Source organism: Camelus ferus, chromosome 2 (genome assembly GCF_009834535.1).
Source record: "Camelus ferus isolate YT-003-E chromosome 2, BCGSAC_Cfer_1.0, whole genome shotgun sequence".
NCBI lineage: Eukaryota > Metazoa > Chordata > Mammalia > Artiodactyla > Camelidae > Camelus > Camelus ferus.
Window position 1 is genome coordinate 117,567,382 of NC_045697.1, and position 144,179 is coordinate 117,711,560.

Genomic DNA, 144,179 nt, shown 5'->3' on the forward strand with positions numbered 1-144,179 from the left:
GATCAAAAATGCAGCAAATTAAATTCCACCTTTCTCTCCACGCTGGCATCCAGAGTAGAGGCAATTCACGCAGCCAGTGACCTGGCTCCAAGGGGAAACTTCATCCTTACAGCCAGCAAGGGACCCTGCCTCAACCTTGGAGCTGAAGAGAGACACGGGGACACCCAGGCCAGGCCGACTGCCCCTGACCTCCTGTGTCTCACGATGGAAGCTAAAGACAGCAGGGGCAACATTCAGAAAACAGTCTGCACCGAATAAGGGACAAAGTTTGAAGGTCCTGATTTTGATTTAATGACAGCATCACTGGCCTCATTTACACAAACGAATTCACAACACAATGACCACAAGTCCCTGTCGGGGTAAGAACTGAGCCTAAGACATTTCTTGGGCCATTTCTATTCATACTGAACAGGTGACACCCCCTATCCCCAACCCCCCCCCCCAAAAAAAAGACAGGAAGCCTTCTATGATCCCAAAACGGTTCTGCGAGTGTGGAAACAGAGCTTGCACCCTCCTAGGGAATAGCTTGTCAGACATTTGCTCTCGTGATGCTAAGAAGGTAGAGGGCTAAGATCTCCTTGCCTTGTTTTGTTTACTTCCGCTCTGAGGTACGTGTGTATCTTAAAGATGCGCAAACGAAAACGCGCTGCTGAGCAGGGCTTCCGAGGACGTGAGCTTTGCCTCCCGCAAGCCCTCATTTGCCAGCTCCCTGCTCACCTTCCAGGCTGCGTCCCGCCTTTCTGCCTGATAGTGACCACAGGTCTGTGCTCCTCAGGCTTCCCTGGGCCCCTTGAAGAAGACCCCCAAGAGGACGTGACCATCGGCTGGGCCTCCGTCCTTGGATGGTACCTTCCGCCCGGAAGCCCTTCAAGGATGCAGCCTTCAGAGAGTGATGCGGAGCTGAGGCCATCTGGACGGTACACGTGGCTGAGCCCCGCAAAGACCTCTTTTTTTCTTTGTCTTTGTTTCTATTTTCTTAGGTTTATCTTTAAGTAGCCATCCAGAAAAAAAAAAAAAAATCTCTTTTCTTTGGTTTACATCTATGAGTTCTGACAACTACATAGAGTCCTGTGACCACCGCCTCCAAAGACAGAGCCCAGCCCCGCACCCCGTGGAGTCGGCGCGCGTGCCCATGCCTGCCCCTCCTCTCGCCCTAGCAACCCTACCCTCCTTATAAACTTTTCAGATTCTGCCGCTGCAGGGGCGATGAATGACTGCTTCTTTGCCACTTCAAAGGCGCTTAATGCCCTTCAGTGCTTTAGAGTTTTCTCATTTAGGGGACATTTATTAAAGAAAGAAAAATTAAAGAAGATGCTTTGTCCTTCAGCCGTGCTGCCGTGAAGTTGAATTTACAGGAATAAGCATTTTCCTTTCCTTTCAACTTCTTCAGCAGAGTAAGAGATGTCACTTTCTTACCCTTTCAACTCTAAGGCGCTTTATCAGCTTAGGTAATCAGGGACATTTCAAAGCCAGATGAAACCCTTTCGGTTCCGGCAGAGGGCGAAGGTAGAAAAAGAGCTATTGGAGTCGCCCAAAGCTGCCTCCAATCAAACAAATGCAGTCAGTTCTCAATATCCGCGAATTCTGTGTTTGCAAACTCGCCCACTCGCTGAAATGTATTTGTAAATACTAGCCGATACTCGCAGTGCCTCTGCGACGTCCACGGACGTACAGAGAGGTCGCCAATACACTTGTTACTCAAGGAGGTGACAGCGCCCGCGTGCTCTCCTACTGGAAATAAGCATCCCTTCCCCAGTGCACTTAGTGGCGAGGTGGGTTTTTGTTTGTTTGTGTTTGCATCTTTGTGCTTTCCGTTTGTGATTTTGCTGTTCCAGATGGCTCCCATGCGTGGCGCTGAAGTCTTGTGTTCCCTAGTGTGAGAGCAACACTACACGTTAAAAAGGCGTCTGAACCAAAAACACACGTCAAACAAAGTCATGGGTTGATCAGTTGAGGAAAATGGTGTGCCCGGAGGCTCATACACACCCCAGGAGCAACTGTCAGTGTCGGCTAATTCAGCGATCTCAGCGTCAACTTTAAAGAACACAACTGCGTGACTTGTGACAATCAGCCGTACTTTTGTGGAAGAAAGTAGTAAATTCTCCTGAAGCGTCATGTGAGACCAGGAATCTCACCAGTGCCGCTATCATCAGAAAGCGTTCAAATCGCTCTTCCGGAATTTCATCGGAAAAAATATTCTCTAGTGAACTGCACCTTCTCCCAGCCAGAAATGTACCCTTTCCTCGGATACCTCTTGAGCTGTCCTTTACTTTTTCTAGGCTAGTGATCTCCATTATCAACAAGGAGAGGGACGAGGAAAAGTTAACGGCAAAAAATAAAACCCCTAATCTCCAGGGCTCTCTTTCTTCTATCGAGTACTTAATATTTTTTCTGCTGGGTACCCTCTTTGATCATTTAGTGGTGTAGCTGGTAAAACACGGCTGAAGCCTTAACCTGCCTGCTTTTTAGAGTTAAGATTCTTGACATGAAGATTATCGTGATCGTTATATTCAAAATTCAAAAGCCATTATGTCTAAGATGAACCATCAAAGAGGTAGAAAAATTCCATTATGCTGCCAACAGAAGGACAGACTCTCCCAAAAGAAAGCGATGGCAAAGATGAAAGATGTGAATACAGTCGTCCCCCAGTGTCTGGGGGGAAGTGGTTCTAGGACCTCCTCGGATACCAAAATCCGAGGATGCTCAAGTCCTGTATATAAAATGGTGTAGCATTTACATAAAACCTAAGCACATCCTCCCATACACTTTAAATCATGTCTAGATTACGTATAATACTTAATGCAATGCAAATGCTATGTAAATCATTGCCCACGCAAGGCAAAGTCAGGTGTCGCTCTTTGGAACTTACTGGAATTTTTTTCCCCAAATATTTTCAACCTGTGGTTGGCTGAATCTGTGGATGTAGAACATGCAATACAAGGGTCAGTTGTGGATGGGTTTTACAGAGCTGCTGCAAAGAGGAAAGAAAAGCAACTTATGAATAAATATAAGATGAAGTAAGAACAGTAATGTGGAACACACAGACCAAATGTCTAATATTATTTATGTCATCACTCACGTTTTCCTGCTCAGCTGTTCTCCTCATTTACAAATGTGTTTCTCTTATTCCAGTGATTCTCTATGGCTTTCAAAATTCCACAAAAGCAATGTTTTCCAACAGCCACGCAATGGGTAGGAAGGGAAAGGCAGGTGTTTGGTCAAGCATTATTACTGTCCAAGACGATCTCAGAATGGGTTAGTGTTCTCTTTAGCTAAACAAGTGCTATGTAATTTACTTTAATTGCCTCAGAGTCGTAAAATGATGTTTAAAAGTACAGTTTCATGGAGAAATTTGATGAATGCCCTACTTTCACATGCTTATATTACATTAAATAAATTCTAAATAGGAGCAGGAGTGAACTAAACAGCTGTCTAGAAAGAAATAATAAAGAAAATAGAGAAGGAAAAATCCTCTAAATCATAACAGCTAAGAACCCCCCGGGTCTTAAAGGAGAGTCTGCTTTCAAATTGAATGTTGAGGATGATGGGGAAATAAAAGCCCCTTTAGGCACGTCACTGTGGAAGTTTTAGGAGATTGAAGATAAAGAAATTCCTGAAAGCTTCCAAAGAAGAAAGAATGAACCCAAAGGAACAAGAGTTAGACTTCTTAACAACACGTGGTAATAGGAGATTGGTAGAATTCCTTTGGAGCTCTGAGAAAATGTGATTTTTATCCTAGAAATCAATACCCAGCAAGGCTTTGTAGGTCTACATGTAAGTATGTATGATCTACATGTATCTATGTATGTGTGTATATAGGTATATGTATGTATAGATAAATGTAAATATAGAGAATGAAGTTATGAAGTTTTATTATTGTAAGAAAATTGTTTTAAAATAATTTACTGTAAATGATAAAGAAAAATGGATTTAGCATATGAAGAAATAAGCTGAGAATTAGAAACGTGTATGGTGGACCACAGAAGACGGTAACATCCCAGGATGTCAGGGGCACAGAGCAGTCAGTCCAGCTTTGCAGGAGGAACACGGGAGGAAGTGTCTGGAAAACTCGAATTCATGAACCAGATTCACGAGAGTAACAGCCTGCAGATACAATAAGGCCACATCGGACAAGAAGAAATTCAGGAATCTCCAGGGAAGAAGAAAAGCCCTGAACTGAAAAACAGTCAAATGAGCTACGGATGATTATGTAAAGAATACTCATGAACATTCACCTTTTAGACTAAACTCATATGCAAAGATTACGTACATGAGACCAATTATAAGCACAGAGTAGAATGTAAATGCTCTCAATCGTGACTTGATGATATCAACCCATAAGGTAGGCACTCGGAAGAGAATATTTATAATTGTTGAAATGAGAAATATGGCTTGGAGTGTATTAATACAAACTATAATGAAAACAGAGAAATGTAAAATGAATCATATGATTACGTTACTGACATAGAGTTAACCACAAGAATGTACAGGAATGGTTAACTGTGGTCAGCTCTAGGAAGAGAGACTGGGAGTCAGTAAGGGCACTGTTTTCCATTTGTTTCTCTGTGTTATCAGAAGATTCAAACTTGTGCAGATATATCGGAGGGGAAAATGCCAAAAACAAACATCTCTGAAACAATACTTTAAAAAATAATCCTCTACAAAATTTAAAGGGACGGTAATAAACTAAGGCAAAAAAATGGGTTTTGATTGGCAAAGGGGCCTTATCTCTTGCAGACATCACTAATCTCCGACACACAGTTCTCCTCCTGTGAACACAGGGAATACTGTCTCCATCCTGGAAGCTGGACATGGCCACGTGAGCAGCACTAACCGACAGGGAACCTCGGGTGGCTGGTCATTGTCCTGGCCAGAGAAAGTAACTGCTGGATGGGCCACTCCCTGGCCCCATCTCCATCTGACACAGTGAAACTGAATAAATAACTCATGTGATTCATCGGGAAAAAAATACCAAGATGGCCATGAAAACTGGGTACAAGACTGTAATACACAATGTGTGAAAAGAGAAACATAACTGTGCAATAAACACGAAAACGGACTTTGTGTAACAAAAGGGATCCTTCAGGGGTGAAATAGACAAGGACGTTTAAAAACAGTAACAACGATGCTGAGGTCTGTGAGGTGACACGTTTCACAGATTGTTGACAGGACTGTCAATTGGTGTGGATTTCCTCAGTGTGTATCCGAAATACTTCACTGAATATCTCATGGCCTTTTATCCAATAATAACACGTCAGTCATCAGAAATAAGGGGAAATCTCTACCCAGAAGATTTTCATTTGCAGCAGTATTTTATAATGGATAAAAGGAGGTTCCAAACAAAATCTGCAAAGATAGGAGATAGTTAATTAAGCTAGGGGACAAATATTATGAAGCCATGAAAATTAAGTTTATGAGTGGCTTTACCGCCATCCAGAAATGTTTCAGTATAACATTATGTACAAAAGAACACTGATAAATCCTAACAAGGGGTTGTTTCTTGGGTAAAATTAGCAATGAACTTTATTTTCTTCTGTGTCGTTTACCTTATTAGGTTACTTTAATAATTAGGAAAATATTCCAATCAGAGCTTCAGAAAGTTTTTATATTGATTTTGGAGGAATATTTAAATAAATGTGTCCAATTGAAAACATAATAAATAAAGTGAGTGAAGGGCTGCAAATGGCAAAATATCCTTCTTTCTTATGGGTGAGCTGTATTCCATTTACACATATCTGCTGCATCTTCTTTATTCATCTCCTAATGTGCACTTAGGATGCTTCCCTATCTTGGCAATTATAAATAACGTTGCTGTTAATAGCAGGGTGTATGTATCTTTCTGAATTAATTCTTATTTTGTGGTTGGCTTTATTCCTTTGATAATTATGTAAGTTTAAAAAGCTAAAGCTCTAAACGTTCTTAGAAACAATGAAAAGTACATATATGTAAATTTAAAAATATGTGCAGTATATTGTGTATATGTATTTACAGGCAATATATTGTACATGTGCAGTCAGATTGTAACAATTCTACCTGATAAAACTGAAAACTGAAAAAAACATAATACATAAATAAACGTGTCATGTATGAGATTCACCTGAGAAACATTATGATGTACAGGTGCCTTGAAAAAACTTAGAAATAAATAAAAATGAACAGAAAAAAGAGAGAAATTCAATTAAAGACTGTTTTTGAATCTGAATTTGCCAAAGAAAATTAAAAGCAAATGGCAAACTAATTCAAACTCTGAGGTCTGAAATCAAAACAAAAAAATGATTATGACCTTTATAATTAGATAGAAGTCAAAGGATGGCAACAGGAAAACAGAAGGCATCCCTTGAGAGAGAGCAAGGTCTGTGCTCCGGGTAGACTCTCTGAAAAATCTGTGTGCGCAGAGCCCAGCCGTCCCGCTCCACCGTGAGGCCAGAGCTGCATCACGTATACCTGTTAGTGGTACCTCAGCTTCTCTGGGGCACGGGCATCAGTGGCTTTTTCTTCCTTTCCTCCGCCTTTAGGAGTGGAGTTAGAAGTGAGACTAAGCCAATATTTGCAAAATATTTAATTCGTTTAAAGTACTGGCATAAAAAATTCATCCTGCAATTCTATGGATATGGATTTTTGATTTTCACCCAGGTAAAATTTTTCTTTTCCCCAAAAGATATTAAAGTGTAAAGAGATGACCAGAGTCTTAAAGAAACTGAATGAAATCCATTTTATAAAACTGTTATCTTGCAAGTGAAAAATCTTTCCATTTTAATGATCGTGGAAAGGCCATGTGTTAGAAACTGCACTTTAAGGTCACATTAAGTTCAGGGTTTCACAAAATGTAGTTATTAAAGATTTATAAATTCCTTGATGTTGGGCCAAAAATACACAGTGCCTGTTATATACCATAAAACAAAGTGGAAGTATTTACTGATGAGAGTAACATTTTGGCATTTTATTTAGTACTCCAGTTTAAATCAGATGTATAACTTAAACAGCTTGATATTCGACTTTTTTTAAACTATTTTTTAAATTGAGGATAAAACTATACGTTAGTTAATCAAACCACAAGCATCTGAATTCTTTACCTTTGTTTAGTGCGTGTGGACTGCAGTCTCTGGCTGTAACATTCCATCTGTGAACATAGGGATTGCTACAGAGTCAAGTTCAAAGTGACGTTCGAAACCAAGTCATAATCATAACCTATGACTTAAACCTTGACATGAGTTATAAATATGTAAAACCAGCAGTCCATTTAAGTGATATGAGGCCGTGACGCAAGCCAAAAACATAACAAAATCTTCATTTATCCCTCTGGGCTCAGTGAACAGTCAGGTCTAACGTCCTCCTTTATTGATCTGAGACCACAGTGGTACAGAAGCAATTTTTTATAGCAACAGCATTTTTGGGAAACAAGTGTCTTGCAGAACTTTGCATTCCTTTGCCTGTATTGCCTGTAATAGAGTTTTAATCTTGTTTATTTCATTTTCTGTGTAAATTCCCTGTTTGTCTTGAAATCCTTAAGGAACTATTTATACAAGAAAAAGATCTTGTGCCATTTCAAATCAAGGAGGAAAAAAAATGTCCATGCTGTGAACTCAGGCTAACCTTGTGAAAGAAAAGAAGAAGAAGAAGCAGCAGCAGCTATATCCTGACTTTAGTGTTTATCCCCCCAAAATCCAGATGAATCAAAGATTCATTTTGAATCATGAAGCCAAAATAGGATGGGTATTAAACCAAAGGATGTTTTCTTTCTTTAAACAACCTGGAACAGGAAGTCTTCCTGAGCAAGGCACAAAAATCTTGAAGAAATAAAATATGCAATTTCTGAAGCTGACTAAAGAAAATTTAAGAATATATGTATTCTTAGTAAGAGAAAGACAAATACATCATGCTGTCACTTATATATGGAATCTAAACAAACAAACAAAAAATTGAACTCATTAAAAACAGACTAGAATGATGCTTGCCAGGGGCTGGAGAGTGGGGGAAATGGAAAAAGGTTCACAAAAGTGTACAAAAGCTTTCAGTTACAAGAGGAATAAGACATGAGATCTAATGTATAACATGATGAATATCGCTAATAATGCTGTATTGTAGAACTGAAATTTAAGAAAATTAATCTTTCCAAAATATATTCTCTCCCCCAAAGAAGTAAATAGGTGAGGCGATAGATGTGTTAAGTAACTCAATTGTAGAAATCCTTTCAGAATGGATACGTAATTCAAATCATTACATTGTATACTTTAAATGTATTACAGTTTTATTTGCCAATTATACCTCAATAAAGCTGGAAGAAAAGACTATATGTATTCTTAAAAAGTATGAACAGAAATCAGGAGTCTAGAAAATCACGAACAGGTTAAAAGAAAAACAAAGTCTGGGTAAAACAGCTACACCACGTGACATGTGTGTTACTTTCACACATGTTGTATCCATGTTACTTTCACGTATGTTGTATCCATGTTACTTTCATGTATGTTGTATCAGTAAGTAATAGACCCACAACCCAAGAGAAAACTGGGCAAGGCCAGGTCCGTGAGCGCGCGCACACACACACACACACACACACACACACACAGAGAAATGCAGATAACGTGGTGAGAAACACTTGACTTCAGTCGATGCTCATCACTGTAAGTTTCAGCAGTGAAACAGCAGTAGCAAAGCCTAAAAAAGGTGAACATCACCCATCGCTAATGCGAGTACGTGAGAACAGGCACACACACACTCTGGGTAGGAATGTAAATCAATAGATCCGTTTTGAATATTTAGCAACATTTTAACTGCAAACATCTTTGACTCGGTTATTCCACTCATAGAAATCGATTCTGCAACCCCACTTGCAGACATGATTAAGACAGTCGGGGAAAGATGGAAACAGTCATCACCAAAGGGCTGAATGACAACAGAACAGCAGGCAGTAAAGACAGAAGCACGGGACACTCTCTGTGCAGATAAAAGAGGTCTCCGAGCCCCTTAAGACACAGAAAGAACACTGAGTGCAGGATGCTAGCATTTCCAGGAACCACTGCTGGTGATTATCCGAGAAAAGTGGGATTGGAGGAGGAAAGACATAGATAGTATTTATTACATCCCCTTTTACAGTGTTTAAAAATCACCGTATGTGTGAGTTACTTCTGTCATAATGTTTAAACTTCAAAATATAAACTTTAAGAATCTAAATTCTAATTTTTGCATGTTTTAAGTTTTAAATCACTCACAACACCCAAATGCTATTGTGAATATTTCCATTAATTTATATTTTAATATGTGTTAAAACTGAATCAATTTTTTTCAGATAATCAAGATTTTGTCACCTGAAATTTTCAAACTGTTAAAATACTCCAAGTTTAGCTTATATAAAATCTGTTTTAACATTACAAGAGAATTAGCAAGGTGTGAATGTCTTCTGGATTATTCAAAATAACTACATGCATCAACATTTTTAGTATTTTATGCAACATATTATTGTAAAACCTGCAACTTGTTTCTTCAGTAACAAGATAAAATAGTATTTATAATAACTAAATTATATAGTTGCATGAAATTAATTTATAAAGACTATCCAGCAATTTCAGTAGTCTGTGCTATCTCAAACTGAATTGAAGAGCCTTTGGCAGAGAAACGAAAAAAAAAAAAGGAAAACTTGCGAAATAAAATATAAATCATCATCTCCAAATCTGATTCAAAAATTAAAATTAAAATTGTTTTTGAAAGATCTATAATTCACATCACTGTTAATATCACTAGTTCCTCATTTAGCTGTCCCATTTTTCAACAATATATTCTACATCAGTATGCAAGACAACAATTTTTCAGCTTTTATATTTTCTTCATAATTTTGGGAACCACCATGTCTGCTCTGAAGACACTTTGATTCAAATCGAGTTCCAAGATACAGGATGATATTTATAAATGCTCTAGAAACAATGACTACACTACACATTCTAAAATAATAAGAAAGCATGTCACTGACCCAGATTAACTGCTACTTTTGACCCCCTAAAAAACTTCTGCACTCATAAATAATTTCCAACACAGAAACTTCTCTTGTTCTTTGTCACCTGAGACATTACCTAAGAGACTGGCTTTAAACAGATGAATCCTAAGAGTCTGAGGAAGGAGGTGAAGAAAGAAGATCTTGTGATAGTTTTTGATGCACACAGACATCGTAGACAGAAGCATTCTGAAGACAAGCATTTGAGTTTTTCCCATGTTTTCTACTTCAGGCCCAAATCCAAAGTCACCAATATAACACTATCTTGTAAATAGATGGATTTGCTTTCAAAGAGTCATTGTGACCCAGTTCTCGCCACACTCCATTAAAGAGCAGCCATGCTGCTGTTCACTGCAATGTGAAGGAGCGTAAGACGAACAAAAGTCATCACAGAATGAGGGAGTGAACTGTTCATAAACTAAGAAAAAATTGAGCTTATTCACGATACTTCCTTATTTTTTTTGTGTATATATATATATATATATATATATATATATTTTTTTTTTTTTTTTTAATTGAAATATAGTCAGTTTTCAATGTTGTGTCAATCCTACTCCTGGCCATACACCCAGAGGGAACCTAAACAAAGATACATGCACCGCAATGTTCACAGCAACACTGCTTACAATACCCAAGACATGGAGCCAACCTAAATGTCCACTGACAGACGATTAGATAAAATAGATGTGGTATATTTATATAATGGAACACTACTCAGCCATAAAAAAGAATAAAATAATGCCATTTGCAGCAACATGGATGGACATGGAGATTGTCATTCTAAATGAAGTATTTTGACTCATGATCAGTGATCTCATCTCCCCAAAAAGTGTCTCTCCAGGGGGTAGGGTAGAGCTCAGTGGTAGAGCACATGCTTAGCATGCACGAGGTCCTGGGTTCAATCCCCAGTACCTTCATTAAAATAAATAAATAAACCTAATTACCTCCCCCTTAAAAAATAAAAGTGTTTCTCCAGTGTCCAAAGGAAGTAATCTCTGGACAAGTAATTATTTGAACATTTTTCAATCTTGAGACCTAACAGGCAAGGGACGGGCCAAAAGAGCCTCCCTTATTCGTGCTGAGGAAGGAACTGTCAAGGAAGATGACAGAGGGCCTAGGGACCAGCAATAAGATGCAGACAACTGGTCTACAGGGAAGAAGCTGGAGCAGTCACAAGGAACCTGTCCCATGTATAACATCACCCTCTTCACAAGAAACAGCCGCCCTCATAGATCCTGATGGTGGGAGGGGTGACCGAACAGTCCAGATGTTCACACCTCATGCTAACCAGAACCTACATTTTGTTAACTTACACGTGATTTTCAGTTCTTACTGTTTATCTGTTGAATAGAGGGCTTGGGGGATCATTAAAAACTCACCAGTATCCTAAAATGATAACAGAATAAACCCTATTCTCTAGTCTGAGCTCGAATGGTTGTATGAAAGAACCTTATTCATTTGAAAATGACGTAGAGAACTGTCAGCTCCTCTTAGCCACTGTGTCCTCCTCCACGCAGCTAAAAGTGTAGGTAATTAATAGGCACTCAGGGGGATTGGAAACCACTGAAATTAGCAACATTAATCACTATATTATACAAGGCAACAATTCTCATCTAAATCTGACAATTACGTTAGGAGGCGGGTATGAAAATGACCCCCATTTTACAGAGGAGGAAACAGGATTAGCAAGTTTAACTGACACACACAAAGTCACACAATCCGTGCACGTGGCAGCCAGAATTCCAAACCAATGTACTGGCTGCATCATACCCACCTGGATGCTGGCGAAAACCTCTGACCCAGGGGGCAGCAGACTGGTTTTCTAGAAGGTCCTCCACAGGTCTCACAGTAGCTTAGAGCAATTCACCTACATTTCTGTTTTCCCATCTGAGAACGGGTATAATCATCATTCCATTTATCCTATAAGCTTTACAGAGCTACAGGGAAGACCAAAGAGCTAGGACGCGTTCTGAAAAGATAAAAGTTATCCATCAATATAAAGCGGGCAGAGATATAGGCTCTCTGAAGGCAAGAATTTTCATTTTACTCTCCTCCTTTGCTCCGAGCATGCTGTTCAGTCCCTGGTAAAGGGCTGAGTTATAGGGAAAAGGGAATATTTGGATCAATTATGACAAATGAACCAAGGCATTTATTTTCTCATTTAAGCCCCTAATAACAGTATCAGACAGCATGAGGAAACAGCCTCATCCTACAAAGAGGAAGAAACCTGCATTGTATCATACAGTTTTGAATCACATTCAAACCCTTATTTGCCTTTGTGTTCTCTTTGTCTACTTTTCATTTAAATAAATATAATTTAGTTAATCAAGTGAGGTAAACCACGAGGAATCTATAATGTGCACAGTTGGACAATGTGTGGAGAGATCTTAATTATGTTCACAGGGGATGGAAGAGTTCCACGCTGCTGAACATCCTGGTGTAAGTGATATGGGATGAAGGAAGAGATGGAGAAACGCTCCAGTTTCAGCATCCCAGCTTTGAAAGACCAGTCTCATAAGGTAGTGCACTACACGTATCTTTAAGTGGCTTATGTGGTTTACTGGGTTAGTCCCTTCTTGGTCACCAAACAGTCCAGCCCTTGTAGACAAAACAGCAGAAAAAGATTCCAACGAGAAATGAGAAATGCATTCTTCTTTGTCCTCCTGCCTCCTGTGGCAAATGCTTATCCAAATTATCCCAAGATCCCAGCACAGAAGGTGATAAAAGTCCACTCGTCTCCAAGCACCTAGATGTACCTAACACAGTGCACAGAGTTTTATGCCTATGCGTCTCTTCAAAACCATCCTATAAGGTGTGACTCCCTTTTACAAAGGTGGAGCCACGTTAAACAACTTGTCCAGTGTCACACATTAATATTAGGACCAGGATTCCATTCCACGTTCTGACTCATAAGGAATGCTATTCTGTGTCCCAAGACATCGGGGCTGCAAACTGCAAAGACGCAAACATTTTTTAAACACTCCCATGTTTATCACTAAAATGAAAATTCCCTGGGATTTCAAAATTTGTAGATACTGACAGGCATATGCAGAATAGATAAATAAGATTATACTGTATAGCACAGGGAAATGTATACAAGATCTTGTGGTGGCTCACAGTGGAAAAAAATGTGACAATGAATATATGTATGTTCATGTACAACTAAAAAAATTGTGCTCTACACTGGAATTTGACACAACATTGTAAAATGACTGTAACTCAATAAAAAATGTTTAAAAATAAAATAAAATGAAAATTCTTGACTTGTCTGTCTTCCAAGAGAAAAAGATCAGGATTTTCAGTGCTTCCCATCAAAATACCAAAACTCTCTAGCTCCTTGACATCCTCTCTGAGGGGAGGGTGTGTCTCTGTGGTACAGCACACGCTTAACGTGCATGAGTTCCTATGTTCAATCCCCAGTACCTCCTCTAAAAATAAATAAATAAGCCTAATTCCCCAAACCCCCCCAAAAAAGCAAAAACAATTTAAGAAATGTTTTTAAATGTCCTTGATATCTTCTCTTAATCATTGCCTCTGTTCCTAAAATGTCCTCTCCAGATGTAAATTAGTAACAACACTGTAAACTAGTGAGAACTAAGAAACGGGTAAAACAGATCAAGCTGTACACTGGGAAAGCGCTTGGGAATGTTGCATCTCAGTAGCTCCATTTCATGCATAAACTAAAAACAAGACTGAAGTCTTTCCATTCCTCCCTGACACAAGAGAAGGCATGAGTAGAGAAAAAAATCATTCCCTAAACTGAAATCTGTCTTCCAAGAAAAACTAGCGCGCACACGTTGCCAACCACCCCTAGAGATCGTCGCTTCCAGAACTTTCTTTGCCAAGTGCTTGTGAGGAGGAGAGAGTTTTTTTTTTTTTTTTTTTTTTTAGAGGAAGCCTCCTTCTGCTGTGGAATTGCAGGAGCTACTTCTGTGATAGCGGGATTGTTGAAAACAGACGGTCCCTTTAAAATCTGCAATTCACAATAAATAGCTCACGTGAATGCCTTCAGGAATACATTCAAAATGTCCCAAATCAGTACCACTAAAACGTCTGTGACAGTGTTCTCCAACAAATTAAGTAAACGGACCCCCCTCTACCTTTTAATCTTCAGACGAGCTACTCATTTCAGTCCCAAATTGCCCTGTAATAATTGTTTGCATAATTAACTTTAATGACAAATAAACTTATATATGGTTCGAGAAGCATCATTAATTCTGTGAAATACTCCTGTAAGACATACTAACGTATTTTAAAATATGTCTCAGATTGTTAAAACCATTATCTAAATGTGAAAGAGGTAAACTGTGTCCCCACCAGATAACATAAACTAAAAGACAAATTTTTCTGCGTTCTCCTGATAAGTCGGGGAAGCTGTTATCAGCAGTTCTGGAGTTGCTACATCTCAGGAACTCCGAGCAGGAGATAAAGCTTATTGTGACTCTCATAAACTCGAATTCTAGTAGTGGGTTCCATATGACATGTTTTTATCTACAATGTGTCCCAAGACTTTTCAGTCAATATGTTAAGCTCATAATTATACCATGAAGGTCTTTTTTTTTACCAACCCAAAACAACAAAGGGCCTGAAATTGGTATATCTGCCTATGAGGAATCCAGAATGTCTCTTTTCCTTCTGGTTTCCCCCAGAAGTAGTTAATAGAAATATGTGTCTGAAGTAGTATTATGATAAGAATTCACTGTTTGACAGGAGCTCAGTGCTAGTGGAGAAGCCTGACCGTGCCTGTGCGAACTAACCAAACACCAAGTCAATCGGAAGCTTACACAGAAAGAAAAGAAAAAAGACAAGAAATTCCCAGTTCCAAATTCCTCCTCCTCCCCTGCCCAGGACACCAAGTTACGCTGCCTCTTGGAGTTTTTCCTACTTGTCCAAGGTCCCCTTTCCACACTTTAAGAAATCTTGTAAATTTCAAGCTGCTACAAAGAAATTTTCTTTTTTTCCTTTTGGCCTGAAAAATACTTATTTCAAAATGCTCACACTAGCCATTTATTCTTGCAAAAGTAACAAGAAATACATAATCACATTGCTGACTGACCACAGTAGACCAAATACTAATGCTAGAGAAATTGTAGAATGAGTACTAAATCTGAAAGAGAATAGTATTTGGGTGCAAAGCCAAGAGGTTTATGGGTTGAGGAAACCTTTTTTTATATGAAATTACGTAACATGAGTTTCACTTAATTTTATGCTGAAGTTAGAAATCACTGACTAAGGCCATAGTCTGTTACAGAGATGAGGAATTAGCACGGAGTATGCTCAGTTTCTATAAACATATTTCTATCACTTCCATCAATATCATTGGGTTTTTATAAAGATTAAACTAAAAATATTTGCATTCAATGGGTATCTTCCAAGGTTCACTGAAATTCGATCACAGTGGAAGTATCAGAGCAGCATAAAATAAGTGAATTCTGTAGTATTTATAGTTTGAAATTAATTTTACACGAAGGGTAAATAGCTCCATAGAAATGTGATGCCCTATTCAAAGTATGAAAGACAAATTAGAATTCAGGCATTTCTCAACTCCATCCAGTTTGCGCTCATATTTTAAATACTAAACTAATCAGGAAAACATGTAGATCTTAACATAACATATCCATAAATAAACTATATAAAACTATAAAGTAAAATTCTGAGTAACAATCTAAATAGTAAAATCATGAGGGGTCTATGTCATTTGAGAAACTGTAAAAGAAATGAAAAATAAACCACCTAAGAAACTACCTTCCCATAATTCCCTTCCTGTAATGAGCTCCCTCCCCCCAATCTATCTGTTCTATTCAGTTAAAGATTCTTATAAATGTCAAGGCACAAAATATTTTTACTTCTTTTTTTAATTGAAGTATAGTCAGTTTATAGTGTTGTGTCCATTTCTGGTGTACAGCACAATGCTTCAATCATATATGAATGTACATATATTTGTTTTCATATTCTTTCCCACTGTAAGCTACTACAAGATATCAAATATAGTTACCTGTGCTATACAGTATAAACTTAAGACTCTAAATTTTAAAATCGTCTTTAACCTTAAACTATATATTAGTCATTCACCTCTGTCAGAGCCCTGAGGACCAGGTCCTGTATTCCAACCACCTGCAACATGCCTTCTGCACCGTCTAACATATGTATGTTAGCAGATCATTTTAACATACAGCAAAGTCGGGTTAAAGGTAATAGCTTTGAACACATCTGTCTCATGGATGAAAGTGAAACATGTATCACACCTCTGTCGAAATAGGAGCTGAGGCAGATACCAAGTAAACTGTTTCATCTGAAATCTAACTGTAGAGTGAGCGCAACATTCTGACTTTAAAAAGCTTAATTCTGTAACAGGAAATGCTGCTATAATATTAAATCTGCTGATTAGGTAAATAACCCTGAAGGATACAAAGCCAACAGAGGCATGATTCTACCTTTAAGAAAGGCACGTTTTCATTTTCCATGTGAATTTTTAAACGTTTTCATTCTATAAATTAAAAGTATAAAAAAATGACAAATTACTTTGAATAGTACCAAAAAAAAACCAGGCATTCAACTACCAACAGACACCACTGTATGAACACCATCCTTTTTTTCTCCCCAAATTAGTGAAATCTGCTTTGAAAAACATTTTAGTGTTTGAAAATTTTGAAATTGGGGGGGGGGGGATTTTCAGATTTTTAACTTAGAATTCAACAACTAATTTTCCTATTGTATTGAAGAGGCAAGTCATTTAAGACATTTGGCCATTAGTCATTCAGATCATTAGAGACAACCTCAGAAATTCTGAATGAAAATTGTCATAAGAAAAAGACTAATATTTTAATTGTGTCTGGAGAACTTACAAGGTTTTTGCTCTGTGTAATATAGCCTCTGCTCACTTTAAAAAAAAAAAGTCTATTTCAATTTAGGTTTATTTCCTGTAATAGCATTTGCTCTGCAGATTAAGCACTTCTATTGACTTTTTTCCCCCCAAGGGAAAAGAGGAAGAGGAGGAAAAAAAAACCCACACTCCTTGAAAAGTCAATCATAACAGGAAACAACTGGTCTTCTATAGCCTTCCTGAAACTTGTCAGGGCTCAAGGAAGTTTGAACGCGTGTTAAGTGTTACTGGAGGAGATTCTGAGAGGACCTGGGCTCTGGCATGGATCTGCATTCTGCGATCAGGATGTCCCCGCACAGTGACCCTACCAATTTTAAAGCCTGACATGAATGCGAAATGCTCCCCACCACCTGATCAGCTGACTGAAACCAGCAAGACCTCAAAAAGGAATAGTATAGGAATAAAATCCTATTAATTCTAAGCTTCCACAGTTTCACACAGTAATTTTTATGTAAATGCTTAGTTTCTCATATCCTAAACAGAATATTTCAACCAACCCCATTCTTTGATTTCCATTTAGTGTTGTGTATTAGTTTTCTTGAATTCTCTTGTGACACATGAAGTCTGAAAGCTTAACTCTAAAAAGGCCAATGACAAATTAATTATTCTGCCGTATAAAGAGCTGTTTCACTCTTTGTAACCTCCAGTTGATGATAACTGAGGATTCGTACCCCACATTGTAAGAGATTGTGTCCTGGTACATGTGTTCTTGGGTTTCTTCACAGCATGAATTCTCATGATCGCTTAACAGCATCCAGGTTGATTCCGGTTTTACGAAACTTTTGCATATATTAAAGTAGGTAACTCCAAGCTTTTGTAAATGCCTCAACAAAACGACAAAACACGATAGCCCAGCCAATCTACAACTACTCACAATTTAAAACCACACACACGCAGTCGAATTCATGCAAAGTGTAATAAAAAAGGTTTAGTAAGTATCAATTAATTTGATGAACACAGATATACAATTTCAATAATTCATGACTAAAATTCAGGGATAAGAATATACCTTAAAAGATAATCTGAAGAATCAAGGTTAAAAAGCCGAAAAAAAAATATATTTTTAGAATTCTCTCTTCCAAGAACGTTTATAATCAATGCTGTTCCTGAATTTCTTTATGAAGCAAATTCACAAGGACATTTAAGATAAACTATTTTAAAAATAAAAGCAAAGGTACTCTTCTTAAAAGCCACTGGGAATTATTTTTGAAAGACAGCATTTTAAGTGAATCTTTGCAAAATAGATGCCATTTATATTTTTTTCAATTTCTCTAAATAAACATGTTTACACTGTTTCAAAAGCTATTCATATGCGCAACAGTTTTATGAAAGAACAGTATTTTCTCCAACATCTCCATCTGCTGGCTTCGAGAAAAAGTAGATTTTTATCTACTGTTCCTTTAAATTTAATATTTTTGTAAATTTATTTTTTATGAAATTAAATATAAAATTATTTCTAAAGAGACTAACAGCTCTTTGTCAAAGTCATGCACAAAAAGGAACAGGAAAAATTTTGAAGAGGACGTTTAATATTTAATACGTTTAATTCCCAAACCTACGTGATCAAATACCCAGGTCCACAGCCCTTTCAGACAGCTTTATTTTAACAAGCTTAAATAATGAGCATAGCACGAAAGTTTAAAACTTTTTAGAATGTAAAAGTGTTTAGAATTTTCCTAAAACCTGCTGTTGATTTTGTTGAACTATATATATATATGTGTTGTACACACATAGGTCAATATCAAATTGATTAATTTCACAAACATTCTGTTACTGTCATAAACTGCTTTTGTAGAAAAACCACTGGAGTATCTTCGCATCCTCGGACTGAAGTTCTTAGACAAGACATAGTGGCCAGGGCACAGAGAAGGCCATCAACGCAACAAGGATTTGGAAACGATTTGAAAGAGCGTGGAGGGAAAAGATCAGAAAAAAGGAATTACTATGGGAAAAGCATTCATGTATTCTGTGACAACCACACAACTGGAGGCAAATACTGAAGAGGGCTGGGGAGGAAGGGAGGAAGGAATTTGCAAGCCCATCACTGGCTTTAGCTGTTGAAGCACATCAGATGCTAGTCTTAGGTATGTATTTCTCTTGTTCTATGGATTTTGTCATATTAAAGTCAGGTCTGAACAGCCTTGTGGAGGAGGGGGAAGAGGAAGAAAGAAAGAAATGGGAAATCTGTCTATTTCCTCAGGTACCCATGGAAACGGATGGGAACAAGGAGGTCCTGCCATTATCTCAGCTCCATGCCTATAGTCATTTTACCCAGTTCAGAATATAATGGCTGCATTCCCTTTGCATAACCTTAACCCTTGCCGCTGGGTCTTTCCAGCAAGTTGTTTCCAAATAACTCCCCCATCTCAGGAATACAGTTAAATTTGAAAACTAGTATCTCTTCTAGTTTGAAATCATAGAATTAAGGTTTATAGCTCTACTTTCTTAATATCTAAATTTAACCCTATACGATTTTTATGGTTCAACTGGGAGGAAGCGGGAGGTACTTTATGATGCCGATGGATGATCACCTTTTAATACCGGAGCTAAGGAGTAGAATTCCTTAGATTTCTGGAGGTAACCAACGTCGTTTTGGTTTCTGCTCTCAACATATTGGATGCTGCTGCTTCTACTTCATAAAGGAAAAAACCATGGATTCCCCCCAACCCCCGACCGAAAAGGCAAGAAAACAGGGGCTGAGCATTGCAGAAAAATCTTGAGCAGGACTGAAGTGACCAAAACTCATCGTCACAAATGTGACAGTCAAAACTGCCATTCATCTGTGACTGCTGACTTTGTGATGGCAGTTTATATAAGCATCTCTCTCTCTCTCTGAAAAGAGTTAAACTAATTTTACATTTTCTATTGCTCTTGGTAGAAAAAAAAAAAGAAATGGTTTACGAACTCTCCATTTCATTTTACAAACTCTAGATTGTGAAATTCCTAAAGGAAGGAAGAAACTGAGCCAGACACACACACACACACACACACACACACACACACACACGAAGTGATGTGTCCAGTCAATGAATTAAAATGTCAACTCCAGAATATTCTCTAGGATGAGTCTCAGGGCCTCACCAGTTCCCTTCAGCGATCAGTAAGATGACTTACAACACGGGAGTTGCAGAGGCCATAGTTCAGAACTCCCATGTCAGAAACTTGAAAATGCATTCGATTCCTCACCACAATTTGCTTTAGTGCCATATAGAATACTACAAGGAGGAGTAATTTGGGGATCTGTAGACATGCAACTTCTTATTTCAGCTCCATTTTCTGAGAAAAATATGTGCAAAATGAAGACTTGATTTTCCCGTTTTCCCAGAATTGTGGTCAAGCAAATTAAATTGTGTGTGCGTGTGTTTTTTTTTTTTAAATGAAATCCATGCCTTATTAGATGGATGTATTCATTCTGTAGAAATGCATGGATTTATACGTGTTTGAAAGAGGTACATTTCCTGTCTGCATATCTTATTTCAATAAAGATTTATATTAAAAGTAAATTATTCAAAAATATTGGGACTGAGGACCTAAACTAGTCTCCTAACCTAAACTGGCCATAATCTTTAGTCTTTACAAAGCCCCAGCACAGCCATTCAGCATTTGGAGTGAAAGGATACTCATTTCAGCCAGTAGCTGTGTCTGAGCTGCTCCCTGCCAGGCCCCTGTGGTACTTTAACCAGTGAGGGGATTTCTCCATCACTGGCCATTCTCAAAAAATACATCTGTCAATTACTCTCACCTTGTTTTTAAAATCTACATCCTTCCAATAATCATCGTTTTAGGTTCGTGCATCCCTTTCCAAAGCATTTTCACACTAGTATACAATTACATACAGTCAGATACTTAGCACAAATGTATGTCATACTCCTAATTCAGGTGAAAAAACAAACTGGAAACCTGATATGGAATCAAGTGAATAATCTAAATCCAGTAGGTAAATAGGTCAAGTATAAAGGCCTTCAAATATGAAGCTACTTGTTTCCTTACATATATGTATATATATTAAAATTTTCCAAGACATTCTTATATTCTTTCATGGAGATTTTTTTAAAGCTGCAAATCCACTTAAGTCTGTCTCTCTCTCTCTGTCTCTCCACCCCATCATCCCCAGTTTCTTTTCCCACTTGGTATCAACATGTGAAGAAAACATACAGCACTGAAATCTTCTTAAATAGGTTCTTTTTCAACCATCGAATTCTGAGCATCTCGTATGACCATAATAACAACCTCTGTTCTACCAGGCGAAGAAAATTGTTTGATTCTTTCATTCATCCGGTTGACAGCAGTTACAAAAGGACTGATGTCCCTGAGACCACAATCAAGCTAATCCATGGACTACATGATTAAGGGTAATATATGACCCGGGGAAGTGCGATGACAACCACCAGTATTTGTCTAACTTGGGGACGCTGCGGTCGGGCTTTTTCGGTGGTAATTTTCCGCTGACTCCCTCACGTTCCAACCACAGCGGGAGGGGAGCCATCTACAAACCGCCCCCCACCTCGAAATTGCCAACTATGAAATTAACACTGAGAACCTCAAATCAGGAAAGAGTCACCCCAACTCGGTCGGCAGGAAATGATGGCAGCTGCCGGCAAGAGGGCTGGAGGGTCCGGCGGCTGCGGCCGCACTGCCCACGCCGGCGCGGGGGTGGCAGCGCCTGGACCGGGGCCCGCCGGCCTCTCCATTGAACCATTTGGAGACTTAATTGGTTGGATCCTATTACTCTGAAGCCTAGATAGAGTTTCGCGGCGTGCCCTAGGCAGTGCTAGGACTAACACGCAGAGCTGCCAAGACTAAAATGGCTGATGGGCGACTTCTCCCGATTCCAAACTCGGCGCATCCCTCTGCTTTCGGGTCCTCCTCCTCCCGCCGCCTCCGCCGGAGCCCCGCGACAGGGTAACAAAGCGCCCCAGCCGGGGAGCCAGCCGCCCGCGGCGCCCAGGGCAGAATCGTCCTGCAACTTGGCCCGAAGCTCCAGAGCAGCGAGGAAGGACCGCGCTCCCTGCACCCCCGACCCCTGCCCGCCCCGGCCTGCGTAACCCCGCCGCGCCCCTCAGTGGGCCTTATGTAACGGCCGAGAGCCCAACTCCAGACCCACGGCTACAACTTGGCGGGTCTTGGCGGAGATCCAGGGCTCGCGCAGGTCCGCAGAGTGACCCGGAGAGGGGCCTGCAGATTTAAATTCCCGGCCGCAGGCGTCTGGGATCAGCAATTCCCGGTGGGATCTACCCAGAGCCCGACGGCGCGCCCCAGGGACCCCGTGTTCTCCGTGGGCAGGGTGCCATCCGGCACGCAGGGGCGGGGGGCTTCTCTGGAAGACTCGAGCTAATCTAGAACCCACGGAACCTAAGGAAGCGCAACCCCCCGCTCCAGCATCCCCACCCCCGCCCCCAGTGCGCACACTCTTCAATGCCTTTAGCTTCCTCCCCCCACCCCCAGCCAGCGGGGGTCTCCGAGGTTGCAGCCACTTTCTCCCTCTGCCGTCACACGCACGCGCGTGTGCAGTCACTACACCCACACGCTGACACGCAGAAACACACATACACACACACACACCGGCCCGCACTCACACTCGCCGGCTTTCAGCGGACGGCCTGAAAGGGCATGCATATTCATTACTTACAAGCATTGGTGACTGCGAAGCTGTTTGCTACCTCCAAATTGTCGATGTGGGGTGTCAGCCTGAACTCCGAAGTGGAAAACTGAACCATCCCTACCCGAAATGCACTGTATTCCTGATCGGCGCCCCTGGGAAACAGCCCCCCTGCAAAGAACAAACACCAAGCAGAACGGTGTCAGTGCCGGGAGGGGAAGGAGGGAGCCTGCTGGAGCCCGACTGCCGGGGAGTCCCTGATTCACGCTAATAGGCCGAATAAACACATCAGCCGACCCGGGCAGCGGGGGGGCGAACATGCAAACAGTAGACCAGGGGTCAGGACACGGAGAAGTCTCAGGGCACGGTGGGTGGCCAGAAACGCTATCCTTTCCTAGTAATCACAAGCTTTGCATTCAGACTCCTAGAGAATCTGAACAAACGGGGAAAAGCCATTAAGGTAGAATGGAAAAAATTGGGGGAGGGGGGGTCAGAAATGAGAAGACCTTTTCCTCTGTTATGTCAAAGGCATAGTCTTTTGCCTTGCTTCATCCTAAGAAAAACATGTATATTCTAGGCAGTTTAAATCTGGAATGCAGTCAAGGTATGACATAAGTCTACATGACATGAATTAATTTGTCCACAGTGAACAAAGATTACAACCAAATTATGCACAATTCAAAAGCAGAGCACAAAGGGTACCTACCTATCTGTATGCTGTTAGAAGAGACACCAAAAATCAGTCCCCATAAAACAGGAGAAAGGAGGACAGATATATGCATAATCTTTTGCATTTCCAAGAAAAGTAGAGCATCCACAAAATACCCTTTTTTTCTGTTTCCTTTTCCTCCTCGTCCTTCTTTGGCCGTTTTCCTCGGCAAATTAGATCCTCTGCATTTTGAGACAGCAATTGAGCACCAAACTGCTAAAACCCTGAAGTGGAGGCAGAAGAATGCCTATCTCCCAGGTCCTGCGGGTGGGTGCCGCTGCCCTACGCCGGGTCCCTGCTCCGAAGTCCGGAGGACTGGCTGGACGCAGTTTTCAGCAGGGCTGCCGCTGTGGTCCCCGCGCCTCGGATGTTCAGCTCCCCTCCCATGCGCTCACACACTCACCCTCGCGCGCGCTCTTCCCTCTCCCCTCTCCACACGCGCGCGCGCGCACACATACACACACACACACACACACACACACACACACACACACACACACACACTCACACACACAGCCCCGAGCCCCAGAGAGGGGCAGGCGGTCCCCGGCGCGCGTGCGCGGCTCGCGGCGGGCGGCCGGCGCGCGCCCCCATCCCCGCCCCCGCCCCGCACCGCGAGCCCCGCACCGCCCAGGAGGCGTCGCGCGCGCGGGGCTCCGAGCCTGGCGGCCACGGTCCCAGGGCTAGACCTCGGGTCTCGCGAGCCGTCGCGCCCACCGGGGCTCTGCCTTTCAGCACCGCGGACAGCGCCCGCGCCGGCCTGCGCTACCTTGGCGCCGCGGCGGACGCGATGCTCCAGCGCGTTCCAGAGGCAGCGAAGCCGACTTCCGGCGGCCTTGCAGGAGCCGGATTGCTAATTGTCGTCGGCGGGGAGGCGTCCTCTCACCAGGCCCTGATGTTTCACGTTAAAAGCAGTGTTGATTTTAATCTTCTGTAGCCTGTAAAACCCACCGAACAATATAGCAACGCTGCCACCCACCTCCCCTGATCCAGCCCGAAAAGCGAAGGAGCAAATAAAACATCCATGATCAAGGGTTCCAAAAATTGTGAACTTGAGCAAAATGTGATGTAACTAAGATCCAGGGAAAGCCCGAAATTCGATCTTTAAATGCCCGAGCCACATAGGAGAAGACCACGCTTCAATCTTCGAAATACTTTGCATGGAGACCCATCTTGAGAGGATGCTCTGTTGGGCTGCGGTGCCAGCTTGCCCAGCCCGCTGCGTGCGGGTCCGTCTCGCAGCCTTCACCGCAGACTTTCGCCGGTAGTAGAGACAAGTAGACTTGGCTCCTTAGAAGCTCGACTTTAGACAGATTGAAAGCAGGTGACTCCGTTTCAAGGAAAGTCTTGTAGAAGAAAGAAATCAGAAGATGAAGCAAGTCTTGAGAGGCCGCTGAGCTGCAGTCTTTCCCAGAGACTTAGAAACCGGATACTCCATAGCGTTTTGCCCGTGAGTTTGGAAAATATCACCGTCCAAAGAAAGTAAACTAAGTGCTCCCCGCTTTGAACTCACGAGCTAGAGACCCCTGGAGAAGAAACATGAGGTTGAGGACTAAAAGCTTGTGGAAAGGGAGTTGGTGGGGGAGGGAGGATCCCTTGGGAAGTTTTGCAATTAGCACTGCTTGCCAAGGCTATGCCTGGGAATGTGCTGTGGCAATTCTCTGATGCTTCAGAAATTCCTCACTAAGTTTATGGTTTTTGTGGTTTTAACAGAGAAATAAAGGATGATTGAGCACAAGGGAATGTTTCCGGGAGGCAGGAGACTGGAGCCCACTGTATGGAAGGAGTAGCCTCCTAATATTTCGCCAAGCTGTAGTGTGCCGTGCTGCTTTCCTGTGCAGTTGTCACGTTAATACCAACGTTTACAGCCTCTTTGTTGGCTGTTATCTCATACTTGCCCCTTAGTCATTCTGGGCCTCAATTTTTATAATGAGAAAGATAAGTAAAGTGGCCTCAGTGGCTCTCTAATCCTGCAATTCTGTGATATCAAGCCACGGTCTTTCCCTGGTTTTGATTTTCCATATGTATTTCCAAGCCAGGAATTAAAAATATTCATAATCTATTACTAAGTTTTTAAACTACAGGTAAAAACATCTCCCAACTTTATCACCAAGAATTGATTTTAGTCTGTAATAAACACTTCACTGCATATAAAACAGGTCCTGTGAATCAAAATGCATTTAGCCTTTCAAAAATTAAAAAAAGAATAAAAATAGTAAGACATGAATAAGTGTATATCCACATTTACAATACAGAGAACAATTAAATAAATCTTATCTATTCAATCACTAGTTGTGATATAAGGCACAAAAAAGGGATTTGAATTATTCTCTTTGATTTTTTTCAATATATAAAATAATGAAAAATAGCTCAAGGCAAAACAAAAATACTTTTTCAGCCATCTTCTTTTTTTCTTTATTCATTTTTTTTCCACAAGAAAAACTTCAACTTCATACCAAGTAACTTGGAAGAAAAGAATGGGGGCGATGGGGTGACAAGGAGCTTAAATGTGGAGAATTGGTAACGTTTGAAGTATGGGTCAATGTCAATTAAATTTTTTAAGAGAATGTGTTTCAAAAATTGTTTTTATCTTAATCTATTTCAAAGTCAGAGACAAAGATGGACTCAAAATTGACTGAATTACATCCTAAAAATTAATACAAAATAAAAATCTGCTGAATCATAGAAGTGTTTTCCTTAGTAAATAATATGTAAGGACTCAAGTCAAATATTACAGTCTAGTAACCAATTATAATTCATTTATAAAATGGAAATGATTTTAGCAGGCATTTCTTGTAATTCAACTATTATTGTATTAACATGCCTTTCACAAGGCAGTTATGTTTGTACCTTTCACAACAAATCTGGATACATTTCTTGCAGTATTAGCATCATCGTACTTATATTATCATTCATAGAACTTTTTCAAATTTACTATGACATTTATTATATAATATATTTTTCAAGCATAGAATACTGTCAGTATAAATGTAAGAAATTTAAATTGGCTAAAATGGTTATGCGAATAAATGAAAAATACTGGAACTTATTTTTAATACTTCCAAATTTCTTGTTTCAAGAATATATCTCAAATTAATCAGTAATAAAATCGAATTTGAAATTTTCAAAACTACCAAGACTACAATTGAACAGAATAATGTGCTTGAAGAAAGAGTTTGCTATTTTGTGCCCTCTGCTGTTCAGTTTTGGTAGTTATTTAAAACGTAAGCATTGTTTTTGAAGACAGGATAAATTACAGTTAAAATAAAAGAAATAAACATAATATTCACGCAATCATTTGTTTGTTTGGTTAGTTGGTTTTAATGTTGTTGGTCTGTGTCTGTGTGTGTTTAAATATAATTTCTAGCATTAAGGCTAGAAATAAATATTATATGTAAATTTCAATGTGTGTTTTACTTAATGTTTGTTTCAACATGGGAAACAATAATATTCCCTTTAAATCTGCTTTGAAATGGTTAGGATTTTATATATGCTTCCATATTCTTTACAGTTTTAATTTGTGTTTCGTAACGAACAAGCAGTAAGGAAAGTTACTGTGTGTGTGTGCGCCCGGGAGGTGCGGTGATAATTTTGAAACGATTAGCAGAGCAGATTTTAGGTGACTTCGTTGTCAACATTGGGTCATAAATGTCAGGGTCATAGTTCCGAGTGATGGAGTCTCAATACAGTGGAGATCATCACCTGCCTCCCTGTTGATCCTCTGGAAGTCTGAACGCATAGGCTCTCTGAAAGGCTTGGATGCAGCTCAGTCCTTAGAGAGGATGGAGGCTTCATGCTACTTTCAGCAAAAGATAGCAAAGGTAGCAGTTCCTGCAGAAGGAGCTCAGCTTCCAGACATGAGACGTTATTGGCTGAGACAGGGAAAATCCAAAAATAGAAGAGAAGACATGAGGATTTTAGTCTCAGGACTAGACATAGACAGGGATAGTCATTCTGGAGAACTTCAGTTCTTTAAATTAAGATAAAGAATAATACCACTATAAGCAGTTATTCAGATTGAGACAATATTATTTTCTTTTGTGACACAATTTTAAATCGCTGATTGAATAAGATCAATTACATGTCCCCAAACAAGTCTACAGTTAAGCTTTTGTATGATTTTTTTAAATGCACTTCGAATGAAGTCCAAAGGTGAAAAGAATAAGTGAAGTTTTTATTTTAGTTTCTTTAAGGGCTCTGATTACATGGACTTTAATTAATTTTATCCCAACTGATAGTGCCTGGAGCAGAAATATTTACTGGAAAAGTGTTCCAATTCATTAGTCAATTCAACTGTATGGGACAATGATATTCTGAATAATGAGCTTGATACAGTGGATAAAAGATGAACACAGCAGAAACCTTCCTTGAGAAAATTCCAGACTTCATTCAAGTACTCACATGGTTAGCACCAAGGCAATAAGAAAGGAAATAAACAGGCATATGATTAAGATCATATAATGAGGCAAAATCAAAATTTATGCTGCACGTTATATCTTGTAATTCGCAGAAGGGGAGAGTCACCAAAGGCTGATGTCTAAATTGAGTCAAGTAGCAGTTAACTAGGTGAAGGTTGGGATGGATGTGAAGAAAACACTTCTTTTTTAAATTTTTTTAGCTGTATTAAAGTTTAACTGACAAATAAAATAGAAAAATACTTAAGGTGTACAGTGTAATCATTTGATAGGTGTATGCATTGTGAAAAGGTGACCCTTTCAACTAACACATTCATCACCTCACATATTTACCCTTTTCTGTTTGTTTGTTTATAGGAATATTTAAGTCCTACTGTCTACGCAAATGTCGATGATACAAAACTGCAGTCATCATTGTAATACATTAGATCCACAGACCTTATTCACCTTATAAGTGAAAGTTTGAACCCTTTTACCAACTTCTCTCTCTCTCCCCCTCTCCTCAGTCAATCACTTCTCTCTTCTCTATTTCTGTATGACTTTTTTTTTTTTTTTTTTTTAGATTTCACATATAAGTCACATCATGCAGTGTTTGTCTTTCTCTGCCTGGCTTATTTCACTTAGCTTAATGCCTTCTAGTCTATCCGTACTGAGACTGAATAATATTCCACTATATATATATATAGGTTAGGGCTAGGAGTTAGGTTAGGGTATTTATTTATTTATTTATTTATTTATTTATTTATTTATACACACACACACACACACACACACATACACACATATACATATACCACATTTTCATTACCAATTCATGCACTGACAGACACTTAGGTGTTTCCATATCTTGGCAATTACGAATAATGCTGCAATGAACATAGGAGTACAGATATCTCTTTGAGATGATGGTTTCATTTCCATTGGGCATATACCCAGAGGTGGACTGCTGGAACATGTAGTGGTTCTATTTTTAATTTCTCGAGGAACCTCCATAATAATTTCCATAGTGGTTGCATCAGTTTACATCCCCACAAACAGTATACAATAGTTCCCGTTCCTCCACATCCTTACCAGTATTTGTTATCTCTTATCTTTTTAATAATAGCCATCCTAAAAGATGAGAAGTAATATCTCATTGTGATTTTAATTTGCCTTTTTTTTTTATGATTAAGGATACTGAGCACCTTTTCATGTACCAGTTGACCATTTGTATGTCTCTTTGGGAAAACGTCCATTCAGGTCCTTTTTCCATTTTTTATTCAAGTTATTTATTTTTATGCTACTGTGATAAATAAGTTTTTTTATATATTTTGGATATTAGCCCTTGTTAATCTGCACATATTTAAGTGCCCAGGAGAAGGCTGTGTCTCTTAGGATGAGCTGGAGAGAATCCCGGAAAGCAGATACGCAAGTGAAATGGTGCGTTCTCTCTTGGACGTGTTGGGTTCGCAAGGGCTGTGAAACACATCCTCTCAAGCTGCTGTGTTACCACTTGACACTGGTTCTGATACTTAGGGAAGAGGCCTCACCTAGAGGTTAATTTTGAGAATTATCAGCCTTCAGTGTTTCATCTGATACTTACTATTTCTTTTAAAAGGCAGTTAAAGCAAAAAAAATTCTGAAAAAGAGAAGACACGAATACCTTAAAAACCCTGCTTTCACTTAATGCTGATAAGTGCAGAACCATTTCCAGTTTGTTTGATGTGGGACCAGGCCATTACCTGGAGCAGAGCTCTATTGAATAGTTTCCCATTTCAGTCTCTTTAAACTGGAGCAGGAATTTAAGAATATTTGTGAAGAAATCTTACCATGAAGTCCTTTTCCATTTTTACGATTTCTCTAGTGTTTTACGACAGTCTTACTCCTAACCAGAATAAAATGTGCCTGCTTGCATGACTGATCCTTTCTAGAAAATTCCACATCACTTTCGACATCATTCTCTTTTCACATGTTATCCATTTACAAAGTATTTTAACCAAATCACATAATCACAATATCAAATTCAACTGTCATAAAATGTTTTCTTTTTTAAAAATACATTGGACTGTCACTCAGGGGGTGGCAGCAGAAATTAAGGGCAAGCTCAGAGCCAAAAGTATCCAGCAGGCCTCCACTGGTGTTCCTCATATAATGGAAGAGGGGACAAAAAGGAGAAGAAAAGAAAAAATAAACACCCCAACACACAGCTACAACCGTTTCCAAATCTGCATATGGTTACAAGATGTAAATACCTAACCACAGACACTCTCTTCAGACACTCCTATGTCCACATGACTTTCTTCAGCACTGTAGCTGGGCAGAGTTCCTTCCTTGGCGGGTATGACCCAAACCTCCATTCCTGCAGGATCTGAGTCCTTCCTAGTCTTCTCTTTTTTGGGTTTCTATAGTTTTCTTGGGAATGCTTACTGGACAAGAGAATATTAAGAGGCATTGGAGTGGATAGTGAAGCTTTCCTCCTCTCCTCTGCCATCACTTGTCACATTTCCCCTCCCCTGGTTCAGTATACATCACTCCTGTGTTATAGCAGGATGCTGACATGTATGTACAGTCTCACGGCTCAGCGGGTCAGATGATGCCATTTCTTTAGGATGCTAATATTATGCTGCAGAGGCACATGGTATCCTCTGGCAGAAGCCATTTCTTCAGGATGTAGATATTACGTTGTAGAGGCATGTGGTGTCCTCTAGACAGAAGCTGCATGACCACCAGTGCCCAGTGGCAAGTCAGAAGCTACTTTTGAAGTGGAAACAAGCTGCCAGCAGCAGAGAGCCAGGTCTCGCTTCAACCTTGGGCATCAAACACTTCAAATATTATTGGTTCTCCTTGGTCTCAAGACTAGTGTCAACCTCCACCGCAGCCTGAACCTGCTGCTTGGTTTATCTCTTTGGGTCCGACAGATTAATACTAATAGATGTGGCCAAGCCGCCTGTCCCAATGTGGTACCCATCACCTGGAGAATCCAACCGGGTCTACCGGGCATTGCTTCTTTCTGTGTCATCAGTGCTGAAAGGTACAACCAGCCTCAGTTCAATGATGCTTAACAAACTACCCATGAGGCAGACACCCTAACTTCTGAGGGGTTTACCAGCCACACTGTCACACACACTTTTGCAAGGCATCGAAGTGGCTTACTACTTCCAGCTCATCAGGTCCAAATTGTATGGTGTCATCAATATAATGTACCCAGGTTAGTGTTCTGCTGTAGAGGTCATCACATCTAGAGTAGTTTCTGTACCTCTTTTGAGGATCTGGTGGGATTTAACTCTTGTTATTGGCCTAAAGACAATGAGATGTTGGTGTGAGGAAGAATTGCCTTCATCTTAGGAAGCAACTGTTCCGTGTGTGGACATTAAAATATGTCTTTGTACATAGGGGATGGATTCCCTGCAGAGTTGAAAGGGTTGCTTCTGCTTGCACAGGAATTCTGGGAGATTTGGAATTCCTAGGCTTCCAGCCCCATCCAAGTCTATACCAATGTCTTTGCTGGACGCATCAGAGTTCCCCACCTGGTCTAACCAGGACCATCGTATTAGGGTCCGTGGGACAGCATTTCATCGGCAAAGCAATCTGCTCACTTAGGTTCCCGCAAGTCATAAATTCCCCACTGCTACATGAGAGGAGGGACTCAATCAAAACGTACAAGCAGGCTTTCTGGTTCTCCACGCATATTCTTAATTTTATGCTCCCAGGTTTTAATTTCTCGTATCCCCTGTGTTTGTCCCCTGGGGACACAAAGAGAAGCAGGAGAGCACCAATGTTTCAAACCACTGCTGTTGTCACAACCAGAAAATGCCACAGCTACCTGCTTTCCCAACAGTGCCCCCTCATCCTCTGCTCCCATGAGTGACAGCGCTGGTCAGCATGACATCACCATCTGCCATAAGTTACCCAACTCCCAACCCAACTTTGCAAAGAGCAGCATCTCACTTGCTCCTCCCGTGTCTGAGGAGCCTAATCCTTGAATTCCATTGTGAGATTCTGTGTCCTAGGGACACTTACAGCACCAATTGCTGGATACCTGGGTCCCAGCGTAAAATAGATGACATATGCAAGCAGAACGTTCCAAGGGCATTTACTCACAAGGGTGTGTGAGTGAAGGAAACCACAAAACCTAGTATAACAATCCAGGGTAGTAGCAGAGAGCTAAGGACCTCTTTAGGCAGAGGGGCATGAGGGAGGAATCAGGACCCGGAGCCCAAAAGGAGAGAGGCATGAGGCGCAAGGCTGTCTTGAAACATGCAGTGCTCCTCGGTTGAAAGGATACAAATCACCTGGGGTGACCTACAGGAAGAACTATGTTCACCTGATGAGGCTCCCTGTTGGTGCAAGTCAGCAGAAAGTCAGGGTGGAGAAAGCCATTCCTGCAGCTCACGGAGGTCAGCTGCCTGGGGTGGAAACCAAGACAGAGAAGGAAAGACAGTGCATTGGAGCAGGAAATGGAAATATGCCCAAGGCACACCAGCCATTATTCCTTAAACCTAATCAAGATCCAGGTAAATGACTGAATATGAGATAAACCGCTAGGCAGGAAATGCCAAGAGTCCAATTTCATAACAGCTATCCATGGGGAAGGCGTTTTCCATTATCAACGTTGGTGAGTAGGTGGCTTGGTTGATTGATCTGGGGAGTCCCTAGAGGGAAGGCTGGGAAGGGAAGGACGGCGTGACATCTGTCCCACTTGGGTTCAGACACACTTACTCCACCTTCAGAGAGAGAAGAAGGTAACAAGGGCGATGATTTTGCAGGGTCTCGGGAGCCAGTGCGACACAATCAGTGCTTTTTGGATGAGCCCTCCCCCAAACTGCTTAGATAGTGACACAGATCCGCTAGGATGAAGATCTGAGGAATTTTATGCAGCTTTGCCAGCTTGAGGTTCTGTCACTATGGGAACATCTCACAAAGTACACAGATGTCTCACTTACAGCACTAGCCAGAGCGGAGGACAGCACGTCATACAACGGCTTGGTGCCCATGAGGGATAAATTGGGAATTCGAGATTAGCAGATACACACTACCACATATAAAATAATAAACAAAAAGGTCCTACTGTACAGCACAGGGAACTATATTCAATACCTTGTAATAACATATAATGAAAAAGAATATGAAAAGAAATATATATATATGTATAACTGAATCACTATGCTGTACACCAGAAATCAACACAACGATGAAAACTGACTATACTTCAATTAAAAATAAAAATAAATTTTTAAGCAAAATAAAATGGCTTCATGCCCATGAGGGACTGAGGAGGGGTCAGAGTTGGAGGCCCTGGGAGGACTTCGGGACCACACATGACCCCCACAAGTGGGCGGAGGAGGGACTTCTTGGAGCGAAGACACTGTATTTTGCAAGAGACCAAGAGCTAATGAAATTTTGAACATTATTGTTAAGAATTACCCATTTTGAATTCACAGCCTAAGGAGACCAGGGGAAACACAGTTTACACCACCAAGCTCAGTTTTTAGAGGATGACCTCTCCTATATGACCAAACTAGCAATTATTCAGATCTACTGCAATTATTTTCTTTGATGTAACTTCATTAATAGGAGTACAGTCCTAGCTTAGTACCTAGAAAGACACAAATTTGTCATTGATTTCAGCATAGACAATAAGAAGTGTAAAAATAATTGCCCTCTGGTAGCTCTGATAGTTTTTTCCTGGACTATAGCAAAAAAACAAAGAAACAAACAGAACTATGCAAAGCTTTTTAATGAGGGCAATTATCCTAAGAAGTTCTAATTCAAATAATACTAAAGAATGAATGGTCTAAATTTAGAAAGAAATATCACTTGAAGAATAACAAGTGAATATAATACTTAGATGGCATCAAGCAAATGCCTTTGACCAATTATCAGGTTGACTTAATTCCTTATATACTTGATTTTAAAATTTTTTTTATTGCTCAGGTACATTTTTATCCATTCAACAAATATCTATTGGTCATGTGTACACTGAGTACTAGAGAAATCAAGGTTAGTATCAAGGGTTTTGCCTTCAGAGAGTACACATTCTAGTAAGAGAGACAGACTACCTCATTGAAGGGATAGTGTTAAGAAAGTTACTTCTCCTGGAAAAAGAGACATGATTCTAAAAGCAGGGAAGATTGTTTTTCACACAGAGACCTGTGGAAACGCACAATAAGAAAGGCTTCAATCTCAAAGCCTCTGTCCATTTTGAACTGCGGAAAGGTGGGTCTGAGCTCGGTTCGTGTTTTATTTAATCGAGCGTTTAACAAGCCCTGGGATGTGCAAAAAGTGGATCTACAGCTAAGAAGAGGCAGAGGAAGCTAGATTACACTTATTTTTAAAAAGGAGGAGATTTGAATTTCCAGGAGACACCCAATAAGAATGGTCCAGAAAAAATAAGAAGCAAAGAAACACAGCAAAGTAGGAGCCAGGATCTCATGGAGAAGATGGTCAGAAATTCCTGGGAAAGAGGATGTAAGGTACTTATGTAAAAAATGGAGGTCTAATATTCCAATTTAGCTTGTATTGCTAGGATGTAAACTTCTCCTTCGCTCTACCTGCGGTGAAACTGTGACAGAAAAGAACACATCTGACTCCACATTAGATCTGCTCCTTTGGCTCTAACCCTGGGCTCTGTTTCCTGGGCTCAGTCAAGCTGGCTCTGCACCTTTTGTAAAAGGATGTTGCCTAGAGCCTGAAATAGACAGGACAGCCCATTCTCAGGGCTCTGACCTGTAAGGGTGCAACACTTTTCCATTCATAAAGATTGAAAGTTGCAGAACAGAGAATAACATGTTTTCTATTGGAGGTTTACAGGGACACCACGACCTGACCCATGTGGACAGCTGCAAGAACAAAGGATTCTGATACCAAAAAGTTTGCAACAACCAACCACACCCCCTCTCCTCTTTAGTATAAAAGGAGCCTGAACTCTGACTTGGGGAAGATGGTTCTCCAGGACATTAGTCTGCTGGTTATCCCAATAAAGTCCTTATTCCTTGCTCCAACACCTCATCTCTGGATTTATCGGCCCATCGTGGGGCGAGCAGACTGAGTTTGGACATGGTAACAGAATCTTTCTGTGGGGGTTAAATTCCACTTCTGCATGAGCAGAGAACAGAGAGGTTACTGCAAGGATTTTGTGTATTTGAAGAAATATCTACAGCTCGGTCACACATTTTAGAAAAGCTGTTTTTTGAAGGGGAAAAATAAAGTTACATAACTATCAGAGACCAAAGGCGCCAGAAAAATTTAATCTAATTTAATATAGCAGTGCTTAAGTTCTCATTATATCTGAATGAGGCAGGAGGAAATAAAAGTTTCCTTGTCAAAAAATTATTAATTTGGTCGCTAAGTTCATGAAGTTTTATGCAAATAGCAACAACAAAAATTCAGCTCCAACTGCCTTAAAAATAAGATAAATCTATTGGTTCACAGAATTATAAATCCAGAGTTCTAGTAGGACTGGGTTGACCCAATCACTCCGATTTTCTTTCCCTCAGCTTTAAGTTTAAGATGAATTCATACGATAGTAGAAACTGGTGCTTCCTGCAGCTGGGAAGAAAGCAGTTTTGTTGCATCATTCCAAGACGTCCTGAGGTTTATCCTCATTGGCTCCTGTAGGTCACATGGTCAGTTTTCATCCAATGCCTGAGTCCAGGAAAGAAGAAATACAGTGGTTGGTTTGGGACTCACCACTAAAGCCGGAGAGTTAGTGGATGTGTGGGTACCATAACCTGTCGGCGTTGGGGGGAGTGCAAAGCAGAGACATCGGCATGTCCACCAGAGTGGATAAATATGGGGGGGGGGGGCAAAAGGCAACTCTAAGAAAGGAGAAATTCTATGACTTTATACAGAAAATTGCTTTCTCTCACCGTAGAAACACTTACATTGATTTGATCACTTCGATATAATTTGCTATGACTCTGGCCTCCTGTTCGTGTCAAAGGCTGTTCCTTGAACTTTGTATAAATTCCACCGTAAACGCAGTTGGAACAGCATCACTTCCTCCTACGTGCACAGCTCAAGAGAAGTTCAAGGCCACTAAAGTGTTTTGAGGCCCAAATAAACCCTCAGAGGCCCTGAATACCCGCTCTGTTCTCAGCCGTTTTATAACATCATAAATAGTTCTGTGTTTGATACCGCCAATGAGTTCCATAAAAGAATTTTTAGCCCACAAACATTCTTGTTCAGCATTCTCCTTTCGGCAGCCCTAATTAGGTTTCTTTTATAGGACTATGCTAAAATACATTGTGGTTGGATTGCTATTTTTAAAACTTAAACAAAATGTTATGTAGTAACGGAACAACAAGATTTTTGTTTTTGCTGTCGGTTGTTTTTCGTTTGTTTTGCGTGCGACCCCTCACCCAGCACTAAAACGGCCGTGTCTGGACGGTATAGTTTTAATGACAGATTTTTGTTGCTCTGTGCCATGTATGGATGAGTGAATGCGTTAAAGTCGCAGCCAAAAAATGTTTTTCAGGTGGTGACATTAAAGCAAAAATTCCAGTTAGAGTTCATCGTATTTCACCTATGGATCAAAGTTACTTACAGAAATAAGGACCCCAATCTGCTGAAGTCTTAAAAGTTAACTTGAAGTTTGCACGATCTGTAGAATTCATTATTAATTTTAGAAAAATGCTTCTGTCAGATCATACACAAAAGCCTCATTCAGATGTGCTATTAACATTCCTTTCCACTGGAATGCATCACAGAGCCGATGTTAACGGCAAGAAGTCCTGGTACCATTAGCAGCGAGATAATTTATAGAGATAAAAACGTATGTTTTGTTCTCTCTCCTATAGAAGATTCCTAAAGTATGAGAGCTATTTTCTTTCTCTTGCGCTCAAACCCCCTTTGAAATGTTTTGCTGGGCTTCGAGTCCTGGAGGCAGAAAGAGGCCCTCACCCTGGGGTCAGATATAATGGGTTTTGGATTAAACTGTCATAAATTGAAGGGTGTGGCTCTGAAGTTAGTGGCAAATTAAGGCTGAAAAGGTCTAAACTGCTAGACGATTTCTCTGAGGTGAAGGATAGAGATGGGTGTTCTGTTTATTGGATTTGATTATTTTTCACGAGAGTAGCGAGGAGAGGGGTTCTTCACAAGGCTGGGAAAGGTACAGAAGGACACGAGAGCGGACAGAAGCCAGAACAGGGTGGCGTGGGGTCTCGGCGGGATGGACCACCCTAAGCACACGACCCTGGGGTCTGCGCAAAGATGTGCTCGGGCTCGCGTGGACGAATGCAGCTTCTCACATCTGGAAGGCCGCCTGACTCAGAAGCGGACTCGTGCCCGGGACACGGGAGTTCTTTCGCCCGTTTTCCCAACATTGCTAAGATCTCCAGTCCATGGAGTGAAAGGGGAGGGGCCCTCAAGATATGACAGAATTGAATTTCTCACCCCCTGGGCAAAGCGAGGGCGTAGATTCAACTTAATTTTGCAAAATAAGGTACAGTGGACTCTCATGCCTTCCTTACAACTGTTGAGTGGAAATCACACTCTCCATTTGTTACCATACCTTGGTCAGTGCCACAGTCCAGCTGACACCAATATCAAATTTCTCTTTCAGTTGCCGTATTTCCAAATATTAAAATAGTTCCCCTCTTCAAATTCTAAACAGGGAACAGAAAAAGAAAGAATTACATAGCTAAAATGTGTCTGCAAACATTAAAGCCCGCTTTAAAGCAGAAACACAATGAAATGGAAACAGCATTTACTGCATTAGGACGGCAACAATCCCAGGTAAGGGCCACCTTTTGAACACTTGATTTCCAAGCAGCTTCTACAGTTAACGAGAAATATCGGACCTTCTCAAATAGCCTTCTTTGCAAATGTACACAGTAACCAAACTCCTTGCTTTCCAGTTACGATAATGGCAAGGTACTGGGAGAAGGCCAAGTTTAGCTAGAGTAAAATTTACACAGCTCAGGTTTCTCTATAGATTAGCAAGGGGTTTCGGGTCTAAGGGAAACACACATCCACGGCATTCTTTAAATGGTGTTTTTGTGTTTACTCTCCACGACGTTGGGTGTATAAATCTCAAAGCAGCTTTCAAAATCCAGCCATGTTTCGAAATTATTTTATGAGTTGCCAAAAAAATATGAACAATAAACTTTGATCATTAATCCTGAAATCGTCTAGTGGAACGATGGGCCGAATGATCTCTAGTCTTTTTTTTTTCTTAATTGAAGTAAAGTTGATTTACAGAGTTGTGTTAATTTCTGGTGTCCAGCACAGTGATTCAGCTACACACATATGTATTCTTTTTCAGATCATTTTCCATTATAGGTTATTAGAAGCTATTGAATGTATTTCCCTGTGCTATAAAGTCGGAGCTTGTTGTTTATCTGTTTTACATATAGTCATGTGTATCTGCTAATCCCAAACTCCTGATTTATCCCTCCCGCCCCTTCCCCTCTGGTAACCGTAAGTTTGTTTTCTGTGTCTGTGAGTCTTTTTCTGTTTCATAAATGAGTTCATTTGTGGGATGAACTCCAGGTTTATGTCTCTTTTTAGAACCAAGGGTTTAATATTCAGATAAGCAATTTTGTGCTCACACTAGTATAGATAATTATGTTACATACAGGAGTAATATGACTTTATTCCTTTTATCCTCATGGTGTATGAAAGGGAAAAATATTGTATGTGGAAAGTTCTGGAACAGCTATGTCTATTGAGTACTTACTGTGTGCCAGATACTGGAAGTTAAACATTTTACCTCACGCTATCTTTGCTGTAACCCTATTCCACGTGATTTTATTTTAAAGAGGAATAAACTGGGCCCTGAAATTTAAGTAACCCTGAACTAGAAAGGGACAGCCCAGGGATAAAAACACAGATTGTCTCTCACTCCTAAAGCCAACCATGCCATGGATGTGTGTGTTTCCTTTAGACCCCAAATCTCTTGCTAATCTACAGAGTAACATAAGGGCAAAATGAAATTGCAGTGGTGAGCAATCAGACGGGATTCTCAGTTCCTGAACTGCGTGTGTGTTCCGGCACACAGACCAGCCCTCACAAATCCCTCTTCATACAGTTTCGACCAGCGTTCACTTGTTCACCACGTGTTTGTTGAGTTCCTCCTCTGAGCCAAGCAATGGACTGTTGAAAGTACAATGACAAACAAGCCAGGTGTGCTCCCTGTTCTTACGACATTTTTATAGAATATTTTCTTTGAGATGGAGTCCAACAGTAACAAGAAAATCTGCAAGCCTATGTAAGTCACAAGAAGAATGAAACAGGCGCTGTGGTCAAGAGAGGAGGACCGCCCTTTAAGGAGTGGTTATCAGAGAAGCCAATTTGATGCTGTCACCTGAAGGAGCAGAAGGAAGACCCACATCTTCCAATACACTTAATTCCGAACTCGATTTAACTGTTGCAATTCAAGCGAGAGCAAGGGTCACATGCCAGTAAACTGGTGGTTGCTCCAAGATACCCCAGTGATCATGCGAGAAAACAACGTGTCCTCTCTCTGACCACGTCGCTGCAGAGTCCTTTCATGAAAACAGAGAAGACAGCGTCAGTGTGCGCTCACTTACAGGTGGACCGTGCGGCGGAGAGCGTGGCACGGATTTAATCTTATTGACACTGAAAATTCTCTAGGCGGTGAGGCAGGGGAGACTAAGCAGTTAAAAGGACAGGCTTGCTATTATTTATCACTGTTGTTTTATATTGAGGTCACACAGTTAAAACAATCAAGGATTTTCTGTGGTTTTCTGAAGCGTGTTGTGGCGAATTCCGAGGCTGCACCCGAGGTCAGCAGGGGCAGGGGATGCTGTGATGTGCGCAGTGGCCGTCAGACGAAAGTCCGAGGTCTAAACCCAGCCCGTCTGCCTCTCTGTCCCTCCGCTAAGACATGAACCTTGCCCAGAAGGACGGATGGCAGGAACTGGATATTGGTCAGGTGCCTCCAGGCCTCCAAATTCCACAGTCACAGATCCAACTGCAAGTGATGTGGGGAGAACCCTCATGAGGAACCAGAGGAGGTGAGGGAACGAGCCCAGGAGGGTGCAACTTCTGGGGAGTCCCGGAGTCAACCTGGTCCTTCTGAGAGCTCAGGAACAGAGGTCCCACCTCCGAGCCAAGGATCTGGTCTTCCGAGACCCCCACAGTCAGTGCCTGGCCTCAGGCTGCCCTGACAGGACGGGACGTGAAGTGGGGGCCCTCCCAGGACCACGTCGGTGTCCAGATCCCTCCTCCGAAGAGACTCAGGTGTGATCGCGCCACATAAAATCACATCAGAGTTGAAGGATGGGCCCACAGAACTATATATAAGTTGATTATATATAGATTATCCACATATATAAAATGTATACAGAGAGAAATATTCATAAAGCCTCAAAATACACAGAGCCAAATTTAATAGAACTATGAGGAGACAATAACAAATTTTAAGCACTTTTTTTCACAGATTATGTTCACCAATCACATACAGTAAAATAAGAAATCGATAATGTGACTGAAACATTATGCCGTACACCAGAAATTCATACAACGTTGCAAACTGACTATACTTCAACAAAAAATGGAGAAAGTTTAGGAACTTAAAAAATGGTTGGCTACACACATACACATACGAGCACATGCATATTTATATATTTAAGTTTTAACTAGGTAATTCAAAGAAAACTAAGATACACATTCTCATTTGTGAACAGTTCTGAGTGGTTTGCATCTTAAAAAAAAAAAGAAAGTAATTAAAAAAAAAAAAACCATGTCCCTAATACAATGACAGCCAAACACCCCATGAATTTGGATTCCAGAAGTCACATTCCTAAATAGTTTTAGGTTATGGAATAAATTAAAAATAAACTTAAGAGCATTTATAGCTGAACTTCAACAAAAATCTATATAAAATGTGTGGCCTGCTCCAGTACTTAGGGAGGAATTTACAGCTTTGGATGCATTTGGAAAATATGAATGGTTGGAAACACATGGAATAAACATTTAGATCAAGAAGTTTTGGAAAGAACAACAAAATAAATCCAAGGAAAATAGAAGGAAGGAAATTACTGGAGAGAAAAGAAGAAATGGATGAAGTACAACCTCACACATCAAATCAATAAAAATAAATGGATTCTTTGAAAGGCTAACAAAATTAAAAACCTCTGTTAAGTGTGATTAAAAAGAGAGAACACATGAGAAAATATCCCTAAGATTAAAAGTGATGTGGATAATCATAGAGATTTTAGATGTCCCAAGACATTATTTCACACATAGCTGTCATTAATTTAAAAATCAAATACAATGGATAATTTCCCAAAGAAAAATGTTATCAAACTTCATCTGAGACAGAAAAAAGATCTGAATAGACAAATACGTCCTTTTTTTAAAAATATGCTCAGAGTCGTAAAAATTGTAAGTGTCCCTAAACCTACCGTCAGTAACACAAGGCTGGATCTGTTTCATGGGAGTTTTAGAAAAGTCAAAGAACCCTTAACTCCAGCCTTGTTTAATTTCTTCCAGAGTCTAGAAAGAAATATAAAGACACTCAATGCATTTTATGAGAATAGTGTAATCTTGGCATGAACAGAATATGGATGACATAAGAAAATGATATTATTGGTCAGTCTCATTTATAAATACAGATATAACAATTCACATAACTCTTGAAAATAATGCATCACAGACAAAAACAGCTTATCTCAGAAAATCTTTTAACATAGTAATTATGTAATAGTTCATCAGATAAAAACAATATAATCGTGTCAATAGTTGCAAACTGGGACAATGAGTTTATTCAGCATTTTAGCCTGGCAAAATCTCTAAATGTTAAATTCCAGCTACACCATTAGTTTAGCGGAGGATGGGAAATAAATTCTTTCTTACAATATTGGCAGGAGTATAAATTGATATAGTCACTCTGTACAAAAATTGTATTAGCAATTAATTTTTTAACTGCATGAAGGGTGCTCTCTGCAGTATTGACTACACAGAGTCATTCTCCCACAAATACGAGAACATATAAACAAGAATGTTTATTTCAGCATTGTTTGAAATGATGAACATTTTGAAACAATACAAATATTTTTCATTAAATAAAATGTAATACATGCATACGATGAAATAATCTGGGTATCTAAGTGAATAGCTCTCAAAAAACCTAATGCGGTGAGTGATGTATATAGTTAGACAGCATTTATGTAAATTTAAAGACATTAATATTTGTACGTTTTTTCTTTAAAATATTATTAAATTTTTTTGGAAAAATGCAACCAAACTGACAGTCGCAATTGCCTCTAGGTATAACTGCGGAGGAACAAGATGAAGGCTTAGACGTGATGACGCTCTCAAGTTTACCTTTAAGGTTGTAACTTTTTTTCAAAGACAAAGTATTCATATATTATTTATTGATAAAGAGAATTAAGTAAACAAAACTGAAAGCAAATATGCTGGAAGGTTAAAATGATTTAATTCTCAGTGTTGGGATATAAGTAATTATCATATTTCCTTTACCATTTTTCTGGCTTTCTGCCTTGGACCCATCTCTCTCTCTCTCAGCCCATCTCTCTCATAGACACACATGCACACACACATGCACACATGCACTTAAAAGCATACTATATAGGGAGACAGTTCAAGCTTCCAATGAAAAGGGTTTTATATAGTGCAATGTTGTTGTTGTCTGTTCCCCCCAAAATTCACGTGTTGAGATGTTGACATTGTAATCCTCACATGAAAGTATTTGGAGATGGAGGTTTTGGGGAGGTGATAGGTCAGGAGGATGGGGCCCTCACAAATGGGATTAGTGGTTTTACACCAGAAGGGGGAGACCCAGCCATCTGTCCTGTTGCCACATGCAGACCCGCAGGAAGAGCCCACTGTGAACCAGGAGGAGGGCATCACCCAGATCCTGGCATGCTGGCACAGTGACCTCAGACCACCAGTCTCCAGAACCATGGGCAGCGTGTTGTGTAAACCTCCCCGTCTATGGTCATCTGCTGAAAGGCCAGAGCTGACCAAGGCACATGCTAGAGACATCATCTGGGCGCATCATCAGAGCCAGAAAAATGCTGCTTCCAGTCCCTTGTCCCTGGATGGCGAGCGAAAATTAACAGGGACCACTTGACATGCACACAGTGGGAGCTGTTTCCTGGTTTGATCTCTAACTTGAGTGGTTCTCTGGAGAGTTCTGATTAAGTCCAGGGGAGGCAGGGGAGGGAACAAAACAGGAGGCTTCAGGATGCTAAGGTTTGCAGCACACAGGTGTGGATGTCCCAGAGGGTGCGCAGGAAACAGGCGGGCAGGAAGGACAGGAGCTGCTCACGGGGAGGGGAGCGACCACACCGAGGACTTGGGGTCAGGCTGCGGTGTGGGTGGCAGGCGGCTTGTGGATGCAGGGCTGGGTATCCTCACATCCCAGGAGGCTCTGCACATGCCAAGACCCTGGACGGGGAGGGACTTGGCCTGTGCAGACGGAGTTCCATTCAGCCTGAATTACATGTGAATCCAAAGGCACGAGACTGAGTGAAGAGTGAGGTGAAGGGGTGTGTTTCCTTCCCAAACCACTGGCAGGGAGGAAAGAGGAGTTGTTCCTGATGATAGAATGATGGGGCAGGGCAGGGACAGTCCATTTATAAGATGGGGCGAGCAAACCCAAGGTATACACAAGGAGGGGGGTTTTCAATGACTTGCATGTAAATAAATAAATGGAACAATCTGTTGAGAATAGGTTTTTCCCCCTACGGGCCATCTGGTTCCTGTCAATTAGCACACCCTTATTTTATTTGAGCTTTAAATAGGCATTCCCTCCAAGACCTCAAATGTAACCTTCATGTGAAACTATTCCAGAAAGACATAAAGTAGGTGCCTTGTAGGACTTCCCAGAGGGCAAAAATGTAGTGTGTCTTAGTTGCAAATAAAACACCAATTAATGGTACGCACTATATGTATGTATATACACGCATATAGACGCATATATACCTATATTGACCTAAACCTATACACACACATACATACACATTCATATATTTTTTTTTTGCATTTAGATTATTATTTATTTTTCTTTCTTTTTTATTGAAGTATGATCAGTGTACAGCACTGGTGTACAGCATCATGGTTTGGTCATACATGAACACACATATATTCCTTTGCATGTTTTTTATTGTAGGTTACTTCAAGATCTGAATATAGTTCCTTGTGCTGTACAGTAGGTGCTTGTACAGTATTTTATATACAGTAGTGTGTATCTGCTGATCCCAAACTCTCAGTTTATCCCTTCCCACCTCTTTTCCCCCCTGGTAACCATAAATTTATTTTCTGTCTGTAAGTCTGTTTCTGTCTAATAAATAAGATCATTTGTGTCTTTTTTTTTAGATCACACATACACATATATAATGATATTTTAAAAATCTAATGTCTTCCCAGCATTATATTTATGTTGTGTGTTTAACAAATGTGTCTTCAGTAAATGGACAAATATTGTGGCTATAATATAAGATATATTGCCTTAAGGAACATTAAAGATGGCTTTATTACTTAGAGGTTGGCCTCATACATTTTTAATATGAATTCAGAATGTAACACATTATCATTTATACAGAATTGACTTAATCAGATATTTTGATTAATTGAGAATAACCATTATGTTCAGTAGTTGGATTATCAGCCTTCAAAGAATTAGAACACAATGAAATACGTCAACATGACAATTCTATTGAATGTAATTTAGTGTTCTTTCTACATTTCAGAAAGAATTGCTGAATCATGCACTTTTCCAGGATGATAATTTTGGGCATTAATCATCTATTAGTACTCTACACGCAGGAGCTGTAAGAGGTTGTACAGTACGTGAATTATTGCCACACACACGTGAGCGGATGAGGCTTGATTTATACAGCATGTTTAATCTAGCCAAGAAGTTCTTTTACCCATTCTTTCTTTTTAAATTCTGAAATCTCATTTTTTAAGTTCTCTTTTTATATGGATAAATGTAAAAGCAGACCTTTCACTATGTGGATTCTGCATTAGGGGCCTTGCATCACCCACAACCTAATTCTTAAATCACGGATCCTCCAAGTAAATATTCTAAGGGTACCTTGATACATTCCAAGTATACTTTAATACGCATTTTGTGGTTCCTGCTACTGCTCCTCTTCTTAAATTGTGTTATATTCAAGACTGATCTCCAATGATTATGGATGTCAGTGTATTTTTTTAGCCAAACACCCATTATGCTAATAAAAATTATTTGAAAAACCGAAACTGCTTTGGAAGTAGTTTTCTCGCGAGAGCTGACGCAGACATAGTAGCAGCCGTAGGAGGCAGAGATAATGATTGTGATTTATTGCGCACTTACTGTGTGCTGGGTACCTGCTGAGAGCCTTACAGTAAATGACACATTAAATCCTCATCATCATAATAGGAGGTTGTCATCATCACTCGTGTTTTCTGAATGGGGAAACTGAGGCTCAGGATGTTTTAAAAAACAATTGCCAAGATTTACACTCGTAAATAGAACGCTGGCTAGACAGCTCCTTCCAAGTCCTGGCCTGTAACCACTCTAAAAGACAGACTTAACATATTGCAGTCGATAATTCTTTTATAGTATTTTTACTCCCTCTTTAAAAATTGGGTAATTGAGAAAAAGACTCTTTGACAAGTTTTGCGGGGTTGTGTACGCACGGTAACCCACACGTGCTCCTTCCAGCCCAGAAGTCCTTCTCCCCTCGCCTGCCTCCCTCTGGATTCTCATACAGGACTGGCTCTTGACGTAGTGGAGACCCTTGGATCATTTCTGTGTGATGCATGTCCTATCTACCCCTTTAGGAAATTCCTCATTTTCATTTGGACACTTAAGTTACTTCGCTGGAAATTCGAACGCTCCCAAGATGCCAGTGGACTGATTGGAGACTCAAGCGATTTTTGCATGAAAGGGCTTTTGAGTACAACACAAATGAATAAAGCAGAGAAGAGCAGATGTGTTCAGAAAGAGGCTTTTTAATAGTCCGCGGTGAAATTTATCAGGCATTCCCTCTTAATGAGTTCTATGTCATATTCTCCCCATTAATACGTTAAAGATCATCTTTGCAGCTGACCAACCTGCAGATCGTTAGATTTATTTTTAAAATGTGTAAGTTTGTTAGTAAGGAGGGAGATCTGATGTTTCGGTGGTTTCTCAAATCTCCGTGGCGTGAGGTCCTGGTCCTGGAAGAGAAGGACCAGAGTGTGTACTATTGTTAAGTGTCCTGTTCCTCCTGCTACATTTCCAGCTCCAATATATGCTTAAAAGAACATCCCTTGAGAACATACAATAAACGTAGCTGAGCTTTCCAAAAGCTAAAATCATTTACCTCTTCCTCTTGTTTACCATTTTGCAAAATGAGGTTTCTGTTCCGTGTCAGCCGGGACAGAGGGTGAGGCAATGTTAATTGACTAATAAAACCTCTGTTTGATGAGGTAATTGGGGAAGGACCTGCCATTTGACTGCATTCTTGCTAAATCTTAGAGAGGTCCGACTCCTTCTGGTCACCTCCCTGTGATCATCTTAATGGAACAGCCACTGCCTCGGGCTGCAAATTGGGATTTACTGAAAATTGTTTCAAGGTATAGGATTAAGATCAGATGGGAGTTTCAGTTAAGAAACAAACACTAGGTGAAGTGTGTTACCTCATCAGCAAAGGAACATTTTTGCTTTGCTGTTCATTATCCTCTCAGCAATGTGAACTAGGAAATAAAATTCCAATAGCACCTTAATATTTTTTATTGCTCTGTTTCTGCACTTTACAATTCCTGATTTCTGTAACAGTTCATGTCTAGCTTCAAAATTCTAGGACCTCTAGAAAATTGGCCTTTTGTTTCTCTACATTTAAGTATTTCTTACTTATTTTTCTGTCTTTTCCTTTCAGACAAATGATTGATTTTTGTCCCTTCTCTTATGCTTTTTAATGATATGCAGTATGTATTCTGATTTGCACCAAGGTGGTTTGTCTAATCAGCATACTTTCTGTTCTTACACTCTTGACTTACCATTTAAGAGTCTATCCTTTCTTATGCATTTTATTCATCCTAACAATTTTTGGCTAACACAATACCTTTAACATATTAAGTACTCAGTAAGCATTTACTGTTTTACAATTTTTTTTTTTGTTCAGTATTTTATACTGAGAAGATTTTGAAAGAACTGTTTTGGGTGTGATCCTTGAGTGCGAGAAATTCAAAAATATTTACAGGAGTGAAAATGCAATTATTGTCTGGAATACAGAAATTCCAGCTGGAACAGAATTTATTAATTTTCTCCTTGCTTTTGCTGGTTAAGGACAAAATTAAATAATGCATATGTATATATATGTATGTATGTGTATATATATATGTAGAGAAAATATAAAATGTATTAAATGCAAAATATCAAGTTTATACGTATATATGTAGATATTGAAATTATAACCAACCCTGAGTATGGTATCCACATTATCCACTAATTTTAATCACAAGAAAATCTGTAAAGTATATTTGCCCAATTGACATGTCTAATGCTTTGAAGAACTCAACCTTAACCTCTTAAAAGTTTAAGACTAGCTTCATAAAAAAGGGTGGAGGGGTAGTTAGGGAATGCCAAATTAATGATATACTGTGTAAACATATGCATTTAATTAGAAAATATAGTTGGAATAAATCTGCTTTTCTAAAGCAAGGTAATAATATTCTAACAAGAAATCTTGATTAAAGGTTATAAAAAAGATTTCAAACTACTTGTCATCTTAGTCTTGGTACTTTAAAATTTTATGTCCAACTATTTGTGCAGACTGAAATTTCCCTTACTACAGATAATTGAGTTGTTTTTAGAGCAGCCGAGCTTGAACACTGCATATGTTTTTTGGGCTATATTAATTTCATTAGTCAATAGAGATGAAAACATAAGCCTGAAAAACACTTAATATTGAGTCAAAACGTATTAGTTAAAATAAATATTTAAAGACACAGCATCCAAGACCAGCCCACTTCAAAGAAATAATGAGACTTAAAATTAACCACTTACCCAAAAGGAAAGGTACCTGACCGAACTTAGAACTGCCATCACTGCTAAGTGTGATATACAAAGGTCAGCTTCAGTCTGATTGGAGTTTAAGATGCAGGCAGTGTGAGAAATGACTACAAAATAAGCTAAACATCTAACGAGGAGAATTTTATGTGTCAGAGAGAGGTGTTTTTTATAGTTCATTGGCAACACAAAGGTCTAAAAACATTTGAGCAAAATACTGTGACCACAGCTTTATTTTAAAGAAATTAATGCCATGACAGGTAAATTAAAAATGTAATACTAGGGATTGGATCATGAACCAAAGGAAAAAAAAAAAGAAACAGTGAGACAATTGGCAAATTTGAATCAAGTCTCTAGATTATAGTATTTTGTCAATGTCAGTTTCCCCATCTGGGTACCTGGTACCAGGGTGGCTCTGAAAGGAGGTCTTGGTTTAGGAAACATACAGTGAAGTGTGTAAATATAAGGGAACATCATCGTATCTGCAACTTTAGTGTCTCATGCATGCACACACACACACGGTAGGAGGGAAAATAAAACACGTGTGATAAAATACTAATGTTTGGAGAAACTGGATGAATGGTGCACAAAAATTCTTTGTAATATTTTTGCACGTTTTTTAAGTCTGACACAATGTCAAAAAAGGTTTTAAAAAAGCAAAGTAATATGTCAACATACAACAGGTTATAGGAAGACCAGGCTATGGGAGGATCATAAAAAGCTACCTTCGAGGCGTTTGGAAGGACATTTGGGAGAAACCACTGGAATTGAAAACATATACATATTTCAACTCAGCACCTCAAATTGTGGCATCTGCCTGACAGAAATAGCCACGTACGTGCACAAAAATATTTATTGCAATTAACTTATTTTGTAGTAGAAAGGAAAAACAATCAAAATTTCTGTTTAAAAAGAAGCGAAGCTCAGCCACCTTCTATATGCTATATAGAAGGATAGCCAAAGATAGGCTTATAAACATCCAGGATGTGCCCACATAGGAAGATCTCTGAAACATATTAAATGAAAAATAAACAAATTGTAAAACTATACATCCAGTAGATTCCCATTTACATTAAACCCCATTATGTTCAATTATGTTTCATATTTAAAAAGTAGACAGAGGCTGTAAATGTCCCCGAGTGAGTCTGAATGTTCACAAGACCCTGGCGACCTCTGGGGACTGGGCGAGAGTTTGAAGAGAAGAGACTGTGATGGCAACGTGAAGTGCTTCCTCACTTTTAACACATTTGTTCGTTCTTTAATCCATCCAGGTATTCACGTATTACTTAGCAATTAAAAAAGGAACATCACAAAGCAAGTTGAAAAATAAGAGTTATAAAGGAGTGGGGTTGGGGACCACTGTCACAGTTGATGACTGGGAAAGGGACACGGATTTCGGGTGGCGTCCCCAGAAGGAGAGGAGGTGGCAGGTGTGAGAGAGAATCTCTATGACTGACCGTGTGGGAAAGGAAGGCAGATTTAACACAGGCGATGGGAACAGTGATGACTCTATCAGAAACGGAAAATGAAAGAAACAACCAAATTGTAAGGAGATCTTTTTTTTTTTTTAATTTTGGAAACAATGAATTTGAGATGCTGATATCCAGGTAAATATACTGCACGTTTCCTAGAAAGACATACTATTTGAAGTACACAGATCAGGACTACCCTGGGGTTAAGTAACTAGACTCTCGAGGTAACAATATGAAGCAACTGTTAGCGGACACCAACTGGACTTCATCATGGTCACCATGGAATGTTCCATTTGCAGCTATATATGCGCACTTAATCCTGGGACAGCCATTTGTATGTATTTGGGTATTAAAATTGATCTTAAGAGGCTACAATATCGTATTACAGAAAGTAATTAATTCACATTATTTTCAAGAAATAAATCCTCTATAATGAGACCTGCCTTCCATCTGGTACCTTTCCCGCTTCAACTCTGGTTCTAAAACAAACTCCCTGATATGAGTGAAATTTGAAAGAATAAAGAAAAGAGATTATGAGCAAATATAATGATTATAATACAAATTTTAAACGGTCGAAGTCTTATCCAAGACATTTTCTTTTTTCCTAACACAGTTCCATTAACATGTTTTGCCCTGGATCCTAGCAGGATTTTGAAACCCATCAAATATAGATTTGGGGGGAAATTTTAAAACTACTCAGATGGCTGAGATTTTGCAACTAGAGGGTGCTGAAGGACTGTGGAGATTAGATATGTTTCATTTTTTAAAGATTTAGCAATCAGTGATTTTGTAAAAAATTAGTCTTCAACAAAATAGCACTGAATTATACACAGCAATTGGCACAAACAATATTCAAACACATTTTATTATTGAATTGACCACACAAACTCTCAGCTGCAACAAAACTCTCCAAAGGATGTAAATATTCTCACTTGGCGTCATGTTTGTGTTAGGTGGATTACAGAGTCTTGCTATCAGCTATGGCGACCCGGGAGTGTCAGAGACCAGAAAGTATCTATTTTAAAGTTGGAACAAGATCAAAGCAAGGAAATCTAAGCAATCTAGACCTTTAGCAAGAAAGAAAATACAAGAAGAAGAGAGGCTTAACATAAAGTAATTACTTACTTAATCCTTGAATGTTCTGTAGCAAAATCAAAAGCTATTCAAATAAGAAAAAAAGAAATTCAGAAAAAAATTTAATTTTACTTTGAAATACGTAAGCATTTTAATAACATAAAGAAGTTAAAATCCTTTAATTACTATGAATTTTCCTTCCCAAACCCAAGTTACTTCTAGTAATGATTTTCCTCTTGGTTTCTTAACAGTGGTGTGAAATCACATACCCACTACTATATTCCGATTTAAAATATTTATGACTCTTTTTAAGGCACAATGATTTTGTATACTCTGTATCAACAAAATAAAATCCATGAAAATATATTTAGGTTTTAAAGTAGAATTTCTTTTATCAGAAATATTTAATCAATATATCTATCCTTTAGTTTTATTTTATCAGAGACCAGAATTCAGCATGAATTTAGGTGCATCTAGATTTCCTTTTGTTTCAAAAATGCTTACTGTGTTTTATTCCCTGGCATTTTGACAATACAGGCAGACTTTAAAATAAGCTGATTTTTTACAAATTAGTACATCTTTGATCTTTATTTCTCCACAGAGCTTGCATAATTATAGCTGATATATTTCTACTTATAAATTTAAATGATATGTAATATAATTCTGCTTTATCTGTGATAATACCATCTGAAATTATACAAGAATAAGATGGCTTTCTCTGCAAGTCACAAGGAGGGGAGTTTGCAACACGGACATTAGAATGGCGATCAGATCATGATAGGGTTCAGCGAGCACAGAATTACTATCAGAATTATTGGAAGTATCTGCAATTCACACTAACTGGAGAGAAACGTTTGGATTTTGGTTTATGTGGTACGCTTGTCCTTCATTGGTTCCTAAAGCGACACGTTTGCTTTACATAAATACATCATGATTAGAGCACAGACGTAATGAGATCATGCTGCCATTCCAAATAAAGGAGCCACGTTTCTATGACAACCGATGGCGTCCAAGATGCAGTGTATTGCTGTGAAGATGCAAACAATCGTCCGCAGGCTGGCCTTGATGGACGAGGCTGGTCACAATGCGATGGGCTCTTACTTTACATGAATGGAAAAGGTTTATCATAAATATATCGACCAGTAGATCACGTTGAAGAACAGGAAGCAGAAAGGAAACAGCGCTCTGGCATAAAGATCGATGCGCTTGGCGGCTGTCGGGATGACGGGTTTGGCGGGAGGCGGCTTCTTGGTGTTCTTGTCCTGAGATCGCCCGAGGCCGTTGTTGACTTCAATGGGCTTCCCGTAGCAGTCGTAATTGGACAGCTCGAAATCCCTCGGTAAGCTGCCCACGATGCTGAAGTCATTAGATCTCAGGTCAGACTTGGAGGTACACACCTTCTTGCATCTGGTCTCTCCAACCTGAGGATAAAAGTGAAAGACGGGGGTATTCAGAATTTTTCTATGTAGAAGACGTCTTCAAAAAGATACTTAAAAAAATCGGATGGCTTAATCAGTTGACTATGATCTCTTTTGGTTAAACAGAAATCATAGTCAACTGATTAAACCAGGAGGTGACCTGAACACGGAGGGCTCTAACGTGTTGTGTGCGTAACAAGGTTTATGTCGTGGAATAAACTTTCAGTAGGTTATTTTATGATAAGAGATCAAAGCACAAATCGCCAGTTATCTTAGGTACTCCCAGGCTCGTGAGAGTTCTCAGTTGAAAGAGTGAGCGATAAATAAAAACCCATCTTCAACCACAAACAGCACAGCTCATCTCAGTACAATATACGAATTACAGAAATCTTCTGGTACTTCTAATCTTTGACCTCCCCATGGATCCTACTTCCAAACCAGATGGTTTATAGAAGACTGAGGCATTTGTCACATCAGTGAGACAGTGTGTCCCTAAATCACACTCACAAATAAGAACTGAACATGGTCACCATTACCATGAACCAAAGATTCACTAGTGAAAGGCATTTCTCCCTTGTTGACTAAAGACGAATTACACAGAGACTCCAAACGCAGAGAATCCAAAGGAACTGTGTATATTTCAGCCGGATCATATGCTACAGATTATTTGGCTGAGAAACTCGGAATTATTAAATCTGACTCCATTCCCTATAATATACCAAATAATTATTTCACAATGAACTCTCCCTGGCAATCTGAAGAGATCTTGGAAAAGATGGAGGTATAGGCTGACCTATGGTTTAAGGGGCACCGACGTCAGGAAAGGCCACAGAAGGGTGAAACTGTGACCCAACTGCATAATATTCCACTGATCTCTCTCCTGACCTCTGGTGTTCACCTTGGGAATCTTCACTATTAATATCTCCTGTTTTTACCAAAAAAGGGAAACACATCATTGTACACGATTAGCACACAGTGGTTACTCCGGCCTTTGCCTTATTAGTAAGACGCATTGACTAGTTACACGAATTCTATTGTCATTGACTAGATGAGGGCTGGGTAAAGATTACGCTTAAGGTAAAAAGTAAAACTGATTCTTCCCCAGCAGTACGTCAGGTACCAGCAGGCTGTCCTTGACCTGAACAAACACTGAGGTATATTTTCTAGCCAAGAGCTGGACGGCAGCCTTCAGAAGTGGGGAGCAGAGAAACCAAGAGACACGGGGTGAAAAAACAAGTTAAAATGCATTTACACGTTCTCCCAGGGTTTTGATTTTATTAAAACCTCTTCTGTAAAGGTATTTGAAGACTGTTATCTTTGAAATGAGTTGTGTGTGTGTCCTGGTGGCGAGCGCCTATTACAGGAGTCACTTTTAATGATGGGACAGCTCTGAATGAGGGATAAAACTGGGTTCCCTACGGAGAAGCCCTCAGGCTCTTTAAACAGCTCCTCATTCCTTCCCTGGTTCGCTGCTCCCACCTTCTCCCGCTCAGCAGAGACTTCACACAAACACAACTTCCCTCTTCAGTTAATGCCCTCTGCACATAATTATCAAATCAAGTATGTACACAAGCGGAGAAAAGCGTTTACAGTATAAATACTGTTTTAAACAATTATACCATCACATCAAGAGGGATCAAATGAACTAGTTATCAACAAGACAGCACCCCCGCGTAATACAGTCTTACAGCGGTCTTGCTTCTATTAGTCTCCAATCTATAATTTCCCCATTTTTCCTCACATGAATATGTGTCTCTCATTTACTTTCATCATGTAAACGTGTCACTTCCGAAAATGACTGGTAGCAAAAACCGGGTAGTATGATAATGAAACCGTCAGGAATAAAAATTAATGATGCGGACAGAACTTCCCAAGGCTCCAGACCATAGCCGCTGAGATTAGCTTTGTGGTCCTTTTCGGTCTGAATCTGCACACGTTTAAAAGCCAATCACCGCACACAGTATTTCTTAACCGGAAGACGCAGGCATGGTTTTATACAGATAATCGCATCTTCCACAGATGATACAGATGTGTTCACAGGGAAATCTCCTTTATGTATTTTACCAAATTTAAATCAATCCTTATTTTAAAAATATATATCATTACTGTAAAGAAACAATTCTCTCATTCATGCTGCATGTACAGCAGCTTTGATGTTTTCTGTTTTGTTTTTTGTTTTTCTTTGGGGGGGGGCGGAATTAGGTTTACGTACATATATATACAAATTAAATGGAGATACTGAGGACTGAACCCAGGACCTCGTGCATGCTAAGCTCATGCTTTACCACTGAGCTCTACCCTCCCCCCAGCTTTGATGTCTTAATTGATTCACATCCATAGACATAGTCTACCTTTTATTCGCAGCAACACCTTTGCTGTGAACACACCTGGCACATGCTTGGAGTTGGGAACACTGATGTTATTAGCAACAGTAGGTCCTCAACTCTTTTTATTGAATAAAAAAAGAAATATATGAGTGAACAAGCAAACTACTGCCCAGTTCTTCAACTATTCACCCTGGGCTGGACAAATCCCAAACGTGGGCATAGCTCCCTATGGGCCAGGCATCCAATAAATCAGGAGCCTGCCTGCCCTGTGCTGTGTGAAGCCCTCCCTCTTGAGGGGAACAGGTGGGAGACTGAACCAAAAACATGGGCTCAGCCTTCCGGGCCCCCCAGCAGCGCCCTGGCCCCTTACTGGGCTTGTCAGATGCGAGACAGAAGCAAAGTCTTCCGGCAAGACCTCCACACTCTGTGGTGACCATCAGAACAGAGGTGCGGCCTTAAACTCCATGCCGCGTCCTCCAGAAATTAGATCAGGTGTTGATTTCCTTTTTGTTAATTACTATGGGACCTAAGCTTTCTGCTCTCTTCCAGGAAGTCTGTTGCGCTCATTCCCTTTCCATCCGCGAGAGATAAACGAGTACCAATCCCACGACACCGGCACCCCGACAGGATGCAGGCGGGGGGGGGGGGGGCGCGGAAGTCGCTCCGCCGGCCGAGGTCGCGCTCACCTGCAGGGTGCTGATGTGAACGGGGGTGCCCGTACCGTTCACCGTGTTCTTCTTCGCCGCGGTGCCCCCCTTCCCATTCGCCTGCTCGGCCTTGGCAATTCTGGCCTTTTCTGCTTCAACGCGTTTAGGGTTGTTCAGCATCACCTGCACCACCGCGTACTCCACCAGGGATGCAAAGCCGAAGAGCAGGCAGGCGATGAGCCATACGTCCAGCGCCTTCACGTAGGACACCTTGGGGAGCTCGGCCGCCAGCGTGGTGCACTCGGAGGCCAAGCTGAGGACCGAGAAGATTCCTGCGGGGACACAAGCAGGAATTCAAGCTGCTTTTTTCACCCTCGTGAAATGCTGTGTCATCATTCGCTCTCGGATGAACGCCCTCTCCAGGAGCTCCCAATGTCCCTCGGGCCCCTTTAAAGCTCAAAGAGTAGAAGAAACCCCACGCACACACTTTCTGTGTAAGGGTTACTGAATGTGGGTGGGGATGTTTGTAAACAGTGAACGTTTAAAAAATAAATAGAAATTTAAGCGAAACTGTAAACACACAATTTGGATCTTGTTTAAATACTACAGATGTCTAAAACCATTCCATTGTACCTCTGAGGAAGCCACAATGCTCTCTGATTGAACAGGTTATTTCACTTTTCAGCTTTATTACATACAGTTATAGAGCTCAATTTTACCCCCAAAACAACTAAATCAGAATAAGAATAGAACATATCTAGCAATTTTTTGGTAAGATTCAAAATTAAAAAAAAAAAAAACAAAAAACAAAAAAACTAATAGAAAAGGCAAAGTTAAGAACATCTCTGATTATTTCAGGAAAACAAATGATTCCAGCTTTTCAAGGAAAGAATGCAATTCTGCTCTATGTAATATTAACCATATATGAGAGGCTAATAGTTATATATCAATTTAAGTCAAATAATTGTAAAATCTCGAAAGAGAGTTGCAATAACTCCTGTCCCTCTTTCTCTTCCTTCCCGCATGTGTTCAGAAGATGGGGTGTGGACACAGGACCCATGGGCACAGAGAACCACGACACGCTGGGCCAGGACTCATGCCGGGTCCGGGGAGCCTCCCTCTCAGTCAAGTGGGAGCAGGTCTGCCTTGACTCTGGAGTCCATTTCACCAATGGGGCCACGTGCACATTTTTACTCTTAGATGCGACCACTTCTGAGAATGAAAACGTTATCCTGGTAATGAAACATGGGCCTGGCATAATATAGAAGCACTATATTAGTATCAATTATCAGTGAGGATGTTGAAGAAATACACATTCCATCAGCTGCACCATTTCAGAGGCTGCTAAAAGGTGTGGAGTTTTTTTCTTAATTTTTAAATTTTTTTTACTGGAAATGTAGTTGATTCATAGTGGTAGTTTCAGGTGTACAGCAAAGTGATTTGGTTACACACATACGTACATATATATTTTTTTCTTTTTAGGGAACTGTATCAATACCTTGTAATGACATATAATAGGAAAAGAATCTGAGCAAATAGTATTTCTTTGCACAAATATTTTAGCATTATCTTCAGACAGCCTTCAAATAGGATTACTTTACTGTTAAATAACTTCACTGTGAAATTCTGTCTGAATTTTACTAAATTATAAACCAATAAAGAAATGCGAAACCCATCATTCATAAAAATGTGGATTTTTGTAATTTTAATATTGTGTTCTTACTAAATTATCCCCATTTAATGGAGCTCCCTCTCTAATAAATTCCAGGACTTCTTGGTATAATATTTTAAAAACATGTTTAAAATGTCTAGTCCTTATTTGTCAGAAATTTCCCTCCCTAGTGCAGAAATAAATCAAGTCTAGATTTCAAATCAGGGAATATGTAATAAAAGTGATACCAACTCTGATAAATAGATGTGGGGTCTACATCTTTTGAAAGTCAAAACTAACAAATAATATAGAGTATTAATAAATTAGTTACATAAAGAAGTTAACCTGAACGAAAACCTCTATAAACAAGTCAGGGTGAAAGATAAAGTCATTTAGCTCATCAATATGCAGCAAGAAGGTAACTGTATTCAATATCTTGTAGTACCAATAATGGAAAAAATATGAAATAGAATATATATATTTATATATATACATATAAAACAGAATCACTTTGCTGTACACTGGAAACTAACACAACCTTGTAAATCAATTATAATTCAATTAAAAAAAAGAATGCAGAAAGAATTTTATAGTGATGAAATGCTTACTTAAGGGAGCATTATTTACAGCAAACTCAAAGACTGACCTACGGGATATCCAGAGATTTCTTGCCCAGCCGATCTTAGAGTAAACATCAGAAAAATAATTCCTTACTAGCATACACACTCACAATGTATTGACTGAAAGAGGAATACCAAAAACTAGAAAAAGGAAAGGAAGAAAAAGAGGGTGAAAAATGGAAAGAAAAAGAGAGGAAAGGTAGAGATAGTATTTGTAATCAACAAAATAGAACCAACAGAGTAAGTCAAGGAGAAACTGTGGATATAACAACTACTACCTAAACCCCAAATCACTTTTACCCCCTTGGGAGATGAACTACAGTATTCACCAAATTGGTACATATGGAGTTGTGATTAATAACATGAAAAGTCATTTAGAAATGCTGCTAAATTATATCAGCATGTTATCATTCTTCAACATTTTAATCAAATGATACTAAAAGGAAAACTACTATTACTATCAGACAGGAATCCAAAAATACTTTCATTTTTGAAAAAGATCCTTATGATCAAAAAGATCTTGAACCTACATGCACCCTAGTGTTCACAGCAGCACTATTTACAATAGCGAAGACATGGAGGCAACCTAAATGTCCATCAAGAGATGACTGGATAAAGAAGTTGTAGCGTATTTATATAATGGAATACTACTCAGCTATAAAAAAGAATAAAATAATGCCATTTGCAGCAACATGGATGGACCTGGAGATTGTCATACTAAGTGAAGTTAATCCAGAAGAGAAAGAAAAATACCATATGAGATCACTTATATGTGGAATCTAAAAAAAAAGGCACAAATGAACTTATTTACAAAATAGAAACAAGACTCACAGACATAGAAAACAAACTTATGGTTACCAGAGGGAACAGTAGGGGGAGGGATAAATTAGAAGTTTGGGATTAGCAGATACTAACTACTGTATATAAAATAGGTAAACAACAAGGACCTACTGTATAGCACAGGGAACTATATTCAATACCTTGTAATGGCCTATAATGGAAAAGAATATGAAAATGAATATATATATGTATAACTGAATCACTGTGCTGTACACCAGAAATAACACATTGTAAATCGACAATACTTCAATTAAAAAAATTTAAATGAAAAAAAATCCCATTTCTTTAAAAAAAAAAAATCTTGAACCACTGCTCCAGATGGTAAGAAAAGATCAGAGTAAGAAAGGTATTATGTGTGGCCTCTAGAGGTCTGGACAGTGACCTGAATTATTCATCTTATTTTCATTTATAATTTAAAAGTGTTTGTTTTAAAAAAAAATCCCTTTTAGCAGCACTTAAAGTATTTTATGTAACAGGAAAAGGGTGGTTAGAGTGAAGTTTACTTAGGGTAAAAAGTATCAAAAGTTACTTCCATACATAAAGAAATAGCTGAAGTCAGAGTCTATGGAAAATTCATAGATGAAGCTCTGATGTTTGTTAACAATGGAAAAAAATCAATCAAAAAAAAAGATGGGAAGGAAAACAAAACTAGAACACAAAACTAATATTTTAGAAAGCAAAATGAGTCCAGGGTAAATGATACAGGTTTTTCTCCTAAGTTTTAGAAAATAAAAATTATGGGCATAATCCGAAGAGACTGGCAAATTGATTTGCATAATCTTCCGGAACAATGTAGGGGGAAAAAAGTAGAAAAAAGGAAAGATATTTTGGGTCAAAAGAGTTGTATCCACTGAATATCCTGAAATTTAATCTAAGTCAGTAATATGATTTTTTTAGGTAAAATTATAAATATGTATGTGTCTAGTAACAGAGCTTCAAAATACCTAAAGCATAATTCCATAATCCAAGTTGGACATTTTAACACTCTCTGATCAATAACTATAAACCAGACAAAAGACTTAAAAGATTTCAACAGGACTGTCAATCAACTTGACTCCACTAATATTTAAACATTACACCCCACAAAGCCTGATACACATTTCAAGGGGACACGGTATGGTTGCCAGGAGGCATGTGCTGGGCTGGGCCATTCAAAATGTCTCAGTAAATATAAAAGGACTGAAATCATAGAGTATGTTCCCTGACAAAATTTTAAAAAAACATATTCAAGTACTTAAGAAAACCCTAAATATTTGGAAACCTAACTACACATATCTAAAGAATGCATGGACCAAAGAAGAAATCACAAGGGAAATGAGAAAATATTTCTTAATGGAAAAAGATGAAAATACACTATATCAAAATGTGTGCACTGCAGCTAAAGCAGGACTTACAAGGGAAATTTGTAATTTAAATGCTCACAGTAGAAAAGAAGAAAGACCTAAAATTAACTACATAAGTTTCACTTTAAATACCAAAAAGATATCAAATAATACCCAAACTAAGAAAAAAAAAAAAAAGAATAAAGAGCTAAAAGTCAGTGAAAAAAATAGAGAAAACGAATGAAATCAAGCTGATGTTTTGAAAATACAGAGAAAATGGGTAAGTCTTTAGCTAGAGTGTTCAGAAAAATTCACAATTTAACAATATCACAAATATGTAGGAATGATCACTACAGTGAGACATTAAAAGGAAGAGCAAATATTATGAGCAATTTTGTGCTAATAATTTTCCCAACTTATCTAACATCTAGAAATCAATCAACCCTCCTCAGTCTTACTAAGAGATCTACAAAAATCTAGAGCTGCTATTATACCCATCAGTGAATGTTTCAATTAGAATCAGGAATAAGCATCTCTTACAATTCTACTCAACACTGAACTTGAGGTCCCAGCCACTACATTAAGTCAAAAAACTTAGGTGTTGGGGAGCACGTGAAACAAGTGGTAGGAATGCAAAATGGCACCATTATTCTGATAGAACCATGGTAGCATTTTATAGAAGTAAAATACATTTTGCCATAAAATCCAGAAATCTCATTCCTAGGTATTTACCCAAGAGTAATGAAAACGTATGTCCACACGGAGACTTGTACAATTATTCACAGCAACGTTTATAATACAGCCAAACTGAAAACAACCCAAATCTCCAACAATTGTTTAAAGGGAAAACAAGCTGGTGTATCCATACTAGGACACAGTACTCAGTAATGAGACAGCACCAAATATTAACACAAGCAACGACATGGATAAGTCTCCAAAGCGTAAATACGTCCCTATCCTCTAGTTTTCTCTTTATGAGCGTGGCGAGACGTAAACATGCCAACGTGTTGACCGATCTCATTCTACATTTATGATCACTGACCTAAAGAAGTCCATGACCCTACAGGGCAGTCAGAGTGTATTTCCTGGTCCATGCACCACTTTTCCTCTCTCTCCAAACCACAACACTCTACCCTATCACACCTGCAACTCATGACCTTGCTTCCTGTTTCATTAAGAAAGCAAAATCAATTACAAGCCCCCACCCCGACATCTATCCACTGCTCTCTGTATGTGCCCGCATGCTCTGACTTCTGTCCTGATGCTACAGACCAGGGGTCAGTCAACTCGATGCACAGGGCAAGTCAGACCTAGCACTGATTTTTATAAATAAAGTTTTGCTGGGTCACGGCCACATCTATTCAGTATGTCTTGTCCAAGGCTGCTTTAGTGCTACAAAAGCAGATTTAGGGATTTCAACATAAACCTAAATATTGACTACCCTGTATGTGACAGAAAGCATTTGCTGACCACTGGAACAAATCACACTGTTCTAAATAGAGAACCAAAAATAAACATGTCATGATTGTGTCCACCTTACAAAGCAAAAGGAAGATGCGAATGCAATAATCGTGGGAGAACTTAACACCCCACTGACATCACTGGACAGGTCTTCCAGACAGAAAAATCAATAAGGCAACCGAGACCCTAAATGACACAATGGAACAGTCAGACTCAGCTCCTATTCCCACCCAGCTATTTCTCCATCCTCCTTTCCTCTTCACAGTTAATGATCTCCAAGGAGTTGCATTCTGACTCTAGCTCTTCCTCACCTGTTCTTTCTGGAAGTCACTCCCACCAGGCTTTCCTCTGCTCCTTACTCCGGGGACCTGTCCTTGTCCTGGACACCAGTGCCTCTCCAGGCTGTTGGGTCCAATGGGAATTTTCAGCCTACAGGTAGTTGGCTGATCACTCTCCTCACCTGGAAACACTTCCTCCACTTGGTAGAATCCCAGGAGACCACAGCACCCTGGTCGTTCTGTCCCTCAGTTCCCCAACTTCAGCCCTGAGACTCCTCTGTCTCCACTCCAGGATTACTGCATTAAATACCATCTATTCCTGACAAAGCTGAGTTCTGACCTCCAATCCGACTTCTCCGGGACACCCCAGACTTGAACATCCAACTGCCATCCGACATCCTCAGACACTGCAAAGTCAGTGTGTCCGGAACCGAGCTCCTGGCCTTCCACCTCCTCAAAGCTACCTGACCCGCAGCTCTTCTCGCCTCAGGCACTGGGAATTCCATCTTGCCAGTCTCTCTCAGCCCGAAACACCTTGAAGTCATCTTGGATTCTACTTCTTAAATCCCACACACAACACATCTTCACCTCTCTTCATCTCTACTGTATCCACCATCTAAGATTGATGAGCACATCCACCACCACCCCCGGCCCGGACCACATTGATGTCGGGTCTCTTCACCGTTTCCCCAGCTTCCACCTGTGCCCCTTTCAGTCTGTTCTAAACAAAGCAGTAAAGATAACCAGTTAAAATTTAAACCAGCTATTCAATATCTTGTAGTCACCTATAATGAAAAAGAACATGAAAAGGAATGTATGTATGTCTATGTAGGACTGAGACATGATGCTGTGCACCAGAAATTGACACAACATTGCAAATCGACAATACTTCAATTTAAAAAATACGATGCAAAGGCAAAAAACATTAAAGTCAGTTAATGCTCAGAAGCCCTCGGGGGCTTCACGTGTCACTCGGAATAAAAGCCAAAGCCACCAGAGTTCCTCGGGGAATGCCGCTCGGCCCACCCCTCACCTTGTTGTTTTTCTGTCCTTGTCTCTGAATCTCCCTTTGTCTTACTCTGTTCCAGCCACACTGCACTGCCTGGTGCTCCCCAAAGTCCCCAGGCAGCTTCTGCCTCGAGAATGCTGCCCTGATGGTCGTGGCCCAGGACCCCCCTTTCCCCGAGACCCACAGTGATGCATTTCTTCACCTCCTCCACGTCTCCATCCAGGATCACTTCCTCCTGGCGACTCCTGGCCAGCAGGCTGCTGCCCTCAACTTTCATCCCTGTATCACCATCTTATATATTACATGTTGCACTTCTTTGGTGTCTGTTTCTTCCCAAGAAAGGATAAACTTGTTGAGGCTGAGTTTTTGTCTTTTTTAAATCTATTTTGTTAGCTATTCATGAGCTATTTACTCTTTAAGGTAGCCCCATCTTTTCACATGGTACTAGCGCGCAGTCAGCGCACAATAAATATTTCTTGAATGGATCAAAATGGGTAGAGATGCTGTGCACACTGTAAAGTCATCTGTAAGTGAGGCAGAGTATTAGCTCCTGAGTGTGCCACGTGGGCTGTGCACCCATTTTTTCAGTCCTCCAGAAAGCCCCCAGGGACTTTCCCACCCCTGTCGGCATGTCCTCAGAGTATGTTCACAGGGACGGGATCTGTCGCCCAGGTGGGCACAGCCAGCAGGCACAGAGCTGGAATTCAAACCCGGGTTGACTCTAGAGACTGACTTTTGACCACCAAGCACCTCTCCATTGGCAAGTCTGCGTGGTGCTGAGTGGCAGCTCAGGGACTTCACATCCCAAGTCCTGCAACAGAAGAGGATTTACAGACACTGTCCTTCAAGAAGATGCCAGGGGCTGGGATGTCTCCAAAGCACCCTGAGAGGCCTCTAACTTTAATTTATGTCACTACCAGGGAGTAAGATATTCCTAATAAACACAATTTAACAATTTGAGGGAAATGCATGATATTTTTGACAAGCGTAAGTGAGAACTTAAATCTACTTTTGAGAGTGTTTCATTCTCAGTATAATTACTACATAGTTAATTCTCATTCCCTGAGGGATTAATTTATCAACTGTAATTATCTTCATCACAGATACCTAACCCTTAGGATGAAATTACCCCCATTTTTTGCTTATTAAGATATAGATTCGATCTTTGTGGGTTTTTATTAATAAACCGCCAACATTCTTATTCAGATAAAACTGTCACTGTCACTGGATTTTTCCTTGCTTCCTGCTCTTTAAAATCTGTATTTCATTTAATTCCTCCAGTAAGTCAGGAGGGAGATTTGCACAAGGCCTTTTGATAATAGAAAAATAAATAAAAAATAAAATTCTGCAACTAACCAGACACCGAGAGGTCAGACATTTCACAGTCTGACCCATGTAAGTTCCAGGTGATATTCACAGAACAGACACACACACACACAAATGAATGACAAGTTTTCAGACACTCCAAGCAATCAAAGTTTGTTGTTACAATGTCCTTATTTTGAAGTTTACTCACTTTACCCATAAGAAAGGCTCCTGATTCTTTCCCTAACCAAAGACTATTTAACCTCTATCCGCACACAATTGTTAAGTCTGGCTAATGGTGTTTTTATGTCACAGAATCTTAAAAATAACAAACTGGAGAGCACAGATAACCAGCCCCTACTCCCTCCAGCCTCTCCTCACTGGTAGAGCACACAATAACTGATGTTTAGGAAAATGGTGCTAAGTCATTTTTCAAAAGATAAATTGTGCTACATATTCCCTGGTGACGAGTATGAGAGCGTATATAATACTACTGAGAAAGATTTCTATCCGAACAGCCATTTGTCCTTAAGCACGGCACTGATGGGGATTTCAGACTTCAGTTATCTGCAAAAATCACTTACTACTAATTATTTCCTGAGAATCAAAGTAGGATGCAAGAGCTGCTCAAAATCCCCCAAGGACAAAGAAAGAAAAAAACTTAAGTTTCATTACAGAATACACAAATATGGAGAGGGTCTAGTTCAATGGCAAGTGCTGAAGGAAGTCTGCGAAAGAAAAAAAGAGAGAGGGAGGAAGGAAGGGAGGGAGGAAGGAAGGGAGGGAGGAAGAAAGGAAGGAGGGAAGAAAGGAAGAAGGAAGGAAGGAAGGCAAGAAGAAGAAAAAGAGAAGAAGAAAAAGAAAAGAAATAAGAAAGAAAGAAAGAAAGAAAGAAAGAAAGAAAGAAAGAAAGGAAAGAAAAGGGTTGCCATCAATTCCAAACTCACTGTCTGGAAATGACTGAGTCTGTGTCAAAGCTGCGCGGTCACTTCAGAGAGAGCGGCTGGACCACCTTACCCAGGGGCACCCTGGCGGCGCTGGCATCGGGGTTGATCCAGAAGGACAGCCAGGACAGGACCACGATCAGCAGGGTCGGGGCATAGACGCCCATCATGTAGAAGCCCACCTGCCTCCGCAGGGTGAAGATGACCTCCACGCACGTGTAGTACCCTGCCGGACAGACAGACGCGGGACAGAGTGAGGCTCTCACCACCTGCCAGGAACTGACAAGCCCTTCTGCTCCGGACACCTTCACAGAGTCAACGCCTCCAGAAGCAGGTTTTCTGTAAGTGTGTATAACCATCGGGTCTAAATGGATGGCATGAGGGCCATCACCTGACCTTTCGCAACTTCATCACGACACTGAGAAATGGCCATCACCTGCTGCTCTGAGATGTCCTGTCATGGGTCTTAGGTCTTAGTGCAGAGAATCTGCAGTGGACTTAAACTTCATACCCACAGCGACTCTCAGAGCAAATGACCTACAGGAGCAGTGTCCCAGGTCCCAATGGCCTGGGAGCAGTAAAGTCAAGCAGAGCATGTCTTAAAGGAAACACGCCTGGACTAGTGGTTGTCAGTACAATTTCCAGCCACGTGGACCACTTCTTATCTGGAATGGCTGGCCACCTACAGTAACTCATCTGCATCTTTACGCCTGAAAAATTAACAGTATTGGAGGTAAACACGAACAAAAATAAGAAGTGAGTGTTCCCTGTCTCTTCAGATAAAAGTTTACCAAGGGCAAATCATCTGACAAGCCCCCACTCCAGGACCCCGAATGTCCTCTCATTCAGGGAAAGGGCTTCACCTCCAAAAACAGAGACTTACGGCAGACCCTGGTTTACAGCATAATTCTAGAGCTGCCTGACATCAGCTAGTCCCCCAGATTAATCACAAATTACACGCAGCCTCATCAGAGCCTTTGTTGGCTGCAGAAAGAAAATAAAGGACACAAATGTTCTCCCAACCCTGGAATAGAAGAGATGTTTCGAGGTGTTTGAGCCGATTTTTTAAATGTTTGATTTTGATAAGAATGCCATTTACCATTCAACAAGAGGAAAGTTATGCATGCATACCAGAAAGTTAAAATATCTCCAGTTGTGTTCAGCGTAAACCATACATAACTATTTTAAAATACTGAAACAAATAAATGAAGGAACAGTGCGTAAACAAAATAATCATGGGGGGAAAGGACAATATTACTTTTTACTATACTTTAGTTTAAAAAGTAGTATTTATCTATTTTTCCTAATTGGGAAGAATTCTTTACTTCTGTTTACTTCTGATGCTAGAATAATCTTCATTATTTATGCATTAATAATATCTAAAGCAGTACTTGCACACAATGAGGTCTTAATAAATGTTGAAAAAGCAGCTATTTCTGTCTCTTTATCAGATCACTTAGATATCTATCCTTTTTCCAACGAATTATAATCATCAATACCTCTCAGAGATTAGAAAGATATTATGCCTAAAATGTAACAAAAATAGAGTTCAATTGAACTGAAGTAAATTCTAATTATGTCAAATGTTTCCATTTTGTATCAAAACACAAGCAAGGCAGAGCATTTGTCTTTTTTAAATTTTGATTTCATTACTAGGCAGTTCCCTCCAATCATGCTCAGCTTTTAAAAAGCTATAAAAGGCAAAATGATGAAACGCTCCCGGTCCCTTTTCAGCGCCCCTCCTCTCAGCTTAACTTCCTGTCTGGAAAAACAAGAACATATGCTTCTAACTAACAACCATGGGCAAAATGTCCAAAATCGAATCTTTCATAAGCCCATTACTGCCATGAAGGAGGCTGAAGGTGTTCCTACGAGCGGTGAGGTACCTGGCTATGTAAGAGCATCACTTGCGCAGGTAAATTTTACGTTCACTCAGCGCATGCCGAACAGGGAAGGGCTCACAGGACTTACTGTGCATTTGGGGGCCTAAGTCGTCATAAATATGACAACAGTTTGCTATGAAGCTGCTCACTTTAATGCAGATTTTGACACCCCATCCCCCCAGGCTTAAATGACAGCTTGGGTACCAAGAGTCCTTCATCCAAACCACATTTCTAAGTCCCTTCCCCAAGGCATCTGCAGGGGAACTTGCAAGACTTGGATGCATTTGGCAGTAAAAATACATGCTTGGATATCACCGCGATCTGCTCCGTAAACTTTTATGAGAAACATTTCTTGATCCTTTTTGATCCCTTCCTGGTACTGTTACATTTATGAGAGGCAGGTGGGCCGCTAATTGATACGAATGTTCATCGGCAAATTCAATTTACTTTCTATTTCCTGCGGGGGTGGATTTGATCGCTATTCACTCAGGCTTCCAATTTAAGTATTTCTCCCATACTTGTTTACCCATATAGTTCTCCACCTGTGTAGTTATTGTAATTACAAAAAACATAATTCTTAATAAACTTCAAGCCAAAGCATTATTTCTGATAATTTTGTCCAAATTAAAGAAAATACTGGGCCATCATTTTATATGTCACTCTCTGTATCTTTTCCACTAGTCTACATTGTGGAGCAGTCCATATATTTTGAATGTTTTATTCTCCTAAATACATTTCTAAGTACTATCCAAACATTAAAATGTTTTGCTGGTATCTCTTTCATGATTCATATAAATGCGGATAAAGTGTGTTTACTGAAACACAGTGTCAATTACTATTACGTTAGCCGTGAGTTTTTTGTTGCTGTTATTTTCTGTAGCTAATGAGGTATCAGTGACTTATTTATGATAACTCAAAAAATACCATAAAAAATCTATGAAAGATTTACTTATCATAAATCTTGGGCAATTTCCCAAATATTCTCTACCACAGCACACCTTTTTTTCTTCTTTCTTTTTTTTTCACAGCACACTTTCTTAATTCCTTCTTTGAACTAAATTACATTAATATTTATATTATATATATTATGTTTACTTTATTTGCTTACTATGTTTGGATCTATAAAAGAGCAGAGATTTGTCCTTTATTCACTACTGAGTCTCCTGATGGAGACTTTTAAGCACAAGGCTTAAAGGTGAAGAAATTAACACCTACGCCCCCTATGCCCCAGATTTCCAATGCTATTATGTAATTTTAAGTTATATAAAGTGAGAAATAAAATGACTAGTTTTATTGTCATCTCTAGATGAAGTCTAAAACTTCAGTAAAGGCTATTTCAAATTTCTCAAAACAATTTAGAGACTCTTCGTTTTGAAATGGTAAGTGTATAGACTGATGTGGGAACTGACGTTTCCAAGCGTGACAGGCCTGGACACAGGCAGGGAGGACACGTCAGACTCACGGTCCCAGCACAGCGCTTATGTAACAGCACACCGTGGGCAAGTGTCCGCCTGATGGGTGATCCAGAGAGAGCAAACGTACTGATTCCAGAGGACGCTTGTGAGGATTAAACCGTAGGGTTCCTGCAAAGCACTTAAAACAAGGCCTGAGAGAGAGCAGGAACTCAAACAGCCCTCTATTAAATAGATTTCTATATCGCAACCCCCGCAAAAAACTCTTGGCTTTCAAGTTTGTTTTTTTCATTACTAGGTGAGTTGCAAGAATTATCAAGAAGACCACTTCCATATCTAACGGTCAAGGTGGCGGTGACTTCTTCACTGAGCACTTTGATGGTCGAAGGCTTAAGAGCTCTCAGTCTGTCCTTTTAAAACCGTGGTGGTTCTTTCAGCACTTATACTTGATAATTTCTCTCTTGCCCTAAAATAGTTCAAGTCCTATAAGAGAAGGGACGACTTATACATAAATGTTAAATAATCTGTTCATTTATTTGAAAGTTAGTGACAGCAGACGCCAAGACTAACTTCATCGCCAAGTTGGCCTGTGCCACGTTCATTACAAGGCAAATGTGCAACTGTTCACTCTACCTTTGGTTCTAATGTTAACAGGAATGTTTTAAATCACATTTTGTCCTCAGTGATGTCAAGATGGCAGCGTCTTAGTTCAAACACCTGACCTCTAAATTTTCCAGTTATCCCAGACATTTTTATCTTTGCAAAGTCATCATAAATGTTGCAATAAATTTCACCTTTAACTGTTATATCTATTCCTGAATATCTTGGTCATGATTTACTTCCAGATACAGAATTAAAACTGAGTGGTGATTTACAAGTTAGGCTGATTATTAGTGTGAATGCAATGATCAAAATTCAGTCCATCACCTCTTGATTTATATTGCTAAGGGAGACAGCACTATACGTGATTATCTAAGGCCCTCAAGAACCTATGGCTACCAGGGGAGACTCACTAATCATATAATGAAAGTACTGATTAGTGAGTATTGTATTTTCATTTCTGCAAAGCTTGATGTAATTTAATGAAGGAGGTTACTCTGTGGAACTTCCCTAACCCAGGCCAAGATTATCATACAGGAAATATTTACTGATGTCCAATTATTTCACAGGCTTATTGCTTCCTGCACAACATAAAGATGAATGCATTAAAAAATTAAAAATATGTGTCAATAAATATCAAAAAAACTGCCCAAAAAACAGCAGGCAAATATATGGCTTACATCGTTTATATCCATAATGTTTGGCCTTAATGTGAATCTTGCCAGAGTAGAATTTCTTGACAATATCTAAGAAGACCACTGCTGGAAAGTTCATGTTACAAAAAAAAACAAAACAAACAAACAAAAAAACCTGAAAACCTCTTGTTATCCAGAATTGCATAAGAAAAGCAAAACTATCTAGGAATAAAAAAATTAACTTTAGTGAATGTAGTTTTATAAAAACTTTAAATATATGAAAGTAAAGATAGCGCATTTATAAAAACTGAACTTATTTTTTAACTAGTGTTGTCTCTTTTGTCCTTAGCAAATGTTAACTTTGAAACAGGACTTGGTCTTGTTCAAAGACTCTTACTTACCAGTGCCTTTATAGTATTTTGTACAGTTACCATATTCAATATCCTCCTTTTTAATATCAAATTGAGGCAAGGCGATTTTCTCCAACTGAACAGGGTCCCCTGACTGCCAGATAAATCGTAAATCATCAGTTGTGTAACCAACTAGAAACAGAAATGCATAAATAAAATATTAGTTTGACATACAATTATTAACACTTCTTTAATATTTCAATAATCCAAATGTTAAACCTTGAAATGGCAAAATAATCGGCCCTTTTATATGAAACTTTTCTTAAAAAGTCAAGAGGTAAAAAAATCTATGGTCACGAATGAAACTATTAGCACAAAAGTTACACATAATCGGCTTAAAGAAAGGACAAGCTAAAATAATTGGGTTAGTGCACACGGTTAAAATCTGAGCGTGTCATAAACGGTAGCACATTTTTCAATGTCAGATTTCTGAATCGTCATCAATAAACAAGTAACAAATAAATGATCCTAGCTTTCTGAATGGATACATTTACAATCATGCAACATGCTACGCAGAGATTTTTAAAGAAACTTAAGCACCAGAACACTTGGTGTTTTGAAGGATTAACTACCAACTTCCCTAAAGGAGTTGCACTGCTGGAGGAAAGCCATAAAACAAACCCCTCCGAGGGACAGGATTCCATCCCGGCAGCCTCCCGGGGCCACACCGGGGGCGGAGGGACCCGGCTACTCCTCAAGGATCCCATGGGATTCACGGCACATTGCAACCTACCCTTCAACCCTAACATGCCTGCATTTTTTGAAGCAATACTTCAGTGTATCTAGTAATAGAACTGAATGTAGATACACATTTGGAATTATTTATACAAACACAGATTGACACACAGGCGTGTGTCTATAACACGTGTACAAACATGTACACACATAACACTTAAGTCTTCAAAATCTCATATGTTCCAGTTAGAAAGCAATAAATATTGTTCAAATTCAGGATCCAACTTCAGTAAATTAAAAAACAACAACAAATAACCACTAAGTTACTTGAAAGCATCATTTAGCAGGCACATGCAGGACATTTACAGGGCCATTCTTTGTAGAAAAAGGTCATGGTATGCAGGTATTCAGGCTTAAGATTCTTTGCATTAATTAATTGTTAATTAACTGTTGTTAATTTTTCAAGCTTTATTGCCTCCTTTTAATGTGATAAGCTTCATAGAAAATTAACTAATATATTTTAGAGATAATCATTTCAATAAATACCTCTAGTACATCTTTTAGAAATTGAAAAATACATGATCATAGAAATACAGAAAATCCAAAATCCAATTCTGTAAAACATAATTTTTTTAACAGATCCATAGACAATGAATGCTTGGTGGGATTTAGATAATATTTTGCAATGTTTTCCAAATTTTCCGCTGCTCTGAAAAATGTGGTTTTAACATTAGTAAAGTTATTAGGACATCATTGCCCCCTTTGCCTTGCCTATATGACTAACTCAGATGAAGATGGCTACTGAAGTCAGTCAGACATGCGCACCCACAGCCGCAACAACTCAGCGGAAATAAAAACCTAGTACCAGAAGGACATGTCTATCTCGGCACAAATAACAGAGCTAAAGAATAACCGTAATTCCCTGAAATAAATCAGTGCCTATTTGTAATCAGAAGCATTCATTTTACCATTGTTATCTAAGATATGAGTAGCATGTATGGCCTAGAAACTTTAAGCACTTTTATTCCTACAGTCATTTACGGTCAGTTGGACATACAGCTCTCAAGTTGCATCTTGCAACGCTGAGTATCCATGGGAAACAAGGTCAGGTCCAAAGGGCACGAAAGGGTGATGGATAACCTGAAAGTAGAAGCAGAGGTCTCAGGACTCGTCTAAGGCATTCCTCTGTGACATGCTAATTTTCAAAGGCAAAGATAAATCTACACGTATTAAAGATAAAAGTACCTCATGCTGACAAGGACATCTCCATCCCGAAAAATAAAGAGGAGGATGTTTTCCTGGGTTACATCATGAAAATTGGCACTTTTTTCATTTGCAAAAAATAAATCGGGTTTCCACAGACACTTGTACATTGTGGGATCCACTGTCAGTGCGTCTGAGCCCCGAAAATCACTAGGGAGCTTCAGCCTGGGGTCATTCCATTTCTGTCTCAGGAAGATGTTAACTCTGTAATCCTGGGGGGAAAGAAATTAGGTGCGCATGCGTGTGTTGATTGCTACTTTTAAGACTGTGCTCAGCACCCATGAAAACGGCTCACTGATCAGCAGCACAAATAGGGCTGCTCTTCCAACATCAACCAGGATTACAACAGCGCGGTCACTAACGCTAAAAAGACCCCTGTGTCTGTCTAATTACCCTCTCAGACATTCCCCGAGCACTTGCCAGTTCAAACGTCAGAATATAATTTTACTGATAATTGCTCTTCTGTAATACAAATACCAGTTATACCAGCTGCCCTAAAAAGCACACAAACTACTAAATATTACCATTATTCTCCAAAATGTGGAATGAATTTTAGTTAAAAATAGTTAAGAAGCTGAAAGAAAATATTTCACTTGTCTTTTACTAAGTAGCAGAATACAAAATAATTTATATGTATATAAAACTATATATATATAACACATATATTATACATACACTTAAGAAAGAAAAAATAAAACTACCCTTGACCACTCAGATATGTCAGTGATCATAGAGAGGTTGTCAAACAAGATTGAGATTACGCAAATCAGATGAGACTACATGCAAAATTTGTACCTATTACGTTAGATTCAACATAGTAGGAAGACGTTTTGAAATCCACTAAGTCGCTGATTTTTTTTTTTTTGGCCTATCTCCAAAGTCCTAATTTTAAAACTTTGTAAAAGTTGAGTTCTATGAAGACATATAGATTTTAAGAATATGTGAGCCTAGGAACATGTTTAACCTCACTACAGCTTGGCTTTCCCACTGAAATGGGGTTCCGGGGCACACTGGGTCATTGGCATGTGTAGTCCAACTCCTGCATTGTGGTCTTACGTTCGGGTGTTTTGATTTTAATTTTATATACTGAACTCAGAATATGCACCAGAGTGTTCAAGGCATAAATTACCTTGGGTTTCAGCAACCTTATTTTCAACCATTCCAAATTCACAAAATACTATTTATCCATAGCCTGTTGACATGATCAAAATGAATCAGACCATAGATATCAAATCAAAATCCAAACAATTAAATATGAAGAGGTGATAGACTATCTTTTATTAAATAATAAGACCTAATCTATTTATAGGAAACAAACGCATACTCTTTATATAGGCATCAAATATAAAATGAAGCATTAGCAATAGGCAGTGACCCTCAAAAACATCTGAGAAATTTACTCTTTCAGATTCTATCTAGTAACCAGAGAAGGGTGAAGCACAGAATCATTAACAAACATTTACTGAACTACAGACAGGGAAAAAAGACTTAATCCACCCACATCTTACAGCTAAACTTGATGTTTATAAAAACATCGACACCTAATATAAAGTGATTATTAAAACTCACATGCAGGTGGTTTTGAAGTGCCAAAGTCAAACCAATTAAGGATGCTCTAAGCTGGCACTGAACACATCTGTACCACCGGCAGAGGAGAACGAAGGTAACATTTTCCAGGGTTCATAGCTCAGGAGTAGAGCACACACTTAGCATGCACAAGGTCCTGACTTCAATCCCCAGTACCTCCATTAAAAAAATAAATAAATAAACCTAATTACCTACCCCTCCCCCAATAATTATTTTAAAAATTTTATAATGGGACTTAAGTGGTCACGTCACCTCTGACTGTGACTGCGGCAACTACAGAAATCAGCTCAAAATGTGTCCCGGCAAAGGCCTGTCTACCTCACAGGGTCAGCCTTCCAGCAGCCACAACGCTGCTTCCCGACCAAAGTGTTTTTCATTCCACAAAAACATGCATTGCCTTCCACTTAAGAAGAAATACGCAGTAGGACCATTTTCTAATAAAATTCCAATTATGCTAGCTTAGCTAAAGCACGCAGTTGATGTCCACTTGGCATTGCATTCAACCGTATTCAGTTTCAAATTATTATTTGCTAAAAAGCCTCCTTGTACGCACCAGCCAAATGACTGGTATTCTAAAACGATATACATTAAAGGCAATTTTATTACCTCCTATAACTACTGTATCTTATCAAGGTAAGTCATCAAAGACTAAAACTTAAAATCACAGTGTTTACCATATGCATTCACAGTTATTATGACAAAATCCTACGTCCTTAACTTGTAATTAAAGTCAGTATAAAAAACAACCATGAGGTGGCCAAGGTATCTTTTATAAGCTTGTTATTAAAGCCATGGTCTCTTAACTTTGGTCAGGGACCACTGCAGGCAGATACTAAAGAGGATTTTTTTCCCTCTTTATGCCATTTTATTTGTTTATCTATATATTACTGATGACAGTGCTCTCCTGACGCCCGTCTGTGCTTCCTGTTGCTGGGGAGGACCCCTTCATGTCTGTCATCATGCTTCTTCTGTCTGGCAGCCCGAGAGCTGAAAGCTACGTCCTGCAGCCAGTGGGCTCAGTGCACCTCTCACCTCCTGGTATGACTCTCAAGGCTACGGCTCAGGTATGCCTGCTAGTTAATTACTACACTGTAATTTGTCATTATCGTCTACCACAAATCCCCTCCAGAAACAGGGATGGGTCACAAAGAAACAAAATAACAGAGGAGACATTGCCGTATACTTGACAAGAGTCTTTCAGTGGTCTCTAGGTGTGCACAGAAGCAACTCTGCCAGCGTGGCTTCTAAAAGCAGGATGCTCTGTTTTAGCTTAATATTAGGTTTTCTTCCCTTAATAGAATGCTAGATTTATGTATAGAAATATAATATTAAAGTCTCATTGGTATTCTTTATCTAGACCCCAAATGACTACATTTTGCTTCTTAGCAATCAACTTCTAAAGACATTATACCAATATTTTATAATACTAGTCAAGATAGCTAACAGGAATTAAAGCAATGTTAATCTTTAACTGCAGCATATTTTGCAGAATTAAAAAAAGAAGCCATCTTGTAATGCTTGGGGTGGAACTTTAGAAATTAAGCCAGCGTTATATTGAATTCCCTTAAAATCCCCACACATACTGAATTCCCCTTAAAATCTCCACAGATGCCTACATTCTTTTGGGAGCACGATTCTATGCCCCACCTATTTCCAAAATGGTATGGTTAATGCATCTTAAATTATACAGCAACATTACTTTTCTTTTAAAATTTTTAAAGCAATTTTAATAATGTTTTATCAGATGAAGTTCATTTTTCTAAATCCTTCTTGACTTGGAAATCCTATTTTTCAAAATCCTTTCTGATTTCTAAAGGCTTCTAATCAATGTTTCCACACAATCCAAGAATACATTTATGTCATTTATCAGTTATTAAGTTCAAAGTTCATTTTAATCAGCTGAAAGCTGATTAAAGCCCTACACAGCATCAGAGACTTTGACAAAATAAAACCCGTCTGGGGGGAAAAAAACTACAAAATTACAAATGATATAAGAACATTTTAATTTATAGTCAAACCCCTTTTTATTCTATGTATCTGAAACAGGCTGGCACCTGGGACCCTTTGCTACAGACAAACATATGCTTGAGCAACAGAAAACAAAGAAACTCTAAGGGGCTAAAAATAACTGCACACATGCACAGTTGCAGCAAATTATGAATAAGATACAAAAAGGCCACAAACCAGTGACCACTTCTGAGGTTCAGGGAGCAATGGAAGGGTAATGGGCATGATCCCTGCACACAGACCACAACGGGGGTGGGCAGGCTACCCAAGCCACCCCTCCAGCTCCATCCCTGGACCCACCCGCACCCTCACCACATTTAAAGGACCAGCTTGCACTCCCCACAGGGGTCCCAGTAAAGCCTGGCCTGAATTCCTTGTCTGGCCTCTTACCTATTTCTATTGATTAAAGAGCCCAAGGACCTGAGTCAGTAACACACCACCATATACAACTTTTAAAAATTTATGTTAATTAAAGTATAAAGCCTAGTATAATGGAGTCAGCACGCACTTGGGCATAGAAAGGTCCTGGTTCAAACCTCAGCTCTGCATCTTAGAAGACCCTGAGCAAGTTTCTTAACTTCCCTAAACTCAGTTTCTAAATAAAAAAAAAAAAAGGAATACTAATATCTTAATGTGATAAATAAGTTACTCAGTGTAAACGATTAATATAGTACTTGGTATATAAAAAAGTTAGTTTCCTTTCTCTTTTACACACTTGAGAATCCAACCACAGAGTACACTGGGCACTTCCGGAAAACACTTATCTAAGTTCTTCCTAAGTCCCTCGGTGATCAGGTTGGCTGGTCACTCAGCTCTAAAATTGAACGTTAACCACATGTCCCTTTACACGCTCTGGGTACGAAGCGTGCAGCTGTGATTACTTCACAGAAATACCTATAAGGGATGTTGACAAATCAATCATGTATAAAAACAATCTGAAGAAGACTATGTAAAAAGAAACAGTTTGCAACGGGACCTCTAATCTAGACTCTGAGGAACAGTTAAAAGTAACTTAGTGAACTGACATCTACACTGAGACATAAAGGATCGTGGAAGTTAGACAAGTTTGGTCTGAATTATGTCCTGCTGTGTGGTCTAAGGCGAGTTATTTAACCTAAGTCTCATATCCCCTGTCAATAAAAATAGCCCCCAGTTATTTACAAGAATTCAATGAGGTGCTGTACCTAAAGAAAGCATGAAATCTGGTACAAAGAGAATACTCAAAAGAGATAACTGATTTTATTATATGTATTATTAGTATTATTATCAATATATCTATTATCACCAGTTGGCAGTTTTTGTGCACTAGGCGTCAAGCACTATGCTCGCTGCTAGCCATACAGAGAGCAGTGCAGCACAGAACTAGAAAACAAAGCTGAGATTTCTGGACTATTATTCAGATTTCAATGACTTAAGACACACTGACTACAAATGGTAAACTTGTTTTACAGACCAACAGAACGTCCACCTGCAATTACGTTCCAGGCTAAACTGAACGATGACAAATGCGGCTCAGTTAACAGTCAGTTGTGTTGTACTATGTGAAGCGATCCTTCCGCCCTCCCTCCATCCGTTCATTCATTCAGTAGTTACGCCTCATGGGCTTCCTGTGTTCACAGGTCTGCACCACCAGTCTGAGTGGGATAAAAGCTTGAGGCCCAGACCCACGAGGAGTGATGATTAACTGAGAAATAACTGGTGAGGACTTCAAGGGTGATGATACTTGTTGAGAGAATAAATGATCATTTCAGACACTGGATGATATTTGTTGATAGAACAGTCACTTTAGACACCAGAAATTAGGAAAGGCTATAGAATGTGAATCTGAGGAAGTTCTTGAAGAGTGGGCAGCCTTTAAACAGGTGGTGATGGCAGGATAGATGGAAGCAAAAAGTCACTGTGTCTTAAGCATTTCATCAACAATACAAAGGAATCACTAATTATCAAGCTACAGAAAACAGCTAAAATAATCAAGACCACCACTGAAGAAGCCAGAGCAAGAGACAGGTTTTGGAATGATCAGTGGAAAGGCAGGAGTTAAAATCAAGACAAGAAAATATACAGAGGACTTAAAAAAAGGAACAATAAGAAAACAAACCACCCAATTTAAAAAACTGAGTGTAAGATCTTAACTGATACCTCACCAGAGAAGACATACAGATGGAAAATAATAATTTAAAAAGATGCTCCACGTCATTTGATGTCAAGAAATTGCAAATTAATTAAAACAATGAGACATCACTACACGCCTATTACAATGGCCACAATCCAGAAACTGACAACATCAAAAGGATGTGAGAATGTGGAGCAACCGGAACTCTGACTCATGGCTGCTGGGAATCAAAATGCTACAGCTACTTTGGGAGGCAGTTTGGCAGCTTCTTACAAAACTAAACATACTCTTTACCATACTGCACTCCTTGATATTTACCCAGAAAGCTGAAAACCATGTCCACGCATAAACCTGCACATGGGGATTTACTGCATGTAGCTTTAGTCATAATTGCCAGAACCTGGAAGCAGCCAAGATATTCTTCAGTGGGTGACTGGGGAAATCAACTGTGGTCCATCAGACGCTGGAATATTATTCAGGGCTAAAAATAAATGAGCTATCAAGCCATGAAAAGACATGAAGGAACCTTAATGCATATTATTAAGTGAGAGAAGCCCATCTGGAAAGGCTACACACTGTATGATTCCAAGTATATGACATTCTGGAAAAGACGGAACTATGGAGACAGTAAAAGCTCAGTGGCTGCCAGGGGATGAGGGGAGAGAATAGAGCACATCGGGCCTTTAGAGCAGTGAAATTCTTCTGTTTGATACTATAATGGTGAATACATGTCATCATATATTTGTTGAAACCCACCAAATATCTAACACCAAGAGCAAACAATAAGGTAAACTTTGGACTTTAGGTGGTGACGTGTCAGTGGGGAGTCCTGTATTGATGGTGGGGGAGGCTCTGCAGGTTTGGGGGTAAAGGGCTTATGGGAAATCTCCGTACTTTCACTTACTTTTGCTGTGAGCCCAAAACTACTCTAAAAAATAAAGTCTACTTAAAACGGGGAATGCAAAAAATACTGTAGACAAAATGAAAGGGAATAAATAAAAAGTTAAGAAAAATGCACTCAAAATTTGGAGACAGGCAAAAAGATGGCTCGTTCAACACCACACTAAGCACTGCCTAACGGGCCCACCTAAGGGCTGTGTGGTTCTCTAGGAAAATGTAACTTTGTGTGACTTGACATTTTCTGGGGATTAGGGCCCAGACTCTGTATAATTATGTAACTTCAAGAAGATTGATAAATTACAAATGATTTTTGTCTGGGAGAGATGCAAATGATTTCTGCCAGGCAGGAAAGATATTCCCAAAGATAAGCCTGTGTTGCCCTGTGGAACATTAACAACTGCATCTAATTTAGCAACTTAATTTCAGTGTTCTTTCACTCCAGCCTCCTGAATTCTCCACTGAATCAGTCCAACTATCTTGCCCGTTCCCTCATTAATGAGTTAAATAAATCACTGGCATGTCCTCACAATATGTATGTTTTTAACTTTTTAAAAAATTATGCTTTGTTCTCCAAAACTTAAATATAGAATTACCATATGACCCAGCAATTCCACTCCTAGAACTGCCCAAAAGAACTGAAAGGAAAAAGTACAATGCATATTTGCACACCCATTTTTCACAGCAGCCCTATTCACAGTAGTCAAAAGGTGGAAAGAACCCAAGTGTCCATCAACAGAGGAACAGATAAACAAAGTGTGGTATAGACATATACCCTGTGGAATATTAGTCAGCCATAAAAAGGAATGACATTCTGATACATGTTACAACATGAATGAACCTTGAAAACATTATCCCCAGAAATCAAGACGAAGAAGAGTCTGTCCAGTATTACAACTTGTAGAAGGAACACAGGGAAAATATAACAACCCAGGGAAGGACAAGCATTTAAAGGGCTGGCTAGAAGTCTGAGGAAAAAACAAAAAAAAAAACACACGCAACCCTGAGAATGTGATTTCACCAGAGTCCAAAGCTTTAGGATGGCCACCAGCACCAAGTGCCATTGAAGGTCAAGTCCAATCAAACTAGCACTTTCAGCAAATGAGGAAGCCACTGAGGATTTCAGCAAAAACACTTCTGGTAGAGTGGCACATCAGAAGTAAGATGGCAGAGGATTAAGATGTGAACAGAGGACAGTGTTTCCTACCTACAAGATGGAGAGAATAGTAATACAGCCACAAGACGGGGTTTTTATAAGGAGTAAATGAGGATATGTTAACAAGGTACATGAACTTCTTCTGGGCTTATTAAGCGCTGAACAAGTATTTTGTCTTATTAGAAGAATATACTTTATCCAGTTACTCTTTTATAATGTTGGTAATTATGATGAATAGGATTTTGCTTCCAAAAAAAAGAAATCCTGCCCATAGTGTAATTCATTGGGTTTGGTCTCTTCTGTGCAGATCGACCTATAATGATCCTCAACAGTAATCCAGTTCTAGGTCACAAATCTTGATGCTAAAGTAGGTTTTCTGAGCACCTCCTGAACATGCCTTGTTTTCAGCGGCACTGGTGTAAGCTCAATATACCATAAGCTTTGAGTCTCCACCGGAATCTTTTTCTAAATTTTATTTTTCAGTAGAACTCCAGAGTTGTATTCCATGAATATCGCCGAAAAACTGGGAATGGCTTACTGCACTGTATCATTCTTGGTCATTATGTATTATCTTGTTACGGAAGTGCTTCCAAGATGCTTTTCTATTAGCTATGTAGCTGTATACTGTTATGTTCAATACAAGTTACAGCCCGCTTGTACATCTTTAAGACTGTTTAAAAATTTTTACAATTTAAATTAATCGCTTTGGCTCAACATTCATTAAAAGATAAAAGCTTATTAGTGAGCATGCTTTGGTTAATATTTTATGATCATTTCTAAATAATTGCCAGTTATTGGCATTTCAAATGCTTTATATTAAGATAACCAACTTTGAAATCTATTTGTTTTCACTTTAAATGATTCAATCACTATAATTACAGCTCTAGCATTTATTTCACAAAGAACAAATTCCCATCAGAACAGACTTCTTTTATCAGTGGGAAATTTCAATTGTTTTTAAAGAACTTGGTGACAAATACTACCATTGTCCATTCCAAACAGCCCACTAATAGTCACATCTGGAAAATGGACGTCCTCCAACATTTTCAGCACCAATTAACACTCAAATTAAACTACTCCTTCAAGGCAATAAAACATTTCACAAGAAGATATTAGAACTTGTTAGTCTCATTAATGATGTTTTAATATTAAGAACTGTTTATTTATATTTTGTGCCTTCTAACTACTTGTAATTTTTACCTAACTCTCACATATGCAATCTTTACTCATTTGTTTCCTTTACATTATGACTTTTTAAATGGCATTCAAGGAAATAAAGAAGATCAGTTCTCATAGCATCTGTCAGGATTATAATTAAAGTTCTGTCAATAGAGCTGTTATATGCCTGATTTGAAAGGATATAAATTTAGTCCTTAGTGAGGTTAGAAGTGTCATGTAAGAACTGCAAGTTAACAAAATGTCAGTGAAAATCCTTAGGTTATATTTTTTCTACTTTTCTCAATATGCCATATTTAAATGGTTTCAGTTAAATATTAATAACATGTTATGAATATTCAAATTTTCCTAGACCTATGCCTGTATTCCATTTTGATTAGGGGTGCCTGCGAGGGGGATGCAATGATGCCACACCAAACAATAAACTCCACAAGAGCAGCAGTCCACTGGACTGGATAGAAACAAAGTGCCCTGACATGCTTCTGTTAAACATAGCAGTGAAGAAATCATTTCTATGACATTTTGACAGGTTAGGCTGTTTGTCTAGCATTATTTACACCATTAATTCAATTTTCTCTAGCAATCGATAATGACAAATTACTGGAAGGTGGAAATAAAACTGGGACAGTTCTCATCCTCATCCCACTGTCTAACACAGTTGACCCTTGAGCAATGCAGGGGGTTAGCAGTGCCGACCTACGGTGCCATCAGAAGTCAGCGTGTAACTTTCTTGTCGGCCCCTCCATCCATGGAGTCAGCCAACCAACTACCGATCATGTAGTATGCAGAGCATATACGGTATCAGAGTGAAAAAGTCCGCACAAAAGTGGACCTGTGTGCTTCAAACTCGTGTTGTTCAGGGGTCAGCTGTACAAGACTCGTTACAATGTCTAACCACCAATGTTTCCGAATAGTCTAGCTAGGAGATATAGGGCAAAGAGGAAAGAATCCATGATGAACTATATTATTCTTCATCTTATTTTTATGGATTATATTATTCTTCATTCATATATTATTCTTCTAGATCCATTAAAAAGGAACTCTGACAGAGAGACAGAAATATAGCATACTTTAACTACTAAAAAACATAGCTTCTCTTTCAAACAACGTCCTTATGACTGACTTTCATGAGTGAGAATTTTTAGTAATGATTGAACAAAAAACTACTGGTTATTTTTGGCATCTCCATCTATGGAAAAAGCAATATATATAATCAGGTAACCTGCCAGCAGCATTTGGGAGAAAGTCATATGTAATCAGATCATCCTCCAACAGAATTTAGGAGAAAAAAAATTGTTAACTACTGTTCATCAGTGTGTGTATCAGTTCCCTCATGCTGCTTTAACAAAATTAGCAAAAACTTAGGGAATTCAAGAACATGGCAAATTATCACCTTATGGGTCTGGAGCTCAGAACATCAAAATCAGACTTCCTGGGCTGAAGCCAAGGTGTCCCCAGGGCAGGTTGCCTCTGGAGGCTCTGAGGAGAGTCCCAGTTCCTTGCTTTTCCCAGCATCTCGAGGCCACCTGTATTCCTGGACCAGGTGTCAATCCCACTTCACGTTGTTTTCATCACACCCACTGCTACTGACACAGTCCTCCCCCTCCCTCTCCAAGGAGCCTTGTGATTACACTGGGACCCCTCGGATAGCCAGGACACTCCCCTCCTCCAAGAGCCCTAATCACATATGCAGGGTGTTTCACTGTGTAAAGTAACACTCACAGGTTCCAGGGATTAGGCCACAGTCATATCTGCGCGACAACTATTTAGCCTACCCCAGGGTGCAACCCCTGACAATGAGTGATATGAGAAAAAATAAACATAATGCCATTTTAAGGTTTGTGTCTATGAGTTGAAAAATAGAAAAAAAAAACTGGGACAAGCATGTCTGATATTATTCTATAATAAATGAAACAATTCTGGAATGTTAATAACAAAAGCAACAAAAATAAAGAATAGTAAACTATGACAAGCTGTTAGGAAAGAAATTGAAATTAATATATAGAAGGAAATATATAGAATAAGATTGTTTTAAAACAACAAAGATGAGTAATTGCTACAAACTAGAATTAAACGCTTTTGGCTAATCCCAAATACGATCTTTTTTTTTTTTTTTCTTGACAGACTGCACTGCTCAAAAAGATTTGAAGTCTATTATGAAAACAAACAAAAAGTCACACACCAGGAAGTCGCAAAAAGTTTGGCAGGATCATGAATTGTAGTGTATTAATAATTCAATGTAATTACAAAGCATGCCTACACCAAAGAAAGACAATGGCTTGTATAAGCAGGCTTCTATTTCCATGGAAGAGCTCCTATGTATTTCTGATGCAGTAAAATGCCTGCATATAGATTATTACAATAGACTGCAACACCCAATTTTCCCCCACAAGTGCAACAGTTCATATTTTCTATTATATAAATCCCACTGATTTAAGCCAAAGTTAAGAATTAAATGGAAAAAAAAACAAAAAATACTTTAAGCATAAATGTAGAGCAGATGCCACCCAGCAACTAACAAATTATTTTTCTCACTGTTCAGATTACTCTTATCACCAGTGTCACAAACAGGAGCACGTTAACTGGCACGATGAGAAGTGACTGTTGTAGCAACTTCAAATTAGGACGCTTACGTTTAGTTGATAATTTGGGTGATGCGGCCATTAATGCCAGTAAATATCACTTACAGTATTAATAGTGATACCGTATGGAAACGTAAGGCAGCAGAATGCAAATGAACACACAGGTATAGAAACAGCAACCACAAAGCTAGAAACTGAGATCATCACACAAGCGCAGGACCATGGACGGGCAGGAGAGCTTGCGGAGTTACTAAGACAGCTGTGGTTTTCCTTCCACTACACAATTATGGCTTGTGAATAAATGTGAGATTCCTTTGAATTTAGTCATCAATAGCACCAGAATTAAGAAACAAAGAAGCCGGAAGGAAGGAATGTTTTCCAAACAGAGCTGGCTAAAATTTCCCTACAGCAATGTTAATGACTATCACCTTGATTGCTTCTTGTTTGATAATCAACTTTATATCCTGGAGGAAAGGGCTGCCCTCCTCCTTCTGAAGCTGTCCACATCTGTCTACCATCTGGCTTGCAGCGACTCACATCCATCCACCCCCAAGCTCGGTCTCCTAACATCATGCCTTCTGGGACAAGCAACTGCCCCTTGAGAAAGTAGAAAGATCTGAGCTGGACAGGAAAGCACTGGGAATACTGAAACTTCCAAGTTTTAGGGCTTTCTTCATGTTAGCAGGTCTTTGTCAGGGAGATTTCTAAGGGGCTATTAATAAACAAAACCACAACCGTATAGTGGGGCTACGAATAAACATTAATGGTTCATTTTCTTTAGCATTTTCTTCAGGATGAGATTGTACTGTGAAATATTACATTAATTTGCAATTGCATGTCAACCAAATAGTCACCATCTCTGAGAGTTACTGTGCCAGGCAAAATACTGTTGCTTTAATTCTGTCATTTTTTTCACTCTTTTTAAGGGTATAACAAACACATCAAGTAAGCTTGTCTGATATCACAACTCACACGCTGTCCACATCATACTGTTTAAATGAACATATATCCTACATTTAGACAAATCTAATGCTCTCTGCTTTTCCAGCCTCTTGTTTTGGGAGGCCTTCTTGTTTTCTTTTGCTTTTGAGAAATATGCTCTCTGGCTATTATCAAAGAGACACAAGGTAACAAATTCTGGGAAAACTGTGGAGAAAAGGGAATCACTGTACACTGTTAGTGGAAACGCAAACTGACACAGCTATGGTGAAAAACAGCACAGAGATTCCTCAAGAAATTTAAAACAGAACTCCATTTCATCCAGCAACCCAGCCTCTGGGAATATATCCAAAGGAAACGAGATCTAGAGGAGATGTCTGAACTTCCATGTTCACTGCAGCATTATTCACAATAGCCAAAACAGGAACCAATTTAAGTGCCCATCAGTGGATGAATGGATGAAGAAAATGTGGTATATATATATGTACAGTGGAATATTATTCAGCCTTAAAAAAGACAAAAATACTATCATTTGCAACAATATGGATGAACCAGGAGAGCATTATGCTACATAAAATAAACCAGACAAAGACCAATATTCAGAGTATCACTTATATGTTGAATCTTAAAAAATAAAAAGTCTAATCCACAGAATCAGAGAGTAGGAAAGTGATTGCCAGGGACTTGGTGGGGGGCGGAGAATGGGGAGAGTTTGATAACAGGTACAAACTTCCAGTTGCAAGATGAAGGTCTCAGGTTCTCATGTATTACACGGTGACTCTAGCTGATAATATATTGTTTAACTGAAATTTGCTAAGAGAGTAGAACTTAAATGTTCTCATCACAAAAAAAAAAAAAAAGATAAACATGAGGTGATGGACATGTTAATTAACTTCATGGGAGAAATCCTATCAAATCATCACATACACTTTAAATAGCTTACAATTTCCTTTGTCAATTACACCTCAATAAAGCTAAAATAAAAATAATCAAGTGGGTGAATGGAAGAACAAAGAAGGAAATACCGTCTCATAATAAAACTCCTATCCACACACGTATACCTGTTTAGTTACCTTCCTGAGTCATCACTAACATTCCTGACCCGTGTTTCACAGGTAACGGGGAAAAAGTTCTGTCTTAGATACATTCTTTTTTCCCTTAGAAGACATCTTAATGTTATCTCTTACACCTACGATAGCTTGTACCGTTCCCAACTATTAAGCACCAAGTTATTAGGGAATTTGTGTTTGGAAAGACAGAGCAAATCTATAAAATATGACAGCCTCAAAAGACACACCTATAAACTCTGTCTCATAGGGATGTATGAAATTAGCATTGCCAAAGCAAAATATAGTAATTATGATAAAGTAGATTATTTCATCTATTTGATGAATATGGCTCCGATTCTGAAACTTCAGGCTGTATCTGCATAACACAGACTGAAAGGCAGGTTATTCATCAAAAGAAATCACAAGTATCATTAATTTGGCTCCTCCGCATAAAGGTCTCTAAAACTGACAAAATAAACATTCTACAATAATAACATTATTTACTCTGTTATTTAACCAAATAAACGGTCCACATGAGTCTGTTGTCTAAATTTCCTCTGCCAATTTTCTTACAGCTAGCTTGACTCACTTTTCGCTGGGAAAACAGCAGAATTTATTTGTTCATTTGTTTAATCAGTATCAGTTAATAGTGTTCACTAATTGAGGACCTACTGTCTTCTGTACTTTATGGAAAATGAAGAAGAAGGATACATTATTCCTGACTTTGAGAGGTTTACAGTCCATCAGAGAATAAAAGGAAGACACACAAAGTTAGTTTAGTTACAGTAAAGAAGCCATCAGATTTAACCAACAAATGACAGAGACGAAAGGCCTGGACTGGAAAGAGGGTACAGAGGGGAGGGTATAGCTCAAATGGCAAAGCATGTGCTTAGCATGCACGAGGTCCCGCGTTCAATCCCCAGTACCTCCTCTAAAAAATATAAATAAATAAGTAAATTTGATTAACCCCCTCCCAAAAAATAAAAATAAAATGAAAGAGGGCACAGAGTGAGTCAGAGGAGCACAAAGAAGTGAAAGACTGATTCGAGGATAAGAGATGCAGATAGGAAGTTAAGTAGCGGAGGCAGAAACTCTGCTGAAAACTGGTCGAATCCAGTCCCAGCACTGGGTGCTTTGGGCGCCCTACCGTGAAGAGTGCACAGAACAGGAGAAGATTATGAGGAAAGTTATGGAATATTTCATTAGAATCCTCAAATAAACTGTAAGGAAATTCTTACTCTGTTCCTAACATTCCATCAAGTAACTACTGATGGGAGAGAAGTGTAGTGTCTGATATTTGGAAGCTATTCAGTATTTATTAGAGAACAGACACATTAATGATACTTACAGAGTGAGACACATGTGTAGCCTTTATGAAAGTGAGAAAACAAATCCTTGCATTCGTTGTCCTAAAATGCAAGATAGAGTCGAGGATGTTTCCGACCGGCTGTAACAGCTTGATTGTGGTGCTTTAGGGTTAGTGGGGTGGCGTCATGGAGGATAAAACAGGGTGCAGAGAAGAGTATGGAGACGAAGCAGATCCCCTTAAAGTCTCACCTTCAGAAACTGACATCCCTCACTCCTGTTCAGTGAAGTACTTAGACAGACAAATCAGATTCTCAATTAGTGAGTGCCACCCTTGTCTCCTGAGTGCCACGTGGTCATCTATATTTTATTTCAGACCTGCCTTTTAGTGATGTATACTATACTAGACATACAGTCATTCAGGTGAACTAAAACGTCACTGCAAGTGAATTTTGGACTTGATTTCAAATTTAAAAAACAGTATTCTCTTAAAAAATCAATTATTCAGGTGCTAAATAAATGCTTCTATAAAAAACAAACAACAATCCCATCACAATTAGATATAAAAATAGGAGTCATAATTTAAATGCAAGATATGATTGCTTTTATTACACACTATGCTGCTACTAGGAATAAAGGAATAAATATTTAAAACCATTCTTTCTCTAGTCTGAGATAGTCCCCAATAAACTATACTGTGCTCAAACCATTACTATTAGACTTTCAATCCAAACTGTATATTATTGCTTAAGAAAAATATAAAAAAAAAAAACTTTAAAAATATAAAAAAAAAAAAAAAAGAAAGAAAGAAAACCCTTAAGCCTTCTTTCAGCCACCTGAAGTATCATTCAAGCACGTGGCTTTTCAAAAAGGGTACAAATCTAATATTCTAAACACTATTATGCCAAGCAGACTTTACTGAATGTCTTTTGACAAGTGGAGGGGTAATCACATCACACATCGCTCAGGAAATCTACTCATCATGTTTCCCAGACGGGACTCTTCTTTGCCCCTAAAGCCCAACTCATCATGGACAGCCCCTCCTCCGCAAGCCTCTCTTTTCTGTTCCTTTCAAGGCAAGAGCCTGACAGTCCCTCCCTCCGGCTCCTCTTGGCCTTTCCTGGCCCTTTCTCCCTGTTACATAATCTTTTCAGGATGCTCCGCAGCCCTAATTTAGGAAAATCAAACTTGATTTTTCACAATTCTCTACTCTACACATCACAAAATTATCACAACAGAGGAAGCAAAGATTCTTCTGAGGAAACTGGAAGGAAAAGAACTATGAACACTCAAATATTTTTAAATGCTCATACACATACGCATATTAGGAAAAAATATTGCTCCGAATATTCATTGCCTAAATCCTTTTCTGGGTAGAGGGTGTAGCTCAAGAGGTAGAGTGCATGCTTAGCATGCACGCACAAGGTCCTGGGTTCAATCCCCAGTGCTGCTTTCAAAAATAAAATCTAATTACCTCCCCCTCCAATAAAACCTAAAAATATATAAAGTCACCTAGAAATGTAAAGAAAAAGATACTTCACTAAGTCCTTTTCCCAGGTGGTATCCAATCAGCTGTACAGAGTGAGTATGTTAATTCTCCCAAGTCTGGAAGTTTTAATGAAGTATTAAGACTAAATTTGAATTGCAAAATCGCGAAGGCATTGAAAACACTGATTTAACAAAAGCCTGAAATTTGGTTACTAGGAGAAAATATGCATTTTTCCTTAGAGTTACTACTTATTTTTCAGTTTTAAGTTTCTTCCACTATCCTATAGTTAAAATTCTGACACTTAAAAATGTTAAATTAATTGCAGTCTTACCATTGTTGTTTCTTGAATAGATCCAAAACTGTTGATAAAAATGTTGACTACAACATCAACAGGGATGCCTAGCGATAAAAAAAAATTAAGGATGTATTTAGTAGCTGTAAAAAATCTGCTCAGAATCTTTAGATTTTTATATTTTTTTCCAATCCACATGGGTGTAAAATTATAAACTTATGGATTCAGTGTACCATGTTCATAAATTGCTATTAACTTATTTTTCTAAATAGGGATCAATATACAAATGAAAAATGAGTTATGTTGTATGTTACAGTGTTATTTATTCAGCAATACTTCTCTCTTAAATTGTAGACTCTGGAAAAATATATGTACGTTTAAAGGTTTTTATTTTAATTGGGCTGATGAATTTACTTTCAGAAATTGCAAATTATTCTTTTAAAAAACGTCATTTAAAAAATCCTTTTTTAGAATAGATAAACAAGATTATCCTGTATAGCACAGGGAAATATATACAAGATCTTATGGTAGCTCACAGAGAAAGGAATGTGACAATGAATATATATGTGTTCATGTATAATTGAAAAATTGTGCTCTACACTGGAATTTGACACAACATTGTAAAATGATTATAAATCAATAAAAAATGTTAAAAAAATCCTTTTCTGCATGTTTATAATCATTTTAAATTTTTATTTTCAAAAGTAAAGCAGTATTTAATAAACTTACTTACAATTACTGTTTTGATTCTTAATTCACGAAAATGCAAAGCTAATCAGAGAGACAGCAGAATCATTATAAAGATTTTTGCCTGACCTGTTGGAAAATAATTTTAAAGGAACTAAGGTATAATGTTGCAAATTTCTCTCCTGATTTTTTTTTTTCTTACTCATTGTGGGCTGCTGGTTGTCTAACAAAGGGAAAACATGAATTTAGCCTTTTAGCCACATAACCTCTGACTGATGGAAAACAGGTGTTGGATCAATACATGGGAGACACGTGACAACCCCACCGCGACACTATTGAAAGTAACTGGGTAGGTTTCGGAAGAAACAAAAACTCTGCTTTTACAACACAGTTGTAAACCTCAGTTGACTAGAAGCAGCTGCAGTCATTTCTTTTTCTTTTTTATTCTATAAAGTAAAACATGTTATTCTGATCTATATCAATACCTGTCCTTTAATGTCTATTAATACCAGCAGCAAAGCTTACAGTTTTCCAGAGATATTCTCATATAGTTTTTCCTAACTCATCAAGAGAAAGAAAGGAAGAAAGAAAGAAATGCAGGGAGGAAGGAAGGATGGAAGGAAGGAACTATACAGTCCTCCTATGACTTACTGTAAGTACAGTTTTGGTTCTTCTAAGGTGTCATAAGTGGTAATAGCTTGTTGAAAATATAGTCACTTTTATTCACAAAGTGTTTTAAAAACCATGTGGCCATCTTTTTTCAGCTAGAGAGTACAAGGAATTTTTTAATCAATGTGCAAAGCTAACAGAAAGTAAAAAAAGAATCTAAATGCATATTTCTCTATCCTCAAATGAGTATCTGGCCATTCTCCTACAAAGTACAACTTTGCTGTCCGTGAATGAAAGCCAGAGCCTAAATTTTAAATTATTAAGGTTAAGAATACAAAGTACTTAGAAAACTCATCACATAGGTTAGCCTATTAATTCACAATACACCTTTTGTTTAAAATGAGAACTGCATAAAACTATTAGATAATATTTTGCTTATCTTTCAACATTTTTGGCATTAAGTTGCTAAGTACATTACAGGACAGTTATATGTCAATTTAAAATATTACTATTTTGAATATTACAAATAAATGATTTTATATAGATAAAATCAGTTTTCAAACTGCAAAGAATGAAGATATCCAGGGGGTGGAGAAAACAAACCTTTGAAATTTGGTCTTATTCGGGGATCATAACTGACCAATAGCCTATTCAAGATATTGCTGGTGGAGTTGGCAGGCACTCGGGCTAGGTCCTCTGCTGACTGCTGGCTGTAAGAGAAAAAACAAAACAAAAGAAAACCCTGGTAAGAATCCAGAAATAGAGAGGAACAGGAATGGGGAATTTTCACTGGAGAAAAGACCTCACTTTTTGAGACAAATCCACAATTACAGCATGGTTTTCCCAATCAGAAGTAGTAAACATTGTCAGAAGCACAAAGATACTTATCAAAAATAAATAAATAAATAAAAACAAACCAAAAAAGGATTTGGGGACTTAATTTTACCAAATGCATAAAACACTGCTCTAAACAGTCCATGCTACTTTCTTGTAAATCCAATTAAGCAGACATCTTACTTGTCCTGAAGCAACAAGCAATCAAAACCTACATAAACACAAAGGCAGGGCAGACAATAAAAGAAAAAAAAGAGCAAAAAGTAATTTTTGAACAATATATAATATTAACTTGCCTAAGCAAAGGAGTGTGTAAATACTGCAGGATGGTATGACCACAGAGACAGCCCAAGAATTCATAAAACAGTCATGCTGACACTTACAAAATGATACTGAGCAAGAAACGCACCATGAATGGTCTCCTCATAGAGTCAAATATGTTGGTGGCGGGAGCAGGTTTTGGTAAAAGAAGTTTCTCAGTTAACAGGCCAATTACACGGGGAAAACACAGAGCTGTAAGATACAACTACCTTTCCTTTGAATAAACATATTCGCTGTCAACTGTCAAAAAGAGAAAGACTGCCAAATTTTTTCTATTTTAATTAACTTAGAACAGTGAATCTTGACCAAATTGGTAGTTGCTTGAAAGCACTTTAAAAAAACAAAAAACAAAACAAACAACAATGACAGAAAAAAAAAAACCACTTCCTTGGAAGCCAGTGGAAACTGTTCTGTTGTTCACCATTTGTCTGGGTTGGTTTTTCCACCATAAAGTCTTACCATACGATCATTCTCCCTATACAAAAATAGATCCATGACAATCACAAGGAAGGTTAAAGCTATACTTGGAGCATCAAGCACTGTCTATTCTCTACTGATAAGGTAAATGCCTCAATTTCATAAGTGACATTAACTTACATGAAGCAAACAATGTAATGTGATCAGCTTTGCTCTGAAATCCCAGCTCTGACCCCTCAGGCAATTCTGTTCTGTGTTAATTACCATACAATGTGCTGATAAGCTAAAACCTCTACAGGTGAAACATGACAGATAGTAAGTGTATGAAAAAAATCTAAAAATACTATGAATTAATACATACAACCTTTTCAAGTAGCTATCAGACAGAATCCAAAACACTGGAGGGAAAAAATGAAAACCAATTAGTTAAACCTCCCAAAGGTGCAGGAGAGTCAGTAGATTTAAGTAATTTCCACCGCCTTATCAGCTCCCACATCTCAGCTTCAGGGCTTGGGGACAGGTAATGAGATTTTCCCATTTCACTGCAGGGGAACTTGTAACCTCCTTAGAGCTGACTGTCATCTCAATCGAAAGATAGAAAACTCCAAAGAGAACGCGGCTATGTGAGAAAATTGGATGTGGAAATTAGGGTCCAAACCCATCGACAAGTTTTCTCTTTCAAGGGAGGAAAACAGAACTGACTGATTGCAAAATACACTTGTATTGGATCGATTAAGAGGTGCTATTATTTTGTCTCCATCTAAAGTCCTTCAGAAGTACATTTCTTCTAAGCGAAGTGGCCAGGCAACATAAAGAACATTAATACTTTCTGTAATAGGGAACTTTCCTGCTTGATTTTTTCCCTTCTGGCTGTGAAGGGAGACAAAAAAATGCCACCCCACAATATATGCCTTTTGGGCATGAGGGTTGTTTTGAGCTCAAGGTACTTGAAAAACAGCAAATTCAGAAGAGGCTTTTTCTAAACTCATTTTCTCTGCCTAAAGACAGGTCCTCCGAAAGGATTTCTAGTGTCTCAAATCCCCTCCCGGGAAGTTCCATCAGCTACGGAAGATCATCACTGTCACCACAGGAGAGGACAACATTGACACCACACCCAGACACACCGATCACAGACTGTCACCCCTCCTCCACCTAGTCTTCCCAGGGCCATTCATCTTTCCGACAAGCCATCCACTCTGCCTTAGGAGACCCATCTCCCTCCTAGTAGGATGGTGTACAAACTCTCAAGTCTCACCACTCTTTCTGGTACTCCCTTTTTTTTTTTTGCTATGATGCCTGCCCACGTGTACATAAACATTAAAAATTAATAACTGTGTGCACCTTGTATCCTGTCAGTATGACTGTTGTCAGAATATTCCATAGACCCAGGTACCAAGGACAGGGGGGAAAACCCTCCCCTCCCCTACTGTGTAAGCTGTGCCAATCACTCATTTTCTAGCCCTTTTAACTCACTTCCAAATTTTCTCTTCCTCCAGAATCAGTCCCTCTTCCTGGAAGACTGCAGCTCCTACTCTCCATCATCCTGAGCTCAACCCAAGGTCTCTTTGAAGACTGCCCTTCTAAAATCTTGCCTCAATCATCCTGGCTTACTCTGATAAACACAGACTCTTACATATACTGTTTGGCAATTATTTTGTAGCTTCTTTTCATATCTGCATGTGTATTACCACACAGACTAGACCAAATGTACAGTTGTGAGTCCTGGGGAAATCATGGCTTCTGAATTTCTTGTCTAGCGTTAAATACTCATGTGTATTACCAACTAGACCAAATACACAGTGACTGTTGATGGAATCATGGCTTCCACAGTTCTGTAATTCTCTACACTTGTAAAGTATTGAATCCACATTGCCCCTGCCCTTTCCACGTGCAGCCCTCTGAGCTGGACACAGCCTCAGGTGTGATAGTGGTGGCAGCTCCACTCAACACTTCCAAGGAAGAGGAGCATTTCTTCCTGAGATGTGCTTTTAGGAGAAAAAATGTTTTTCCCCTCAGAAGCTTTCCAGCATTGGCCATTGCCAAACCAATCCCTAGCAAGGAGGGAGAACCAATGGTGACTGGCTCAGATAAGTCTTCTGGTAGGAGAAAAAATGTTTTTCCCCTCAGAAGCTTTCCAGCATTGGCCATTATTGCCAAACCAATCCCTAGCAAGGAGGGAGAACCAATGGTGACTGGCTCAGATAAGTCTTCTGGTAGAGAACAGATACTGGACATCAATCACTTTGTCCATTACGTAATTTCACTCGTCATCACAAACACTCACTTGGCTAAACAGGAGAGAGGTTAATCACGTGGAGAGCCGTTTTTCAGTGGAGAGAGAGAAAAACCAGGCTGGGAGAAAAGTGAGCAGGAGGTGAGTAAGTGGAGAAACCCAGGACGTGGTAGATGGAAACTGAGACACAGCAAGGTTAACAGATTATTCTAAGGTGGTAGAATCAGGAATGAAACCTGGGAATCCCAGTTCCTCGTTATCATTTCATAACAAGCCTGCCATGCTGGAGGTGAAAAATTATCTATCTCCTTATTACCACCAACTGTACATTGTATTAGGTGATGGATGGACAGACAGACAAGACATTACATTAGTCTTATAAATTTTTAAAATCATTAGTCCTGGAAAATCTTGGATTGCTCATTCTGTAACTTATCAGCATCACTCTTCCCTCTAGCCATCTCCAAATGCTTGGATTTCTCTCCACAGTCAAGTTTGATTTTTTATTTTTTTTTTATTTTGGGTGCGGGGAGGTCATTAGGTTTGTTTGTTTGTTTGTTTGTTTGTTTGTTTGTTTAATGCAGGCACTGGGGATTGAACGCAGGACCTCAAGCATGCTAACCATGTGTTCCACCACTGAGCTCTACCCTCTCTCCGAATTTTAAAAATCTATTTGTTACTAACAGCAAAACCTCAGTGTTGGCTGACAAAAATCTCTTGAAATTAAAAAAAAAGGAACATGTCAAACACGCAATAGCCCTTTTTCTTTGTGTAAATACACACTTTCATGCCTCTCTCTGCTGCAGGCAACCCAATGAGAACATTTAATCACACTACACCTTTCTTTCTATTACAAATTTAAAGATATTTTGAAATTTAAGTGAAAGCTCATGTAGTTTACATTCATATGCATGAATTCAGGGATTTTTTTTTTCCTACCTAAAAAAGATACATAAGTCATTTTTTTAGATTGATCAATCCTAAACTAACAAGACAGTCGTCTCTACACATTAAAGTATATTTTAAAAGCCTAGTAGTTGAGTCACTTGTTTCAAAAGAGCTGAAACAATTTGCATTTGGCATATTTTCCTGTGTCTGCACTCTACTATATATAACCTTACAATTTGGAAAGTAGCTAGTATTACTTATACAAAATAAGCAGGAATAAGAAGAGTTAAATGATTTTAATTAGGTCACATGCTTAATGCTCATCTCATTATTAGAGATTTCATATTCTGAATCTCAGTCCAGTGTTTCATCCATCTGACTGGGCCATTCTGTTACATTTCAAGAAATCTATCAACAATTCCGGTATTACTACAAAACAGGATTTATTTCATGGAAATATGATATTAATTTAAGAAAATAACTTACTCTACTCAGGCAAAGTGATCAAATGACTAGGGAAAATAATGTTTCATATCAAAAGACTTTTTACAACCAGTCCTCTGTTGTTCACTAGCCTGAACTTGGACTGATGTCATTACTAATATGCAAAGTTATGCACGGAATGGACCGGGCTGTACAACTGTGTGATGTAATGTTTTCCAGCACTAAAGGAAAAATCCAGAAATTTCTTTCCAAAGAAGGAAGCTCAGTTTTCCATTAACTGCAGAACGTTCTTACTTTCACATGACCCTCTGGTGACCACACAGCACAGTTCCATTTCAAAGCTGCTGTGCATAAAATGTGCAGGTTGTATTATCTCTCCTCTTTACTCTAGGGCAGTGATTCTTCACCTCTGTTTTAGCACTACAGACACCACTGAGAATATGATGAAAGCTGTGTCCTTCCCTTAAAAAATGCACACAAAGTTTGCAATGCTGACGGTTCCTGAACTGTGGTTCCCTCTTTCATGGAAATAAATGCTGTCATCCTCATCTAAAGTGAGATAAGAGAAGATTTTTTTTCTTTAAAGCTGATGGAACTATGTCAAAGGGACGCAGGAGCCAACTGAAAGAGGTCCCTGTGGCCAAATCTAGAATGATTTGAGCAATAAAATAAAGTCGTACTGGGTTATAATCTAAAGTATAAAATAAAAATCTATGAGTCAATAAAGATGTAAATAAAACGAACGGACTGAATAAATAAATGCTAGAGGACAGACAAACCTCCCAAGCAGAAGTCCAAAAATCAGCACAGACCCTCGGGTCTCACTCCCCCTCCTTCGTATGAGCCGTGGGAGGTGACTTCCTTCCAAAGAGCACCATTTGGAAAGGGGAAAGCAGTGGCCTTGCCACTGGAGAAACCTGACAACCACCACCTGAGCCAGGTGGGTGAGGTTAAACTCTTAACCTTGGCCTCTTAACCAGGTGATGCCATGTGGAGTCTGTGTACTTCTAATACACTGTGATGAGAATGTCGGCTTTAAGCCTGTGTTTTTCCTCCCCTAAACTCAAAACTGCAATCTAATCATGACTAAACATCAGACAAATCGCAATGGAGATTAACATATACACACTACTACACACAAAATAAATAAAAACAAGGACCTACTTATAGCACAGGGAACTATACTCAGTATCTTGTAATAACCTATAATAGGAAATAATCTGAAAAAAAAAATGTATGTAGATGTATGACTGAATCGCTTTGCTGTACACCTGAAACTAACATTGTAAATCAACTATGCTTCAATAAAAATAAAATGAAAAAATAAAATCAAATCAAAGACATAAAACAATCCCAGTGGAGTGACATTCTTCAAAATACCTGACCAGAACTCCTTAAAACTGGCAGTCATGAAAAGCAAAGGAAGTCTGAGAAGCTGTCACAGCCAAGAGGAGCCTAAGGAAACGTGAGGACTAGATGGAGCGTGCGTCCTGAACGGGGCTCTGGAACAGAAAAGGACATTAGGTAAAAACTAAGGAAGCTAAATAAAGTACAGATTCTAGTTAATAACAATCTATCAATACTGGTTCTCTAGTAGAAATGCACCACACTAGTGAAAGATGTTAATAACAGGGGAAACCAGATGCAGCATACTGACAGCTCTATATTAATTTTGACAGTTCTTCTGTAAATCTAAACCTGTTCTAAAATTTTTTAAAAGTTTATTTGAGGGAAATAAAAAGAGGAGAGAGCCAAAAACTATAACAGACACCTCACCAAAGAAGATATATGGTTGGCAAATAAACATATGAAAAGATGTTCCATATCATATGTCACCAAGGGAATGCAACTTTAAAAAAAAAATTGGACACCACTGCACACCTATTAGAATGACCGAACTCCAGAAGACTGACATCCCAAATGCTGGGGAGGTTGTGAAGAAAGAGGAACCCGTATTCACTGCTGGTGAGAAAGGAAAATGGTATAGCCACTTTAGAAGACAGTTTGGTGGCTTCTTATGAAATGAAACGTACTCGCACTACATGCTCCAGCAATCACACTCCTTGGTAGCTCCCCAAAGAGGCTGAAGACGTATGTCCACACAAAAACCTGTTCATGAATGTTTACGGCAGCTTTACGCATAATTGCCAAAACTTGGAAGCAACCAAGATGTCCTTCAGTGAGCGAATGGGTCAGTAAAGCGTGGTCCATGCAGACAATGGAACATTATGCAGCACTAAAACAAAATGAGCTATCAAGGCAGGAGAAGACATGGAGGAAACAGAAATGCGTATTTCTAAGTGAAAGAAGCCAATCTGTTCTAAGAGAAGTAAGCCAGAAGGAGAAAGAAAAATACTATATGAGATCGCTCATATGTGGAATCTTAAAAAAAAAAACAAAAACAAAATATAAATACAAAACAGAAACAGACTCATAGACATAGAACACAAACTTGTGGTTGCCAAGGGGGCGCGGGGTGGGAAGGGACAGACTGGGATTTCAAAATGTAGAATAGATCAACAAGATTATACTGTATAGCACAGGGAAATATATACAAGATCTTGTGGTGGCTCACGGCAAAAGAGAATGTGACAATGAATTTATGTGTGTTCATGTGTAACTGAAAAATTGTGCTCTACACTGGAATTTGACACAACATTGTAAAATGACTATAACTCAATAAGATAAAGTTTAAAAAGAAAGAAAGAAGACAATCTGAAAAGGGTGCACAGTATAGTACAGTGACATTCTGGAAAAGGTGAAAACACAGAGACCATAAAAAAGACCAGCAGCTGCCGGGTTGGAAGTTGTATAGTCAGAGCACAGAGGACTTTTAGGGCAGTGAAAATACTCTCTATGACATCATAATGATGGATTCATGTCTTTACACAATTGTCCAAACCCACAGAACATCCAACACCAAGAGTGAACCCTCATACAAGCTATGAACTTTGAGTGATTACAACGTGGGTTCACTGACTGTAACAAATGTACCATTTGGTGGGGGAGCTGATAATGAGGAGGTAAGCTGTTAAAGGGGCAAAGGGAATGGGGAATCTCTGTACCTTCCTCTCAATTCTGCTGTGAATCTAAAAGTGCTCTAATAAACAAACAAACAAACATACAAACAAATAAATAAATAGAATAGGCAAGAAGCTAAAAGATTCAGGAGAGGCAATCACACTTTCTTGTTCCAAAATCCACAGCCTTAACCAGAGGCGAAGTCTGTACACAATCACGTGGAACTGCCATTCTGAACACACGCGAAGGCTGGAGCTTGTGACAATCCGCTGCTCCAAGTCTGCACACACCCACGTCCTCACAGGTGAGTCTTCCACTTGCACCCACGTGGAGGAGGATTTTAACGGTTAGACAAATCACTTGTCAGAAAGGAAAGCTTCCGGTGACAAAAGGATGTGGCACAGAAACGTGAGGAACCCCAACATTTAACGAGCAGCTGGAGGAAGATCAGCCAATAGTTAAGACAAAGAATAAACTGCCCAGGAAGGAGGAGGGAATCCGGAAGTGTGTGACGTCAACAAGAACTCCGGGGAAACGAACACTTGATGGAAGGGCTGTTCACAGGACCAAATGCTGCTGAGGGGCGGGTAAGATGAGGACTGAAAACCCCCCGCAGGGCGCCGCCAAGGGAGAGCTGTTTTTCAGCTGAGACGGGGCAGAAGCCAGGTTGGAGTGGACTGGATGGTGAGCAGTAGGGAGGGAGATGGAAGGAAACGCGTGATCGGGAGTGACATCTGCCGGATGGAACAGGGAATTCCAGACCCTCCCTCCTCCCTGGACACACCGACCCAGTAGCAAGGCACGGATCCACCCTTTTTGTGAGACATCCAGAAACTCGCTGAGAGGCGTCCACACTGAACCAGTGGCAATGAAACCAGTGGGAGAAGCAGAGACACCATCTGGCCACAAACCTCATCCCCCAGCACAATATGTACCAGAGAGAGAGCAGGGAAAGAGTCCTACCAACCTCCCAGCTCCTCCAGGGGCCACGCCAGGGACCAGCTTCTAGCTCACCTGTCCTAGGACAGTGACGGGGCTGCAGATGCCCATGCCCTGGGGACGCCCGAGAACAAATCTATGGCCAGACCAAGGGGCACTGGCCAAGGCTACTCCCGCCCCCTTAGTGCACAGCTTTGAGCTGTCAGCCCCAGCCCCTTCCTGTCCCTGCACTCCCAGGGTCACTGCAGCCTTCTTCACAGTCACCGCCATGTACAAACAACCCAATGTCCACTGACAGATGGATGGATTCCAAAAGAGGCGGTCTATACCTACACTGGAATACTACTCAGCCCTGCAAAAGGAAATCCTGCAACACACGGCCACGTGGATAGACCTGAAGGGCATTACAACACTGAGTGATACAATCCAGGGACAGAAGCACCGATACTGCATGATTCCACGTGTATGAGGAATCTGAAATAGCCACACCTGGAGAAGCAAAGGGAACAATGGTGGTTGGCTGGAGTGAGGGGGATATCAGAGTTGTACATCAAAAGATATAAAGTGTCAGTTATGCAAGATGAGTAAATTCTAGAGATCTGCTATGCAACATGGTCCCTGGAGTCAACAACACTGGGTTGTGAACAAAAATCTGTGAAAGGGAGTAGATCTCTTGTTCACTGTTCTTGCCACAATGAAAATCTTTCTCATTAAAAGAAACCACACAATTTCCAGCGACAACCCTCCAAAAAGGAAAATCTGAACTGTATGTACACATACAACATGTTTTAACTGAGTTATTGCTCAATTTAGTGTAAAGGAAAAAACCAGCCAAAATTATTAGTTTTTTTTTTTAACCAAAGCAGCTGATTATTTGAGCTATTTACATAGCTAATATTTGAAGACAAAATTTAATTTCCTGGCTTTCTTCTAATGAAAATCTAGCAAATGAAGAGATAAAAAGTAAACACGAGCTGGACAAAACGTCATTGGATCGTGTTCCTAAATACTTCTACTTCGAAAATTAATAAAATAAATCTACTTTTGTTACCACCTGCCCCCCAAGAGAAGAGTTTGATTATATCAACGCCAGAAAAGCAGAAGTGATTAGAAACAGGTGTGGGTCGCAGCGACACGTTGCCATTTTCCTTTACATTTGTCTGTGATGTAAAACCTAAGGAGGTGAAAGATTCAGTTGAGTGGAAAAATGTGAAATAATCGCAATTTCAGATTCCCCCCCCAAAACAGGAATCGATGGAATCTAAATCAAGGGTGAAAGAAAACTGAATCAGACAGATTTCAGGTCTTCCTTAAAAGATCCAAGCCAACAACCCAGGACAACTTTCTTGTTTACCTGCCAAGAATTAAGTTATCACATGAGCAGCTTAAAGATTAAAAAATGAAATATACTGAATTGTATTTTCAAACAATTCAGAACCTTAAAGGTAACCAAAAATACATCAATATCACTGATCTTGAAATCGATGTTTTAAAGGTATTATGATACAGTACCCAGCACTGTTGCCAAATGATTCATTAATCATGATTAATATCAATCATGATATTATTTAATATTTGTTAACACTTTTTTGGGAGGGCAATGTTCTTTGAATGTAAATTTTTGAGAGCTGAAACTATTTCTCCCTGGCATGGGTTCCATATTTAAATAGAATTGCAATTCTGAATATACTGCACAGAGAGTATTCAACAAGTGTTTAGTGAGAAGCAGGGCCAGGCATTTCCCGAAAACTTGGAAAAGTACACGCAAAACAACGTGCAAAAAAACACTGCCCTTGGGGAGCTCAACCCCTACTCATGGCCTGGTCACCACCAGACAGGCGTCCCAAAGCCTCCAGGTCCCATTCCTCAAAGAGCACTGCTCAGGGTTGACGTCTGCATTTGACGCAGTTTCAAATACCCATGAACCCAGGTCCAGCCACATTTACACCAAGATGCTTATTCCAACGCTATGATAAATTTCTTCATTCCCCATTTATTGGCTTTGCCAATTTTCCCATATATGGTTTGTTGCTTACTTTTTTATTTAATGTTTGACTGAGAATCGGAAACATGCCTGAGTCCGTATCGTGTCAGTGAACAGCCCCGCATTTCGTGTGTATCTGTGTGAAGATGGAAGTGCTGATTCTAATCTTTGTACGGAAATGAAAAGAACCCAGAGTGGCCAAGGCGATGAGGAAGGAGAACAAAGCAGAGGCTGTGCAGGCGTCCCGCTACCGGGATGCACAAGGCTAGGAGCACCAGACCAGCAGGACAGGAAAGAGCAGCAGTAACTGAGGCACAGAAACATCCCAGTGCAGTTTAGCAGAGCAGGGTCAGCCTTTTCCATAAACGTGCTGCTCTCATTGGATGTGCCTATTTTAAAAACGCATCTTGACCCCACCCACTGCCATACACAAAATTAAATCGAAGTGGATTATAGAACTAAATGTGAAACATAAAAGCTTCAAGAAAAATCACCAAAATAGACTACTTCAAGACCTTGCAGCAGAGAAAGATTTCTTAAATCAAACACAAAAGCACTAATAAAACTGAATGAACCAGACGTCATTAGAAATAAGCACTTTAGTTCATCAAAAGACACTGTTAAGAAAGTGAAAATGTGTAACAAAGATTGAAGAGATTTGTAGCACAGGCCATGGTCATATTTGTATCCATGAGTCAACCAACCTCCAGCGGAAAATACTTGAAGAGAAAAAATTCCAGAAAGTTCCAAAAGGCAAAACTTGAATTTGCAGTGGGCTGGCAACTATTTACATGCTATTTAAATTGTATTAGTTATTATTAGTAATTTAGAGATGGTTCTTTTTTAGTATTATTACATTTTTTTAATTAAAGTATAGTTGATTTACAATGTTGTTAGTTTCCGGAGCACAGCAAAGTGATTCAGTTGTACATACATATATATATAAAAATCTATTCTTTTTCATATTCTTTTCCATTATAACTTATTATAAGATATTGAATATAGTTCCCTGTGCTGTACAGTAGGCCTTGTATTTTTATATACACTTTTTCTATATGGTTTATAATTTTGAAATGATCACCATAGCATTTGAGCCTTCCTAAACCACATATTAAAGGCAAGATCTCCTTCTCATCTAATAGAATGAGGCACATAGCCCTCGACACGAGAGGCCCCAGGAGTGAGCAGGCATACTGAATCCGGGGCCAGGCCACCTGGGGCTGAATCCTGGTTGGGCACTGATCAGCAGTGCGGCCTGGACACCTCTCCCCTGTGCCTCTTTTTGTCAAAAGGTAGCTCTTTTGTCAACAGGGCTAATAATCCTGGGAAACCACACTTTCATCAAGCCCTGCTTTCAGAATTAAATTAGGTAATTTACGCAGAGAGCTCGGAACAGCACCTCCTACTTCTTATCACACACAGATCAACGCACAGTAACCCAGCTTATGTCAAGGGCGGAGGAAGAGAAGTCATCTCCAAACGTAGTAAGACAGCTCCTCATAAAAAAAAAGTGATTCCAAGCCACGTGAGAGTTACCAATATGCAGTTTGAGACACAAATATATAGAATATCCTGGTTTCTTACATGTAGACCTACCGGAAATTCATGCACCTTCTTTTCCAAATCCACCCTCTCATCCTACCGCTCCCTTGAAATTGATAGTCCTGAGCTGGGAAAAGGGTCTGTTTTCCTCGCTACTACAAACCCAAACTCAAAAACAAGATCTTAAGTAAAGAGAAGCCAGAGCAGAATTTGGAAACTGAAACAAGTAATTTAAACTTCAAAGCCCTTTAGGGTAAATCACTCCAAAGAACCATACAGTCTGTGGATAAAGAGGCTTTGGGAACTGTCGGGAACCCTAATGAACTGAGCGACACTCTGCAAGCGCACTGCCACCAAAGAGCCTGCTTCTGCTCCAAGCACTCAGCGGATTCTGCCTGCAGCGTGCCTTAGGTGTACAGTTATCTATAATGAGACACAAGAAGGTCATTTCTTTCGGACCGCATCTTCATTCAAGCATCCGTCGCCGTATGTCTGAAGAACGATGCGTCTCCTAGATGCGAACGCAGCACGAGGTCAGAGGAAACGAACAGGAGTATGGTTCTCGGGGTGACCCGCCTCCCTGCTCCGGGACGCGTGGCCTCTGGACCGGGAAAGATCCGCCTCTTTTTGTCCCAATCAATCATTAGCTGGAAACCAGCGTAAATTCTGATTGGCCGAGCTGGAACCCAGGGACACAGGAACCCTGCTCCCCACACCGATTCCCCCCCCCCCCCCGCCAATCCCGTGCCCATCCACCTGCTCCAAGAACCGGCGAGGGCTTCACTGCCCGGGGATTGGTTCCAGCAGATCCCACCACTTGTGCAGCCCCTCGGGAGGAACAAGGCCCCCTGCACTTTCGACCCCACTGAAGTAGGCACTCCCTTCCTGAAGATGCCAGAGCCTCAGAAATAATCAAAGCTGAGCCCCCTTCCCCTCCCCCAGCCGGGCCTTCCTCGGGCAGGGCTGCGCAGGGGGGCGGGGCACAGCGACTCTCACAGCATCTTCGTGGGTTTCTCCAAATCCCCTGCTCCGGAAGCTCTCATTTCAGTCACCATCACCTTGGAACGGCCGTGGCTTCCCCCAGCTGACAACTCCCATGCCAACCCCCAGCCCCAGGCATCATCCTTCCGCTCAGGCTGTGGGGTCCTGCCCCTCCCAGGCCTTTGGGGAAACTTCACGCAGCACCTCCTCTGTCTCCCGTGACCCACATCTGCGTCTCAGGCAAGACTCAAGTTCTCTTTCCGGGACCTAGGTCCCAGCGACCATGAGCCCCTGGGACAGGGGACACATGTTACACTGCCCCTCCCCACCTGGGGGGGAGTATGAATAAACTCCCTCACCTCCTGTCTCACCACCTTCGCCCTAGGAGGCCACCGGGCCGTGGGGCCCTGGGGGTGACAAGGCCATGACCCGCTTCAGAGGTCCGGACCCAGCTCTGGTCCATGTGGATGTGTGTTCCTGGCCTTCGGGACCTCTGCCAAAACAGGCAGAAAGAATCCTACCTCAAATTCCTGATAGACTAAGCTAACTTTTAACTGCCTCAGTGGTCATTTCTAACAGAAAACGTATGTAAATTATAGAATTACTTACATAGTAATTATGTAAGTCAACATTAATATTTACTCAAAGTTAAATATAAAGAATAAAAATAGTCCTTAATACCAAATAATCAATTATCATTTCTATATTTTGGATTCTGGCAGGATATAATTTGAGGATAAAAGGCTTTCAAATACACAAGGTTGACCTTGAACTCGTATAAGCAGATATTATTAATATATGAATAAGCTAGGCAGATTTTTTCAAGCAGAAATTGAAGAATTTTCACATGAGCTAAGATTCAATCCTTATGAACATTATCAGAATATTAATAACTTGGATTTTTAATTAAATACAAATTCTTTGTCATAATTAACAACTGAAGCAGCAATTGATCGTTTCTACATAAAGAACTAAAAAAAAAAATTATTCCCAAAACTGTTTGAAAAACTATTCCCCAAACTGTTCTTATTTCTGATACGAAGCGTTTAGAATAACATGTGAAAGACAGTAGCGGTTCATGCCTTACAAATTCTATTCCTTCCCCTGCAAGGTGGCTGCAAACATTTTATCTGCTATCCACAGGGAAGTCTGAATCTTAATATTCCTGTCCAAGTAGGTTTTCCTGTAAAATGTCACACACTTTTGAAAGGTAATTTGTGCAATACTGCTTAGAAATAGGCCCCCCAAAGCAGACAAGGATCTGGAAAGACAACCTCTGAAGGTCTGTGAATGAATCCTCTGGAACCCAGGGAGACAGAATGATGAACCAGACCCAGTTACCTCCTGTGCGGTGCAGGGGCACCGGTCCTTTACAAGCTACACACGTTTACAGGTCCTGTGCCTGATACGGTGGACCGTGAGAGAAACGCAGCTGACGGTGCGTTACCAGAAGATGTTGATTCTCACGCCTTTGGAAGATATTTTGCTTTGAATCTGTGTCCCAGGACAGAATAAACGGCAAGGTTAGTGATGCACATCTTAGATGCTCAATAAACAGTGACTGAATGAAGTAAATGATTCATTTAAAAAAAAATTAAGTAAGAAACAGTAAGTCAGTTAAGAATCATAAAGAGATCATTTTCTACTTGCTCCAAGTTAGAAACCTCCCTAAGGCTAGTGAAATCCGGCACATTTATAATCTATTATAATATTATACTTATAATGTTATAAATGCACTGAAAATATGAACTGTACCTTCTATTTAGATCTAACTAAAGGACTACTCCCATTCCATTGACACTTCAGAGCTGAACTTATCTACCTAATTTTGATGCAGTCATTCTGGGAATAACTAACAAGAGTTTGCCTTTATCATGAATATTTTAATTGCAGCTTCAAGTGTCAACGTTGCCTTTTTCACATGACTCGCACTCCAGCCAACTGTGTCTGCCTCAGTCCTACCAAAGCTCTAGTTCCCCCACCTAAGTGACACAGTATTATTTTAGTCTCAAAACTTTTGAATCCTCTGAATCAGAAAAGCACATCCAAACTTACAAAGATGAATGTCATTTTTGGTAACTACAAATAGTGAGTATGTCTGTACGTGTACTGTGGGGAACAGGTGTCCACGCACCTGCTGAGCACACACCTAGTACCAGAGCGCGGGGTCACGGAGTATATGAATTTTCAGTTTCAGTAGATACTACCAACTGGTTTACCAAACGTTGATGCCAATTTGACCTTTCCCCGGCAGTGTAGGAGAACTGTGCTCACGTTCCCATTCACACTTGGTATTTCCCTTCTTTGTTTATTTTAGCCATTCTGGTGGCTGTGTGATAATTTTAATCTGTATTTCCTGGATGAGTAGTGAAGTTGATCATCTCACATATGCCTGTTGGCCTTCTGGCCACCATCATTTGCTCATATTCGACTAGGCTGTCTGCCTTCTTCTTAATGATTTCTATAGTTCTTCATATGTTCTCCAAAAAAGTCTTTGTTAGAGTGTGTGTCTCTGTGTGTGTGTGTGTGTGTGTGTGTGTGTGTGAGTGTGTGTGTGTGTGTGTGTATCTTTGGAAACATGACAAATGTCTACAAACAGTAGAATAGAAAAATAAAGCACAGTGATTTCTCTGATGGAATCTTGTGTAACAGTGACAGTGACTGAACTACTGCTGCTTTTAGCACCAGGGGTGAATCTTATAATGAGCAAAAGAGGCCAGTCATCCACGGATATTTAGTGGATTATTCCATTTACATATGATGCAGAAACAGGCAAACAATATACGGTATGGTAGTCTTTGAGAAGGCAGCGAGCAATTGGAAGATGACATTAAGTGGCTTCTCAGGTTTCAGTAATATTCTGTTTCCAGATCTGGGTGCTCGTCACACGGTACCAATGAACACTTAAGTTGTAGACTTAACATTAGTGCCCTTTTCTGTGTGCAAAGTGTACTTCAAAAATGTTTAAAAACAATACACACACAAAAAACTTTGTGTTTAATTATGTGTGAACACACTTACATAGACAGACACAAATGTTTGCACACATACATAGGTGAAGAGAGATTGCACAAAGCAACCAAAAGACACTAGAATTATCAATTCGTTAAATCTAAGTCTATTTCATACTTTATAAGAAAGAATAAATGCAGGTACCCAAATTTGTTACTGTCTTTAAAAGATAATTCACTTCTCTATCTCTGAACAACTGGTCTATTGCTTTTTATCTCTTAAAAGCAGAGCCAGAAAACCATGTGTTTTATACTTCATTTCCTTTGCAGAGAGGCCTTCGTAGATCTCACTGTCTGAGTACGTGCAGCAGGAAGAAGCAATAAATCACACACTGCCTCCTGACAACTCCTTCAGAATGAGTTCTTATTTATAAAACTCCATTGGTAACTAACATCCAAATCGAATACCATTAATCAAAGTAATGGCTAGTTTTTATGGGGTGGGACCCACACCTAGGAACAAGAAGATTCTTTGTCTGTGTGCTCAGAAAGTCATATTCTGTTATTTAGAAAGAACTTTGATGAGTTTTAAGTCTCTGTAAAACCCTACAAGTAAACCTGAAGGGTTGCTTCAAACTGATAAAGATATGCCAAGATAAAGAAGGATGTGTTCTTACTGGTGAGGAATATAAAATATAAACGTGGTGGCAGGAAAGTTCATGAAAAGACTTGGACCTGGAATCAGACAGCCCGAGTTGCCCTCCAGCTCCCAGCCAGCAGTGCGCCCTTGGACAAGCTGAAGCAACGGGGCCAGGACGGAGGTCAGGGGTCTGGGGGAGTCACAGCCATGACCAACTCAAGGTGCAGTGGCTAGACTCTAACGGGCACCTCAACAGTTGAGATGGGGAGAAGCGGCCACATGCAAGAGTCAATTCTGAGCAGCCGAATGAGTGGCCGAGGAGACGGTCCAGGTGAGCATACCCGAGAGAAGGAAGATGCGTCAGCACTTCCTCACGGAAGGCGGGTGCGGAGCTGGAAGGCAGATCTGGTGTGATGTATTAGCTCTGAGGTCCAGCAGGAAGTGGAAAATAACCACCTAGAGCTCACAAGCGTAGTTACCCCTAGAGATAAGATGTGTGCGTAACCCCAGATACAAGGAGAAATCACTCGGGGGAATTGGTAAGTAAGAAGCTAGAAGGACCAAGCAGGAACATCCGGCGACACCTAGGATATGAATATCTGAGAAAGGCCACAATTTCAGGACAGACAAAAAGGGAACAGCCAGGCAGGGGGCTTGTCTGGAGTAGGCAGAGATGCAGACACAAAGCTGGAGGCGAAAGGGGGCAGGCGGGGCCCAACATCGTCTCAGGACGCAGAAGATCATGACCAGTCCTTGTCAAGTAACATCAGGACTCAAAAGAAATCTAGTGGATTTGCTTAAAAGGACTAAAATAAGTATCTTTAACCAAAAGCAGAATGGTGGCAGGAGTCAGTATTATAGGAGAATGATTAAGCGGTAAGTATTGTGTCACTTGTCACTACAGTGACATATGACTTTGGTAACTCAAATTCAAGTAAAGAAAAGGAAAAAATAATGAAAGAGCCATCGTAGGCTGTTGGTTTAAGTAGGACACTGAACACATGGGAAAGAAAGTTGACGCACTAGGAACATAAAAACGATGGGGTTTTTTTGTTTGTTGTTTGTTTTTTTCAGGTAGGCAACCCTACAGCGTATTTTTAAGCCCTTAGGAAAAAGAGCCAAAGAAGAGAAGATGCTTGAATGCTGGGAGAGCAGAGTGTGGTGATGGAGGAGGGCTCAGAGTGGGTGGGGGACGGGATACAGGACTGAGCAAAGGATGTCCCTCTTTCTCAGAGCCTGATGATGCTGGCAGCTTGGGGAAAGGGGGGGTTCCTGCCCGGTGACTCCTGTTATTTTTTTCTTTTAAGTAAGAGTTCATTATCGATGCTGAGACTGGAAGGACCACGAGCTTCATCAGGGAAGAAGAAAAATGGAGCCACTGAGGACCAAGTAGAGGACTGAGGAACCCCAGCGAAGACCCAGCCAAGACTAGATCAGCACACAAAATAAACCAGTAAAGATTCCGAAAAACATTTGTAGAATTAAACCAAAAAATGTTATAGATGTTCCGGTCCAATAAATATAGACCTTCCAGATGATATGAAAGAGGGCTGCAGTACGACCTCCAGATCATCCTGTCAGCCTGGTCCACGGTGTAACTGACAGCTCAACATTGATCGAAGAATGACGCACGTCCGCTCGGTAAAGGTCGGTAAAGGTGAGCCTCTCCTGCCAGGTTGTTCTCAGGAGCGGGGTCGTAAGCTCCTCTGAATAATCATGAATTCCTACCACTGTTTTGTTACATGAGGACGAATCAAGGTCAGACGTTTCAAGTTCTCCAACGTAGTTTATTAGTGATTTAATCAGTGTTTTGCTGTTATTCCAATCAGAGCTCTCAGAAGTACAATTTCATACTTACATCATTTCTCAGAGGAGCTATTTGTATGCACATACGTCTGAATAATGTGCTGCGTGAATTCAAAGTGCAAATTTCCATTAAATGTCTAGGACCTCATTTATGAAGAGTTCTCTGCTCTCAGGAGCCCAGCAGTGATGTGCCTTTTTTAGGCAGAACCACAAGGCGAGTAGGGGACACTTCTGCAACCATACTCTATTCCTGACTATACTACAGAAATTGTTCACCTCTGAAAGAAAAAAAAGATAGGAAACAGGAATCTGTAAGCCAAATTCCCCAATTTGTGAAAAATCATGCAGCTAAGAACGCGGACGATCATCATTCCACACATTATTCTTTTATTTGGGAGCACAATTACACACTCACATCTTGATAAGTCAAATCTGAAATCAGATTCCTTAGCAATTAAGTTGCTTAAGAAATAGAATTTTGTGCCTTCTTTTTCCATTGGCCTGAATATAAAGGTACCAAAATGATCATAAATAAAATGTGACTGCATCATAATATATACAGCTGGAAGGAAGGAAGGAATGAAATTAGGAGACTACTGAGATTAAACTTTTCCCCATACAAATGAGAAAAATGAGATCCAGATAAATTAAATAACTTTTTGAAAGTTGCAAAGCCCAACAGCCACAGTTCTGAGATACAGCAGTGCTCCTGTATTAGAATAAATACTCCTAACATAAATAAATTCTCCTGTATTACAATGCCTTGTCCATCACGATTAAGCAGACAGACCAAGGGAATTTTAAACAATACCTGTTTAGAGGTGACCTTGTTTAGAAGAGGTTGGAAGTGACCTCTAAACATGGTCCCACAGAGCCACTGACTCATCAAAAGATTAATTCATGATTTTTTTATATAACCAGTCACCTGTTTCATTCCATTTGATTTAGCAACCATAAACAGAGCTCAAATGCAAAGAAGTCTGAAATAGGCAGAATATGAAACTACACATATATGAAAATGTATATATGTGTATCTGAAAGTTTGTGTGTATAAATATCATCTGCCTACTTCAAAATCCTTTGCAGGAGAGCTTCATTTATTCTTACTGAATGAAAGTGTAAATACTATGAAGAAAGCAGAGAGACAGCAAGAGAGATCATCTCATCTCAAGTATTTATAATTTGAGAGTTAACCCAATATATATGTTTCAACTAGAAAATAAAAGACATCATAGAAAGAGTAGTAATAGTAAGTCTAATCAATTGTCAAAATATCCACTATGGACAAAAAGGATCATAAAGGACCAAGAAAAGGGACTATAATTTTAGCTCTAGTCATAGGTTCATGAAATCTCGGGGATGAAAAGAACTTATAAAATCTGCAAGTTCCCAGTGATGCTCGATTTGGGTGATGTCCCTACCCAAGCTGTGCTCATCACTCTGCTGATAAAGAACCTCCCACGGAATTCCATTTTTTTTTCCTTTGGGTGCTGATATCCTAGCCTTCAAAGCTGAAATAGCTTCCTCTATGTTTCTCTCTTGGGTCTTGACTCTGTAACTTGAGGTCTTACAAAAGAAGTCTAGTTCATCTTACAGAAAAACTCAAGAGGTGACTACTCATCTATTCTTAAAAAAAAAAAAAAAAAACCCACAGTACAATCCATTAAGCAACAGACTTTCATGTTCCTGCCAACCCCAATCATGATTCTCTGAACAAACTCCCACGTAATTCCAACTCTCGTAAACAACGGCAACCAGAACTCAACGCGGTGTTCGGGGTATGAGATACCCACTGTGAAATGAACACTATTTCCTCTTTAAACACTGCGTTTCCATCAGCGTCCAAGACCTTGATGTATTAAACAGCCACAGCATGCTATTCATTTGAATTAATCTCATTCTCAATGGAAACTTCTAATCATTTAAGAAGTTCCTCATAAGGCAAGATGAGATGAGCCCTGAGGGACCAGTAAGACCTGCAGAGGTTAGGCAGGAAGCTGTCATTCTAAACATAAACAGGCTTAAATCATAAACAAGGAGAGCTCAGCCTTTCTAAACTAAGACAGCAGTCTTCCGTAAACCTCCGCGGGTACATTAAAGAGCCCCCTGAAAATGAGAGTGAAGAGTCTGCACCAGATCCACTAGGCAATAAAAGGACCTTCCTGGTCTGGAACCTAATTTTAAGAAGATGAAAATGGAAACAATATGGAAGATGGGTAATAATGAGCAGAGAAAAAATAGGGCAAATAATTAGGAAACGATTGTAACAGGTATGTTGAAAATGATGGCAAGTGGCAGAGCAATGAACACGACGGACATAGGAGATCATTTTAAGAGAAAACAGGTTCCATTTACGTTCCACACCCGAGCGTCCAAAATAATGAGGATGCCGATTTCAAAACCTGGGAAATTATTCGGGAAAAGATCATTAATTCAACTGATTGCAAAATAACAGCACGCCAGTTAATTAGAATTGTTCAATAGGTAGCAAGAAATACATAACCTAAACAATGAAAAATCTGACCTGGACCTGTTACGGTAATAATAATACAGGCGATTTTCCGTTGTATGTGTTGTATAGAGTATACATGTCCTTTTCCAGTCAGCCTTTCATCTCTCGGCCAAGGTCTCTGTCTTGAACATTTTCACTAGGAAGTAAAAAACTGGGACTAAACTAAAATCAATCCACTCTACTAATGAACAGTAGGTAAGAAAACCAGAATAGGAAGAAGATGGCTAACGTTACACTTAGACAACACACGATGGCTTTGATCACTGATAGCAACCCTACCATTCTTACTACAAAGAACTGATGTGCACGAGGGCCACCATTAAATGGTACAATCTCTCTCCGAGGGAGTCAAAAAAATTTCTCATACAGACATCAAACACATTTATACACACACAACTTTTTCAGGTTGTGAATAAACTAATATAAAGAAGTCATAGTGTTTCCCGGTATGCACACAGAACCAGAGTCAAAAGTTCTTATATCCTGATTTTAAAGCTAGAATATTAACAATTTGGAGGAAAGATAATTAAGATGATAAAATAAATACACGCAAACCTGACCCCACACTAATATAACTAAGAGCAGCCCTCATAAAACATCTTGATAAATGCTGGAGGCTGTGGAGCCCCCCTGCACTGCTGGTGGGAATGCAGGTTGGTGCAGCCACTGTGGGAAACAGTAGGGAGATTCCTCAAAAGACTGGGAATAGACTTACCATGTGACCCAGGAATCCCACTCCTGGGCTTGTATCCAGAAGGAACCCTACTTCAAAAAGCCACCTGCACCCCAATGTTCACAGCAGCACTATTTACAATAGCCAAGACATGGAGACAGCCTAAATGCTCAATGACAGACGACTGGATAAAGAAGTTGTGGTATATTTATACAATGGAATACTATTCAGCCATAAAAAGGACACCATAATGCAATTTGCAGCAACATGGATGTTCCTGGAGAATGTCATTCTAAGTGAAGTAAGCCAGAAAGAGAAAGGAAAATACCATATGATATCACTCATAAGTGGAATCTAAGGAGCAGGAGGAGAAGAAGACAAGTGAACTTAAATATAAAACAGAAACAGACTCAGACATAGAATACAAACTTGTGGTTCCCAGGAGGAGAGGAGTGGGAAGGGACATACTGGGAGTCTAAAATCTGTAGATACTGACAGGTATATATAGAATAGATAAACAGGTTTATACTGTATAGCACAGGGAAATACATACAAGATCTTGTGGTAGCTCATGGTGAAAAAGAATATGACAATGAATATATGTATGTTCATGTATGACTGAAAACTTGTGCTCTACACTGGAAGTTGATACAACATTGTAAACTGACTATAACTCAATAAAATAAAATTTTTTAAAAAAGAATCAATTAAGGGCTTGTGATTAAGCTTCTTTATACCTAGGATACAAGTCTGGGCAAAAATGGGAGAATGTAACTTGTAAGCATATTAGTTATACATATTGTAAGCTATCAGATGCTTGACATTCAAACAGCCCTCAACAAATAGTAGAAGATTCCCTAATCCAGTGATGGTAAAAATGGCAGCATTGCCAACAGAGGTTAGAGACTGGCCAAATTTGATATTAAAAAGTGTTATTATGTCTGCTGTGAGCACAGAGAGAAATGACAAATAATGTTTTGGGTTTTGTTGAGATAGTTCCGTTTGGTTTTGGATTTTTTAATTCAATCAATAAATTTGGGTGTTTGAGATTTGCAAATGTTAACCACTATATACAAAAACAGATAAAAACCAAATTTCTTCTGTATAGCACAGGGAATAATATTCAATATCTTCTAATAATCTTTAATGAAAAAGAATATGAAAACAAATATATGTATGTGTATGCATGACTGCGACATTGTGCTGCACACCAGAAACTGACACATTGTAACTGAATGCACTTCAATTATAAACAAAAAGAATTCTGAAAGTGTGTTTTAGTATGTTCTGGATTCATATATAATAGACCTTAAAATATAAATCCATAAACCTATGTGCTCTCCTTATAAATCATGCAAAGCATTGACTGGATAATTTATATCTGTCATCTCTCAGTCATTATTTCTTGAGACTAACAGTACCTTGACATATTTCTTCTGTTGGTTTAGGTCAGAAAAGATTTTCTAGCATTGAAAGAGATATTCAAAAAATCTGATACTTGTGATATTCCAAGAAGTTCTACCACTGCATAATTTTAAATCCTTATTATTGGACCAAGATATATTTATCTTACATGGGAGAGCGTTCCAAGGCAATGCACCAGAAATAAAGGCTGATCTATTTAAATCTGGATGGAGAGAAAAATTTTAAAAGATGGTTTTTCCATATCATTCTGTTATTGGCTAATCATGAGGCTGTCGTCAAATACAATATATTAGAATCAGAGAATCTTAAAAAAAAACTCACAAATTGAAATGGCCATAAATACCGCTATCTGGCCCAAACACCTATTCTATGCTCAAACTTTCTGTGAAACATGCCTGCCAAGTAACCCCCCATGTCGAGTGCTTGTAACCACTGTGAGCTGTGGCCTCAGTGCACAACCTCCCTTCCCCGGCAGAACTCTACTAGAATGTTCTTCCTGATCTGAAGCCAAAAATAGCCCTCTACCTGGTTTCTACTCAACAGTCCTGCTTTGAACTGGTGGTACCAAGTCTGCTTCCTCATCTATGTCACAGTTTTTCAAAAATATTGAAGATAATTTTCATACATCTCAGATCCTTCAGCTCTTCCTAATATGGCATTATTTTAAGGACTTCAACTATTCTCTTGTTTTTAAACACCTTTGTTGTGGTATGGTTCCTGTACAGTAAACTACGCATATTTCAAATGAACAATTTGATTAATTTGGATAGATGTCTACACCCACGAAACCACGACCACAAGCAAGACAGCTAACACTTCCATCTCTCCCCAAGAGGTGCAACTTTCGAATTCCCAGTTTATCCCTTCCCACCACCCCCAAAAAAGGACACAAGTGACCTTACCTACAAAACAGAAGCAGACTCACAGACATAGAAAACAGACTTCCGGTGGTCTCAATTATTCTTACTTCCCACCCCTAAAAGTACTGACCAGCACGGTACAGAAATCTCTGCAAATCTTGCTTTAAGCAATAGAGTCCTTTGAGCAAAGTCCTATGCTTAACACAGAATTAGTAACATGAAAACACCACTTTCTTTCTTAAGTAACTATATATAGAGAGTTACATACAACTCGGATGAAAACGTATAGTATATCACTACTCATCTGTATCACACATGTATATTATACATTGTATTATTCATTACATCATGACTGCTATGCTAATATTTTTTTTCCAAATGTGCTCTGCCAAACTGTCTTCCCCACACTACATGTGCAGAAGCGATTTCTGAACCAAAGTGCAATTTATACTACAATTTTGTTAGATTCAGCCCATCACTTTGGCCCTTCAAGATCCCATTAGACCCTAATTCTGTCTCACATAGCTGCTGTATGTTCCAGCATCTCATTCTTTGCAATTTGGATGGTTTGTCTGTAGAGTCTTACTTTGGTCATTGATAAGATGTTGAACAGGCACACGATAAGGCTGAAATTTCACCAGGAAACATCACCCAGGGTTGAGGATGCTCGACTAATTACCCAGCTGTTAAATACCAAGTGTTCTCTATATTGAGACTATGTCTAAATCCTGTTCATAGAGATCAGGTAAGCTATTTCCAAGCACCATAACAAAATACTGACATAACGACTTACAAGAGTCACAGATCTTGCGGTTTGTATTCACTCTTTAAACAAATTTTTATTGCATGTGTATTTTGTACCAGGCACTGTGTTGACCTCTGGTGACTAAGTCAATGAGACACTGCCCTCAAGAAGCTTACAATCTAGTGGGGAAAGCAGACAATCACAGTTGATGTGACCATATAGCTTTGCAAACAGGATAGGCAATTAGAAGACCAGGGAGGCACAGAGCGTGATTATCTAAATCAGACAGTCAGGATTAGGAAAGGCTTCCCAAAGGAGACAGCAAGGTTGGAGTTTAAGTTGAGTCTGCGGTCACGAAGGAACAGTCAGATTAAAATGTGGGACGCATGAGCGTGGCGTTCTTCAGAGAGATCCGGGCAAGACGTACAGATGCAGGAGTCGACAGTAAGTGGCATGTACAGCTCTGGATCTGAGCAAGGCCACTGAGGCAGGAGTTAACCAACCAAAGAAGGAAACGTCTGGCATCTTGGTGAAGGGAAGGACACCGCAGAGCTGTGAGAGAGCAAGTGTGGATGAGACTTGAGTGAGGGCGTGGGCTGGGATGGAAAGATACCGCTGGAGGAGTCAGAGGCCAGTTCAGCAAGAGTTTTGTGTGCGGATGCCAAGAAATCAGAATCTTATCCAGAAGGCTATGGAGTCCCCCAGAGGGCTCTAAGCATTGGTACAACTTTAGCAGACTGAAGAAAGCACACTGCGGGGTGGGTGTGGCGTACGAACTGGTGGAGGAAGACAAGGAGCTCAGAGACTCATAAGGAGCTCACCAGAAAGGTGGGGGGAGCAGGGAAAGCAGTGTCCACGTGGGAGGGAAGTGAGGGCCACACTCCAAAGATGGCGAAGGCTGAATGAAGACATCTCGGGGACAACTGGATTTGAGAAGCTAAGGTTGGAAGGGAAGGTCCAAGGGAATCCCTAAGATCTGAGTTTGGATGGCCAAGCAGGTGATGGAATCACGTTTGCTGCAAACGGAAACACTGTATTTGGAGAGGCGGGGAGGACTTCGGAACTCAGGTTTTATCATTTTAAATTAAGATCAAGACGGGATAACCAGCTAGAAACGTGGGGTGCATGGGTAAGGAGTTCTTCAGCGAGGACCGGGCTGGATGGAGAAACTCAGGCATTAACGCTGAAGAGACGGAGTTACAGCCAGAGATGTGGGCAAAACCACTGAGGCAGAGTATATAGAAAATCAGAGGAGAGACCAATAGACTAAGGCCAATGTCAAATTCAAGCTGTGAAATACAAAGTTAAAAAGTTAAAAACACTTTCTGATCTAAAGTTTATCTTGCATTTAGCCATATATACTAAATTTCTAAAATTTTAGAGATCCAATTTATCAGGTGGTCTGTCAGCCTGGTACTTCAGCTACATACCAAAAAACACTGCCTGATAGCATCCATTTACGATTTTCCAGCTTCTCAAAACAATGTAGGTCAAAAAAAAAAAAAGTAAAGAGCCAGGAAAATTTGATAATTTGATTCAAGCTCAACATCAACCTAGAACATGAGGGTCCTAAGTCTTTTCTTGTTTTCTCCATTTAAAAACACTTTTCCTCTTACTTACAGTCTTTGGGGGGAAATGTTAGAAAATGGAAAATTTTGGCTCATGTTTGCTACACTTACACAGCACTTAACTGCATGTATCCATCCAACCCTGTTGCTTCGTCAACTCCACTAAAAAAAAAAAAAAAAAAAAAAAAAAAAAAGTCCAAATAAATCAAAATACCACTGGGCAAGAATTTCACCATGTTGAGGAGTGCAAGCTAGTCTGTACCTAACTTCCGGGTTTTGTAACCCCACATATTCCTCTTAAGATATTTTATAATCAGCTTATGCAAGATGGGCAAACTGCATCATCCTCTAAGACAGAAATAATTTGTATATTCTTTCACAGCACATTATTATAACTGAGAGTCCAATCTCAATGTTCAAAAAATTTAATATAATGGATCCAACAATAGCCAGGGAAAACCCTAGTCTTCAGAAGTTCCATGATAACAAAATCAAAATTCTTAATAAATGCTCAAAAAATATATAGACAAATCTGACTCTCCAAAGTTCATCTACTTTTTAATAAGTGGATTTTTGGCAGCATCACCATGACAACTGTTAATAAAGCTTTATGTAGTCTCATAGTTACAAACAGTATTATAATAAAGATTTTAAAACTGCAGTAGAAAATTTCAGAGACAAAACTTCAACCAATTACTCAACATATCTAAAACACTGTGATGTGGGCTCACAGATATGGGCCACGCCTCCCACTTGAAGGTTTCCACACACGCCAAGAGAACCTTTTTTGTTTCCCTCTTTATCTACCAGATTTAACTTTAAAAATCTGCCTTCACTATAGACACTGTAAGTATATACAGTTTATACATCAGGCAATTTAGTAGGGTTGTTCTGGGAAGGGACAGGACGTGTTCCAGAAGATTCCTGTAAGACATGTGGTCCTTATAAGATCAACTGTTGACAAATTCTAGACTCGGATTCATGCCGTCTGATGGGGACAGAGGGAAGGAGACAGGTGTCCCTGTCAGTTTCCGTATCTAGAGAAGCCTGACTGATCAGAGATGATCTGACGCCAGACGTAGAACCACCATGACACCAAGACAAATACAACAGTAGTTGGTGCCACTATGCCAACATTTACCAAACAAAAGGTTAATATAAGGGGGGAGGAGTGTAGCTCAGTGGTAGAGTGCGTGCTTAGCATGCAAGAGGTCCTGGGTTCAATCCCCAGTGCCTCCATTAAAAAAATTTAATTTAATTTAATTTAAATAATAAAATAAAATAAAATATTGGGGAGTGAGGTTATAGCTCAGTGTTAGAATGCATGCTTAGGATGCACGAGGTCCTGGGTTCAATCCCCAGGACCTACATTAAAACATAAATACATAAATAAACAAACAAACCAACAAAGAAACCTAACTATCTCTCCCCCACAAAAAAATTTAAAAAATAAAGTGACACCAACATAAAACTAAAAAGGTTACTGTAAAGAATATCCAAAACATGAAAGTGTGTCCTCACACTTGGGAAGAGTAAGGCCTGACAATGACAGGCTCCCTAAAATGCTAATCTCCTGGTTGTGGCACCAACACTTTATCAGCAGAGTCGTGAGAGCTGCAGGTGTGGTTATTCCTGAACCTTCTCCATCACACTGCACCGGGCAAGACGCACCGTCCTCTCCACCCCTAGAAGACTGGCCCTGACCCCGGCTTGTGCAGCACTAGAATAAGCAGGGTGATTAAAGCTGAAAATTAGGAGGTATTTCTTAATAGTGAGCTTGATTTAACACTGGACTTTATATGGGACACGATACCGTCCCCAGACCTGCGGTCTCATATATTCATACCAATATCGACTTGGACACACCACCTCTGATGCCCTTCCTTTACAAAATACACTTCACAGAATGTGCCTCCGTAATTCCTACAGAACATCTCTGCAACTCTTATCGTCTACACGTAGACAGTGATGATGCTGGAATAACATTCCCCGAGATCAATGTGGTACTTAAGAAACCTTAATGTAAACATAACTGTAACAACAAATTAATTTTTATTCCAGATCACTGCATATGTTGTAACATTATTACCTAAAATCACATATTTTGTGAAGGTTATATATTTATACACTGTTCAGTTGTTCCCACTATTGGATATTCTCTACTGTTATTCACCAGTAATATTAAACTTTAATTTAAAAAAAAAAAAAAAACAGAGTCCAAAGTATAAAACTTTGGTGTTGCTTTTCTGGGTTGGGAAGGAAGGGGAAATTGGGTGATCTGGATTTAGATTTTAATTTTACAAGTAACCTCAAATTTAATGACATATTTTTTGAGAAATATCCTAATTTTCTAATATAAATCTTTTATCAAGAAAAAAATACTGAAATAGAAAATTGATCTACCATGTGAATTTTCATCTGCCATTCACTAATATGAATTAAACAGACCTTAAAATTATAGTTTAGCTATTTTTAAATAAATTTTTAATGAATTTAATGATTTAATGATTTTTTTAACGAATATGCATTTTTAGGAGTATTTTTTTAGTCAACTTTTTGAACTGCTATTTGCTCAAAATACAGAATCTCAGTATCCAACTAAAGCTGCACATTCAGGGCAAGAAAGAGTAACTTTTTTCCACATTTATAAAAGATGTATACAAATTACCTAAGCCCAAGGCATGAACAAAGCTTGATAAAACTGGGAATTAGCTTTCTCCTTCCCAAACTCTTCACTCTGTCACGTTCTACCTATGAAACAAACGGGTACATGGTCTGATGGGAAGCATTCTGCTGATACGTGTCTCAATAAACCACCTTATTTGAGCAAAATGCAGTAACGTTTCCCCAGATAAGAAGGTAAGACAGGAAGAACCTACGATGGGCAGAGGTACTGCTTCTTTTTCCCCTTCCCTTTCTTTGAGGACTTCTCCTTAGAACAGGCTTCTTCAATCCACGAGGAAATCAAAAGGAAAAAGACAACCGCCAGTAAAAACTTCATCTTGAAAAGTTAACTTTCGGGAGCGCAATCTACAAGAAAGAACAAGAAAACGTTTACCTTTCAGGAAGCAAATGATTAACTCTATGACTCCTTAAGGAGTTTGACCATTACCACCCGGCAGACAAGTGCTTCTGTACATCAAATTCTCTTTGCTCACAGTAAACACATGCCTCCCAAACCCACATAACCATGAGGGCTTTGTAATATTTTAAGCTTATTAAATATGTTATACTGAGTATGATTTTTCTATTCTTCCTCCTCCTCTGGAGGAAAAAAAACAAACTGTAAGTCCTACCTCTGAAGTCCATTTTTAGACTTTTAAATATCATATGTACATTCATGTATAATCATATATAGTGTTTGTGAATTTTTTTACTTGCATAAATCCTATTTGGCCTTTAAAAAAATTCTCACTGCTCAAACCTGTGTGGTATACTTCACTATATAATATGTGATACTTTCGTAGTAAAAGTTAGTTTAAATAGTGGTTTATAGAAAGTAAGACCCCAAAGAGGAATAAAAGGTAAGTATGCAAAATTTCTATCATAGAGTTTATATATATATATCATATAAAATTTTATATACCATATATTATTATTACAATATAATATTATATATTATATACTATACAAAATTGTAAATTGATACTGAATTGCACAATATATCAGTATATGCTCAGAAAGATACCAGGAAGGGTGTTTAACACGGTATTGAAACAGTTACCTTGTGCTAGTACACTTCAATTTTTTTGTTTTCTTTTTTAAAGCTCTCTGTTCTTTGAATCTGCATGTATGTTTTCCCCAAAGCAATAAAACTATTCTAAAGGGAAGGACAATTCTAAGTATTAAAGGATTGACAGAGATAGAAGGCGAATGTAGTATCAGAGGGTTTCACTCCCTAAATTGTTTCTATTTATACACACTAAATTTGCAAGTTACCTTTTACCCCTAAAACGTGCATATTGACTGAAGTTAGCTTTCCTCCTCACATGATACTAACATTTATCATCAAAAAGACAATTTCTGACTCCAGAAATTCTAGGCAACACTATATGAAATAGACTCCTCCAGATAATCCCCTTGGCCATATTTTAATAGCATTTTCCTAGCTCAAATGAGAACTATATTCTTGTCCGTCTGGTGCACACACACACAAAAAAAAAAAGAAAGAAAGAAAGAAAGAAAAAAGCGGTTTAAGCATCTCCTATACACTGGAATATTTAAACCTCTTCCGCATCCTTCACTTCCAAACCATAAATTCTTACTCCTTCATTGTTTTCTGCAGGGTAAGAGCCCCGTCTACCCCTCGACATTAACTTCATTCCCAGCTCTCCCTTATAATTTTGCTTCTCCGATGTCACGATTTTCACCTCCCTCCTCTCAGGAATTCTTATTATCTCACATTTATCCTTTACAGCCCCTAGCAAACCACGACTTCCTCCCTGGTCCTGTCTCCTGAAGACGACAGAGGGGACTCCAGGCCCACAGCATCCCTCGGTCAACTCAGCACCGGGCTCCCTGCCCCCTCCCACGGCGGCATCTGGTCCAGACACCTTGGCCCGCGGCCGCAGGTACCATGCCCACCTTCACACTCGGCCCCAGGACACCACTGGAGGCCGTCCTGGCGGTCTGCAGGGTGGAGAGAGAAATTCCGTGTCACCTCCCACCTTCCGGAGGGGGCAGCTGCAGTGGCTGAGGGTTCCCCGCAGGCAAAACGACGCCAGCTACGTCCGCGAGCCTCTCCGCACGCCTCCAGCCGAGCGGACCCGCACCTCCTCCAGGGATGCGCGGACATCCCCCGGCATCCTCCTCCCCCTCCGCCTCCCCGCGCCCCGCCGCCGCAGTGCCCCCGCGCCCCGGCCCCGGCCCCGCGCGCCGCGCGCCCCTCTCCAGAGCCGACTTGCCTGAGGAGCCCGCCCGCAGCCCCGTGAGGACTGGCGCTCCGGCCCCGACGCGCCGCTGCGGGGGGAGCGGCTGCGCCCGGATCCCCGTCCGCGTCCCCGTCCGCGTGCCCGTCCCCGCGATGGGCTGACGCGCCTGCTCGCGCCGCCGAGCCTGCGCCGTACGGTCCGCTCCGCGGCGGGGTGGGCGCGCTGCGGGGCGCGGGCCGGGATGCTGACGGCGCGGGGGCCCCGGCCGCGCGGGAGGACGTCCCACCGTCCGCCGTCTCGGGCCCCCGCCCCGGAGGGGATTCTGAGCGTAAGGATGCGGTCCCCACCGGAGGCTCGCTCTAGACGGTGGGGCGGGGGTGGAGGGTGGGGGTGGGCAGGGCTGGCCCAGAAGAAAAAAAAAACATTCAAAGAGCTGCAGTCCTTTATTGTCCGTTTTTGACCACTAGCAACAAAAAGTGATGGAACAACAAATGCCCCTGTTGGACCAAAGCAGACGACAGCCAGTTTCTGGGATTTCATCGTTGGCCTGGTCCGCTGGCATCTGACTTCATCTTGGAGTCTTATTTCCAATTTCTCAAAGCCTGACCTTTCTAAGTGCCCTTAAGTTGATCAAAGTCACGAAAGCCATGTAATCATGGAGGTAATGCTGTTTGAATATTTTTGCATAATTAACACGTGTACAGAACTTTAGTTTCAGAGCGCGGTCGCTGCATTACCGCACTTGGCCCTCGCTCCATTCATTCCTGGGCAAGTTTCTTGGCTTCGTCCCCATTTTAAAGACGAAGAAGGCGAAGCTCCGGTATATTAAAGGATTAATTTAGGGTTACTTAAGTACCTTGAACAGAATTTACCTGAGACTCAGAGTCTTATTTTAACAGTTATGAGTCAGGTACAATCCTCTGCCTTCTGTTTACCAAGGACCCCTTCCCTTGGCTCCTGGGTAACATACAAAGCTTTCCTGTTACCTCTGGACTGAGCGCCTACTTGACTTCTTTTTATTAAGAAAGCAGTCTCAGACGAGCAGTATTACTTAGCAAAGTTTTGCGGACCTATACACGTATTTCTTCACTAGTAAACTGTCAACTCACATCATGCGGGGGGAGTGAGCTTTTCCTGTAAGTAACCATGTTCTGTAGGTGTCACAAGATACTCTGCTCTGAAAACCAAGTAGAAGTTAGTCTTTCATAAAATACATTTACATTTATAAGGGAAAAAAATCTCCATTTGTTTGGCTGTCTCCCTCTCTGCGCCAGGAAGAGGAGGCTGACTAAATCTCCAAAAACTCTTACCCCAGGGGGAGGCACAGGATTCAGTCTGCATGACAATCACGCCCTTCTTGACCGTTTTTTCCTGGTAGTCTCCCTGGACCAACTGGAGTTCCTCCGCCACCAACATCTTCTTTTGTCTTTAGTTGGAGATGGTCTTTGAGGCGGTGTCTCGGGCCATTTTGGGGAGTTACTCAGGTTTCTTGGGTGTCTCCCATGCACACAGGTGGTACACATGTTATTAAACTTCTGGGTGTTTTTCCTCCTGTTAATCTGTCTTTTTTTTTTTTTTTAACTAGGAATCTCAGCCAAGAACCAAGAAGGGTGAGGAGAAAATCATTTTTCCTCCCCTACAGGACAAAAAATAAGTTTCACGCAACCAAGGGAATTCAGAAGCGGAGGAAAACCTGAAACTTAGTTTTCTTGTAATCTTGAATTACTAAGAATGGGAAGTAATAGTAGGTAGAGATTCACGTGATGAACTAGACCTTTCTCCAGAACTCCAGACTCACATATCCAGTTGCCTTCTCGACATCTCACCTTGCAGACTGAACACATTTCATTCTCACCTGTCCAAAATGGAGCCAGTGTTCTTCCCCGCCAAATCTCTTCCCAATCCACCTTCTCTCAGCTGATGGCAACCCGTCCCCCCGGGAGGCTCTGGCCAAAAATCTCAAAGAAGTTCCTAATTGCTTCCTTTTTCTCATTCCCCACATCCAGTCTGCCAGGAAACACTGCATCCTCTCTAACTACTATGTTTACTGTAGGAAAGCCGGACTGAGCCACCATCACCTCTGAGTTGGGTTATTTCAGTAGCTTCCTGCCTGCCCCACTCCCCTGGTATCAACACGGCGGCCAGGTGCCTGTAAGACATGTCTGTGTCAGATGACATCCCTGGCTCAGCCCAGACCCAGCAATACTCCTCACGTCACTCAGATGCTAAACCAAGGTTCTCCCAGGGCAACACAGGGTCCCGAGTGCCAGGCGCCCTCCCAGTGCTCTGCCGCCCTCTGACTCTCTCCCCTTGGTCTCTCTGCCCCAGTGACACTGGTCCAGCTGCACCTCCAACAGCCTACTGTCTCTGCTGTTCCCTCTGCCTACTGTGCCCCTCCCCCAGACAGCCGCACATCCAGCTCCCGAACTTCTTCAAGTTTTTCCTCAGATGTCACCCTCTCAAGCGATGTATCAGATATTATTTAAAGGTACCACCTGCTCCTCACCCATTCAAGGACTTCCGATCTCCTTTTACTTGGTTTTTTGTTTCTTTTTCATAGTCCTTATTACCTTCTAATATGGTATACAACCCAGAAATAATTACATTTAAATAGAATATATATAACGTAGAAATAGATTATATATACATATATTATCTATAAAATAGAAATAAAAATAGAAAAAATAAAAAAGATTATATATAAATACAAAATTTATAAACTAGAAATAGGTTATATATAAGTAGAAAATACATAACCTAGAAGTAGATTATATAAAAAATAGAATATATATAACCTAGGAATAAATTATATATAAATAAATAGATTATATATGAATAGACACAGCCTCACTTACCTTTCTAAAATGCGAGCTCAGGGAAGGTAGAGATTTTTGTCTGTTTTTATCCATCGCCATTGCCCAGAGCACCTGCATTTGTGTTGAAAAAGGGAGTAAACCTTGGCCTAGTCACTGAACCTCTTCACATTTCATGTTTTCTTCTTAGTGAAGTGAAAATGGCAAGGCATGGCTTGCAGAATTATTCTAAGGACTGAATGGTGAATTTATGTTAAGTGTCTGATACTGAGAAGAAGGGCCATGAGTAATTACCTCCCCTCTTGGTTTTTCTATTCACTTGATGGAACAATCACTGTTGAAGTGATGCAACCCTGTGGTACATTTCTTTCTGTTATTTTCTTCCTTTATTTGCATCTTCCCGGAACTATTTTGTGAGGCCACCTCAACACAATCAATTGGAACCCTGTTTCCTGCTTACCCAGCTTCACGTGGCCTAGATTAATTTTCTTTTACTGGCTCATAGAACTTAAATGCTGACCTGAATGTTTTATGTTCGATTAAGAAACCAAATGTTAGAAAAAGAGAGAATTCTCACTAAATCATTTGTGCATGTGACATAAGCATCACTGTTGTCACTGCCCAAACAGCCTTCAAACATGAGTCTTGAATTTATACATTATCTCTCTTCTATTACCTCTCTAGATGAGTCATATTTACTCTTTAATCATAATCTGAATTGTCGTTGTCATTTATGAGATTTTTCTCAAAACTTCAGTTAGGATGCCATCAGATGTTTTCAGGAAGAAGTATGTCCAGCTGTTTAATTTTTTTCCAGTGTTATTGAGCTATAATTGGCATAACATCATACGAGTTTCGGATGTACAACATAACAATTTGATATGTGTAAATATTGTGAAATGATCACCTCATGTAGTTACAAATTCTTTTCCTTGCAATGAGAACTTTTAAGATTCACTCTCAGCCACTTCTCTAAACGTACAATACAGTATTATTATCATCACATTGTATGTTACAACTTCAGTACTTACTTATAATTGGAAGTTTGTATCTTTGATCACCATTAACCAATTCCACCACCATGTCCAGTTGTTTTTAGGTGTGTTTTTCCTTGAGTCATCATCTTAAAAAATTTCTCAAAAATAGGTAATAGAGGTATAAATATAAATTAGAAGATTACAATAAAGGATAATTAGATGATGGATAAGTTATTTAGCATCTGTTAAGTACTATTCATGAATTTTACAGGACAGCAAAACTTATATTGAGAAATGTTGATGAGTAATCAGTCTTACTGTATTAGAAAAATAAAAATATTATTTGATAACCAAAAATCACTTCCACATGTTTTTCTGACATAGCACATTATCCTTAAAATAGTCTCCAAACACCTAATTATTTTTGCACTCACTTTTAAACAATCATTATTTTTAAACTCACTTTCAAACAATCTTCTTTAAATGTTTGGTAGAATTCCCCTGTGAAGCCATATTTTTTGCTTGTAAAGAGTTTTTCTTTTTTTTTAAATTACTGATTTAATTTCATTAGTAGTAATTGGTCTGTTCCGATTTCCTCTTTCTTCCTGATTTAGCCTTGAAAGATTGTATCTTTCTAGGAATTTATCCATTTCTTCCAGGTTTCCAATTTATTGGCATGTAACTGTCGTATTCTCTTATGATTATTTCTATGGTGGTCGTTGTAACATCTCTTTTATTTCTAATTTTATTTACTGGCCCTGTTTTTTCTCTTGATGAATCTGGCTAAAGATTTGTTCATTTTGTTTATCTTTTTTATAAACCAGCTTTTAGTTTCACTGATCTTTTCTTTTCTTTTTTTTTTTTTTTTTTTTTTTTGATCTCTATTCCATCTATTCCCACTCTGACTGCAAGATGTTGTTAATACTCTTATTATTTTTTTATGGGAAGTGTTAGAGTTAGTTCATCTTTAGTGTCCTATTAGAACATCAAGTTTCCCATGTCAGTTGCACATAGTGGGTTAAGCATCTTCTTTTTTAGACACAGACTTGGCTTGTACAGAATTCTGACTGCAGGTTAGCACATTGAAGTCAAGAGGCCGTTCTGGTGCTAGACCCGGAATCTTGCTTCCAACTTCAGCTTGGTCCTAAAGATTTACTAATGTGTGAATTGTTGTTCACTTAATTTTCCTTTCTGTTCCACGTAACAGCAGTAACAATAATTATAACCATCATTCATCAACAGTGTACTAGTCTCCAGTTGGTACACAAATACATTATCTCCTCTACACCTCCATGAAGTCAATATTATTCTTATCACAATTTATAGGGACATATCCAGAAGCATCATATAAATTTTCCAAAGTTTGTCAATATCATTCATAATAAATGATTGGGAGAACTATGCCCCTGAGTATGTCTGACATTGGAAACTGGGATCTAAAACTTTTTAAAATTGTTTTTTGGGGGGAGGTGATTAAGTTTATTTATTTATTTCATTTTATTTTTTAAATGGAGGTACTGGGGATTGAACCCAGGCCCTCGTGCATGCTAAGCACACACTCTACCACTGAGCTATATCCTCCTCGTAAAAATATTTTGTGTGTGATTGTAAATTGCACATTCAATAATAGCTCATGATGCCCAGAATAGCATTAGTATACAACCAGATCAACTGCGGTGTAATTTTGAGAACATAACAGTAGAAATGTAAGATACTCCTACTTATGAATTTGAGGATTGTATTCTGTTTCATCGAATTGAGGCAACAGTTCAGAACAATCAAAGGCTACTGTAACTGCCACCAAGCCATCCCAGCCCTTATTCACACAGAGAGGAACTGCCTGGGATTGGCGGTGTGCGGGTGTCAGGTTTTCATGTTGTGTCAGAGTACTTACTGTGAAAGCACCGACATTGTATGATACAGCTTTTGGATAAATGAGATATACACTATTCTTTAGTTCTAAGTAAAGAGACAAAGAATTACTCACATCTTTGTCAATGACATGATATTCTTAATGCCCCTCAAGAACATACCTTAGGAAGAAACAGATAAGCCCAGAGCTTATTTGGTGCTATCCAGGATAGTCCAGTACGGAGGACATCAGAATCACGGACAAGCCCCAGCTCTTCACGCCCAGCTGGGTGTCATGAAGCAGTTGTCATCCACAGATCAGCTTGTGTGAGTTGTTTGTTCCTTTGTTTCACAGTTACTGGGTGACAGGTCAGCTCAGTCCCAACAGCTCAAACCCAAACGTTCCTTTAAAGCAATAACAATAGTTCTTGGAGCAGATGCCTGGCAACTCAGGCCCACAAATCTTCCAATACAATGGAATCTCTTCCAAAAGTGTTTGCAGCTTTAACTAAGTCTGAGCAAAGCTAGAATTGCCTCTTTGGGCAAGTTTGAATCTGCCGGTCAGCAGTGCTGGAGGTCTGGGAAGTGGTCACGTGCTCCTCCAGCGGGCAGGACGTCAAGTCTCACATGTTCGTGATGACATGCTGGCGTCCTCTGGTAACCAAAGCAGCTACTTACCATATGATCCAGCAATCCCACTCCTGGGCATATATCCAGAGGGAAATCTAACTCGAAAAGATACTTGCACCCAAGTGTTCACAGCAGCACTATTTGCAGTAGCCAAGACATGGAAACAACCTAAATGTCCATTGGCAGATGACTGGATAAAGAAGCTGTGGTATATTTATACAATGGAATACTACTCAGCCATAAAAAAGAATAAAATAATGCTTTTTGCAGCAACACGTATGGACCTGGATATCATCATTCTAAGTGAAGTGAGCCAGAAAGAGAAAGAGAAATGACGTATCACTTATATGTGGAATCTAAAAAAACAAAAAGACAAATGAACTTATTTACAAAACTGAAACAGACTCACAGACAGAAAACAAACTTATGGTTACTGGGGTTGGGGGAGTGGTGGGAAGGGGTAAATTGGGAGTTCAAGATTTCCAGATACTAACTGCTATATATAAAATAGATAAATAACAAGTTTATACTGTACAGCACAGGGAGCTACATTTGATACCTTGTAGTAACCTATAATGAAAAAGAATCTGAAAAGAAATCTATGTATGTATACGTCTGACTGAAACATTATGCTGTACACCAGAAGTTGACACAACCTTGTCAACTGACTATACTTCAATTAAAAAAAAACAGTAAGTCATAGAAAGAAAACCACAGTATTTATCAAATTTTTATGGTTTTAAAGTAAATTTAAAATCAGGCTCACCAAGCAAATTAAGCTCTTTGTGTTGTCATTAAGGAAGTCCTTAAGCTTGCTGTGGATTCTAAAGATTAGATCTCTCTGACCTAATTCTGAAAACTCACTTTGTCACTAGAATTTATATATAGTGCTGGCGCAGAAGGACATTTGTTCAAGGGTAGTGGAATCAGCCAAAGGAGTGAGGGCTGAGAGAGAAACATCCACTTCTGAAGCTGGCATGGCCAAGGAAGAGAAAAATCAGTAAAGCATTAGATTGGATGAGAAAAAGAAGGACCAGATTAAACGTTTGGACACAACTCTCGCATTTCCTAAAGCACATTCTTTGCAACATTAGCCTCAGACAAAGAATAACTCAAGGACTAAACAGACTTGTGGAAATTTTGTCTATCACATCTTCATTTAAGATTTATAATGTATTTTAGTATATCAAATGTTTGGTTATATTGTAAATTAAAGGAAAAAAGTCAACATTGTTTAACCCAGCATCTCCTAAACGTGTTTGACCAGGAAATTTTTTTATGCTACACCTGTAAATATTCCATAGATCTATTGTTTCAAGAATTGTAATGTGGAAAAATGCTGCTCTGGGCAAAAATAGTCTAAGAGTAAGCTCCTGATTTGCATTTCTTCAATAAGGTATCACCTTACACCAGTCAGAATGGTCATCATTAAAAAGTCCACAATGATAAATGCTGGAGAAGCTGTGGAGAGAAGGGAACCCTTCTACACTGTTGGTGGGAGTGCAGATTGGTGCAGCCATTATGGAGGACAGTATGGAAGTTCCTTAAAAAACTAGAAATAGACTTACCCTGTGATCCAGCAATCCCACTACTGGGCATATATCCAGAGAGAACTCTGATTTGAAAATATACATGCACCCCGATGTTCATGGTAGCACCCCATACAATAGCCAAGACATGAAAACAACCTAAATGTCCATCAACAGATGACTGGATAAAGAAGCTGTGGTATATTTACACAATGGAATACTACTCAGCCATAAAAAAGAATGAAATAATGCCATTTGCAGCAACATGGACGTTCCTGGAGAATGTCATTCTAAGTGAAGTAAGCCAGAAAGAGAAAGAAAAATACCATACAATATCACTCATATGTAGAATCTAAAAAAAAAGAGAAAAAGAGGACACTAATGAACTCATCTGCAAAACAGAAACAGACTCACAGACATAGTAAACAATCTTATGGTTACCAGGGGAGAGAGAGGGTGGGAAAGGATAAATTTGGGAGTTTGATATTTGCAAATGTTTGCCCCTATATATAAAAACAGATTTAAAAAACAAAATTTCTTCTGTATAGCACAGGGAGCTATATTCAATATCTTGTAATAACCTTTAATGAAAAAGAATATGAAAACGAATGCGTGTATGTATCTGCATGACTGGGACATTGTGCTGACACCAAAATTGACACATTGTAACTGACTGTACTTCAATTAAAAAAAAAAATCAATCGTCCCAAATGAATACTTTTTCTCCCAAGACAAAATAATGAACTGCACTTTTGATAAAGCATTATTCTTGTGTCCAGTTTTTTTATTTATGAATTCCAATTAATTCAACTCAGTTTCCTATACTTTCTTCATAAATGATTGAAACCTAGGATCTGATTATTGCAAGTTTATGAAGGGGGAGGGTGTAGCTCAAAGATGGAGCACGTGCTTAGCATGCATGAGGTCCAGGGTTCAATCCCCAGTACCTCCATTAAAAAATAGTAAACAAACAAACAAACATAATGACCTCCCAAATAAATAAATAAATAAAATGTATTGAAAAACTTTTAAAAAGAAAAAAAATTTATGGAGATGGAAATGATAGGGAGTTAGAACAATTTCAGGCACAGTTTATTTTTAGTAAGAAAATTACTCATTAAGGCTGAAGAAATACCAGATATTTCATTTTTATTCTATTTTCCTATTAATAACGTTTTTCTGATAATGTTCTGGGTATCTACTATAGGTCAAACACTGTGTAGGCAACTGAAATATAAAAACTCGTAAGAAATAGTGTCTATACTACAGCGATCCAAGTAAGGGAAACAGACATATTTATAAACTATGGGTAAGTGTCACCACACAGGTGAGTAAGGACACCCTGAGATCGCACAGCCCAGACTCGGGGAATCATGAAGTTTTCCCAAAGAAGATATTGGATGGAGTCCTGTAAAATAATTAGAAGTATACAGGATGAAAGTCCTTCGGGTGCAGATGTTTTTTCTAAACAGACAAACCGGGATGTACGCAGGCATGCGAACCGACTGTAAGCCCAGTACGTAAGTATTCAGAACTACAGGATGGCCGGAGCATCCTCAGAAGATGTAAGAAGATGAAGCCCGAGGGGTCCACCTGGCGTCTCTGGGCAGATGACGGAGGCAACCGCGGCTTCTGCTGCACATTTTAGGATAAAGGAAGTGTGGAACTTCGTGGCCAAGGAAAGGAGGAAAGGCACCCCCCAGGCTGCGTACTGCAAGAATGGCTTCGTAGACACCAGCGGGAGGCTTCTGGATAAGATTGAAAGGAACTCTCTCACAAGACAGAGTTCGCTTTCCAAGAAGAGAGGCAAACGCAGAAGTGAGTTCGTGTTTGAACTTTCGAGGGAGCACTGGAAGGCTGCTTGAAGAACATGAAGGAACCCAACGTGAGTTTCAACCATCTGAAGAGCATTCCTCCAGAACTGGGAGACGGTGAAGACTTAGAGAAACTGGATTGTTCTGGAAATCTAGGGTTAACCGAGCTCCCCTTTGAGTTAAGTAATTTGAAGCAGGTTTCCTTCCTAGACGTCTCAGCAAACCAGCTCTCCAGCATCCCGACCTGTGTCCCGCGGATGTCTAATTTGCGATGGTTGGACATCAGCAACAATAACCTGAATGACCTGCCGCAAGACATCGACAGGCTAGAGGAAATGCAGGTCTTCCTCCTGTATAAGAGCAGGATGACCACCTTCCGCACGCCCTGCTTAACCTAAAGAAGCTCGCTCTGTTAGTCAACCGCGGGGACCGCTTGTGGAGCTCCTGATGGCCCTTTGTGGCCCATCCACACCTTTAAAATTCGTAAGCCTTATGGACAATCCCACTGAGAATACCCAATGTCAAGATGGTGATGCAGTGATAGAAAGTGAACGAGATCGCCAGCATTTTGATAATGAATTTATGAAAGCCTGTCTTGAAGATCTTATAGAAAGAGAATCTGTTCCCAGCTATACCGCCAAAGTATCTTTCAGCCTTCAGCTTTGATACCATCCAGCAGAAGACTACAGAATCTTCCTGCCCTGAGAGGCTGTAAATCTTCATGTTGTGGGTCATGCCAGAGAGGGATAATAGCTTGTGCTTAAGGGCAAAGTCTAGAAACCACGGTCATAGGAAAAATGATTTTCACATTCAAGTATGTGAATACCTCTTTCTATTAACTGGAGAGTGAATTGATAAATGGGTTTATATATTGATATTTAAAAGTTTATTTGCATACACCGTTTCTAAATAATATACATTTAGTATTTTAGAAAATGTGTTATTTTTTAAAATTGTCACTTAAAGACCAAATTTTGAAGTTGATTGCATTGTTTTCAGGAATCCAGGGGGAAAGGGGCTGTGAAAAGAATATTGATATTGGACTAGTCAGATGAAAGCTTATTTTTAAAGAGTTTAACACATTTCTGTCTTTTGACTGGGAACAGCTTTCCTTGGGTTTGTTACACAAATTGCTATTTTCATATATTTTAAGTTATATTTTACAAGGGGTAGGCACTCAGGAAAGGCTTTTAGGTGTATAATCTGGCCTTGAAGGTAGAAGGAAGGGCCGGATTCTCTGCCCAGGCGCTGGGCTCAGATGGCGCCCTGGTGGCCCGAGCGGAGGAAGTATGGGCCTAGCTGGTCACGGGAAGCCTTGCGCGCCCTGCGTGGACGGTCAGGCTGCCCTGCGTGGGCACCGTGGGCGCCCCTCAGAGAAAGGAGCAGAGGTGGTGCTGCCAGGGCCCCATCCTCCAAGGAGGCCATGTAAGGTAGCGGGAGTGGCTAGTCCACGCTGACATGGCGCCCCTAGCAAGGCTTTGCCGCAGGAGAACTCTGCCCCGGCCAAGATGCTGCGGCCCAGAGGGAGCTCATGAGACTGGGTTTACGTTTGGTAAAGAAGGGATTCATTACAGGGCTTTGGACTTTTCCACTGTGTTGTATGAATTGGAGAAATTATAAAAATATGGATTTTTATACTATTTTCTTGGGCTGAAATAATCAAGATTGTCCATCTGCTGAAGTTTGTTTAAACAAGTAGCATTTGTGATGGAGAAGGAAAAAAATACATATATTCACATAGTTATATATGAGTCAGCTCCCATATTGTCCAGACAAGTGCTGTCTGATGGAACTTCCTACAGTGACAGAAATGTTCCACATCTATGCTGTCCAATTTGGGAACCACCAGATGCATGTGCTTCTTGAGCAATGCCTGGTATGACTGAAGAAGAATTTTTAATTACATTTAAATTTAAGTAGCCAAAGGTAGCTTTCATATTGGATAGCACAGATCTAGCCAGTTGGGTTTTTTGGAAGTTAATCTGCGCTAGAAATGAAGGGTGATTTTTGTTTCATTTCTATTTTCTTATCTGAAGAACTAGCCTAGCCGACCCCAAGAGGGGTTAATATTGACAACCAATATTTTGCCTTGATTGGCTTAATCATAATTCTAAATATATCATCCTCAATAGACATAAAATAAGCAGAACATTTTAAAACACGGTGATGCTTCAGTAGAGCGTTGCTTCAACTTGACCTGCTTTTCGGAGTTAGTTTTTAAGAGATAAATCAAGTAACAAAATGAGAAATCACTTTAATTGAACCTCAATTGTATTTTTCTTTTTAACACAGTTTAAAATATTTACGTTTAGTTATACTACATGAGTGAATTTGGAATTTTATTTCATGCCAAGGTATACTGTCACATACAGCCAAATGGAAATATCTGAAAAGGGGGGAAATCAGGGCTTTCACATAAATTGGCTGTCCATAAGTCATGTAAAATTTCAACAAAACCAATCTTTTGTGCAAAAAAAAAAAAAAAAGATAAAGCCAGAGAGTTATGGCTTTAACTTAGTTTAAGCGCAGGTTATGAAGAACATTGAACCACCGGCTTAAGGTCTATTTTCATTTTATTTTGAAGACGATCAGAGTCATTGAAGATTTTAAGTAGGAGATAAAACCACGACCAGATTTACATTTAAGAAGTATGGTTAGCAAGAGAACATGTTGATTTTGAACTGTTTCCAAACATGAAAGAATGTCGTTAAAATAGATGAAGCAAACAACATAATGAATTCACACTGAGAGTAAATCTCTTTCAAAGCAACAGATTGTGATCCCAAAATAGCACACCTTTGTCATTTCACTTTTGTGCTATGTTAATTCTTTCAGGTAATTTTCTTGAAATAGCTATAAAACTGAAGCAAGAAATTATTTATGGCATTTTCTTCTTTAAATTACAGCTCTCCATTAACAAATTCTGTACAAAACTTGACCGTCAACCAGTCTTTATCCACAATTGATAACTGGTTCTGTCCCAAGTTAGGTAATTTTGTACCTAAATTTGTTTTAAATAAAAACGGTACTGGCATTAATGGAACATGAGCTGAATACACACACACACACACACACACACACACACACACGTGTGTGTGTGTTTATATAACTGAGTCACTTTGCTGTGAACCTGAAACTAACATAATACTGTAAATCAAATTTAAAACCTGGTGCTGGCACAAAACAGCTGCTCTACCTCTGATCAATGTTATTCAGGAACTTCCACCTGTTCTGCAGGAACTGTAACCTGGGATGGCTGAGCCTCCGGCAGACCTGGTGCCGGAGCTGGAGCGGAAGGCAAGCCCATGCCCGCATTCTGGCACCTTGCTTTCTGGCGTTGGGAATATTTAAAGACAAAGAAGAAGGACACCTGTATCTCAGGCTGAATTTGGGGCTCCCCTCGGAAATCTTTTCCACGAGATTTATGAATTAAAGATTTGGTCTTCCTAAGTTTTGGAGAATTATCTAATACAAATGGATCAGCATTCCTAGCTATTTAATATAAATCTCTGTCTATGGCTTTAGGAAATTTTCCAGATGAATCATACATCTGAGTTTGAAAAGATGCATTGTCTTTTTTTCTAACAGAGAATATAATGATATGTATTTAGGAGGACAAACATATAGAAACAGGTAAATATGGTACTTGAGACTTGAGCCTATGCCCCTTGAAAAATTATGGGGTTTTTGTTTGTGTTTTAGTGTGTTTTTAAAGGAAATATAGGAATTCCAGGAATAATTCTTACTTTATTGGCATTCCATTTTGGTTAGTATAATTCCTAGGGAAAAATCTGGGCGATTGATTGGGTTAATTGTTTCCATTTGAAAACCAAGACAAAAGAGGTCTCATCCAGATGGCAAATCATGTACAGTGTTACTGACGGAATCACTCAAAGCAGAAGAGGTTTTATTAGACTCGCAGAAAGAGTATGTTTCAGATTTTACAATAGGTGGCATTTAGGGCCGTTTCACTGGTTTCATTAAGAACCCTTAAGTGTTGCTTTCAATAAATTTGTGGCTCTAAATGCGAATTGATCAGGAAGATGAGAAAAGCCAAGAAGGAGGACATGTGTTCAACCTGAAGGAAGTCCAAAGAAACTGGAATGTCAACATGTGAATAAAGCCCAGCAAATTTATGCAATTCCCATTGGGTTTTTTTTCTCCCATTGTTTTTGAAGCAATATTTTTTATCATCGCCACATTGACAAGTAGGCCAAGATATAGTTCAAGAAATAGGCCTCTTCGTTTTCACAGTTTATCAGGAGAATATTATTTTGTGAATAAGCAGAGCAGTCTGGATTTGAGAACTTGACTTTGGCCAAAAGCGAAGTAATAATTGAGGAGTTTTTCTAATACATAGATATATTTCTTTAGTTCATACAAATGTGAGGATCCCTTTTACTTATAAGGGATGAAATATTAAAATTTCTTCAGCGTTCTCCAAGCCCACATTGCTGTATTTAAATGGACTCAAAAAGGTAGAGCTCCATGTTAGAGCATGTGCTTAGCATGCGCGAGGTCCTGGGTTCAATCCACAATGCCTCCATTAAAATAAATAAGTAAATAAATAAACCTAATTCCTCCCCCCAAAGAAATAAGTTAAAAAAGAAAGGCGTCAATATAAAAGAGTTGCTTTGTCTAATTTTTGTTATTGAAGAAGATGGAAAAAAATTAATAACCAGCAGCACTTTGTGATTGCAGCTCGGAGCAAAGCATAAAGCTCTTATCTGTAGTGTCCCCTAAAAAGAGGACTGGCCAGGGGACAGGAAGTCAGGAGAAGTGCCTCTTAAACTTGTGTCTTCTAAATAGAGGCACTCAACCCGCAGGTCAGGCTGCCAGTCCATGGGCTCCTGCCAACTGGTGACAGAATTCATTTCTAACCTCTCACCACCTGGGTAAGACATTTACCAGCTAGGAGTAGGGAAATAAAAAATGAATTCCTAAAATAATACAAGAAGATACTTCAAACAGAAACTAGCAGAGAACAAAAAAAAAAGCGTAAAAGATTTTAAGGCAGCAACAACATGATTTTGATATATTAAGAAAAGTTTAATAAAGGAAATTAAAAATGGATGGCTAACGACAAACCTTTAATTCAGGAAATTGAAAGTCAGAATCCTCACAATACAAAACAATGATGCTATGGAAGTTACAGGCTGAATTTCCTATTCAGAGACAATAGTACCAGAATATCTTACGCTACAAAACTCTATTTCTTGGGACATAAATTTCCTATGGGCTATTAGTTAGGAAATTATTTTATAGATGGGAATAATAAGTTCCAAGGAAGTAATGTGCCCCAGATTACATACCCAAGAAATGCAGTATTATAAGGATTGTCAGTTTGGAAACACACACACACGCACACATGCACGCACATTACCTGACCTAGATTACAGTCGAGAAACCTGAAGACAGGAGGGCGTCGCCTACGTGATGGGCCCCTGGATCTTTGTGGATCTGACTCCCCACTTCGGGCACATGGGTCTTATCAAGGCTTCCAATTCGCTAGCCACTTTGGCTCATCCGGTCCAATTAGCATCACGGCATGAATACCGTGGATCCATGTGATGTTCTGTGGGTCATTCTGAGGACACAGGTCTCCTGGGAACACATCTGGACAGTGCAAGAGGGCGAACACAGCCCTGGGGCAAAGCTTTAAAGGGCTGGAAATGTCTGGTCTGTTCCAAGTCCATGTCAGCTGTCCACAATCCTCTCTTCCAACTAGAATGGAAAAGAACAGGTCCCTCAAGTCCCCGGCCGTACAGCACGTACCTTTGATTCTACTTGAGCAGGGACAGTCACCGCTGGCCCGCAGCTGCAGCTTGGATGCCGCCTGGGTGGACGTGTCAGGAGTCAGCTTCCTCCTGCGGCCAAGCGGCAGGTGGGCCAGCTCTGAGTCGCGTGTCAGCATCTGCTTTTTTGAACACTCCTGGCAGGAGCCACTGCGACTTGGCTTCCCGCTTGAAGCTGAGTCTGCGATGAAGATGGCTTTGCCAGACTTTTGTTCAAGGGTGCTCAGGGGAACCCACAGCTGGAGGAGAGAGACGGGAAATGGGGCTGGACAAGAGAGAAGCTGAGGTGTGATGATGTCCCAGCGAAATCTTCCCTCTTTGGACTCTGGTCTCTGGACTCTGCAGAGAGGTCTGGAGCAGGGATGGCCTTTCAGAGTTGTCCCTGGTGGGGGAGAGGGGCTGGGCCAATGGGCCCCAGGGTGCAAGCCAACCCCAGAGGCAGCTGTGACCGTGAGTGGGCCAGTCTCCTCCAGCCACAGCAATCCCCAGAAACAGACGCCAGCGGGGAGCATCTCCCGGGAGCACCCGGCGGCTGGAAGGACACGCCCCTCACTTTTTGGGAAACACAGGCTGCACATCAGAGCACTTGCCGCTGTCAGATGACAGTATGTGGGGCCATTTCCGGGCTCTCTATTCCGCTCCTTTGTTCAACTTCTCCGTCTTCGCACAACTGTCACATCATTTTAATTACTACGGCTTTATAATAAGTCTGAGTATTTGGAAGCATCCAGCATTGTTCTTCCAAGGATCATAAATTATCCCTCCATTTATTTAGTCTTCTTTCATCCTAATAAGGATTTTAATTTCCAGTGTAGAGGCTTTGAACCTCCTCTGACAGATTTATTCCTGGATATTTGACGTCTATTGGTGCTGTTGTAATGGTATTTTTTTCCATTTCCTTTTTTGGTTATCTTGTTGATGGAATGCAAACGATTTCTGTCGATTGGACACATATGCAATAACGTTGTGACATTCAATTATCAATTCTAAACATTTGTAAACTCTTTATGTTTTCTAGGCACAGAATGACTGTCCGTGAATAGCGATTGTTTAATTTTTTTCTTTTCCAATTATTCCGTCTTTTTTCCATGCCTCATTTTTCTGGCTTCATCTCCAGTACAGTGTTGAATGCTGTGTTAGCAATGAGCATCCTTATCTCATTCTTAATTTCAAGGAACATCTCTTCAGTATGTCATCATCATGAAAGCTGCTTACGCTAGGATTTTTCAGATATTCTTATAGACTACTTAGAGGTTAAGATACTTCCCTTCTCTTTCTAGTATACCCAGAGGTTTTCATCAGGAGAATTAGTTAGCATTAGAATCAGTTGAATTTTGTCAATTGATTTTTCTTTTTCTTTTTTCCTTTTATCCATTTATTATTAATTTTTAAAAATTTTTTATTGAAGTATTGACACGGTTACAATGTGTCAGTTTCTGGTGTGCAGCACCATGTCCCAGTCATGCGTACACATACGTATATTCATCTTCATATTCTTTTTCATTAAAGGTTATTGCAAGATATTGAATACAGTTCCCTGGGCTATATAGAAGAAATTTGTTTTTTAATCTATTTTTCATACGTATGATTTTTCTAAACCTATCAAAATCGTCATGTGATTTCTCTCCCCTCCCCCATCTTTTTCTTAGATTGGTAAGTCACACTGGTTTCTCAGTGTTTAACTCTGCACATGGGCAGAGCCTACCTGACATCAGCACGTGTACATATACACACACACACAAACACACTTCCTGAACTGGAAAGTACACATTTGATGAAGAGTGTCTGCATCTATGTCCACAACTGGTCTGTAGTGTTTCTTTCTTGTAACTTCCTTGTGGGAATTCCAAATCGATGGCTGAATGCTAGTATAAAAAGAATGAGGAACTCTTCCCTTCTTTCCGTTTCTTGGAAGAATTTATGTCTGACTGGTGTTATTTCCTATTTACTTTTCTTTTTTCAATTTTTGGCAAGATACACGAGTGAAGCTTTCCGGGCCTGGGGTTTTTACTGTGGGAAGGTTTTTTAAATGATGTATCCAACTTTAACGTTCAGACTGTTCAGGGGCGACATCCAAGCCCTCTTCACCGAGTGGTTCTTACTTACCAAGTAACATGTCAAGTGTACATGACGCCCCACAGTGACAGAGGCTGATGCGAAGGTAATCCCGTGAAGCTAAAAGGAGCTTGTGTTGAAAACACAAAGGTGAGATGCATGGCCCTTCTTTTGTGGAATGCATTCTCTGTAGGGGGAGACGGGCTTTTGTCAAATATACAGCCATAAATATCATACTTCAATCTTGAAGAATTTAAAGAGAGGTTCGGGACAGCACAAGCGTTCATAATCGGAAGATTTGGGTCTCTGGGTGTATTAGGGGTAACTTTCTTAAAGAAATTCTATTTGTGCATAATTAAATACTTCCAACTTATCTGTGTTTATTCTTTATAATTATTCATCTTTAAAAACATCCTGTTAACATAGCTGCTCCTCCACGGAGCTCCTCCGAGATGGGCTGTGGGTGCCCTCCAGTCTCTCCTATGGTCCGGGGTATCCCCCAGGAGGGGCGCCTGCTTCCTCGGCCACCTCCTCCCTCTGCCCAAGGAGGGGGCGGCTGGGTTTCTCATTCTCCTCCAGCTGCCATTGCTTCTCCCCGCCACACGGGGTCTCTGTTGACAGCTGGTCCTCCACCGTCGGCCAGGTGAGGCGTCCCTGCATCTCTCCCAGCATCCGCCCGCTTTGGACGCACATCTCCCTGAGCCAGATGCAGGGAGCACTGCTTCCACATTTTCCCAAAAACTGTCTCTGCAGTTCTGAGCCCTCCCTTTATAACTCTCAAAACTCCCCTCTGCCCCTCTGTCCAGGTCAGCACCGGCCCTTGTGAGGACCGTTAGACTAAAAGTCCCGGCTCTAACAGCAGGCAAAACACAGCAGAGGCCCAGAGCCCCTTTTACAGACCCGGGAAGTGACTGCGTTTGCTCAGAAAAGGGCAGGGATCTATTTCCAGAGCTCAAAGGAAATTTTCTTCCTAAGGATGACTTCCTAGCACCTCTCTCTCTAGATCAAAGAAACACAAACAGGCGTTTAACTTGGGGAGATGTATGCCAATTAAATACTCTTTAATTAAACATCTTTTCTTTTGTTCTAGCAAACATCGGTATGGAGAAAAAATAATAATTAGTCATAATCTCCTGAAGATACGCTATGTATCTAATTACAGCATTCAGGCTGCCCCAGGGTTGGGGGGGGGGTCCCTTCTCTGTTATGAGGAATGCAACTCTTTAAACCTTTCCTTGGTTACTATTTTCTATCTCTTTCTTAATTTTCCTCATTCTTCCCTGACCTTTTCTAGTTTGTCCACATCTTTTAGAAAGTATAGCGACCAAAAGTAGCCACAGTTTCCTCATGAAGGGTTCATGAATGCATAATACAGCAGAAAGATTGCTTCCAAATGCCCACAAATTATTCCTTTTAATAAATTCCAGAATCCTTACTTACTTGGGTTCAGCATCAAGATTCCAAGTTTCCTTTTATATTTTTGTCTGGTCAGTCCTTTCCATTTGTTAACTTCTACTAACTGTTATCCTGCTTTAGAAACCAGTATTTTTGCTCATGCCACTTTGATCTTTATTTTAACATTTGAGGAAAAGATGGCAAGATTTCCAAATCCAAGATTATTTCACATCTCAAACCCTTTGCATGCATGAGACTGATCATTCAGTAGTTTCCATGTATTGACCTTTAAAATAATTACCTTGTATTCTCCCCCCAATATCTGAACACTTATTTTAAAAAGGCACAATTCAGATAGTAACTTACAATGCCCTGCTGATTCCGGGCAAATTTAATAGCATTTTCTCCAACTTAACAATGATGCAACTCTTTTGTACAAAACAAAGACCCGTTTCTATTACGTGTCTTTCAATAAAGTGCTATGACAGAGGAGAATATTTTATTTTAGTTTTAACACTAATGTATCTGGAAGCAAATAGGTAGATAGAATAATTTCTCTGTATTTTTTATTGCACCATTATTTTAAGTAAGGTCATATGTATAAGTTCTATAGCATACAGTTACACTGTTCGGCAGACAACACAATTTATTGTATTGTTCTACTATAATTTATTGAATCAAACACCCTCAAGTCTATGAATCTTGAAATGACATTGGAAATCATCACATAAATCCCCACAATTAGGACTCTGAGGTTCAAGCTTAAGAGATTTGTCTAAAATCAATTAGTTAGTGATCAAAACTGGATTAGAAACCCATTTTTCTGAGGCAAAAATCCAAGGTTCTTTCGTCTACACAACACCATCCTCTGAACTTGCCACTTCAGTAACTTTTCATGAAAAAGTCCATTGGGAATAACATTGAGAAGCTTTCAGTCTATGAACTCAAGTACCAAATAACTGTAGCTTTGCAGCAAAAAAAAAATCATTAATTTTTTGTAAATATGATTTGTAATTAGTACTAAATGAAATTTGAGACGTATTTTCAAAGAAGATAATAAATAAACATTGTCAATCATTGCCTGATGGTCTTGCTGGCTTTAAACCCACTGTATCTCTGTTCTGTATCGACCCCCTACTGTACCCAGCAAAGCCGAGCTGAAACTCCGCGGGTTACACCTAACAGACTTCAACAAAAGCAGCTCTCAGGACCCAGAGGAAGATTAGGGGACAGCGGGAGGGGCAGAGGACATCGTCGTTACCCAAGCAGGGCCAGCTGGATTCAGCATCCAGCCTCCTCCGCCTCCTTGCTCCCGCCCAGAGATGGCAGAGCAGCCAGGCCGGGCCTTCCATGCAGAAAGTTGCCCCAGATTCTGGGGGTACGAGTACCTCTTTTTACTCCCCTGACCTAGACTGGGAGCTACTTCCTGCTCTTACTCTATGAGGGTTCGGGGTTTCTCTTTGCTCCTAAATCCTCCAGCGCCTCGGTAGCAAATTTCCTGTATTAAATCCTCCCTATTTAAAAGCTTCTGACCCCTGACAGGTAAGGTTGGCCCGGTCAAAAGAAAGATTGGACATTTGTTTCTCTTTATTTTTTAGAATTTTGTACTATGAAGTTCAGAATTATCTACTGTTAGAACAAAAGAGAGAGAGAGAGAAAATCAGAGCATGGTGTGACTATCTACTTTCCTTGGACAAAAACTCTACAAGTCATCATGAGAAACAAGGTACCTTATGCTAGAATTAAATTCTGAAGTCAGTGTGCAAAATAGAAATAGGGTCCAATCAAATTAGCCTTGAAAGTCTCTTAAATAATTCATTACTACGGCACAAGCAGCTTTGAGCAAAGTGCTGTATTGTAAATATTTATCAAATATGTGCATAAAAGGCAAAGGATACGTTACCGCGTCCAAACTCGTTCTGTTCACCGCATGACAAGCCAATGAATCGAGAGATGGGGTGTTGGGGCAAGGAATAACCACTCTATTTGGAAAGCCAGCAGACTGAGAAGACAGGGGACTAACATTCCTGGAGAACCATCTTCCTCAAGTCAGAATTCAGGCTCCTTTTATACTAAAAGGGGCAGGGGGTGTAGTTGGTTGCTGCAAACTTCTTGGTGTAGGAATCCTTTGTTCTTGCAGCCGTCCACGTGGGTCAGGTCATGGTGTCCTGCAAACCTCCAACAAGACAAGTGTTAGTTTCTATTCTGCAACTTTTTGCCTCTATATGATTGGAAAAGTGTTATCCCCTTAAAGGTCAGAGCCTTGAGGGTGGGCTTTCCTGTGTATTTCAGGCTGTAGGCAACATTCTGTTACAAAAGGTACAGAACCAGCTGTGACTGAGCCCAGGAAACAGAGCCCAGGGTTAGAGCCAAAGGAACAGGTCTAATACGGAGTCAGGTTTTTTCTTCCCTATTACATATGTTTTTCATAGTATTCATGCAAAATATAATTTAATTTTTTGTTGTTTTTGAACATTTATGGTTGAAGCTTTATAGTTTAAATTTAAATGTAATGCAACTAGGTCAGGTATTTGTAGAATTGGGAGAGGATATAAAAATTAAAATGTGAGCAATTTCCTTAGGATATAGTTTTGAAATCCAAGAGGAGTAACATTAGCTAGCCAAGTTTAGTTGTCTCTAAATATAAAACTCAAAATGTGTATACATGTAAGCACTTGTGTTAATTAGAAAGGACTGAATGTACTTCCTACAGCACATCTATTTTATACGAAGTCCTCGGAGGATTTAATAACTGGAGTGAATAAAATTCTAATTTTAAATAATTATTTCTAATAATTAATTACAAATAAGCACACAGTGTTACTCTGGAAAAAAAAATGACAGTTCTTCCATTTTTGAAATCTGTTGTTATTAACTTTTTGCAGAATGTCATTCTCATCCTATTAATGCATCATATCATAAAGATGAAGAAAAAGAGTTGGATTTTTTAAAAGCAAGTTTTCATAGGCAGGAATCTTGCCATATAGTCTTAAGTATGATGATTAGTCTTTTATTAATGTAACTAATTTGTATCCTGGTGAATTCTTATGATTTACACAAATGTAATTTTATTAATGATTTTGCTTTAGAGATTCATATTATTTCTCTTAGAATTTACATCACTATCAGCTCTGCTTTCCTTATATTCATCCAGTCATGTTATTCTCTGTATTTATTCACGCATGTTATCCTCTAAGGTTTTGGAAGAACTGTTTTCTGGAAATAACAACAGAAACACAAACATTATGCTGCACACCAGAAATTGACACAACATTGTACACTGATTATAATTTTTAAAAACTGATAGAAACAATTATGGGAAATGGCTCACTTGTTTAATTACACAGAACAACTTAGAAAATTATAAATACATCATAACAATATATATGTTTAATTACTAAAACGGATTCCTCTTGATTTATCCTTCTTAATCAAGTGGCATCCTGTGATAACTTCATTGGTGAGGCACAGTGTCTCTTCTATTATATTCCAGAAGTATGTGAATTACAATCCACTACTGTCCCCAGCCATCAGCTGGATGACAATGAAGTGGTTATAAAAATTCCAAAAATCACCTTCTCACAATATGCAAATTAGAAGATAAAATGGTTATTTGAGTGATCTTTATCGGTATGAGAAAAGTGTTTGTTGCTTTGCGTCCTTTGCTTGGAGCAACTTTTGAATCGAAACTCCATCTGCTTAATTCATAAACTTAGTCTTTAAAAATCACTCAGCTTCAGCTGCACACACCAGGTTCCTGACTGCATTAGATGCTCTAGTGTAGTGAGCCGTCTCCAGGTATGAGAGTCCTGGGCAAAGCCTGAGCCTCCTCCCTCCCCTCCCCTTTCTGTGAGCTTGTCCTCCATCCAGGGCATCCCAGGGCCACACAGACGGTCGTCTCTGGGCCGGCCACCCCTGGTGTCCACAGGGAGCGCTCTGGGCTTGGCCTCCTCCTTCTGTCCCATTTCCCCCACCCAGCCACATTCCTTAAAACACAAGCCACCTGTCACAGCTGGAGGTCAGTCGTGTGATAAAAGAATTCATACAGTGGAATGTAAAGGAAAACTGCCCCAGGACTTTGCAAAAACAACCCAAAAACTGATTTTTGGAGGTGATATGATTTGAGATAAACTGATAAATCCCTAACGGTGAAATTTTAGTCAGTGTAGCGGGCCAGCAGGAACCAATGTGGGGACTGAGTTCTTAGGGTACAGACACATCCTTTCACTCCCCTGCCTTTCAGCTTTGAAAAGCAGTACCGAGCATAGCAAGAGGGGAAAGGTCTCCATGAGGGTCCACGAGCTTTGAAGTCTGACATTTTTTATTTCACTTTGAACAATTTCTTGGATAATTCAGGTACACACATTGTAATCTTTGAACTGAGGAAGCCGAGCCAGAGAAAAACAAATCCAATCTCACTTCAAAGAAAGACATGGACCACAGTCTTCACCATAAATTAATGTGATTATTGTTTGTTTGGCCACCGCAAAGACGATTGAATTTTTAACCAGTTAAAGACGGGATCTGGGGCATGATTTTATAAAACCTAAGCCAGATTAGCTTGTTTTATTTGGATCCTGGTTTATCTCAAGAGTTGGAATTCAAATTATCTTCAGAGCCTGATCTAAGCCCAGGCCATCCTTACAAGAACTGCTTACCTTAGAATCCTGGTGTTTAGCAAAGAAATGAATATTCATCTTCAAGAACAAATAGGTAGATCATAAGTTTATTCAAAAATTAAGGATTTTTAATGTCTCTGTAAGAAAATTAATATTTAAAGGCACACTCAGAAATGACCTCTTTGCAACTTGGATGTGTCCTCAAATGAAACCACAGGTATCTTGTGAAAAGTGCGGATGACAATTCAGTAGGTCTAGGGTGGAGCCCAGGAAACTGCTTTTCTATTAAATGCCCAGAGGAAGCTGGCACTGCTGGCCTCCCTTGAATGGAAGGTTCCAGAACAGTGTTTCCAACAGAACTTCTGCAACA

General features: G+C 39.7%; 2 protein-coding genes across 3 annotated transcripts in view; both read right to left on the reverse strand.

Moving 5' to 3' along the window:
• GRIA2 (glutamate ionotropic receptor AMPA type subunit 2) overlaps nt 1–23,610 on the reverse strand; it is a 142,863-nt gene extending 119,253 nt beyond the window's left edge. Inside the window, 2 exon segments of the mRNA XM_014551237.2 lie at nt 22,498–22,638; nt 23,174–23,610. Coding sequence (XP_014406723.2) covers nt 22,498–22,638; nt 23,174–23,261 — 229 coding nt within the window. The 5' untranslated portion in view covers nt 23,262–23,610.
• Nucleotides 23,611–48,711: 25,101 nt separating this feature from the next.
• On the reverse strand, nt 48,712–120,469 carry GLRB (glycine receptor beta). Of its 2 annotated transcripts, none has more exons than XM_032466142.1 (10): nt 120,365–120,469; nt 118,340–118,490; nt 89,280–89,386; nt 87,420–87,487; nt 70,771–71,000; nt 70,583–70,665; nt 68,842–68,982; nt 63,984–64,136; nt 54,520–54,812; nt 48,712–51,509 (listed from the first exon to the last, which is right to left on the reverse strand). In XM_032466142.1, exons 2-10 carry the CDS (start codon nt 118,459–118,461, stop codon nt 51,213–51,215), a joined length of 1,494 nt encoding a protein of 497 aa, XP_032322033.1. In that variant the 5' UTR covers nt 118,462–118,490; nt 120,365–120,469; the 3' UTR covers nt 48,712–51,212. The 2 variants fall into 2 exon arrangements, with proteins under 2 accessions (XP_032322033.1, XP_032322042.1); XM_032466151.1 differs by lacking the exon at nt 120,365–120,469 and adding an exon at nt 120,045–120,276.
• Nucleotides 120,470–144,179: the final 23,710 nt, after the last annotated feature.

Coding starts and splice junctions, on each gene's coding strand:
- GLRB (XM_032466142.1), bottom strand. CDS start 118,461: ATGAAGTTTTTACTGGCGGTTGTCTTTTTCCTTTTGATTTCCTCGTGG. Junction 64,137..68,841: donor AAAATACTATAAAGGCACTG/GTAAGTAAGAGT, acceptor TCTGTCCGGCAG/GGTACTACACGTGCGTGGAG. Junction 54,813..63,983: donor CGCCGCCAGGGTGCCCCTGG/GTAAGGTGGTCC, acceptor GTGTCCCCGCAG/GAATCTTCTCGGTCCTCAGC.